Raw genomic sequence first — 143,170 nt, 5'->3', positions numbered from 1 at the left:
AGATCATGTTACTCCTCAATCTAAAACCCTCCATTGGCAAAAAATCCTAATCCCTTATCATGGCCAACAAAGCCTTGCATTTTCTGGCCCCTGTCAACCTCTCCCATCTGTCTCCCCTTTGCTCCCTTTCCTCCCCGGCCCCCCATCCTGGCCTCTCTCTGCTACTCCTTAAACACACCAAGCACTCTCCAGCTTCAGGGTTTGTGCACTTGCTCTTTCTTCAGCCTGGATTTTTCTTCCTCCAGATATCCTCATCGCTGGCTCCCTCCATTCATTCACGCCTCAGTTCAAATGTCGCTTCTTCCAAGGCCATCCCTGCCCAGCCTGTCTAAAATAATCCTCTACCCTCTTCCCATGTCTTCTATTCCCTTCATGATTCACTTGTGACTCTCTGAAATGATCCTGTTTTCTTATCTTTTCCCTTTCCCCTCTAACATGTGTCAGGAGAACAGGGACCTGTCTGTCTGCTGCTTCATTCCATGTAGTTCAGTATCCAGGACCTCAAAAATGAGTTATTGCGTGAATGAATGACTTTATGCAAACGTGTCTTGACAAGAAGAACAAGGCATGGTTCCTGTCCAAAGGATTTCAGTTGGGTGGAGAAGAGTAGGGGAGACAAAGGTGGCTATACAATTTATCATCTGGCTGGAACACATCTGGGAATGAAAGGGGCACTACTAGTAAATACTCCAGGAAAAGGCCTAAACCAGAACCCAACTAGGTCCAGCCTGGCACACAGCTGACCCCAACTGTATAAGATGGAGGACCAGAGGGTGGAGATTTCTCAGAAGATGGAACACTGGAGCTGGGCTTTGAGGAATGGGCAATAATTTAGAACATGGGTCTGCAGATGAGAATTCTCAGCAGAGCAAACGTGAGCAAAGGCACTGGGGTATGAAAATGCACGATGTGTTCAGGGCATAGCAAGTGCCCTGGGTGTGGCTCTTTGGGGAGGCAAAGCTGGATGGGTAGGCTTCTGAAAACAGGAACTTCAAATGCTAAGACATTAACCTGTGGAAAGTGGGGGAGAGAATCATGTGAGTCAGAAGTGGGGAAAGCCCACAGAGGAAAGGGGAGTGTTTGGCAATACCAGCTCTCTAGTATCTTCAGTTTGAAACTTATCCAGCCTTCTAGGCTGCAACTCCTCCAGGAAGCCCTCTATGGTTGTCCTAGCCTGCAATAACCTCATTTCTAAGTAGAGTCGAGAACCAGAATTTGGGGCACCAGTGTCTGACTGGGCTGCACCTGTGGATTTCTCCTTTGTCCCAAGTACTTGTACCTGACATCCCAGGAGAATCAGGTGAGCCTCTAAGCATCCTGACGATCCTGGAGTAGGTGCTCCACATAGTTGCCTGCCCCGATTTTGGTGCTTGGTAGGTGTAGCCCACATTGGATCCTGCACCTCCTTAAGCCCTGGACAATGGTGCTTTCCAGAACAGATACTTGCTTACTTTTCCACCCTGGCTGGCCTCAGCTGCCCTCTGGGGCATGTTTCCTCAGAACCACTCCTGCTTGCTCACTTGGTCAAGCCTTGTTTATCCACACATATTAGTATGTCCTTGGTACTGGGCAGTAGGGGCACGAGATGACTCTGTTCTGGTCTCAGCCATCAGTGAGTTCAAGTCCAGTGGTGAAGCTAAGACCCTGTCTCTCCTCTAAACACTCACACATGCTTGTGCATATACACACAAATACACAAACACACTAAAAAACATACATACAATAGCAACAAAAAAACTCAAATACCTAGGAATCAGTTTAACCAAAGATGTACAGGACCTATATTCAGAAAACTAAAAAACAATACTAAAAGGAATCAAGACCTAAACAAATGGAAAGACATTCTGTGTTCATGGATTGGAAGACTAAATATCATGAAGATGTCAATCCTACCCACACTGATTTATAGATTCAATGCAATGCCAATCAAAATTCCAACAGCCTACTTCACAGAAATAGAAAAGGCAATTACCAAGTTTATTTGAAAAAGAAAGTACACCTGAATAGCCAAAAACATTCTAAAAAGGAAGAGCAATGTGGGAGGAATTTCACTACCTGACTTGAAACATACTCAAAGCGACAGTGGTCAAAACAGCATGATACTGGCATAGAGACAGACACATTGATCAGCGGAATAGAATGAGAGTCCAGAAATAAAACCTTACACCTCTATGGACAACTGGTTTTTGACAAACCAACCAATGGGACAAACAGTTTCTTTAACAAACAGTACTGGGAAAACTGGATATCTGTAACCAAAAAAAGAAAGATAAGCCCTATCTCACTCCCTATATAAGAATCAATTCATGATGGATCAAAGACCTAAATATAAAAGCCAGGACCATAAAACTACTAGAAGAAAATGTAGAGAACCATCTTAGAGATCTTGTGGTAGATGGTGGTTTCTTGGATCTTACACCTAAAGCATGAGTAACAAAAGAAAAAATAGATAAATGGGGTCTCCTCAAAATTAAACATATTTGTACCTCAAAGGACTTTGTCAAAAGAGTGAAAAGGCAGATGACTCAATGGGAGAAAATATTTGGAAATCACATATCTGATAAGGGTTTAATATCCATGATACATAAAGAGACATTAAAAATCAACAATAAAAGGACAAACAACACAATTTAAAAATAGACAAAAGACTTGAATAGACATTCGTCCTAAGAAGAAATACATATGGCAAAAAAACACAAACCACTAATGATTTGGGAATTGCAAATTAAAGCTACAATTAGCTATCATTTCACACCTATTGAAACAGCCACTATTAAAAAGACTGAAAACTACAAGTGTTGGAGAGGCTGTGGAGAGAATGGAACGCTTATTCACTGTTGGTGGGAATGTAGAATGGTACAGCCATTGTGGAATACTGTGTGGGAGTTCCTAAGGAAGTTGAATATAGATTTGCCACATGACCCAGGAATACCACTGCTGGGTATATATATCCAGAAGTAATATGAACAGACATCTGCACACTGATGTTCAAAGCAGCATTATTCACAATTGCCAAAAGATGGGAACAACACAGGTGTCCATCACCTGATGAATGGATAAACAAACTGTGGTATATACACATGATGAAATATTATGTAGCTGTAAAAAGCTATAAAAAGAAATGCAGTTGTGAAGCACATGACAACATGGATGAACCTGGAGGACATTATGTAGAGTGAAGCAAGCCAGACACAAAAGACAAATACTGTATGATTGCACCATTATAAACTAAATATATTGTGTAAACTCCTGGAGTTAATAACTAAATATGGGTCACCATAAAATAGAATGAGGTTAGAGAATGGAAAGCTGAGGGTTAGTCTGTGGAGAACTGGTAAAAAGGTTGTTTGTTAATCTTTGGAAATGAATAGAAAAGATGAAGGCACATCATAGTGTTTGTAACTAGCAGTGTCATATGGGTATGACAGTGGTTGAAAGGAAAAGTCTAAGGTCATGTATATTACTAGAAGGAAAGCTAAAAAATGTAACATAATGTATAGCATAGTGAAACCTCATGTGAAATATGAATATGAGTAATTATTGCATATATAAGACTTTTCCTTTGAAATTGGACAAATGTATGGTACAAGATATTAATATCAGGCAAAACACAAAGAAACAAAAAAAACATTATGCTAAGTGAAAGAAACCAGACACAAAGTACTACATATTGTATGATTCCATTTATATAAAGTATAAATATACATCAATGTATAAAGAAGGAATTAGATTAGTGCTTATGTAGGGCTGGGGAAGAAAAGAAGGGTTAAGAGGTGACTGCTAAGGGGTGTGGAGTTTTCTTTTCGGAGTAATGAAATTGTAAAATTTTTTGTGGTGACGAATGCATAATACTGTGATTATACTAAAAGCTACTGATTGCACACTTTGGATGGATTATATGGTATGCGAATATATCTCAATATAACTGCTTTAAAAAAAGAAAGATAAAAAAACATATACACAAACATGCAAATACAATGATAACCACTAACATTTATTGAGCACCTACTATGTGCGAGGTGCTTATATGATTATCAGCAGCCAGAGTGACCCTCTAAACCTAAGTCAGACGAAGTCCTGCCTCTGTCCTAAAGCCTCCAAGGAGTTTCCCATGGCCTGCAAGTCCTTCATGATCTGACCTCTTGTCCCCTCTCTGACCTCATCTCCTATACCTCTCCCCCTCTGTGTCTTTCCAGCTACACGGGCCTCCTGCTAGTCCTTAAACTTAGCTCAGGACCTTCTTGCCTGTTGTCCTCTTGCCTGGAACCATCTCCAGATAGGTGAATAGCTTGCTCCTTACTTCATTCAGGTTTTGGCTCAAATATTACAACTTCATCTCTTTAGGGAAGTATTCCCTGACCACTCTTCTCTAAAAAAACCCACTCCATCCCTCTCCCTGTTCTCTCATTTGATTTTGTTGTAGCACTTGACCATCTAAAATTATAGCATATATTCACTTATTTATCTGTCTTTACATTCTTGGAGACTTTGTTTTGTTCTCCGCTGTATCCTTTCCACCTGGAATAGTGCCCAGTGCAGTAGGGAGCCCAGCAACTCTTTGTGGAATGAAAGAATGCTTTGCGCCCTCAAAGATAAGGAGGGTCTCCCAGGTGGGCAAGGGGAAGAGAGGCAGCCCTGGAAGAGGGACAGCTTGTACAAAGGCACAGAAGCTGATGAAGGCTGTTCCAGGGCTTGAATATCTCAAGGAACAGGCACCTCTTTACCTCCAAAGGCAGACCTTTTCCAGGCAGTCTCTGGAGTTGAGCCAATGAATGTCTTGCGGCCCATTCCCATAGAGAGATGGCCACATGGCTTGAACATGCTCCAAGGATGGAAGGGGGTCAGGGCAAGGCGGGTGCTTCCTGCTCTGGTGTGTAAACCACCTCCAGCCTCAGGCATCTGCCCTGTCCTGTTAGCCTAGGAAGGAACTTTGGACGAGTTGTTTTCAATCTGAGAAAAATCTGTCCAGAAACTATGGCAAATACTTGTAATCGGCAACCCTGATTACGGCATGGGGGACTTTGATATTTTCCTCCAAGGACACAATTTCAGCACAAAAATTCAAGGAAGTCCCAGGCGTCTTTTGCCCTTGCTTAGCACGAAAACTAAACGTTGACTTGGGTTGGTGGACTTTGAGGCCCTCACCCTACAGGCCCCACCGTCAGAGCTGACTCAGGACCTCAAGGTCCAGGCTTATATGGCAGAGCAGGCACCAGTGGGAGAGCTGATAGGCCCGCGGGCTGCTGTGGCTCCTGACAATTCCCCACCATGGGGCTCGACGTGGCTCTTCTCAGCTCTCAGCCTGTTTCCTCATCAGAAGAGGAAACTTCACATCCCTTAACAGGAGGAAAAGGACCCTTCAAGGTGCCTCCCCTCACCAGGGGTCAGCTCCGGCCTACCCCCTCCTGAACGCCCAGGCTACCGTCTCTGTCTGGCATGTTTTCTCACCTCTCCTTAACTTCTGCTCATCCTTCAAGATTCAGCTCAGGTGCTACCTCCCCGGCTCTCCCAGCTCCCTGGTCACCCTTGCTGGTGCTACACTGCGATGGATCAGCCCAGCTGTCTGCGCTCCCGCTGAACTGAGAGCGCCCATAGCCGTGGCTGGGTCACTGCTGCCTCCCGGCGCCTTGCACAGCACCAGCAGGCATGCAGCAGGCCCTGGAACGATGCCTGAGTGACGAGTCCGCATGTGGGACGAAGGGTCTGGAGAACCCTGCTCTTTCCCCTACCATTTCTCACCGAGCCATGGGGTTTAATACGGGATTTGAACATGCCTGGCTCCCAGAGGCACGTGTCAGCACTGGCCTTGAGAACATGGTAGGGCTCACAGAAAGGCTTCCAAAGTGTGTAGGAACTTTTCAATTTTCAATTTTTAGGTTGTGGAGAAGTCAGAAACAACTTACGGCAGAGCTTTTTTTTTTTTTAAATTAATAAACTCATTTTTAAATAAGTTTTAGATTTATAGAAAAATTGAGCAGAGTTTCTATACACTTCTGCTCCCTGCCCCCCCCCCATTTTCCCTATTCTTAACATCTTCCCCGTTTACCACAGTACATTTGTTACAATTGATGAACTAGTGTGGCTACATTATTAGTAAATGAAGTCCATAGTTTATGTAGACATCCTTCGTTTTAACCTAACCCTTTTTTCTTTTTTTGCAATATATATATTTTAATTCAAAGTGAATTGACAGTAATACACCATAAATTCTTATTCTGACACTCACCAAAATAGTCACCTGGAAAACCCGCTTTTTGTGACAAAGTACAGAAGGCTTGGTCACATTTAAATCACTGAGAACTAGAGAAAAATACTATCGCAAACCGTAATAGATGTTACATCCATTAAAATTTTTCTTTTCCACCCTGGACACCATATTATATTTAGTTATCCTATTTCCTTAGGCTCCTTTGGGCTAGTTTCTCATACTTTCTTTTTTTTGTGATGACCTTGACAGTTTTGAGGTGTTCAGGTCAGGTATATTGTAGAATGCTCCTCTATCGGAATTTGTCTGTTTTCCTCACAATTAGACTGGGTTATTTGGAAGGAAGAGCACAGAGGTAAAGTACCATGCTCACCACATCCTCTCAGAAGTCCATACTATTGGTGTGATTTATCACTGTTGATGTCAATCCTGATCACCTGGCTGAAGTAGTTTGATTTCTCACTTGTAAACCTACCCATTTTTCTTCTCCTTTCCATACTGTGCTCTTTGTGCAGCCCATACTTAAGCAGTGAGGAGTTATGCTTCCTTCCTTTAGAGTATCTACGTAAATTATTTGGAATTCCTCAGCATGGAAGATATGTCTCTTCTCCCCCCAAATATTTATTCAACTATTTATTTATATCAATATTGATTCATAGATACTTATTTTTACAAGCAAGATTTTAAAAGAGCTTTGTTATATAACAACTAATGAAAATGAAAATAAACCAAAAACCCAGTGGCAAAAGACCTTACTAGGACAATTGGGGAACTTTGCATGTAAACTGTAATTAGATAATAGTAATAGCATTGTATTGAAAGTTAAATTTTCCAAGTGTGATAACTGTAATGTGATTATGCAGGAGAATGTCCTTGTTCTTTGGAGATATGATATATATGTTGTAGAATTAAGTGGTGATGTGTTAGTATGTCAGCAACTAACTCTTCAATGGTTAAGGAAAATAGAGAGAGAGGGACAGACAGAATGAGTGCAAAAGTGGCAAAATGTTAACTGAGTGAGGTAAAGAGCATATGGATGTTCATTGTATTTTTCTTGCAACTTTTCTGAAAGTTTGAAATTTCTCAAAATATAAGTCAGAAAGAAAGAGATTTAGATCAGAGCAGTGTCCCAAGCAGGCCTGTTGCAATTCCTGGGTCAAGCAGACACAAGAATGAAAAACCCAGAAGACAGGCCCTTGCTGTGATCCAGAAATAGCTCGTGAAGTGGGGGCCTAACACTGTCTGGTTTGTGAGGTTGGGGACGGGCTGTGGGGCTGAGGCTGAAGGCTCAGAGCCATTGCCACCTGCCTTACTGTAACAAATCTTGCTGGATGGGAAGGGTGGCAGTGGGATTCTCAACCCAGGCCCTTTCCAGGGCCACTCTGCCTCTCACCACCCCTGGGTGGCTTGGACTCTTCTGAACCTCAGTCTCTTCAATGGTCAAAGCTGGGGCTGGACCCCCAGCTCTGCAACATCTTCCTGCTCAAACTGGACTGCTTTAGATGAGAGGTCAACAGAGGTGTGAGGGGGAAGAATGAAAGCCTTATCAGGTGGAAGCGCAAAATCCATCTTCTTCAGAGTGGCTTCCAGATACTTGTGAGTTTAGGAAAGACTGCAAAGAGATTTTTTAAATTGGGAAACTGCACATAGACTTTATGGAGATTCTATACTTTGGGGTCCCGGAACATTTGATGTTGTGGGTCAGACTTGCCTTTTGAAGTCTGAGAACTGGCTGTCAGTCACCAGCTGTGTGATCCTGAGCAAAGTCCTTTAGTTCTCTGGCTGTCTGATGCCTGTATGTAAAATAGGGCTGATGATACCAACCTAGATGGGCTGTGAAGGTTTAGTGATAAGGAGCAGAAGATGCCTGCAGAGAATTTAGCACATTGTGGTGGCTGTCACTGTAGCAGGTGCCGAGTCACAAGAAGAGGGTTTAGAGACAAAGTTCACAGCCCAGCAAGTCACTTAGCTGTGTGACTCTGGGCAAGCCCTAAGCCTCACAGATTAATATAAAGATTCAATAACAGGAAAAGGAAATCCAAAAGAAGCCAAGAAGGGAGAAAAAAACATAGAAAAGGCAGAACAAATAGGATACACAAAATAATATAGTAGAAAAAGATCTAAAAATATCAATAATCACAGTGACTACAAATGGACTAAGGGCTATAGTTAAAGAAACACTGTTGCACTGGATTAAAACAACAAAATTTAGCTTTATACTGTTTATAAGACACAACCAAAACATAAGGAGAATATAAAAGTCAAAGTAAGGAAACAAAATACACCAGGCAAATCCTAACCAAAATAAAGATGGCATAGCAAAGTTAGTATCAGCCAAATCAACCTTTAAGGCAAAAAACAAAGTATTAAAGAGTGTCACTAACACATGATAAAATGATATTATATATTCAAAAGCAAAATACAAATCTTTGAAACTTACATGCCTCTAGTAAGCTAACAAAAATTAACAGAAGCTTGAGAAAGAATAAGAAATTCATGATCAGAGTGGGAGATTTTACCACATTTCTCACAGTAAATGACAGATAAGTAGATAACACAAACACAAGGACAACAAAATCCCAATCAGTTCAGGATATGGAAGATTTTAACAACTCAACTAACAAACTTGACTGAATGGACATATATAGAACATTGCCCCACCAGCTGCAAATACACACTTTTTTTTTTTTAAGATTTATTTTTTATTTATTCCTCCCCCCACCTGCTAGTTGTCTGCTCTCTGTGTCCATTCGCTGTGTGTTCTTCTGTGTCTGCTTGTATTCTTGTCAGCAGCACCAGGAATTTGTATCTGTGTCTCTTTTTGTTGCGTCATCTTGCTGCGTCAGCTCTCCGTGTGTGCAGCGCCACTCCTGGGCAGGCCATACTTTTTTCATGCGGTGCAGCTCTCCTTATGGGGTGTACTCCTTGCGTGTGGGGCTCCCCGTGGCATGGCACTCCTTGCACACATCAGCACTGCGTGTGGGCCAGCTCACCACACGGGTCAGGAGGCCCTGGGTTTGAACCCTGGACCTCCCATGTGGTAGGTGAACACTCTATCAGTTGAGCCAAATCTGCTTCCCCCCACACACTTTTAATAAACTCATTATACACAAGGAACTTTTAAGAAAGCTGATCACATGCAGGGTCATAAAGCAAGTCTCAATAAATTTCAAAGTATTGTGTCATACATACCATATTCTCTTAACTACAGTGCAGATAAGTTAGAAACCATGAGCAAGAAGATAATTAGAAAACCCCCGATGCTTTGGAATTAAGAAATGTATTTCTAAATAACTCAAAGGTCAAAGAAGAAATAATAATAGAAATTAGAAACTAGGGATGAAAAATTATGAAAGCACTATAAATCAAAACTTGTGGGATAGCAGGAATTGGTCTTAAATGCTCTTATTAGAGAAGAAAGTTTGAAAATTAATAAGCTAAATATCTATTTTTAAAAGTTAGAAAAAGAATAGTAAAATAAATCCTCCAAAGAAAGTGTAAGGAAGAAGTAGAAAGTAGAAATGAATCAAATGGAAAACAAACATACAATAGAGAATTTTAAAAAGCCCAGGGAGCAGGTGTAGCTCAGTGGTGGAGTGCCTGATTCCTGGGAAGGTCCCAGGTTCAATTAAAAAAAAAGCCCGAAATTAGTTCTCTGAAAACAGTTTAATAAAATGGAAAAACCTCTAATGAGATTGATTTAGAAAAAAGAGAAAGGAAAAAGCAAAATCAGGAATGGAAAAGGGGATATGGTTGATGCTACAGATGTAAAAAAAAAAAAAATGAAGGGATACTGTGAATAATTTTATGCCACTAAATAAGAAAACTTGGATGAAATGAATAAATTTCTAGAAAAATTAAATTTACCAAAACTGACTTGAGTAAATAGAGAACTTGAATAGTTCTATAAACATTAAAGATATTGAATAAGTAGTTTAAAATCTTTCCCCCCAAACTGCAAGGCCCAGATATTTTATTGGCAAGTTATAACAAACAGTCAAGGAATAAATAACTCCATTCAGTCACAAACTATTCTAGTGAGAAAAATAAAGAATGCTCCTCAACATATAAGGTAAACATGACCTTGAGATCAAAATCTGACAAAAAGTATATAAGAAAAGAAAATTACAGCTCGATCTCATTTATGAACATAAATGTAAAATTCCTAAATAAAAGATCAGTCAAACCTAGTTGAATAAAGAATATAAAACATCATGACAAGTTGGATTTATTCCAGGAAAGAAAGGTTAGTTTGACATCAGAAAACCAAATAATATCATTCATCACATTAATAAAGGCAAAAAACACAAGGTCATTTCAATAGATGCAAAAATGCATGTGAGAAAATTCAATATCCATTTCTGATAAAAAACTATTTGGGATTTAATCTGATCACCAAAAAAACCTACAACAAACATCATACCTTATGGTGAAGTTTCCAAAGTCTTCCTTTTGAGATTATGAACAAGACAATGTTATCTACCCTCATTTAGAAATTAGAATCTTTTTCTTAGGTCTTTATACATTTTGTGCCACTTTTGTTAACCAGGACCTCTAGTAATGTTGACTTTCCTGGTGTGATTGGCTAGAACTGGAACAGAAGCCTGCTCTTCAATTACTGGCAAGGGGAGCAGGGTACCGTGACCTCCTTGGACCAAGCATCACAGGTGAAATGAATGTCTGCTTAAAACATCCAGTGAGGCAGCTAAGAACATCATCTTTAGGAGTTCACAGTTATAATTCAGAACATCTATGGGACCCCCTTTGGGTAGCATTTTCGCCCTGTGATGGCCATTAAGATTAGAAGATGCTGACTTCTGGGCCAATACAGGTCCAACTGCAAGGATTCTGGACCTAGAAAGTTCTTTATCTAGCCAAGAGGCTGCTCAACTAAGATTCCTAAGATGCTGGCCCTTTAGGCTCATCTTTGGTAAGAAGGGAATAGCAACTACTGTGTGAATGGAACTCATACAGTCCCTCAAAGAGACCCTGTGATCTAACAGGTAAAAAAAGGCAGCTGTAGAGATTACTGTTTCTAGCCAAGATGGAGTATAGGGATCAGATTTACCTTCCCACCTGAAACAACCAAAACACCAGACAAAATACACGAAACAATGGTTTTCAAGGTATTGGAAATTGAGCAATAAAGGTCAGTGATCCCGCAGAGACAGGAAACAAATGAGGTGAGCCTGATGATAGCCCTGGCTTCTTCCCTTGAGAGTTTTCAGGCTGCTACACAGAAAGGGGAAACTGAAGCAGGGCCTAGTGGGCTCCCCAAGCGGAGCTGAGAGTCTGAAGAGATAGATTCAAGAAACCTAGAGTTCATACGACAAAATATGAGATAGGAGAGAGCTGCATGGAAAGAAAATCCTGGAGCTATACAGAGGATCCCCTTGAGTATTCTGCACATGTATGTGAGGAAACTACATGAGGCCAGGTTAAGAACCACTGGAAAGGATTAGAAGGAAGTGCCTGGTGCTCACATAAAATGGGGAATAGTGTCTACTCCTACCAGTCACCAATGGAAAAACTCACAATCCATGGGGCACTGGGGATACTACTCAGGAAGAAATTGCCTCAGTAGTAAAGAATAATTAGCCCCTGTATGAGCACTGCCCTGGACCTGACTGAAAAATCATTATGTGCAAGACCTGAAAGGATCAAAATATTTCCAAGTAATTTAACTGTGTCCCAGAACAAAACTCCAGAAGATTTACAGGAATACAAAAATATCTGTTGCCTAACAAGGTAATATTCACAATGCCTGGCATCCAATAAAAAATTACCAGCCCTACAAACTGGTAGGCAACATGATCCACAATAAGGAGATCAATCAACCAAAATTAATCTAGAACTGAAACAAATGTTAAAATGAGCAATGAAGGACATTAACTGTACTAAAAAAAAGTTAAGTAGAGACATGGAAAATATAAAAAAAAAGAAACATCTCAGTTAAATTTCTAGAGATGGAAATGACAATATCTGAAATACATGGAATGGGGTTAATGGCAAACTAGACACAGCAGAAGGAAAGATTAGTGAATTTTGGGGCATAGTAATAGAAACTATACTAGATGAAACATAAGAAAAAATAAGGAAGGAAGGAAAAAAGGGAGGGAGGGAGGAAGGAAGGAAGGAAAGAGCATAGTGAGCAGTAGCACAACTTCAAGCAGCCTAATATATGGGTAATTGAAGTCACTGAAGGAGAGAGAAGGGTAACAGAAAAAATATTTGAAGAAATAATGGCCTAAAGGTTTCTAAACTTAAAACTATAAATACACAGATCCAAGAAGCTTAATTAACTCTAAGCACAAGAAACATGAAGAAAATGACACCAAGGCACCTATAATCAATCAACTCAAAACTAGTAAAAATCTTAAGAAAAGACTATTATGTATAGAGGGATCAAGGGACCACACTAGACTTCTTATTGGATACAATGCAAGAGATAAGACAGTGGAGGAAAATCTTTGAAATACTAGGAAAGGAAAAAACAAAACACAACTTAACTTAGAATTTTATACCTGGCAAAAATATCTTTCAATAATGAAGGCAAAATAAGATGTTTCAGACATACAAAAGCTGAAGGAATTTATCACCAGCCCACCCCCACTACAAGAAATGTTAAAGGGTACCCTTTAAGTGCAAAGATTTTGATATCAGATGAAAATATGGATATAAATAAAAGAATGAAGATACTTGGAAATAGTTAACTACAAGGGTAAATATAAAGATTTTTCTCATATATTTAAAGTAACTGTTTAGGGAAGCAGATGTGGTTCAGGCGATTGAGCTCCTGCCTACAATATGGGAGGTCCTGGCTTCAGTTCCCAGTGTCTCCTGGGGAAGGTGAGCTGGTGTGACAGGCAAGCATGGTGAGATGATGCAACAAGATGATACAACAAAGAGACGCAAAGAGGAAAGACAATAGAGACACAACAGACCAGGGAGCTGAGGTGGCTCAAGCAATTGAGTGCCTCTCTCCCACATGGGAGGTCCCAGGTTCGGTTTCTGGTGCCTCCTAGAGAAGATGAGCAGACACAGAGAGCACACAGAAAATGGACACAGAGAGTGGGCAGCAACCACAAACAACAAGGTGGGGGGGGATATATAAATAAAATAAATCTTAAAAAAAAAAAAAGGATAACTGTTTAAACAAATAATAATGTTTTGTGAGGTTTATAACATATGTAAAATAAAATGTATGACAACAATAATATAAAGGCTTGGAGGGGAGAAAAGGAAATATACTATTTTAAGGTTCTTATGCTATATATGTGAAGTGGTACATTTGAAGACAGACTGTGATAAATTAAAACTGTATTCTATAAACCCTAAATCACCACTAAACTAACAAAACATAAAGTTATAGCTAGGAGAGCAGATGTAGCTCAATTTTTGAGCACCTGCTTTCCATGTATAAGGTTCTGGTTCAATCCCTGGTACCACTAAAAAATAAAACAAAAACATTATAGCTAATAAGTCAATGAAAGAAATAAAATAGGAACCCAAAGCATATTTGATTTATCCAAAAGAAGGCAGAAAAAAACAAGGGGAAAGAAAGAAATAACAGAGAGAATAAAGAGAAAGAAATAGCAATATTATAGACTTAAACCAAACCATATAAATATACATAGTATAAACATCCCAATTATAAAGAAGAGTTTGTAAATTTGGATAAAAAAGCAAGCCTTTACTATATGCTGCCTATAAGAAACATATTTTTAGGAAGAGTTCTTGGCCCAGTAGATAGGGTGTCCGTCTACCACATGGGAGGTCCGCGGTTCAAACCCTGGGCCTCCTTGACCTGTGTGGAGCTGGCCCATGCACAGTGCTGACGTGCGCAAGGAGTGCTCTGCCACACAGGGGTGACCCCCGTGTAGGGGAGCCCCACAGGCAAGGAGTACGCCCCGTAAGGAGAGCCGCCCAGCGCGAAAGAAAGTGCAGCCTGCCCAGGAATGGCGCCACACACATAGAGAGCTGATGCAGCAAGATGATGCAACAACAACAACAAAAAGAAACATACTTTTAACATAAAAATGCAAATAGACCAAAAGTAAACAAATGGAAAAAGGTATCTATGCTAACATCAGTCAAACGAAAATTGGGGGAAGAGGAATGTGGGAAGATGGCACAGTAGGAAACTCTGGAAATCAGTTCCTCCACCAAAATAACTAATGAACTGGCGGGAACTGTTTGAATAAGCCAATTTGAAACCCTGGAGTCTAATGGAACTCTGTGCAGCATCCAGGGAAGAACTGGAGGAAGAGGCTGGTAAACTGCAGTAAATATTGTGGATTTTACCCTCATGCAGTGGCTTTCATCCCCCATCTCCTAGCCATGTGGCAGGCAACAGTGGGGACTACAGTCAGGGTTCCTGGTGTAGCTTGCTGGTGCCAGTGTGGACTATAATGACCTAGTTCTCTGAAGTCTGGTGTCTGTATGTTCTGATCACTGATCACAGCTTTGGCTGGCTATTTCAGGTGACTGTGGGGCTGGCTCTGAGGGTGGTCATTATTCCAACCTTCCTCAGGCAAAAGTGGCAAAGGACTTAAAAGTGGTGGAAACGCCCCCTCCCTTCTCTTTCCATTCCCTGTTTGGGAGCAAAAACAGTAGGAAAAGTCAGAAATTGATGGCTCCAGCTCTCAAAAATAACAAACTTTAGCAACTCCAGAGGAGTGGAAGAACTAGATTTACAGGGTTATAATATAATATCCAGAATGTCCACTTCTCAACAAAAATGACAAAACACACAAAGAAACAGGGAAGTATGGCCCATTCATAGGAAAAAAAGAATTAGTCAGAAACCATATCTGAGGAAGCTCATGTATTGACTTTGAATCAATTGTCTTAAATATGTTCAATGAATTAAAATATTGTTTGAACAAAATTAAGAAATAGAAATTATATCTTAAAAAGAACTGAACAGAAATGCTGGCACTGCAAAGAACAGTAATTGAAATGAAAGGCGGCGGACTTGGCCCAGTGGTTAGGGCATCCGTCTACCACATGGGAGGTCCGTGGTTCAAACTAAGGTCCTCCTTGACCCATGTGGAGCTGGCCCATGCACAGTGCTGAAGCAAGCAAGGAGTGCCGTGCCACGCAGGGGTGTCCCCATGTAGGGGAGCCCCGCACACAAGGAGTGCACCCCATAAGGAGAGCCGCCCACCGCAAAAGAAAGCGCAGCCTGCCCAAGAATGGCGCTGCACACACGGAGAGCTGACACAAGATGACGCAACAAAAAGAAACACAGGTTCCTGTGTGCCACTGACAACAACAGAAGCGGACAAAGAAGACGACCCAGCAAATAGACACAGAGAACAGACAACCGGGGTGGGGGTGGAGGGGAAGGGGAGAGAAATAAATAAATAAATCTTAAAGAAAAAAGAAATGAAAAACATATTAGATTGATTCAAAAGCAGATTTGAATAGGCAGTGAAAGAATCAGTGAACTTGAAGACAATTGAAATTATTCAGTGTTGAGGAGCAGAAATAAAATATAATGAAGGAAAATGAACAGTCTGAGGGATCTGTGGGACACCACCAAACATACCAATATACACATCATTTGCGTTCCAAAGGGGGGGGGAGGGGGAGGGAGGGGAAGGGGGAGAGAAAGTAGCGGAAAAAATATTTTAAGAATAATTGCTGAAAACTCCCCAAATCCGAGTGAAGACATGAATAAACACATCCAGGAAATTCAGTAAACTCCAAGTAGGATAGATTCTATGAGATCTACCCCAATACACATTATAGCAAAATTGTCAAAACCCAAAGATAGAGAGGATTTTGAAAGCAGCAAGAGAAGCAACTTGTCACATACAAGGGAGTCCTAATAAAATTAACAGTGGATTTTCTCATTATAAACCAGAGAGGCCAGAGGACAGTTGAATGACATATTTAAAGTCATCAAAGAAAAAAACTGTCAAACAAGAATCCTATATTCAGCAAATAATAATGAAGGAGAAATTTAGACATTTATAGATAAACAAAGGTTGAAAGAGTAAATTACCAGAAAACCTTCCCTGCAAGAAATGCTAAAAGGAGTCCTTCAGGCTGAAGAAACAGGATTCTAGACAGTAACGTAAAGCCACATGAAGAAATAAAAAACACTGGTAAAGGTAACTACATAGGTTAAAAAATATACCTCCTGTATTTATTGTACCTTTGGTTTGTAACTGCCCCCCCTACCACAGAAAAACATTTAAAATCTATGTTAATGGGTATGCAATGTATAAAGATGTAATCTGAAACAATAATATGAAGGGGAAAGAATGGAGATACATAGGAGGAGTAGTCTGTATACTACTGAACTAGGGCAGTACTGGTTGAACTAGGTTGCTTTTAGTTTAAGATATTAATGGTAATTACAAAGATAACCACTAAGAAAATAACTAAAAAATATAGAAAAGGAAAAAAAGGGGATCAAAATGATACACTAAATACAAAAAAGGGTAATAATGGGATAAAGAACAAAAACATATAAAACATATGAAAACAAGTAACTAAGCGGCAGAAGGAAGTTTTTTCTTCTGTTGTTATTATTTTAAAAATATTTATTTATTTATTTCTCTCCCCTCCCCCTCCACCCCGGTTGTCTGTTCTCTGTGTCTATTTGCTGCATCTTCTTCTTTGTCCGCTTCTGTTGTCGTGAGCGGCACGGGAACCTGTGTTTCTTTTTGTTGCGTCATCTTGTGTCAGCTCTCCGTGTGTGGGCACCATTCTTGGGCAGGCTGCAGTCTTTGGCACTGGGCGGCTCTCCTTACGGGGTGCACTCCTTGTGTGTGGGACTCCTCTACGTGGGGGACACCCCTGCGTGGCACGGCACTCCTTGCACGCATCAGCACTGCGCCTGGGCCAGCTCCACACAGGTCAAGGAGGCCCGGGGTTTGAACCACGGACCTCCCATGTGGTAAACGGACGCCCTAACCACTGGGCCAAGTCTGCCGCCTCAGTTATTATTTTAAATGCCAATAGATTACCCCCCCCCCTCCCCAATGAAAGGTAGAGATTGATAGACTGGACTTAAAAGCATGCTGTTTACAAGAGACTCATGTTAGGTACAAAGACACAATGAGTTTAAAAGTAAAAGGGTGGAAAAGAGCAGGAATGGATATATTATTGCCAGACAAAATAGACTAAGTTAAAAAAAAGATTTCAAAAGGGGAGTGGATATAGCTCAAGTGGTTGAGCCTGCTTCCCATGTACAAGGTCTTGAATTCAATCTCCAGTACTGCTCCCCCCCAACACACAAAAATACACTGGGGTAACGTAGAGAAGAAATTGTAAACATACATAAAAAGATAACAGATCTTATGGTGATGAAAGACAGCCAAGAATTCTGTATCCAGCAAAACTGTCATTCAAAAATTAGGGAGAGGGAAGTAGATGTGACTCAAGTACTTGGGCTCCCATCTACCATATGGGAGGCCCTGGGTTTGCGTCCCAGGGCCTCCTTGTGAAGGCAAGCTGGCCTGTGCCTACAGAGAGTTGACGGCCTGTGCCTGTGGAGAACTGGTGCAGCAAGATGACACAATATAAGGGAGAGAAGCAGACACAGAAAAACACACAGCAAATGGACACAGACAGCAGACAGCAAGCTAGTGGCAAGGGGGGGGGGGAATAAATAAATAAAATAATGAATCTTTAAAAAAAGTGAGGGAGAGTTCAAAATAGTCACAGATAAACAGAAATTGAGAGATTCTGTCAACAAGAGTCTAGCTCTTCAAGAAATACTAAAAGGAGTTCTGCAAATTGAAAGGAAAAAGCAGGACAGAGTGGGTTTGAGGAGTGTAGCAAGAAAGATTATTGGTAAAAGGATGAAAAAAAAAGATTATAAGAGATAAGAGAAGAATATATATCAATAAAAGGTTCAGCACAGCAAGAAGATATTAGTTAGAAACAAACACGCATCTCCCAACAGAGCCCCAACATAAGTGAAGCAAAATGTGACAGAGTTGAAGGGAGAAATAGATAGTTCCACAAGAGTATTTGGAGACAATATGCCACTTTCAGTAACTGACTGGACAGTTAAACTGAGGATCAAGAAGGAAACAGAGGACTTAACTATCCAGAATATATAAATAACTCCCACAACTCAACAATGAAAAGGTAATGCAATTAAAAACTGGGGCAAGGATTTGAATAGACATTTCTTCAAAGATGATATCTGAATGGCCAATAAGTATATGAAAAGGTGCCTAAAATCATTAGTCATGAAAGAAATGCAAATTAAAACTACAATGAGAAACCACTTCATACACTAGGATGGCTATTATTTAAAAAACAAACAAACATAGGGGAGCAGGTATAGCTCAGTGGTTTGAGTACCTGCTTCCCATGTATTAATACAAAGTCCCAGGTTCAATTCTCTGTGCCTCCTAAAAAACCAAACCAAACCAACACAAAGCAAAACCAAAAAACCCACAGAAAATAACAATTGTTCATAAGGATGTAGAGAAAATAGGAACCATCAGACATTGTTGGTGGGAATGTAAAATAATACAGCCACTGTGGAAAATAGTTTGGTGGTTCCTTAGAGAGTTAAACATAGAATTAACATATGACTCAGCAATTCCATTTTTAGGCATATGTACCCCCCAAAAAAACAGAAAGCAGGGACTCAGTTATTTGTATATCAGTGTTCATTGCAGCATTATTCACAATAGCCAAAAGGTGGAAGCAACCCAAGTGCTATAACAAAATGTGTTATATCCATACAATGGACTAGAATTCAGTCATAAGAACAAACAAAGTGCTGGCACATGCTACAACATGAATGGACCTTGAAGATATTATGTAGAATGAAGTAAGCCAGACAGAAAAAGGCAATTATTTCTCTCTTATATGAAATATTCAGTAAGGAAGTTTTTTAGGGATAGAAAGCAGAATTGTAATTACCAGGGGTGGGGGAAAGGGGAAATGGTGAGTTATTACTAAATGACTATGAGCTTTGCTTTGGTATGATGAAAATAGTCTGTAAACAGTAGTGAAGGTTATACAGTGTTGTCAATGAACTTATTAATATTGAAGCATTTTCTACTTGAAATGGTTAAAATTATTTTCATGTTAAGTGTATTTTACCACAATTAAAAATAAATAGAATTTTAAAAACTCCAAATGATTAATGTATATATAAAAAGTCACAAACTGCTAAAAGAGCAAAAAATTTTAAAAAGTAAAAAATAAAAAGATATAAAATGACACACACACACATGCACACACACTGGAGTGGCTATATTAATACCAAAGTAGTAATATTCAGAGCTAAGAATATTACCAGGGATAAAGAAAATTTTGTAATGATAAATTACAATTTTAACCATAGGATAATGTGTGTTTAATAACAGAGTTTCAAAATACATGTAGCAAAAATAGAACTGCAAGGAGAAACAGACAAATCCACAATTAAAGCAAGAGATTTAAAAACTCTTCTCTCAATAACTGATACAATATATAGAAAATCAGTAAAGACACTGTGGACTTCAATGACATTATTAACCAACTTGACCTGGGTGACATTTATAGAACACTACATTCAAAACAGAAATATATATTCTTTACCAGCATACATGGAACACAGACCATATAGATCATATTCTGGGCCATAAAACAAGTCTTGATAAATTCAAAAGGTTTCAAGTCATACCCAGTATGGTCTCATTGAAAAAGGAATAAAACTAGAAATCAATTAACAGAAAAATCCTTGAAAAAACTCCCCTATATTTGGAAACTAAATAATATACTTCTGAATAACCTATTAATAAAAAAAGAAATCAAAATGGAAAATATTTTGAACTGAATGACAATGAAAACAAAACATATCAGAATTTCTGGGATGCTGCTAATGCAGTACTTTGGTAGAATTATCACTAAATGCCTACACAGGCATACCTCATTTTACTGCACTTCACAGAAAATGTATTTTTTTTTACAAATTAAAGGTTTGGGCAACCCTGTGTTGAGCAAGTCTGTCACTGCCATTTTTCTAACAGCATGTGATCACTTTGTGTCCCTGTCATATTTTAATGATGGTATGTACATTATTTTTTTAGACATGATGCTATTACACACTTAATAGATTAGAATATAGTGCAAACATAATTTTTATATGTACTAGGAAACCAAAAAATTAATTTGTGACTTGATTTCTTACAATATTTGCTTTTTGTGGTGGTCTAGAACTGCACCTGCAATCTCTCTGAATAAATGACCTCACTTCTACCTTAAGAAACTAGGAAAAATCCAATGGCCACAGAGAAAATGTGGCATTGGTGTGGGAAGGGTGGCCATGGTGGCTGCTGGGTGCGGGGAATGGGAGGAAGAGATGAGATGTGGAGGCGTTTTCGGGACTTGGCAGTTGTCCTGGGGGTGCTTCATGGACAATTATGGGACATTGTAGATCCCCCAGGGCCCACTGGATGGAACGTGGGAGAGTGTGAGCTATGATGTGGACCATTAACTATGAGGTGCAGCGATGCCCAGAGATGTACTTACCAAATGCAATGGATGTGTCATGATGATGGGAGAGAGTGTTGCTGTGGGGGGGAGTGGGGGGTGGGGGTGGTGGGGGTTGAATGGGACTTCATATTTTTTGAATGCAATATTTTTAAAAAATGAATAAAAAAAAAAAAGAAACTAGGAAAAGAGCAAATTAAAACTAATGTAAGCAGAAGAAAGGAAAATAAAGACATAGGTGGACATTATTTAAATAGAAACACAACAGAGAGAATCAATGAAACCAAAAGCTGGTTCTTTGAGAAGATCAATAAAATTAATAAACTTCTTGTCAGACTAAGAGAAAATACAAATCAGGAATGAGAGCAATGACACCACTACGGATTCCACAGGTATTAAAAGGATAATAAAGGAATATTATTATGGACAACTTTATACTAAAAATTGTTTAAAACTTAGATGAAACAGGTGAATTCTCTGAAAGACACAAATTACAAAAGCTCATTCAGGATGGAAATCCTGAAGAGTTGTATATTTATATATGAAATTGAAATTGTAGTTTAAAATTTCCAAGAAAAAAAATCTCTGGGCCCAGGTAGTTTCATTGGTATAGTAGGTTGAATTATGTACCCCAATTTAGCCATGTTCTTAATCTTAATCCATGATCCTGTAGGTGTGAACCCACAGGACATAAGATCTTTTGAAGATGTTATTTTTGGTTAAAGTGTGGCAAACTGAACCAGGGTGGGTCTTAATCACATTACTGGAGGTCTTAGAAGGTCAGCAGGAACCCAAAAGAGAACGGAGAGTACATTGCCATGTGATGGCAAAGTCACGGAACCTTAAGGATTGGACCTATGGCCAGTATCAGAACACTAGTTTTTGGGAGAAAGCAAGCCTTTCTAATATGTAGACATGTCTAATATGTGGATTTGTCTGTTTCTCCTTGCTGTTTAAGCCAATCCAGTGGGGTATTTCTGAGAGTAGCTCTGACAAACTAAGACACTTGATGAATTACACCAAACTAAGGAATACAGTGATACCAATTCTACATAAATTCTTTCAGAAAACTGAAGAGGAGAGAATACTTCCCAACTTACTCAATGAGGTCAGTACTGCCCTGATACTAAAATTAGACAAAGGCATTATAAGAAAATTATTGATCAGTATCCCTCATGAACAGAGATACAAAATTTCTACATGAAATTTTAGCAAATAGAATTAAACAATAGGTGGCGGACTTGGCCCAGTGGTTAGGGCGTCCGTCTACCACATGGGAGGTCCGCGGTTCAAACCCCAGGCCTCCCTGACCTGTGTGGAGCTGGCCCATGCGCAGTGCTGATGCACACAAGGAGTGCCCTGCCACGCAGGGGTGTCCCCCACAGGGGAGCCCCATGCGCAAGGAGTGCGCCCTGTAAGGAGAGCCGCCCAGCGTGAAAGAAAGTGTAGCCTGCGCAGGAATGGTGCTGCACACACGGAGAGCTGACACAAGATGACGCAACAAAAAAAGAAACACAGATTCCCGTGCCACTGACAACAGAAGTGGACAAAGACGACGACGCAGCAAACACACACAGAGAACAGACAACCGGGGTGGGGGGGGGAAGGGGAGAGAAATAAATAAATCTTAAAAAAAAAAAAAGAATTAAACAACACATAAAAAGAATAATGCATCTTAACTAAGTGGGGTTTATTTCATGAAGGACTAGTTTAGCATTAAAAAAATCAGTATAATTTACCATATTAATGGGAAAAAACCCCCAACACCATGTGATTATCTCAGTAAATAACAAAAAAGCATTTGACAAAACCCAACACCTGTTCCTGAATTCCTAATAAAAACTCTAAGCAAATTAGAAGGGAACACATATTCAACATGATAAAACGCCATCTACAAAAAGCTACAGTCAGCAACATAGTTAGATGTGGTTAACTGAATGAATGCCCTTTTCCCTAATATCAGGAACAAGACAGGAGACCTCTACCCTCACCATTTAATATTGTACTGGGGTAGGCCAATGCAATCAGGCAAGAAAAAGAAATAAAAGTCACAGTGGGCTTTCTTTTTAAAGCCCAAAGTCATGGTTTCAGTTCTAATCCACTGAATATGTAGGGAGTAATCAAAATTGACTGTGGATAAAGAAAAATTATTCAGTTTCAGTGCTATCTTTATCCTGCTCTATTCCTGTTGTTTTGGGCTTGTACATAGCAGTTCTGGAAATAAGATTTAAGAGAAACAACCCATGTATATTACTCATGGGCCTCCTGGAATTTAGAAAAGCATTTTATAAAAGCAGTGGATCACTGAATATGTGACATATTTCAGAATAACAAAAATCTTCATTTCACAATGACATGTTTCTGGAACAGGAGAAATTGTTTCAATTTATGCTATTTATAATTACTGTAATTTTTGTAAATAAACTCATTTTTGTTAAAAAAAGTCATTCAGATTAAAAAGAAGTAAAACTGTCTTTATGTACAAACAATAGGATCATCTATGTAGACTATCTGATGAAATCTACAATGACTAGAACTATAAATGAGTTTAGCATAGTATGGCATATAAACTCAAAATATGTAAATTAATTATATTTCTATATTAAATTCAGAAATAAAAATGTTATTTAAAATAGCATCAAAATATTAAATATTTAGGAATTAAAATTCAGAAAATATGCTATTTACAATAGCATCAAAAATATTAAATATTTAGGAGTAAATCTGACAAAAGATATGAAAAACATGCACACTGAAAACTACAAAACATTGCTGTGAGAAATTAAAGACCTATATGAATAAAGAGATATAACTTGTTCACGGTCAAAAGACTCTATAATATTGTTAAGATGTCAACTCTTCCCATATTGATCTATAAATTTAAAACAATCCCAAGAGGAATCCATATATATATATATATATATATATATATATATATCCCTCCCCACCTTGTGGATTTTTGTGTGCTGTCTGTTCTCCATGCCCATTTGCTATGTGTTCTTCTGTGTATTTATTTTTATTTATTCCCCACCCCCCCTTGTGGCTTGCTTGCTGTCTGCTTCTTTGTGTCTATTCACTGCGCGCTCTTCTACGTTTTTGCTTGTCTCCTTTTTTTTATTGCGTCACCTTGCTGAATCGGCTCTCTGTGGTGCTTGCCGGCCGGGTGGCACTCCACAGCACTTGTGGGCCAGGCACTACTCTGCAGCATGTGGGCGAGCCTGCCTTCACAAGGAGGGCCCGGGACGAGAACTCAAGGCCTCCCATATGGTAGACGGGAGCCCAACTAGTTGAGCCACAGCCACTTCCAATAGGTTTCGTTAGAAATTGACAAGCTGATTTAAAATTCATGTGGAAATTCAAAGAGCCTAGAATAGCCAAAAATAACTCTGAAAAAAAAAAAAAAAAAAGACCAAAGTTGGAGAACAACACTAGATTTTTTTTTTAAAGGCGGTATCAGGGATTGAACCTGGGACTTCGTACATGGGAAGCAGGTGCTTAATCACTTGAGCTACATCTGCTCCCAAAATTAGATTTTTAGAATTACTATAAAGCTACAGTAACCAAAACTGTAGTATTGGTGTAAAAATAAGTAAGTAAAATAGTTCAGTGGAATAGAATGAAAATTTCAGAAATAAATCCTCACATACATGGACAACTGATTTTTGCAAAGGTACTAATGCAAAGGAAGATAGCCTTTTTGCTAAATGGTACTAGAACTGATATCTATGACCAAAATAGTGAACTTGAATCCATAACTTGCCCCATATACTAAAATTACCTCAAAATGGACGAAAAACTAAATGTAAAACCTAAAACTATAAAACTTCTAAGAAAACAGAGAAAATCATTATGACCTTGGGGTAGACAAAGATGCTGAAAATCCATTCAAAAGATGAATGAACAAATTGTGATACAGCCATAAGATGGAAATAAAAAAAAGGAATGAACTACTGACTCAAATAGCAACATGAGGAATCTCAAAGTAATTATATTGAACAAAAGAAGGCAGACAAAAAAAGAATACTTAATGCATGGTTCCACTTATATAAAACTAGGAAATGTAAACCAAGTCTATAGTGACAGAAAGCAGATCAGTGGTTTCTTTAGGATAGGGAGGGACAAGAGGGCAGAATTACAAAATGGCATGTGAAAACTTTTAGGTTGTACACTATTCTTGATTGTGATGGTTTCATGGTTATGTATGTATAGTCAAAATTTATCAAATTGTGCAGTTTATGGTATATATATTTCGATAAAGCTGTTTGGTTTTGTTTTTCAAGGCAGCTAGAGTACAGTGTCAGAAGGACAGGTTTTGGGGCTCAACTATCTGATGACTCCATCACCACCTCTGTAAAAGAGGACTAATAACTGAACCTGCAATGAAGAAACACAGGCTTGGAGTTGGAGGGGGTGGGCTCTGCATCCCTTACCTTGAGAAATTGTTCTTCCCTTATCAGCCATTCTAGGTAACTAGTGGAGCTGAAATTCACAGTATCCAGCACCTTGGGGAATGTGGCCCTGTCTGGCCAATAATAGTACTCCATTGCCTGGATATAGTGATTGACCCAAGATATGCAAAGAATAATTCCAACTGGGCCAATCAGGTCTTTCCCAGTTTTTATCTATATTAAATAAACATATATCGAACATATTGACATTGGGAGGGTGATGTCTTTTCCCCTACCCCAGTTTACAAAACTAGATTATGTTAAGCTTAGAGTGATGTGTGCCATGCCCTCCCCCTCCAACATAGAGAAAGAATGAAATGTAGTGGAGAAAGGGAAAGAATTCTAAGGCTATCCTTTAAGATGCTGGATCTAGCTAAACTTGAAGTCAATCACCACTCATGATCCAATCAATTCCCTTTGGGTCTTAAGCCAGTTTGACCTACATCGTGCTGCTTGCAACTGAAGGAGTTCTACATGACATAGAGGTGGAGTGACTTGGGAATAAATTTTAGAGCTGGGGTCCAAAACCAAGTCTCACTGCCACCAAAGCTCATTCTCGACGGCCATTTCCTACTTATGGGATCAGAGGGCCAAATGTTTGCAGTATGGTATGGTAGGGCTGAGCAGAAGGAATAGGCTACAGACTTGCCTGAGCCCCACAAAGTCTGACATGAGATTGAGCTTTGAGGAAAACCACCTATTTGGGGAGTTCTCTCATCTCAGACCCAACAACCCTTGCATGAGATTCAAGAGACGTAACAACAGGACAATGGTATATTTATTTACAAGTGGACCAAAAAAGGCATACAGGCATTTTTAATTAAAAATAATAATGATGATGGTTTAAAAAGTCAGAAAAATCAATGATGTTTGAACCCTTTATGAGGAGTCTAATTCTCCACTCCTCTCCAAAAGAGAATCTCTTATGGAAAAAAACAAATCCAAGTTTTGAATGAACAAAAGACTCCAATATCATCTTCTGCTGCTTGGGTTCCTTTCCCTCCAGCCTGATTCTTGATGGACACCACTTGGCACTGCGGAGTTGCTGTGAGGCAAGGTTGAGAAGTTCACTGGTTTGATTGGTGGAGCTGGTGGGGGCTGCTGGGAGAATCCAGGATGTGTGTGTGTGTGTGTGAGTATTCCTAGATTAACCAGCATCCTGAGCTTTGTCCTGTGGTGGAAGTCCCAAAAGGTCTGGAGCAAGGGTAAGTGGCTCTTACTTAAACCCTAATCCCAGGTGGGTTTGGTCTCTTGCAACTTAAAAGCAAATATTTGTGACATGCACAGGAGCGGGCAGGGGGTCTACAGGAGCGGGCAGGGGGTCTAGAAGAATGGAGGACTGTAGAGGAGCCAGGTCAGCCACATTAGCTTCTCCTTCCAATCTGGGAAGACTGGGCTTCTTGCCCAGCGATAAACTTACCTTCCATCTTCCTTCACAGAAGCAGTTTTCTGGGTATGAGAGAGGAGGCAAGAATTTACACAGGAGGTAGAGGGGCTGGGTCTATCTAAAAGAGCCAAGTGTGGGCACTGAGGCTGGGGACGTCAGTGAGAGAGGGCCTCCTCCCAGCGCCCTGAAGGAGAGGATGTGAGGTCTCTGGGTCTCCTTGTTCTGCCCCAGAAGTGGGGGAGGAGAGGGTCTGCCACTAGCACACTTTGGAAAGTGTAGCAAGCCCCTGCGGAAAGGCTAGGGAGCAATCCTGAGGGGATGAGGACCCTGGTGGCCTTGGCTACCCTTCCTAGACACAGACACGTGGGCACCTGGCCCTGAAATACTTGGCCCCTGGTCCAGGGTTCTTGGCACAAAAACAATGCTGTGGCCAGTTCATGCCAAGTCGCTTTTCTTCCTCCCTCCTGGTCCAGTAAACTGCTGCTCTGCACAAGGGTGATTCTCGCAGTCCTAGGGAACATGGTGCTCAGTACATCCAAGGGATTTCCATGTAGCAACCAAGATTTGGGCTTGCTCCTGGTGAAAAGATGACCCAGGGGTCTGGCTGGAGCCTTGCCTTGGTCAGCCCTGGGAGGAGGTTGGGAAGGAGAGAAGAAGCAGGGATAGGGGTTGGCGGAGGCTGGTTGGCACTGAGGGTGCAAGTCTGGGCTAGCGCTGTGCTTTATCACGTTGTCAATTGTGAAGACAGGTGGTGAGAGGCTCAGAAATCTCACTGAAGCCTCAGAAGGCCCGGTGTTTCCTCTTCCAGGTAATCGTGGGGTGGCCAACAGCCCTGAGGAACTGAGGTGGAGACAGCAACCAAAACCCAATATCTTGGTGGATTTAACCATCCTGGGTCCATTTGTCAAAAAAAATTAACTCCACATCAAAAATAAACCTGAACAAACAGGTCAGAGTTCCCACTGGAGGGAACTTTCTTAGCACTGAAGAAAAACCAACCCACAAAAAAATCCATTCCCCACAGAACTGGAATAAGATGATGAAAAACGCAAGATATATCTACAGGCCCTCCCGCCCCCCCGCCACGCAGCCCGGGATCCAGGAACACTGTGCCAGGAGTTACATTCCAAACGAGCAGGAGTTATTTTATTTTGCGTGCCTGCAGTTCCCCACGCAGGGTGGCTTTCCTGTCCAAGTATGGAGAGGGGCGTGGACATGGTCCACCCCAATTAGTCTATCTTCACGGCAGCATAGATCTTGCGGACAAACATGTAGGCTGCATAGAAGCCGATGGTGCCCGTGAGCAGCCAGAAGGACAAGACCATGAGGGCGGTGTAGCCAAAGTAGAGGAGAGAGGGGATGAACTCAACGATGTCCAGCTGGGGCGTGGGCCAAGGAGAGAAGAACAGAAGGGTGGATGCTTAGTGCCAGGCTGCCATAGCAAACTGTGGGACCCCCACCCACTTACTGATCTAGTGGTGAAACTGAGGCCTGGCAGGAGGCAGGGGTGTGCTCCAGGCAGGCAGAAAGGTGTATGTTTGCCATTGCCTTGGATGTTCGTGACCACCAAAGGTTACTGTCCCCGTTTTACAGATGGCACAAAGGGGTTCAACAACACCCACGGTCATGCTGCTGGGAAGAAGAGGGAGCTGGGATCTGAACCTGAGGCAAAGTCCAAGGCCCAACCCTACTACCCCAGACGATTTCTCATGGGAGTAGGAGGAAGCCTTCCTGGAGAAAGGTCTGGGAGAATGGTGTGACCTCGGGGGCCAGGGCCAGAAGGCTATAGATAGAAATGGTCACAGCTATGGCTCTCCTGGCCTGTCCAGGTTCCCAGAACTGTACAACACTTGGATGGCTGGGGCAGAGTCAGAGAGAGGGGAGAGGAGTGTCCAAGGCTCCCAGCTTGAGCCAAAGAGCCACCACCAGCCTGCCTCAGCCTACTCTGCACTCCAAAAAATGCTTCTGTAACTTCTGTTAACATCTTACACTGTTTTCTACCTTGGAAAGTTTTAGACTCCACTGTAACTGAAGTAGAGTTTAGAGGCTGGGGCTGGCACGTTAGGATCTCTTACTGTTCTGTTTGCTGAGCCTCAATATCGGGACATGCCCTGTGCACAGGACCTGAGTGGGGCTGTTCCAGGGCTCATGGATAATACTTGACCATAAAATGCAGGACTCCAGAAGAAAACAGTAAAGGTGACTGTCTGAGACTCTCTCTCCAAGAACAAACACCTGAAACTGGGGGGTGAAGACCACATTGGTGGGCTCCAACTCCCACCTCTCCTCATTAGCATTCTCATGGCTAGAGATAGGGAGACAGGCGACAGTAATTGAGGAGGGGGTTTTAGAATAGAGAGGGAAGACAGGGCACAAGGTAGGAAGGACAGGTGGCCATGACATGATCTCAGGGGTCAGTGTAGGCGGCTATGCTAGCTAGTTTTAGTTTGGCCAGCACTGTTTCCTGTCTTCCTTCTTCCAGGAATTTTGGGGAACCCACTCCGTACTCTGTGGTCCTGTCAATTCCAGTCAATTCTAATATAAGACCTAAGCTAATCAAACTCCAACTTCTTAAGCTTTTCAGTTTTATCAGTCTATAAGTTCCCTTTATGCTTAAACCCATTCGAACTAGGTTTTGGTCACTTGCCACTCAAAAGAGTTCTAGTTAATATGGGCTTGTGGAGGAGGGAGATTCAATTTTTTTCTGGATGATTACAAGGATAAGACTAAGGTCTAGAGACAGAAGTTACTGGGAGACAGATTTTAGGGTGAATGGAGGGAAATTTTGATCATGATATGAGCTGTCCAGAGAGAATGGGAGTGTCAGGAGGAAGTTTCTCTATCACTGGATGTGCTAGTTCAGGGGTCAGCAAACTTTTTCTTAAAAAGGCCACATTATAATATTTTAGGTCTTTTGAGCTGTATCGGCTCTGTCGAATCTACGCAACTCTGCCATTATAGTATGAAAGTTGTCATAGATGAAAGGTAAATGAACAAGCATGTTCATTTTCCAATAGTTTATTTACAGAAACTGGCCCACTGGCCCACAGGCTGCAGTTTGTTGACCCCTGTGCTAGATGGTCACTTGCTGGGAGGTTGGAGAGGAGGGGCACAGTCACTAGACTGGAAGCAAGAGTGGAGTTCTTCAATAAATAATCCTCAAAGTCCTTTCCAAATATTATTTTTGGGAAAAGGCATTCCAAGCTTCAACCAACAGACCTCCCACCTCCATTTTGGGAATGTATCTGGCTATAAGCAGAGGACAACTTGCTTTTGGGCCCTGGAGGCCCACCAGAGTCACATCAAAGTCTTCTCAGAGGCCCATGTGATTTATGTGTCACTGATGAAGCTATCACCATTGCTGTGGGGATCTGTTTGTATTATCACTCACCCACTCTCTGGGGACAATGAGCTCTGTGAGTCTGCCTGAGCTGGGTGAGCCATGCTCCATTCTCTTAGCGCACACATTTCCTGGGGCCAGCAGCAAGGAGGACTTTGAGGTGCAGGCAAAGCCTCTCTCCTTACTCTGCAGGACCCAACAGTACTTGAAGGAGAAGGGAAAGCAGCCTTTGCAGACTGGCTGCCTGAGGTCCTAAATTTAGGTTCTAAAGGCTCTTTCCCCATTTTCTGCTTTTATCTTTATTAATTCACCTACTCTTTTTTCTTTCATTTTATTGTTCTTTTCTAGCCTCTTGAGGTGAATACTGCATTGTCAGTCTCTTATTTCCTAATAAATGCAGTTTAAGGTGACACACTCCCTTTAAGTACTTTCACTGTATCTCAAAAAGTTTTTGTCATGCAGTATTCCTCCTGTCATTTATCCTGAAGTCCTCTGTCTCCCAAACATACAAAACAGGGTCCCAGAACATAGATTAAGAGATGCATGTTCTACAACTAAAACAGTTCTCAAATAGCTTTGGTCTTCCCCATTGCTGGTGGAAAAATAAGATTCAGATACTTGTATTTCACCCCACAGCAGTCTCTCCACTGTTCTACCTTCAAAGGGATAAGGAGTTGCCTCAAGGAGGGTGGTACCTTGTTAACAAAATAAAAGATGGCATAGACCAGGACATAGAATGCAGATCCCCCGGAGACTAGGAAATTCCTCCACCACCAGCGGTAGTCCTGAGAAGGAAACAGAGGAACGGTCATCACTGTTTCCAGGTAGACCCTCTTCCTGCCAAGTCTCACAGCTGCCTGAAGCTACAGGCTAAGGACTCCGGGTAAGAACAATAATATTTGGGATGATGAAAAGGTTTTCTATCTTGATTGTGATGGTGGTTTTACAACTATATGCATTCCTGAGAACTTACAGAACTGTACACTAAAAATGGTCAATTTCACTGTTTCTAAATTGTACCTCAATTAAAAATTATCAATAATTAAAGAACAGTAATAACAACTAACATTCCTTGACTTTGCCTCCACCTGGCTCTCCTGTCCCGTGGCATAGCCTGCCTGTTCTCACTACATGTCAGGCACCATTCTAGGTACTATATGTGAATTACTCTTCATCGGCTCTCTTCATTTGGTCCTATTACTATCCTGACTTACAGAGGAGGACCAGAAGGCATAGGGAGGTTATACAACTTGCTCAAGATCAAGAGCCACTAAGTGGAGGAGCCAGGACTCCAACCCAGATTGTTTGTCCCAAAGCCCAAGCTCTATTCCTTCTTCCAAGAGCCTCTTGAGGAGTCTCCACAGGTAGGGCAGGCCACCCAATCTGCAACAGCCTGTTGGAAAAACTACTACTGGAGTGGACCTGGCATTGGCAAACCTACTGTCCTTTCATTCAGTTGCAGTGACTCCCCCATGCAACTACATGGTGAGATAGTTATTATTAACTTGAGCCTACAGCTGCAGGAACAGAGGTTAGGAGGTAAAGTGACTTGCTTACTCATAACCTCAGAGCCAGGAAGAGCTGACCACATGGGAAACCCAGAGCCAGCCTCAGAACAGCTTCACTGACCCATTCGATACTTTTTTCTTTCATTTTATTGTTCTTTTCTAGCCTCTTGAGGTGAATACTGCATTGTCAGTCTCTTATTTCCTAATAAATAAGCTCCCCTGCCCCCACCACTGACCGCCTTCCCCTCACCTCTGCACACAGCTGGAAGTATACCATGACGATGCTGATTTGAGAACAGGACACCACCAGGATGATGAAGACGAGGAACAGGAAGCCAAACAGGTAATAGAACTGATTCTCCCAGATTGCCTGTGGACACACCACAGCTCGCCTTCAGCTGGCGGCCTCTACCAAGCTGCCCCTTTCCTTGGCACACTCTGCCTGTTCCCAGGAACACCACCTCAGGGCAGGAATGGAGACACCAGCATGACACCATTGGTAGGTACCCTGGCATGCAGCTCTGACTGGTGACTGGCCCTTCCTCTCTGGAGTGGAGGGTGAGCCAGGCTGTTCCTTTTTTTTTTTTTTTTTTGAGGTACTAGAGCTGGGGATTGAACCCGGGGACCTACTATGAGCCACATCTAGTCCCCTGGTCTTAGTGGGGGGCTGGGACAAAGCTGACCCTGTGGAAATGACTCCCATCCAAATCAAAAGTAAACAGCAGACACTACTTTGGCTCACCAGGTGCTAGGCACTGCACTGCATATCTTACATACACCTCTACACATGAGCCTATGAAAGCTTGGCTGTTTATACCCGAGGAAGCCAAGGTTCAAAGAGGTTAGATGACTGGCCCAGGGCCACATCCAAAGAATGGAGGTGGCTTTCGTGGGAGGTACATATGGACCCAAGGGCAGCCAACCCATGCTCTGACCCTTTTCCTAGACATGGTAGGTGAGGCAGTCTTAGCAGGGAGAGGCCAGACCACTCCACAGCAGCAGATGCTCATCCAGTACTGACCTGGTGCAAAGCACTAGCTGTGCTGGGCAATGACCTGAGTCAGCCAAACTTACTTGGCCTGAAGAGCCCTCCTGCCAGCTTTTATCTTGACTACCAGGACACTCCAGGAACAGGAGTAATCATTATCACAACAGCTACTGTTTAACAAGCACTTCCTGATTGCCAAGCACTGTGCTTTTTACAGACGTGATCTCATTTTAGCCTCACAATGATCCTGTGCACTAGGGATCATTCCTCCCATTTTCCTGAGAGTTGTGACAGATAAAGACATGTAGGGACCCAGAACTCAAACCAGATGCAACAATACTAATCACAATAGTGAATGACGGCAGTATTACTGAAGCGGCCTCTATTTACCGAGGCCTTCCCAAACACCAGGCCCTAAACATGTGGCCCATTACATTTAATGTTCATGGATGTTCTGAGGTGGGACTGTGGCCCCATTTCAGCATGAAGAGTGGGGGTTCTGAGAGGTTAAATGGCCCATCTGAAATCTCACAGGCAGTAAGAGGCAGAGCACTTAAGTACAGGGGTAGAGACCAGGCTAGAGTAGGTGAGGGTCGGGGGGTGGGGGGTAGGCACCAGTACTCACACTGAAGATGAAGAAAAGCTCAATGAACATGGCGCCGAAGGGCAGGATCCCAGCCATGAGAATGCTGCAGCAGAAGGGGAGGGTTAACACTGCTAGGAGCCTGGGCCATTGGGAAGCTCCAAGCTCCCTCCCAAGCCAGCATGAATGAAGAGTGCCTATACGGGTGAGGTGAATCCTAACTCTTTCGGCATGCTTTTGTAACCATTACAAGCCCTTGAGGGGTAGGCAGCGTGGACACTGTTCTCCTCATTTTATAAATGGGAAATGAAGTTGCCAAGATGTGAGGTGACTTGCTCAAGGTCCAAGTGATGGTCTTGCTCTATCTCACCCTCTTCCATCTCCCTTCATCCCTCCTCCCCTTTCCTGTCCTGGCTCCTAGGCTGATACCAACTCTAGCTACCAGCTGGTCCTTTTTAGCTTGGGGTAGAAGCTAAACTACTGGAGCTGGCTGAAGTTCAGGAACATTGGTTAGAGCACACTTGGCAGGGAAGATACTCTTCCATGACCTCCTGGGGAGATGGCAGGATAGTGTTGGCCTTGCCCACTCTGGAAGCCCCCTGCCCTTGCTCCTGCCTGATGACTCACCCCACAAATCGGTTCATGTACCACCGCTGTTCAGGGATCTGCCGGGGAATCTGGTTGGTGCGCACGGGGTTGTCATATGGCTGCTTGCGGAAGCCAAAGTAGTAGCCCAAGTAGACGAGGGGCAAGGAGATTCCAAACCACATGCACAGCAGAGCCACCATGGTGGGGAAAGGAACCTGCAGACAGAGCACCTGTGAGGCTCCACAAGGCCCCGCTGCACAGGGTGGGAGCCCCAGGAGGGGGACATTCTGGGCTGCCAGGGAAGGAGGGGCCACACGCAGCAGGGCTGCCATGGTAAAGAAGGTCTTGCACACACAGTCCTGCCACAAGGCTCCTGTGCTCCTGGCCACAGCCTCTTGGGGTTGACACTAGTCCTGGGGGGAAGGCAGAATGCAGATATGGGGTGTCATTTGGGATCCCAGTGAAAAGGGAACCACAGCATCTCAGAGGAGCTCATTATCCTGGAAGGAAGTAGGGGGAAAACAGGGAAGGAAAGGACCAAGAACAAAAAGGAGAGATGAAGAGGCCAGAATGTAGGGAAATTAAATGTGGACTGTTAAGTGAAGGGGAAAAAAAAAAAAAAGGAAAAACTAAACTGCACATTGTTACCAATTCTGTTAAAACACAATCTACTATTAAGCAAAAATACGTTATACAACTATGGATAGAAGGACCCTATCTTAATTAAAAAACAACAATACTCCAATTTATATGTATATATGCCTGGAAAGGCCTATACCAAAAAAGTTAATCATATGTCCATATGTCCTTGAATGGACTGTGGGGGGATTAGAACTGTTCTTTTTTTTCCTGTATATTCCTCTGTACAGTATTAAGTTTTGTCAAGAATTGTACAAAAAGGAAATGAACTAATATATGTAAAGTGCCTAGTAAGTACCATGTTTGTTACTTTGTAATTTTATAAATTATATAATTCCATTTTAAATATGTCTATAATAAAGGAAAATGGACTGAAAGAACATATACTAAAGATCTTCATGTCTCTCTCTCTCTGGGTACCTGGATTATGGGATATTTTTCTTTTCTTTAACTTCTTTATGCTTTCCAAAGTGTTTACAATGAGTACATAGCTCATAACTGGGTGAAGAATGTTGGAAGGCAGAGCGAAGGAACAAAGGTATAAAAAATAAAGGAAGTGAGAAAGAACAGCATGACTCCGTCCTTCCTGAAGGTGCTCCTTGACTGCTGGCTGAAGTTGGAGCCTCATCCACAGCCATTAAGGGGCATCTGCAGGTGCAGGGGAGTTAGCCCCACTAAGGCCGGGATGGCAAAAGCCTGCCACACCCATCCTGACTGCAGCCCTGACAGCTGATGAAGACTTGTTTCCCCACCCCCAACTGAGCTCAAAATCCTACTCAACACATCCTGGGCAGCTGCTAGCAATGGCTGGCAGGATCCCCGCTCTAAGGATAGGATGGTCTCACCCTCCCCATCCTGCATCCACCTGCGGGGGCTGGGACTGAGAGGAGGGACACCAAGGAGAAAAGCCCTGTTTTGGGATATTGGCCTAATATACTTAGACCAGGCAGCTTGCCCTTGGTTGAGAATAAAGGGAAATTCCCCACTTGGCCCCCGGTCTGTGGAAACCTCCCTTTAGAGAAGTGACCTTTGGCCAGCTATCTGAAAGAGCCCACAAGGAAGCCAGCGCCAGGCCATGGACTATTGGATGGGAAGGGCTGGGGAAATCCCAGCCAGCCTTCAACCCCCAGGGCTGGGAACAGAACTCTGGGGACTCAGAAAAGGGAAGAAGAATGGCAGGAAGTGACCTGGGCAGTGGGGATAAGCACAGCTGGCCCTCCCTTCTTCAGGAGGGGGAGGAGAGAAGGGAGGGTACTTACCGCTCCTGATGAGTGCTTTCCCCAGATGAAGCAATTCAGGACAAAGCAGATGCCAAAAACCACACCAGGATAGAGTGTTGCCGTCTGGAAGCAAGAGGGGCCAGGTTGGAGAGCTGCCTCCAGACCAGAAGTCTCAACCCCTCTTTGTCCTTCAAGATTCAGTTCAAGCATTATTCCTTCCAGAAAGCCTTCCCTGACCCCCATACTAGGCAGGCCTCCTGCTCTCTGCCCTCTTAGATCCCTGAATGGCCCTTCATTGCCCTCATCCCAATTTGTAGTTATGGACTTTTTTCTAGCCTGTCAATGCCTGCCTGCCCCTAACAGATTGGGAGCTCCTTGGAAGGAGTGTGCCCATCTTGCTCACTGAACACAGCCCTCAGAACGCAGTGGCTGGTGGCAGACTTGGCCCAGTGGTTAGGGCGTCCGTCTACCACATGGGATCCACGGTTCAAACCCTGGGCCTCCCTGACTCTGTGGAGCTGGCCCATGCGCAGTGCTGATGCGCACAAGGAGTGCTGTGCCATGCAAGGGTGTCCCCGTGTAGGGGAGCCCCATGCGCAAAGAGGCACCCCATAAGGAGAGCCGCCCAGCGTGAAACAAAGTACAGCCTGCCCAGGAATGCTGCCGCACACACGGAGAGCTGACACAAGATGACGCAATAAAAAGAAACGCAGATTCCCGTGCCTCTGACAAAAACAGAAGCGGACAAAGACAACACAGCAAATAGACACAGAGAAGAGACAACTGGGGTGGGGGTGGGGGAAGGGGAGAGAAATAAATAAATCTTAAAAAAAAAAAAAAGCAGTAGCTGCTCAGTAAATCTGTTGAGTACGTGAATGAATACAATTTCTATAAAATACATGTCTGGGCCCCAACCCAAACCATGTAGATTATAACAGGTGACATACTGCAGTTACACTTTGAGTCTCAGGGATCATTGGCACTGGGCTCCTCATACATCATCTTGCCTGATCCTCACTGTGGTGCAGGATGGGAAGGAACGCCAGCTGAGGCCACTGAGGCCTGGCAATGTTAAATACGCCCTACTCTGACTTCACACACAGTCACTTAAGTGGAGCACAGTCTTGATCCAGAGTCTAAGCTTTTGACGCTCTGCAGTGTATTCTATTCAGTCAGAATCTGCTGGGCTGGGTCCTGGGCATATGGAACCAAAGCTCCAGGCCTGTAATTAAGGCTCCTCTCTGCCACTCTGGGCCTTCAAGGCCAAAGACTGACGGAGACCCTCTGCAATCTGGCACTCAACCTCCACTGCCAGTTTCACCTTCAGCCCACTGCCCCCTTCACCCAACAACCGGTCACTGCTCCTGTGCATTCCTGTCCCTGGGCCTTTATGTGTTAAGCTTCCTAGTGCTAACACTGTATCAAGGGCCTTGTATGCAGTCTCTTTCCATCCACAACCACCCTGAGAGAAAGGTGTAGTCATCCCCATTGGACAGAAGGAAAAAATGAGGCTCAGAGGGCTACCTGAGGTTATCAGTAACGGAAAGAACATAGCCAGCTGGAATCCAGGCAATTCCAGAATCTGAGGCCCCTCTGCTGGCTGCTTCCTCCTATTTGAAACCCTCCTCTTAGAGGCATTTCCTTGCTTCCTTTGTGTTCTCACTTTATGCTGCTATGCAAAAGGGAGTCCCTCATCTACCCTTGTGGCTGCAATTTATGGACTGGGCCTTGTGTTAGACATCAAGGGCACAAACAGAAAAAAACACTCCAGGGAGGAAGGCAGACCCATAAATGGACCAAAAACATACAGGGCACTATTTGTAAGCACAAATCACTGCCCACATTCCTCTGAAGCATAAAGGAGGGCACAGAGGAGACTGGGGAAAGGGAAGGATAGGGGAGGCTTCCAGAAGAGTTATGTTAGAGCTAAGACTTAAAGGAAGAGAGGGCATTAGCCAAGTGAAGAGGGAGGCAGTAGCCCAGGCAGAGGGGATAGCATAGGCAAAGGTCCAGAGGAGAGAAGAGCCACACGTCTGCACAGCTTTGGGCTGCAGCAGAGGCCCAGCTGTGGAGGGAGGACAGACATCCAGGGAAGGTCAGAATCGTGCAGGGAGGGAAGTGGATTTGGCTCAATGGATAAAGCATTCGCCTACCACATGGAAGGTCCAGGGTTCAAACCGAGGGCCTCCTGACCCATGTGGTGAGCTGGTCCACACACAGTGCTGATGCACGCGTATAGGGGAGCCCCACGCGCAAGGAGTGCGCCTTGCAAGGACAGCTGTCCCACGTGAAAAGAAGTGCGGCCTGCCCAGGAGTGGTGCTGCACACACGGAGAGCTGGAGCAGCAAGATGATGCAACAAAAAGAGACATGGTATTCCCAGTGCCACTGACAAGGATGCAAGCAAACACAGAAGAACACACACAGCAAATGGACAAAGAGAGCAGACAACTGGGGCTGGGGGAGAGGAGAGAAATAAATAAAAAATAAATCTTAAAAAAAAAAAAAGAAAAGAAAAAAGAATCGTGTAGGGAGACCAGGGTGAAGCAGGCCAGTCAAGGGTCCAGGAGAGAGGCCAAGATGTCTAAACTGGGGCCAGAGCCCTGGGAAGGGACAGGCGGGAGAGAATTCTGAACATCCTCAACACCTGATGTCTGAGAGCAGGTGGGGCACAAGGGAGGAGGAGAAAAGGAAGGTTCTGGCTTGGGGGCCTGCCTGGGTAAATGCCGGTGCCACCAAATGCAAGGAGTGGGTTTGGGGAAAAGAGACTGGGTTTGGTATGGGATGTGCTGAGGGACATGCTGGAGGGTATCTGACAGAAGACTTCACCAGGGAAAAACCTCACCAGGGGAGAAGAATGGTGGATTTTACTCCTTTCTAGACCCTGGCTCTCAGCACACTGTGCTGAGTAAAAAGGCTCGATGTATCAAAAATTCAGGAACCTTTTTTTGATCCTTCCAGAATAACCTTTACGAGGCTTCTTTATTCAGGGCTTACTATGGTTTCAGAATTCTGGGACTAGAGGCTTCTCCAAGTTTGGGCCTCCAAGGGATTCCCTAGTTCTCTAAAGCCTCACTTGCTCTGGCAAAAGGGACTCAGGGCTCCCTGGAAGGCAAGGTCTACCCCCAGGCTCTTTATTCTCCACCCCCCCTTGTTTGTGCTCACTATCTGCCCTCTTTATCTGTTCATCTTCTTTAGGAGGCACCAGGAACCAAACCCAGGACCTCCCATGTGGGAGGGAGGCACCCAATTGCTTGAGCCACCTCCGCTCCCTGCTTGTTTGTCTCTCATTGTTTCCTTGTGTCTCCTCATTGCCATCATCTTGTTGCGTCAGCTTGCCACACCAGCCCTTCACGCCAGCTTGCCATCTTGCTCGTCTTCTTTAGGAGGCACTGGGAACTGAACTCGGCACCTCCCATGTGGTAGGCAGGCACCTAACTGCTTGAGCCACATCCCCTTCCCCAGTAATTTTGACCGTGAACTTTGACATGCGGGTTTGGTGCCTATTATTCTGAATGCCCCATTTCTTCTCTTGCTCGAGTCACTGACAATATAGGCTAAAATAAATCTCAACTCAATCCCCTCATTTTATGGTTGAGCAACTAAGGCCCTAAGAGGTCCTGCTGCAAGCCTGTTGATAAGAGCCTAGTATTCCTGGTCCTTGGGCACATGTTCCTCCTGCTATACTGTGGCGCTGCTCAGCTCTGGCCCTAAAATCCCCATCTCATCTGCCTACGCACTGCCTCTTGAGCTGCTCCAATTCCTGGACCTCTGGCCTCTGCCTAGAAAGAAGCTCCTTAGCTCCCCACCAAAGCCAGGGGTAGGGGTGGGGGTTCAGGACACTTACACAGAAGGCTCCTTTCTTCCACCGATGGCCTTTTAGAGTACGATACAGACGGCCAGCGGAGAATCCACCAAACACCCTGTGGGAAAGTTGAAGGAAGCCACACTGAAGGGATCTGCCAGCTGGGGCGTGGAGGTAGGTACCAGCCCCCGGGAGCCCACACGATCACACCTACCCCATGAACATGAAGAGGAAGCAGGCTGTGGTCATGAGAGCGCCCCGGCTGGAGGGTGACAGCATCCCAAGCATGGCCACAACTGTGGAGGGGAGAGAGAGAAAGTCAGGGTGGCTGATCCCCAGGACACCAGGCAGATGGGACTAGATGAGGCTCCTTTCTGACCTTGGCTTTCCCCACAGCATGGTCCCTTCCCCTCTACAGGGGAAGAAGCAACTACTGGACCATGGCTGGCCTTTTTGTAACTGTAGCTTCCTACCCACAGAGTGCCTGTGATTGGACCTGGGACTAGGCTGAAAACATTATGAATGCTAGCTCATGAAATTTGCCTATCAAACCTGCATGGTGGAGCTTCTCCATTTTTCAGATGTGGGTACTGAAGTCAACATAGGTTAAATGGCTTACCTAAGGTCACAAAGCTTGGAGGCATGAAGCTAAGATACAAATCTAGGTAGACTGACTCCAGAGTTGTCTTTTAACTACTATATATGTATTTTGTTAAGGAAAAAGTCCTGATCCCAGTCCTAATCCTGGCACTGACTAGTTAAATATGACTCTGGGCAAGTCACTTAACTTCTGCATCATGCCTGACTCAACTGCAAAAGAAGGCCAACTTCACGGTGCTGATGTGAGGCTTCACTCACAGAGTGGATATGGTGGTGGGTGCTATAAACTGCTTGAGACCCATGAGGAGGAGCACTACTGTTGGGACCTGGGGTGGAAAGGACCTCTTGCTGAGATGGGTGGAATGATGAGATGTCCATCCAGTGCCGAGTGCTTGGCCTTCTTCTCTAGGGGGAAAAGCCCACTCTGCTCTCCTTGAGGTGCCCATGCCTCAGAATTACGTCCTATGCTCCTCTGGTGACTGGCCCCACAGCTGGTCCCACTGGGCCTACTCACAGATGACAATGAGGATCATACAGAAGAGTTGAATGCCTGAGCCCAGCAGGGAGCTAAGGATCATGGGGTACTGGGGTGGCCTGAAGACATCACCGTGCACCAGCTTCCACCCAGACTCTTCCATGGTGTCTTCCTGCAGCAAAAGGCCAGAGAGTGAGTCTGGTTCTTGGGGGAGAAAACTCCTACAGGTCCCACGGACCTATGTCCCTTAAGTGAGGCTGAGAGTCCCACAGCTGTCAATCAGCCTGCTCTGAATGGGCAGAAAATGCAGGAGTATAACTGATGTGAGAAAGTGCTTTGCAGAGAACTATCCATGGGAAAAAAAAGGGCATAAACATGATAGTTACAGCTATAGAAAAGGAAAATCTCCTCCAAAATCCCACAAACCTAGTGCATGGAAAAAAAAGTAATGTAAAAATATCAGAACACTAAAATGTTAACTATAATAGTCTTTGGTGAGATTCGAAGCAACTTATTTCTTCTGATTATAAAGGTAAAATACACTCTTACTTGCATAATAAAAAAATAAGTAAAATCAATTTTGGTTATATGGCATGAAATTCAACTGAACAAAAAGTAATAAATGTTTACTGTAGAAAAAATGTTTTAAAATACAGAAAAGACATAAAAAAGGAAATAGTAATGGTTTATACTCCCACCACTTAATGTTACCACTATTTTTATAGAATTTTTTTCAGGGTTTTATGTACATATATGTCTATATATACACACAGCTTTTAAACAATGAAATTGGGATTATACTGTATTTACTGTGCATTTTGTCATTTTTGGTTGATGTTAGATCATGACCATTTCCTCATATCAATAAATACTCTTTGAAGTTCCTATTTTATTTATTTCTCCCCGCCCCCTCGTTGTCTGGCACTTTGCTGTGTCCAATTGTTGTGTGCTGGTCTTTTTCTAGGAGGCATCTGGACCCAAACCTGGGGACCTCCCATGTGGGAGGGAAGCACTAATTGCCTGAACCACCTCCACTCCCTTAAAGTTCCTATTTTAATGTCTGCACAGTTTTTCATTGCTGGACTGTACCCACCATAATTTAATTAATCCATCGTATCCAATTTCTTCAATTACAAATAAAGCCGCAGTCAATATTTCTAGACAAAGACCTGGTCTAAGTTTTTGATCCTTTCCTTATGAGATTTTTTAAAGAATTAGAGTTAACTATTTTACAGTTCTTGATATGTACTACCAATTATTTTTCAGAAAATTGCCAATTTCACTTCCACGGGTAATATGGGAAAGTTCTTGCCTCACATTAACCTTCTTAACAATTAGTATTATTAAAAAAACAAAAAAACCCTGCTAATTTAATGATTCAAACTTTCTTGTCATGATTATCTTAATTTGCATTTTGGGAGGTTATCTTACGGTAAAAACGGATCTTCACATGCTTAGGGCCTTTGTAGTTCCTTGTCTCTGAAGTTTCTGCTCATCTTATGCTGATTATCACATTAGAAAAATTTTTTGGCTTGTTTTTTTTTGATTTTTATATTTTATATGAATTTTATCTTTTAAGCGTGTGTGTGCAAATGCTGTTTTGTGACTTCACTTCTCTGGTTTATTCATGCGTTCTGGCATGCAGCATTATTTTAAAATATTTACTCACATTAACCAAATTTTCATTCTATGATTTCTTCCATTGCATTTATAGTTAGAAAGCTCTTCCCTATCACTTTGTGTGATTAAAATTTTTTTTCTCCTTTTCAATATTTTTAGGATTTACTCTACTGAATGTTAATTCACTTGTATACATACACACAGAAAGACATACATTCACATATTATATACACATATATATACATGTTACACACACACATCCCTTCCTGGTCTGACAGGTCCACAGTCTTACCACTAGACCCTCTTCATTGAGATTGCCCCCTCTCTCTAAATCCATCCCTCCCCAGCCAAGTCTACGTACAATGTCATCCTCCTTGTTATAGTTGGCGATGTCCTTCCGGAGGGTCCGAATGATAATCATGCTCAGGATGCCTGAAACAGGTTGTGGGGGGGAGGGAGGGGGAAGCTCGTCAGCACTACCAACCCTGTCTTCTGTATTTCATGCCCCCCTGTGGCTTGGTGTCTCACTGTGTGACAGCTGGTAAGTCATGGTTTTTCTAGCAGAAATGCTATATAACCACCTCAGGTCCTCTTCCTGGGCATAATTCCACTCAGCTACCCAGGGAGGGATGCACTGAGGGCCACTCCCCAGGCAAGAGAAGGAAAGGACTGCAGGGATCGGTGGGGGCAGTCATAGGACATCACTTTTTATTCCAGAGGGAACAGCATCCCAGGTCCTCCATGGCTTGGTCCTACCAACTTCTCCAGCCTCGTCTCCTACTCCACCTTCTGGCGGTTTTTAGTTATCAGTTCAGATCATCTCTTTCACTTCTAAACCTTTATCTAGGCTATTTCTTTTGCCCAGAATGCTTCATCTGCCCTAATTCCTACTCACGCTTCAAGACTCATTCTGGATATCTTTACCTCTAGATACCACCAAACAGTTCAGAGGCCTCACATTTGTACTTCCACAGCAAGCTGTGTACATCTCTAGGCAACGTGGTGTAGTGGTTAAAAGAACAGGTTGGCTGACCTCTAGCTAACTTACTTAACATTTTAATGCTTAGCTAATGGGGCTTCAAGGATTGAGATGTTTGCAAAGTGCCTAGCAAGCAACTGGCTCCTCAGTAAATATTTAATAAACTGCAGCTAACATTATCTTTACTTCTTACACAACACTGAAATGAGCAGTTTTATTCTACCTCTGCCCACCACTCTCTCCAGTGCTCATGATCCTCCTATCATCTGGCTCCTTGCCAAGCTCATCACACTACAGGGCCATACCCTTGCTGGAACAGTCTTTCCTTGGATCTCTGAATGGTGGCTCCCCCTACTTCAGAGAGGCCTTCTCTATAGTAGACTCCAGCCTTTCCTCAACTGCATGTATTTGGTCACCCTGTTTATCTGCTTCATAGCACTTATCAATCTCTGGGACTGAATTATTTATTTTATTTTGTGTCTCTCTCCTATCAATAGAATATAGTCTCCATAAGGGCAGAGACTGGACTGGGCTTGCTCAACCCCCTATCTCCAGCATCTGCCACTGTGCCTGGTACAAAATAAGCAAGAACATAGTCTGTGCCGAATGAATCAATGAATGAGTACAATAATAGATGTAGCTGTTTCCCCCAGTGAGTTCACCAGAAACTGAATCTTGTTCACTTATATACAACTGACACTTAGTACAAAATCTTGATGTGTTTATACCCCACACTTGGCCCTGAGAACAACACCCTAGAAGTCATCTACAAGTGATGTGCGAGACTTCAGCCCTTTATCCCTCCTCCATCAACCCACATCTCTCACCTGACAGGAAGAAGACCACCACAACGGAGTTAATGATAGAAAACCAGTGGATCTGTACATCACTCATGGTCAGGTAAGTGTCCCAGCGAGAGGCCCATTTGATGTCACTTTCCTGGCAGGTGGGAGAAAGCACTTAGGCCTTCTGCTACAAAACTCCTGGCCCAGACAAGAACTTCCACCCCTGCCCTCAGGCTCCAGCCCCCTCTCACCTCCCAATGTACGGAGTAGGTGAAGTACAGCTGATTCTCCTTGGTGGGGTCAATTTCCTGGGGCGAGGAGTTGGTACCTTCAGGAAGGGTACATGAACTCTTCTCATCGGCTTTAAGGTCTGTGAGAGACAGAGGTCAGTCTGTTTCTGTGGTGGCCAGTGCCACTACCAAAGGACTGTTCTAGGGGGCTGCCCTCAGAGTCTGCCTGAGGGGGCTGCATGCTGCTGGAACCCTGGCCTCCAGGACCAAATTAGAGGTGAGAGACCCGGCAACAAAGCTTTTTAAACTGTGTTCCTCAGCACCTTGACCTTCCAAAGGGCCCCAGGAGCAGTGCATGGGAAGGAGGGAGGCAGACTCCGAGTCCTTCATTTAGTCAATCAATCTTCCTTGACTCAACTCACACATTCACTTACTCACTCAAATAGTCATATTCAACACACAAAACAACAGATTCTTGCCTATCATATGTTCAGTCATTTATCTAATTGTCCCTCTGGCACTTTAGTCAATGCAGATGCTTCCTTCAATCATTCATTCATTTACTCATGCCTTCGTCCTGTCTCCATCCATTCAACCAACCAATAAACACAGTAAGTACCTACTAGGTACCAGGTACTATGCTGGAGATAAAATATTAAGTAAAGGAGGCATGGTCTCTAACCTCAAAGAGCCAGTAGGACAGCAGATGTCAGATGATCATACATGTAAACATAAAGAAGTACTCATGAATCTCACTAGGGAGACAGTATGACATTAAAAAATGGGATGTCTTATATTGCATCTGTGTTAAGATTTTGCTTGTAAAGTACATTCCACAGTTAAAAAAAAAAAAAAAACACAGAAAACCACCACTGCAGAAAAGGCCAGGCCTGCCTGACTGAAGAGAGTCCCATGGCAAGTAAGGTTGAAAGGCACGGTGAAGTTGGACAGGTCATATCAGGTCCATCAGGGCTGGAGCTGGCCTCGCAAATTCTTGCACCACTGCTGAGCTGGGGCAAATTTTAGTCTCTGCCAATCTCTTGCAGAGGGACCAAAACAAAGAAATCTGCTGCCTAACAGCTTTGCCTGTAACTCTGCCCCTTATTCTTCAACACAGGGTGAGCTGGGAGGTTCCTGTGAAGAGGCCCAGCACTGTCCTAACTTGCTACTTGATCTTGGCCAGGTCACTAACCAATCTGGGCCTCTGATTCCTAATCTGTAACCACCACATACCTCCTAGGGTTGCTGCGAGGGATAAGAAAGGTAAGGCGCCCAGTCCAGGACATAACAGATGTCCGTTCCCCACCCCTGCCTCCTCTAATGGAAATGCAGTAACCCTAGCTGGGCCGGGCCCACATGCAAAATCTCAAGCCGCTCAGCCTGGAAGACATTTCAGGAATCATGTGTGAGAAGACTCAGTGTTGCCCAACCCCATCCAGCCCTGCCCTCTGGTCATACCTCCCCCCACTCACCCTCCAGCCTGATGCTCTGGGGAATCACCTCGAAGCGGACGACACGATACGTGTGCTCCTGGTCCTCTTCCACATCCTCCCGGTGGTAGTAAAGGATGAACGAGAGGTGATTATGCAGGTAGATCTAAAATGCAGCAAGAGGGAGAGCAAACCCGCTAGTAGCCAAGGAACAATGAGAAAATCACCCAGGGAGAATCTATCATGTCACTCCCCTACTCAGAAACCTTCAAGGGCTCCCCAGATTTACCAGATAAAAGCCCCACTCTTTGCCTTGCATTCAAGGCCTTCTATCATTTGACCCTAATATATCTGACTGTCAGCATCTTCTAAGACACATGAATTCACCCTTTCCACAAATGGTCCCTACTCTGCATCTCTGTTCACAGCATTCACTGCAACTGGAATGTCACAGATTGAACCTCCCTAGTTTTCAAGGCCCACCTCCTTGCCGACAACCTGAAGGCACAATGGGCTCCCTCTCAAAGCCTCTGGCATTGAATGCCACTGAAAAGCAACTGGCTTAAGATCCAGGGCCTTGGGAAACGGACTTTGGCCCAGTGGTTAGGGCGTCCGTCTACCATATGGGAGGTCCGCGGTTCAAACCCCGGACCTCCTTCACCCATGTCGAGCTGGCCATGCGCAGTGCTGATACGCGCAAGGAGTGCCGTGCCACGCAAGGGTGTCCCCCGCGTGGGGGAGCCCCACGCGCAAGGAGTGCGCCCATGAGGAAAGCCGCCCAGCGTGAAAAGAAAGAGCAGCCTGCCTGGGAATGGCGCCGCCCACACTTCCCGTGCCGCTGACGACAACAGAAGCGGACAAAGAAACAAGACGCAGCAAACAGACACCAAGAACAGACAACCAGGGGAGGGGGGGGAATTAAATAAATAAAATAAAATCTTTAAAAAAAAAAAAAAAAAAAAAAAAAGATCCAGGGCCTTAAACTGGATGAACAATTAGGATGAACCATTTGAGAAGAGGGGCTTTGCTTAAAAATATATATATATATTGTTTTTATTCTTCATTCTCCCTAAGTAATATCTGTAAGCCTTAAAATTAGAAAAATAAGCAAAGAGAATAACTGCACAATCACTGCCATTATTGGCGTAATTCTCAAGGGCAGTGCTACAGTGCTTCCACGGACTGTCTGATTTCTCTACACGACACCACCACGGGGCAGGTATCATTATTATATGCACTTTACAGATAAGGAAACAGGCTTTGAGAGGAGAAGTCAAGGTCATTCTGACTAGTAAAGGGTGGAGGCAGAATTCAAACCCAGGGAGCCTGTGTGCTCCTGACCACTACTTAGCCCTCTCTTCTACATACATTTTTTTTAAAAGATTTAAAAATTTTAAAAATTTATCCCCCCACAACTGTCTGCTCTCTGTGTCCATTCACAGTTTGTTCTTCTGTGTCCACTTGCAGTCTTGTCAGCGGCACCAGGAATCTGTGTCTCTTTTTGCTGCGTCATCTTACTGCATCAGCTCTCCATGTGTGTGGTGCCACTCCTGGACAGGATGCACTTTTTTTTTGCATGGGGCAGCTCCCCTTGCGGGGCACACTCCTTGTGCATGGGGCTCCCCTACGTGGGGGACACCCCTGAGAGGCACGGCACTCCTTGCCCATCGGCACTGTGCATGGACCAGATCACTACATGGGTCAGGTGGCCCTGGGTTTGAACCCTGGACCTCCCATATGGTAGGTGGGCGCTCTATCAGTTGAGCCAAATCTGCTTCCCTCTTCTACATACTGATGGCACTGTTTTTAGTCATTGGTCTTAATATTATAAAAATGGGAACCTGACTTTTTAGGGACTGTGTGTTTTACCTCCTTAAGCATCTACCAGAGCCTTGCCGAACTTTTGATAAACTATACCCAGGGGCACCAGGAAGAAACTTACTGTGGCTGATCCCCTCTTTTCTGTGTTATAAGCCTAGAGCTAAATGCTTCTTCCTTCTCTGTGGTCCCAGGGACTCATGACTTGTGGGATGCTGCTCCCCTAGCCCTATGATTCAGCAGGAAGGAAACATTTTACCTTGTTGACATCCGTGAAGCCAAGCCGGTAGCCATGTTCAAACTGCACATCTTTTTCCTTCTTCTTGTCATCACCGTCACGGTTGGAGTACAGCTCCAGCCGGGTGGCCACAGGGAGGTTGTCAGCGATGCTGGAAACCCAAAGCCCCACTCAGTCCCTCTGGACTGCCTCTCCCATCACTGCCCTCCCCTAAGGAAATTCAAGGCCAGCAAGAAGCAGAGATCAACTTACAGGTGAACATAGTAGTCCTCTGTGATCCGTTCAGCTACGAGACGGCTCTGTTCCACTGTCAGGGTCAAGGGCTTGCTGGAGTGGCTACACAGAACCTCACACTTCTTTTCACTGTTCATGAGAACCTGGAAAGGGGTGTTGACAATCCGGTCCCCTCTCAGCACCTCTCCTGCCATAAGAGAGACAGATTGAGCTCAGAGCTTCAGCCCTGAGGTTGCTGAGGTCAGCAGAGCCACAGAGACACAGAACTACGGGGCAAAAATGGATGTCCAGGGACTTTAGCAGTTCTTCAGGCTGGCATTCAATGCTCTTCCCAATCTAGCTCATGCTCTTCTTGCCTATCTAATCTCCCACCTGTTGCTTTCCTTACTTCCTTCACGCTCTAGCACCACCAAACTCTTCAGAGCTCATCAAACATACCACATGGAACACTGTCTCTGGGGACTGGAGTGCCCTTTCTGTCCCATGCTCTTGGGAAACTCCTTACCTTTTAAGCTCAGCTTCTGCTTTATTCTCTCGGGGAAGCCCTCTCTGACCTCTTCACTCCCTGCTTTAAATTCCCTCCAGATAGAGGTGGCATCATACAGTAGTAAAAAGAACAGGCTCTTGATTCCAGGCTGTCTGCATCTGAATCCTGGCTCTGACACTCATTAGCTGAGCAATCTTGAGTAAGTCACTGCTAGAGGTTGACTTGTGTCCCCCCAAAAGATATGTTGAAGTCCTAAAACCCATACCTACGAATGTGGCCCATTTTGGGAAAAAGGTCTCTGCAGATACAACCAAGTTAACTTGAGGTCTTACTAAATTAGGGTGGGCCCTAATTCAATATGACTGGTCAAAAGAAGAGAAGAGTCACAGATACAGAGATGAGATGCCACTTGAAGACAGAGGTAGAGAACAGAATGATGTGTCTATAAGCCAAGGATTGCCTACAACCACCAGAAGCTAGGAGAGAGGCAAGGAACACATTCTTCCCTAGAGACATCAGAGGGAATATGGCCCTGCTGACACCTTAATTTCAGACTTCCAGCCTCCACAACTGTGAGAAAATAAACTTCTGTTGTTCTAAGCCATCTGGTTTGTGGTTACAGCAGCCTAGGAAATGAATATCATCATTTAACTTTATTAAGCCTCCATTTCCTCATCTGTAAAATGGGGTGATAACTGCACCCACCTCACAGGGTTATACTGAGGAAAAAAGAAGTTGATCCAAGTAAAGTGCCAGGCACAGAGTAGGTAGGCAACAAATACTATTATTGTCATTAGCCTTACCTCTGTACCTTCTCATGCACCACTGATGGTATTTTGCATAGCTCTTTAAGGGCAAACACTGTTCCTAATTTACCTCTGTGTCTTCAGACTCTGGTTCAGGAAGGGAGGGGAGTGGGGTGAAATTCAACACCGGAGATTTTTTAGCCAAACTTCTTTTTTTTTGTCTTTATTTTTTTTAATGTTATATTAAAAAAATATGAGGTCCCCATATACCCCCCACGCCCCTCACTCCACTCCTCCTCTCATAACAACCTCTTCCTCCATCATCATGAAACATTCATTGCATTTGAGCCAAACCTCTTTTTATTTAATGAACTGGCATGTCCCTCTGTGCCTGTTACCTCAGAGTATCCTATTGCCAGATGTCATGCTAGCAGGCCTTGAGCAATTAGGGACTGTCAATTAAACTGAATGGCACTTACATTTGAGCCATTCTAACAATTCTACTATGATGTTGTGAAACTGGAGCAAGCTGAAGATCAAAAAGCCAAAAGGCAGGACTAACACCTCCATGTGCGCTTGATCTAACACTCACTTACCGAGTGTGGACCTGCTTGATGTGGTACTCTGTCTAGTCATCCATCTATCCATTCATTCATTCCCAAACATGTATGGGGCACCGGCTAAGTGCTGGGGTCTGAATTTACAATGGTGAACAGATGTACTCATGGAACTTATTATGGTCTAGTGGGAAGACTAGACCATAATGTCTTCCCACTAGATCATAATAAGACATTGATTAAATAATCACAATAATGATAATATATTGCCTAACAAGAAGAACTTGCTCTAGACATGGGGGAATAGATCTAAGAAAGTCTTCCTGAAGTGGTACCAGAAGTGAACTGTAATGAAAGAGAGGAGCTCAAATATGTATAGAGTCAGTGGAAGAATAATCTAGACAGAAAGAACAGTGTGTACAAAAGCACCCTTGGGAATGAGGGGAGAGTGGCAAACTTGAAAGACCTGTGTGCTTGCAATGCAGACTGCAGGAGGGGAAGTGGCTTGAGGTGAGTGGAGAGACAGCCTGGGCTAGATCTTATGAGGCCTGTGTGCCACACTGAAAGTTCTTTATCTAGTGAGCTACAAAAACCAATGAAGCATTTCCAAAAGGGGTAGGGAAAGAAGTTACCTGATTCTGATTAGAGAAAGATCATTCTGGCTATTTTGTGAAGAAAACATAAAGGCTGCAAAGAACTGGCTGGGGGCAATTACAGCCAGTCACCCAAGTGAGTGACAACGGTGGTTTGGGCTAGAGCATTGTGGTAAGGAGCTACTGAAGAGGTAAAATCTGTGGGATCTGGGACTAACCAGATGCAAGGATTGACTGAAGAGTGGAAGGAGGAGAGGAAATGTGAGGAAGACTCTACAACAGGTTGCTATAATAGATTCTAGGTGGGAAAACAGGAAGAACAACAAATTTAGATTTAAGCATTTTCACTTTGGATATGTCGATTAGATAGATACCTGGATTTGAGGCTCAGGGGAGAGGTCAAGACTACAGATGAAGTTGTGAGTTTTTGATATATAGAAGGCAAGTGATAGGGCCACATGGTACAACCCTCAAGGGGTACCATTCAGCTGTGGTGGTAGCTCTGGCAAATGATGCCTCAAGTGTGGATAAGACCACCTAGGAGAGGGGAAGGGTGAAGAGGGGTCTGGATGAAGCATACCCTCCTTGCCCTTTAGAAGCCTGTAGATAAGCCTCCAAAGCCCAGGGATGGACTGGTCAGAGGAGAGCAAGGAAACCAACAGGACATCTGCATGGCCCACTGCTGATAAGACTAGGGTCACTTTCTGCCATTTAACAGACAACAAAGCTAAGGACCAGAGAAGGACAGTAACTTGCCCATGATTATACGAGAGGGTTAAGGTGGTGTTAAACCCCTGGGTTCTTTCCTCTATACCATTTCTACTGTCCACCTCTTTTCAGGTCAAAAAGGAGCATGCCTGAGGAGAAGAACATAGAGAGAGGAACAGAGCTTGGGCCAAGTAAGACAGGTATCATTTCTTGATATTTAAACCAAGAAAGAAGACACACTGGTTGGGAATGGCTCATTTCTAATACAGAAGTATTCTTTTTAACTTTTTAATGCTTGGAGGAGATAGCCAGTCACACTACATAAGCAACAAGCCATGAATGTGGACCCTCTAAGATGGTCTGATGCTGTGCTTCACACATCCGCCATAGTTGCTCCAACACATTGACCACTGTGAAGATCATGAGCATGGCCCTCAGACAGCCCAATGAGCCTCTCTGGAGAATACAACTGGTGACAATAGAAAGAACTTTGGCTTTAGAGTAAAAAACCTGAGTTAAAATCTCTTCCTATTTTCCACATTACCCTGAGCAAGTGTTTCAACCTTTAAAGTCACTGTTCCCTCTGCTATGAAATGGGGGCATCGTATTTGGCCTGCAGAGTTATTATAAACATTCAAGTAAGATAATGGACAGAGTGTGGTACACCAGGGTATGGACTCTGGAGCCCGGGCTCCTGAGATTCTGCCATCTACTAGGTGAGTGGCCTGGGAAAGTAAACTTTACCTCCCCTTATCTAGGATGTTGAGCACCGCTTCCCACATATAAGGTCCCAGTTTCAATCCCTGGCCCCCAGTATCTCAAAAGAAAAAAAACAGGGGGAAGGATAATTTTTTTCCATAGAAGATCCCACTGAAGTCTCTATTTCTATACTGGGGCAAGAACTACTGTTCCAGCTTCATGGAAGATATGGGAGAGGTTCTAAGAGGTTAAGGTCATACTGAGGTATGCCCAACTGCATAGCCTTGGGCTGCCAACTCATCCACACCAGCTCCCAGGAAAAGGGAGATGCTGTTGAGAGAGGTCTGGTACCAGGAGGCCTAGAGGACCAAGTGGGTCAGGCTTCCCAGGCAGAGGCAAGTGACTAGACCATGATGTAGTGTGAAGAGATAAAGGAAGGATCTGTAGCAGGTAGGAGAAGGAACCTAGTCAGTGGAGCTAGACCAGGCCCAAGAGCCAATCTCTGTTCAATACCACAAGGCAAGATTTAGGCATAGGTGGTTTTTGGTGGAGGTGGGGCCGCTCACTTCTGGCTCTGAGACCTGACTCCAGCTGATCTGAGACCCTCCAATACATGGGAGTAGATATAGTTGTCAGTTAGAGGTTCTAGAAACATCTGACCCACGGGGAGCCCTTATGAGAGCAGGCAGCTCTTTCTGGTTTTCTCCTTTCTCCTTCTTAAGGCATGAAAGAAAAGGAAAGTCTCATAAGTTCCTTTAGGTCAGGGAGAGTACCTTTCTGCCTTTTTTATCTCTGGAGGACTTAACACATAGACAGGCATAGAGTAAGCATTAAAAAATGAGTCCTGTAAGCCTGAAATTCTGCCAACTGGAGGATTATTTAAATTAGGATCAAATGGCTACTATTTATGGAGCACTTGTGCCAGACACTGTGCTGAATGCTTCACACATTTTTTGAGATGCATCCTACACAGCTTAGCAAGAACTAAGGTGATGTCTCTGTGTTCTTTAGGGCCGAAGGTAGTCACTCTTAATTAAAAGCAGAACAGGTGACAGAACCACGAGAGAAAGAGAATCTAGAAATCAAGAAAGAGAAGGTACTAAGTAGTAGCCCAGAGCGCCAATTCTAAAGCCAGACTAAAAGGATTCAAAGCGTAGCCATTACCTAACTGTATAAGCAGAGGAAAGTCACTTAACTAATAAAATGGGGATAAAAACAGTAACTATTTCTCCAGGGCTGGTATGAGGATTAAATGCACTAATAAGTATGTAAATTACATATAACAGTGCCTAGCACTCATTTAGCACCCAGTAAGTATTATATAAGGGTTATGTACCATTACTATTTTGAAAAGACATGGGTCCCCCTTTGGGATAGGTTGACAGCAGTATGAAAGAAGAACTTACCCAGATTTTCTGCCTTATAGGTTATCTTTTTGGGCCGGCAGAAGGGCAGTGAGTAGTATTCATAAGGTAGTTGGGTTCGAGAGCTGGTGAGCTTCACAGCCTGATGGGAGAAGAGAGGCCCTTATTCTTCAATCCAGCAGAAACCTCCCAGATCAAGACGACTATTCCAATGAATCCTCCCAGGGTACCTACACATCTTTAGTACTCTTGGTAATGGTAATATCATCATCTAGTAAGCAAACCAAACTGCAGCAGACCCATCATACACAGCATACTGTGCACAATTCTGAATTATATTTCATTTTAGACTACATTAGTGATTTAGTTTAAAAACACACTCAAACTCAATATACAGAAAGTCTTGAACATGCTGATATCTTTTAACTCAATAATGTCCCTTCTGGGAATCTTTACTAAGGAAATAACTCCAAAAGAAAAAAAACTTTAGGGACCTAGAAATTCACACCTGATGGATAACCACAGCAGTCTTCCTGCAGATCCTTGAACACGTCACGCTCTTTCCCGCCTGGGGTTTTGATCCTGCTGCTCCTTTCTGCCCTGCTCTGTGCACATCTTGCTCCTCCTCACATTTAGGTCTCAGCCTAAATCCCCTCACTTGTAAGGGGCCTTCCCTATACATCTCCTTGAAAGAAACTCTCCCATCATTCTCTACTTCAGCACTCTTAGTTTTCTTCATATCTTGAGTCTGGTAAGATATAATTATTCGGTTCACCTGGTTTTTCTTATAAGTTTTCTCCACAGAATTTATAACTTAACTCCATGAAGGCAAGCCAAGGACCATGTGTCATAGTCACCTCTGTAATCCCAGGATCTATAAAGCTAGGCACAGATTAGGTGTTCATTAAATGTTTGCTGAATGAGGGAAGCGGACTTGGCCCAATGGATAGGGCGTCCGCCTACCACATGGGAGGTCCAAGGTTCAAACCCCAGGCCTCCCTGACCCATGTGGAGCTGGCCCATGTGCAGTGCTGATGTCCGCAAGGAGTGCCCTGCCATACAGGGATGTCCCCCCCACCCCGCAGGGGAGCCCCACGCACAAGGAGAGCCGCCCAGCGCCAAAGAAAGTGCAGCCTGCCCAAGAATGGCACCGCACACACAGAGAGCTGACACAACAAGATGATGCAACAAAAAGAAACACAGATTCCCAATGCCACTGATAAGGATAGAAGCGGTCACAGAAGAACACATAGCGAATGGACACAGAGAGCAGACAACTGGGAGGTGGAAGGGGAGAGAAATAAATAAAAAATAAATCTTAAATGTTTGCTGAATGAGAGGTAAGAGGAAAAACAAACAAACAAACAAAAAGCCCAAAAGCCCCTACAGTGGGAAATAGTCAATAAATCATGATATTTTCATTCAATGACATATGCAGCCATTAACAATGAGATTTAAGAAGATGAAGGAGAATTTTAGGAAACAATGAAAGCACACAGAATATAGCTCTAGAAATGGAGACAGATGCTTCCTGAACAAATTCTATACATTAACCAGCATCCCACCTCCAACATATACAAGCATATTAAAGCTTTGAGAAGTTCTATAGTAAACAAATCCGGTTAACTTTGTTTTGTTTAACCTGTTGCTACTTCAAGTATGCTGTAGTTGGCAAAATACCAACCTAATATTATATTATATGAAAGAGGCTGGCTAAATAAATGCATATGCAGGAGAAACACAGGTATACTGACTCAACATTCGTTATTTTGATTATAGTCAACTCAAATACCTGGGTTAAAGTTGAAAGAAGTACTGGAGGAAGTCACAGATAATCCAAAACACTGGATAAAATAGAACCAACCAAATGTTGCAACAATTTAAAAACCTATGTGTAATTAAAATTATCTTTAGAAAGTAGGAACTATCGATCATTCTACATATATCTAAAAGCGTAAATAATTTTTAGAATCCAGATCCATATCCCTCATTTGAATCCCTTGCTTTGGAATTAAGAATTTTTCAGATTTTATAAGGGCAATGTGGTATATATACCACCAGTTTTATAAACTCCCCGGGGGGGTCGGGAACATACTCCATATGCAATGACTACACAGTCATACTCAGCAGGAGAAATAAAGAACTTTCGTCAGTTCAGGTCAGGTCTTGCCTCCAAATAAACTTAGAAACACTCTGGACGTTGGATTGAGGAATTGAGGACCTCTATTAAAACATTTCATGAGGTGCTTGGGAAAAAAATGGCCAAAAAGTTCTTGTCTGTCAGAACAGCATTATTTGGTGTTTCATCTCCCTCTCTCTTCCCCTGGTCAATCAGAAAAAATAACCCACATTACAAAGACTGAATCCTACCTTTACATTTCTTCCCTCCCTCCCTCTTCTCCTGCCCAAAGCATCCACACTCAAGCCCCAGTGTAGCAACAATGGAAGTCAGAGTCACCCCTGTCTCTCTATGCCACAGGCTTTGCTTTGGACGGGGCTTTTGACAGAAGAAGTGGCAGGATGGGTACTGCAGTGGCTAAGAGACGGGGCTCTGAACTAACCCTAGCTCTTCCTTACCATGTGACCTGGCAAGTTGATTCACTTCCCTGGGCATCACGTTCTGGAGATAAAACAGTATCTACCACAGCGAGTTCTTAGGGGGCACCCTGAGCAAACCCATGCATAATACCCTCAATAAATGATTTAATTACTTTTTCAGCAAGTTAAAAGTCTAACTGTCAAGAAAGAGAGGCACTCACAATAATACAGCACACAATGTTGCATTTACTGATTACTATGTAGTTCTAAACAGAGTTTCTAATAGTCATTGGACATATTCATTCCCCCTGGCAGGTCATGTACTAAAAGCTGGTGATTCCCCAGTGAACAAGACAGATAAAATCTCAGCCCTTTTAGAATTTGACTCCTGACAGTTTTAATCTTTCCACAGATGTATTATTTATATTTTTAACCTATAAAGTGGTTGAGCTCTCCCTGGATAATCAGAGTATCTGATGCCCTAAATGAGGATGACATACAGTAATTTGTAATTTTGCTAATACCTACAAAGTCTTGGCAAAAAAAGGGTCATATACATGAGAGCAAGGTCACATGGCCTTTTGTGACTTTCCTGCTTTCTGCTTCTCCTTTTGAACACTGTGTACTTATGGGGTACCTACCAGCAGAGTTGTTAAGAAGTTGGGTATTTATGGAGGGGTGAGAATGCGAAGTACTCTCCACTATAAACACTGCCCAGAAAAAAAAGACTACAAAATATATACCAAAGTATTAACAGTGGTTATATTTGGGTAATGGCAGAGGAGTGTCCCTTCAGCTGAAGAAAGGAAATCAGCTGGGGACCCTTGTACAAGGTCATGCCCTCTCCCTTGGGCAGTCTGCAGTCAATGGACAGTCCATGCAGACAACTACAGAGATTCCCCATCCCCTTGCCACAATTTGGAACAACTTTGAAGGGCCATTCCAGCTCCAGAGCTTCCAATGGGTCTTTGTTGCACCATAGTTGCTCAGCTTCTTGCAGTTCTGCCCAATCCTGCTTCCCTCATAAATGCTGACTCTGAGAGTCTCCCTAATAAATCTTCTGAACAAAAATCTCCACTTCAATCTTCCTGGGGAACCTGCCCCAAGGCAACTCCCCTTACTCCCTGGGGCTCTGAGAATGCCACTAAGAGTTCACTGTCGTAGACATTAATCAAGGTGCCAGCCTGCCCACTGCCCCTGCTCAACCATATTTTATACCAGGTGACTCCCTCCAACCTTCTTTCCCTGCCACAGCTGACTGGCCCAAAGGTGTGCATCTAGCTTGGAAAGGTGAGGTGGCCTAGTTGGATGGCTTCTCTCTGGACTTTGAAGGAGGACATGGTTTGCAGATTCTAATCATTGAAACACCAACTTGCCCTATCTACTTATCACTTATTCTACCGTTTACCTGTATCTGACTCATTTTTTATTTAAATACATTTTTATGTCTCCATTAAAAATGAAAAACGAACAATGACAGCCACAAAATCATAAGCTGATGTACTAACTATATTTTCCTATGTAAGAAAATAATTATTACATAAACACACTCAGAGACAAAAAACGAGGGAGACTGAAAGTGAGCAAGACAGATACACCTGCACACAGAGATGAGATACAGAAAGAACAAGAAACAATGACCGAGCCAGAGGGGTGCACCAAACCCTCTTGATCACAGGGTCACACACTGGTGTTTGTCCTCTGCAACCACAGGATATACACGAACTGTTTGCCACGTCCTCCAGTCACGCTCCAACAGTCAGGGACACTCTTACCTTGATTTCTACAGGGTCGTTCTGGTGGAAGTTGATTGGTGCAACCCCAGGGACATAGAAGGTGCTTGTTTCACGTGAGAGAGAGAGAAGCAGCAAGGACCATGGCAACCAATCCTGTTTGAAAGAAGAGAGGCTCCAGTTGGAATGGGAGAAAGAGGCGAAAATCATCCTGGGGCAGATAAAGTTGTACCACTTTCATGCCTGTTTTAACTTACCCAGTCTAGTACTCCCCTGAGAAGCCTGGGCACTTGTAAGTACTGCCTCCCAAATGCTCCCAAGAGCGCAACAAGACACGAGTTCTGCACTTTCAGAAAGATGCCACAAAATGAGTCAAGCAATTAACACCAGGGCAAAAGGAAAGACTAAACAGGAGCCACATCTCCCCAATTCTGGATCAACAATCTTTTAAACATTTCATGTTGTCTCTCCAATGTTGCTAGCAGGAAATTAAGCTCCACCATGTTCCGCTAATTCTCATTTCTTTTGAAAGCAGTAAGCTCACTTTGTCAGGAAGGTTCTAACTCACCAAGAGATAAATCTATAAACCTTCTCCAAAACTGCACTGTCCTCATTCCTTCAGTAACAGCCCCACTGGCCTCCTTGCTACCCATTCATCACAGCAAGTCCTCTGGGCCTTTGCCTTTACTGTTCCCTCCACCTAAGTGCCCGTCCCACAGACCCCCGCAGGGTTCCTCTCATCCCTTATTTCATCCAGGTCCCGGTCAAATGCCACTCCTCAGAGAAACCTTCATTGATGCTCCTGTATCAAACAGCATTCTGGGGGTGCTTATGACCCGTTTCTCCATCCTTTTACTCGGCTTTCTCTTCGTGGGCTTATCTACTTGTCATGTATGACATGTATAAGCTTATTTGCATATTATCTGTCCCCCTCCACTTGAATGTGAACTCAGTGGGAGCAGGGACTGCATCTCCACCACCATTAACAGTGCCAGGCACAGAGTAGGCACAGTATCTGCCTACAGAACTGGCCCCCCCCCCCCAAAAAAAAAAAACAGGATAGTAGTTGCCTGGCAATCAAACGCAAGAAAGCAATTTCTGCCTCAAGAAATTCTCCCCATCAATGCTGGCCAAAGCATCACTTTCCCTTTGTTAATAAAAGTTCTTCACCCCCTCAAGTAAATTAGAAGAGCTGCCCCTTTTCTGCCTGATATAAACAAGCAGCTTTGTCGTCCACATACCTGAATCACCCACTCAACTGCATTTCTGCATCTCTCTCCACCCTGTTTACTGCTACTGGTGTTGTATCTGACCTTCATTTTCTCCTCCCCGAAAATGCTCACAGCCTCCTCTGCAGCCCCTCCACCCATCAAACTATCACACATACACACAGGTGATTCTTTCTGAAACTCAGTTTTAAAGGGCATCTGAATCGCTCACTATGGAGGCTTGTTAAAAATGTAGACTCCGCTGCATCTTTACCTGGACCACAAGTTGAGGAAAAACAGCTTTAAAATTTAAAGTTCTGAGCCTGGTGTACTTTTTGTATATCATATATAGCTTGATCAAAGTCTTAAAAGGAGTATGTTCACAGAGTGGTTTTCCCTTGATTTGTTATGAACTTTTATAAGTATCTGCCAGGTGATATTCATGTATGATGTTCACTATAAAATATGAAATAATAGTTGGACCCCAATAAAAACTGAAAATGGCTATTACAACTGTATTGGATTTGGTAATCAGGAGCTCAGCGGAAACAGCAGTGAGAACAGGAAGAAATTACAAGACTAAAAGGAACAGAATTGCCTCATGGGGTAGGATTTGGTGTAGGAAAAGGTATTTTTTTTCTCTTTCTCTTTTTACCTTTTATTTTGGAATAGATTTAGATTTACAAAAGATTTGCAGAAATAATAGAGTTTCCATATATACTTAAACCAGCTTCCCTTCGTGTTAACATCTTATATAACCATGGGTGAATAAGGCTTTTTTTTTAAAAATTATTTTTTATTTATTTTTAAAAGATACATAGATCACACGAAATGTTACATTAAAAAATAAAGGATGGGGGAAGCAGCTGTGGCTCAATCAGAGCTCCCATCTACCATATATGGGAGGCCCTGGCTTCGCGTCCCGGGGCCTCCTTGTGAAGGCAGGCTCACCGGCATGTGGCGGTGCACCACCCGGCAGACGCGTGGAGAGCTGACTCAGCAAAGGTGATGCAACAAAAGGGAGACAAGCAAGAACACAGGAGAGCCTGCAGCGAATGGACACAAAGAGCAGACAGCAAGCAAGCCGCAAGCGGGGAGGGTAAAATAAATACAGACACAGAAGAACGTATAGCAAAATGGACACAGAGAGCAAACAGCACACAAAAAGTCACAAAGGGGGTGGGATAAAAAATATATATATAGGATGAATAAGGCTTTTAAAAACTAACTGGGGGGAAGTGGATTTAGCCCAACGGATAGGGCGTCCGCCTACCACATGGGAGGTCCAAGGTTCAAACCCAGGGCCTCCTGACCCATGTGATGCGCTGGCCCATGCGCAGTGCTGATGTGTGCAAAGAGTGCCCTGATATGCAGGGGTGTCCCCTGCGTAGGGGAGCCCCACGCGCAAGGAGTGTGCCCCGTAAGGAGAGCTGCCCAGTGTGAAAAAAGTGCAGCCTGCCCAGGAATGGCGCCGCACACATGGAGAGCTGGCACAGCAAGATGATGCAACAAAAAGAGATACAGATTCCGGGTGCTGCTGACAAGAATACAAGCATACACAGAAGAACACACAGCAAATGGACACAGAGAGCAGACAACGGGGAGGCAGAAACAGGGAAGGGGAGAAAAATAAATTTTAAAAATAAATCTAAAAAAAAACCCCAAAACTGAGCAGATGTAGCTCAAGTGGTTGAATGCCTGCTTCCCATGTATGAGGTTCTGAGTTCGACCCCCAGTATCTCCTAAAAATAAACAAACACGTGAAAAAAGAAATCTCATTGGGGAGCAGATGGAGCTCAGTGGTGGATTATCTGCTTTGCATGTACGAGGTCCTGGGTTCAATCCCCAGTACCTCCTAACGAAAAAAAAAAAAAGAGTAGCAAACCCTATTGTAGACGATGGACTGCAGTTAATACAATTACAGTTAATACAAGTAACATTACAAGCATAAGAATGTTCTTTCATGAATTACTACAACAAGTGTATAACTACTTACATAAGGTGGTAATAATAGGGTGGTATGTGAGAAAAAAATACACCTAATGTAAATAATGGACAAGATAGAACTCTTTAAATCTTTCATCAATTATTTAGCTACTGTTAAAAAAATAACAACAGTACAATATGAAAAAAAAAAGTGCTATCATCAATAGTAACAAATGTTCCACACCAATTATAGGTGCTGGTGGTGAGTGGTGTACGGGACTCCTGTATTTTATATACAATTATTCTGTAAATGCACAACTTCTCTAATAATATAATAATGATGATGATGATGATGGTGACAAATAAATGACTAGCTTTGGCTCCATCCCAATTAAGATGGTAGAATGAAACACTTCAGGGTTCTGTCCCCTCACTAAAGCTTTGAATATCAAGCAAGAACTGGCAGAAACATCTTTCTCAAAGTGCCAGAAAACAGTTAAAAGACTGCACTAACAGGGAAAGCACCATATCAAGAAAAAGTAACTTAAAAGCAGTGGGACCTGGTGGCGCCCTGGCTGGCAACTTCCTCACCCCTCACATGCCTGTGCTCTGCGGGCAGATCCCTGGTCCCAGCTTCAGAGGGAGCAGAGTAACCTTCATACACATACTGGGAGCATGTATGTCTGCCCAATCTGTCTGGTGGTGGCCTGAGGGACTTGCCATCCCAGGAGTTACACTGCATGTAGAAGGCAGCTCATGGAGCTCTGCTACACTGTGGGAGAGCAGTCCAGATATGCTTCCTGGGGCAAAGGATTGCTGGCTCCAGAACATAAGGTACTTGGGACAAGGAAACTGTTTTCTAGGGCGGAGGGGACATTTGGAACTGTGTAAATGGGGAAATTCTTAGGGCCACACAGGCATGCCAAAGATAAGACATATGCAAAGAAGGGACCAGGCAGGTCCCTATGCTTGAGCCTGGAACTATTCTCTGAACTCATTGTATGAGTAAACCCTAAGAAGAGCAGTCACACAGGTCAGTCTGCAAAGACAGAAAAAGTGTTTTCTTTCTTTCTTTTTTTGCTATCCCCTGGCATTCAAGAAAAGCTCTGTTATAATGCTTGCTGGATACAAGCTTAAGGAACAGACACTTAAGAGTCTAAATATCAGCAATAACACATTAAAATATCAAAATGTCAGGTTTCAACAAAAAGTTATAAAACATAAAAAGAAACATGAAGTGATGGCTCAGGCAAAGGAGAAGTTTAAAGCATCAGAAACCATCAATGACTAGGACCAGACTATTAAAAAATGGTCCTAAATATGTTCAAAGAGCTAAAGGAAACATGGACAAAGAACTAAAGGAAATGCAGAAAATGACAAATGAACACCAAGAGAAGAATATCAATAGAGTTGGAAATTATGAAAAGGAACTAGAGGTAAAGACCACAGTAAAAGAAATTAAAAACTCCTTAAATGGATGCAAGAACAGACTGGAGCTGGCAGAAAAAAAGAACCAGTAAACTTGAAGATGAGAGAATGGAAATCATTCCAAACCTGAGGGGCAGAAGAGGAAAGAATGAAGAGAAGTGAACAAGAGCCTGAGGAACCTGTGAGACCCCGCCAAGTGTATCAACATACACACTGTAGGAATCATTGAAGGAAAAGAGAGAGGGGCAGAGAGAATATTCAAAGAAATAATGGCTGGAAGCTTCCCAAATTTCATAAAAGACATGAATATACACATCCAAGATGCTCAACGAACCCCAAAGAGATACTGCAGAATATTTTAATCAACTGTTGACTGCTAAAGATAGAAACTTCAGAAAGCTGCAAGAGAGAAGCAATATGGCACATACAAGGAAACCTCAGTAAGTTTAAATGCCAATTTCTCATTAGAAACCAGAGGCAAAAAGACAGTGAGATGACACATTTAAAATGCTAAAAGCAAGAAAGTGCCAACCAAGAATTCTATATCTGGCAAAACTATCTTTCAAAAATGAGGGTGAGATTAAGATAATTCCAGGTAAATTAACATTGAAGGAGTTCCTCACCATTAGGCTGGCCCTACAAGAGATGCTTGAAAAGAAAAAACAAGACAACAGATTGAACCCATATGAAGAAATAAAGATCTTTGGCGAGAGCGACAAACTGAGTAAATATAAATGGCAGTACTATTGTATTTTTGGTAACTCCACTTTTTACTTCCTATAGCATCTAATAGTCAAATGTATAAAATGTAATGATAAATCAGTGATTTTGGAGTCATATAAACACATAATTTGTGACAAGAATTACATAAAAGTAGGAGAACAGAGGGGTATTGGAACATAGTTTGTATATACTATTGAAGTTAAATTGATATCAAATGAGATTGTTACAGATTTAGGATACTAAAATTAAGTCCCATGGTAACTACAAAGCAAATATCTGACAATATGCATCTCACAGAGACTGACAGTAAGACTATATTAGGTTATATTACATTAGGGTGCTGGGGCAGGGAGTGAGCAGAAGTAGGGGAATTAGGGAGTTAATGCATAACTGGCATAGGTTTCTGTTTGGGAAGATGGTAACATTTTAGTAAGGGCAGGTTGTGAGGGTACCATAATATTATGAGAGGGATTAATCCCACTGAATGGTATTCTTGGGAGTAGTTGAAATGGGAGAGTTTATGTTGTATATATGCTCCCAACTTAAAAAAAAACAAAACAAAACCAACCTGGAGGACATTATGTTAAGTGAAGCAGGCCAGATGCAAAAGAACAAATACTGTATGACTGTGCTACTATGAACCAAATATATTGGGTAACATATTGTAAGATTCAAGAAATTTTTTTATATGTATCTAGTATATTTAATTGAGGTTTTTATTCAACTATGTTTTCTGTTTATTGTTTATATTTTCAATTATGAAATGCACAAAATAAAGGTTAAAAAAGTAAAAAAAGTGGTGAAAATAGAAAATTTTATGCTGTGTATAATTTATCACAATAAGAAAATTTAAATAAACAAAAAAACAGAAAAAAAAAAGACCAACTAAGGAGACAATGACAATTAAACAAAATAGATGATCCTAGATGGAATCTAGTAAGGGAGGAGAAAAGGCTCAAAGACACATTACTAGGACTGATGAAAAATTGGAATACTACTGTAAACTTTATTGATATTAAATTTCTTGAACCTGATAACTAGTTACATAAGTAAACACCCTTATTCTTAGGAAATGTATATAGCAGTATTAAGTGTCCAGGGAGCATAAAACCAACACTTAAAGTTTCAAGAGATGGATTGAGGTATGGACAGACTGACAGACAGGCAAAGAGATGTACAGATAGAGAAAATGATGGGGCATATGTAGCAAAATATTAAAAATCGGTGGATCTACAGGATAAAAATTGTTTAAAAATCCATGTAACTATACTACACAGTGAACCCTAAGTTAAACCATGGACTTTAATTAAAGTACAATTATAAAAAAGTGCTATCAACAATTGTAATAAATGCTCCACACCAATGCAAGTTATTGGTGGTGGAATGGTGTATAGGAATCTTTCTGTCAACCCAGAACTTCTCTAATAAAGTAAAACAAATATAAAGTAAATAAAATAATAAAATAAGACAAGGGGTTTGTATTGTTTTTGTAACTGTCCCGTACATTTAAAAGTATGTCAAAATGAAAAGTTCAAAAAAATAAATCAGAGTTTAACCAAACTTTTCTTATAACATAGTGTCCACCTTGAGTATCTACCTGCAGCTATGTGCATTATTTAAACCTATTCTTAAGATATGTTTGTTAATTTTAGATCTGAAGACTACCTTTAGTAACATTTATCCTAAACTTTAAGCTTAACTTAAAAAATTGGCTAAAATAAAAAAATGAAAGAGTAAAACATAGGTAAATAATTCAAACAAATGGGTATATCATGAAAAAGAAATCTCCCTCCTATCCAGCTCCCCAGGAATAACTATTAACTTGGAAATCCCTCTAAAGGCATTCTATGCATGTACTAAAGAAAGGGTTTAATGTTACAGGTCTGCTTTGAATAAAACAAAAAATAGATTTTTATTCCTTCTTTCTGAGGAGCGACAGAAAGCTGGTTACGTTACAGCATCTGATTTTCTCTCAATGAGAGGATTTCCTCCACTTTATCAGTTATCTGAAGATTCTGGCCCTCCCTTTTTGGAGCTCTCATTCACCAGTCTGTAGAATGTGAATGCTCATGTAGGAGAAATAATCCCTGCCTCTTCTTTTCCTCTAATTCCTCTTTGGAGCTGAATTTTAATTAACTAGGATATAAGAAAGACAAATCTTGTATTTATGGCATAAACTGTCATTTGGAGTTGTTTTTTAAAAAAAGGAATAAAAAGCCCAACCCTGAATTTTTCAAAAACTATGCAGAAAACAGACAATTCTCACACAAAGATAGACCAACAACCAACCACAAATCAATTTAACTCAGAAGAAGGATAAAGAGATGAAAAATGAAAATGGCTATTCCCATAATATGCTATAATTTTGAACACAACTGATAATACTTAAGTTGGCAACCAAAGTGATTCAGAAGTTCAATTTAGAAATAATGACTAAGCCAAGACAACATTGTCAGATTTGGATATTAAAATGTCTCACTGTCAACTGGAACAACACTTCTGGGGGGCAATTTGGCACTCTGTATGAAAAGCTCCAAAAAAGTATATACTCTTTGACCCTGCAGTTCTATTTTTAGACTCATTCATTACTTACAGTAGCAAAACATTCAATATTAGGGGACTTAGTTAAACTATGGTATTACCATTTATCCATTTATATAGTTATTAAAAATGATGACACAAAGCTATATTTCTTGAGAGGGAATATCCAAGCTTTAGTTCTAGGAAGAAAAAGGAGGATTCCTTTTTTTGTTTTAAGTTACCTTTGGGAAAATGTTTAGAAGGCAAAATGGTTTAACTGAGTGATGGACTTTCTTGTATATCTGTATTTTCTAATTTTTCTTTGAGGACTACATAGTATTTTTACTTATTTAAGAAAAATAACCAAAGAGCCAAAAGAAAATATCACTGTTCTTTGAATACCCAGGGTTAGAGTACTCCTAGGGTGGTATGGAAGGACCTCAGCCTCCCGGCCAGCCCCGAGGTATCTTTCAGCAGTTACCTCCCACCTTTCCTTTCTAAGCCTTCAGGGGACCCGCCAGTGGACCCTGCCTTCAATCAGCAGACTCCCACCAGCTCAGGCCACCTCTAAGCCTTTCCTTAGGCTATTTCTGACACTTTGGACTCTTTTGGGTCCTACCTATCCTTTGAGGTCCAGCTGAAATGTTTCTTCCTTTAAGAACCTTGCTCAGATTCCCACAGGGGGACTTATTCTCTTCCTCCCTTATTTTCCAAGGCACTTTGTAAATATCTTTATGAAGGCACTAGAGGCAAGAGAATAGAAACATTACCCAATACCCAAATGAACTTTCACACCTATACACAAAGATTGTTGCTTACTTATTTGACAGATAACTAAATAAACCTGTACTTGTTTAAGGCCCTGCTATAGCACTTTTCACAGTCATTTAAGTATCTGTCATCTCCTCCACCAGCACTAATCGCCTGTCTAGTTTTGCTGATGGTGTTACTCAATAAATCCTTCCCAAACAAATGAATAATAAACACCAAACAATCTTTGATCTATAAAATTATGAAACCACCCATTTACACACAGATTTAATAAATCCTATACTATTTAATCTTTGCAGTATCCCCTTGAAAATCTAATTAAAAAAAAAAAGTCTAACATTTAAGGATTTTTTTTTTTAAGATTTTTTATTTATTACTCTCCCCTTCTCCCCTGCCCCCCAGTTGTCTGCTGTGTCCATTCGCTGTGTGTTCTTCTGTGACAGCTTCAATTCTTATCAGTGGCACCGGGAATCTGTGTTTCTTTTTGTTGTGTCATCTTGCTGTGTTAGCTCTCCGTGTGTGTGGCGCCATTCCTGGGCAGGCTGCACTTTCTTTCGTGCTAGGCGGCTCTCCTTACGGGGTGCATTCCTTGTGCGTGGGGCTCCCCTATGCAGGGGACATCCCTACATGGCAGGGCACTCCTTGCGCTCATCAGCACTGTGCATGGGCCAGCTCCACATTGGTCAAGGAGACCCAGGGTGTGAACCCTGGACCTCCCACGTGGTAGGTGGATGCCCTATCCATCCATTGGGCCAAGTCTGCTCCCCTTTAAAGAGTTCTTGACATCCCCACCTTCCCAAGGTCCACAGACAGGTTAAGAGTCCTTATGAATCTTTATCATCCCTATACCCTATCTGTATGTCTAGGATAGTGGTTATCAACTAATACCCGGCCTCAACCCAGGTCATTTAAAAGTCAGAATTTCTAAGAGATGGAGTCCCAGGATCAGTATTTTTAAAAGGTCTTTAGATCCTTGCTACTGAAAATGATTTCTCTGGAGAGCAGCACCAGCGTTACTTGGAGGCTCGCTAGAAATATAGACCCTGGCCCCTATCCCAGAACTAGTGAATCAGAATTTAAATTTTAGCAAGATCCTCAGTTAAAGTTTAAGCAGCACTGCTCTGGGTGATCCTAAAGTACAGCCAGGGTCAAAGACCCTGAAGTGTCTATCTTAGATGATGCAACTCCCGTAGAAGATGCTGGGCCTATATTTCTCTTTTACCTGGTATAAAACTACACCCTGACAACCAAATAGGGAGGTAGCTGTCATGTACTAAGGAAAGCACTGAGCTTGGGGCCCCAAAATAAGGGCAGGGAGTTTTAGTCCTATCCCTTAGGTATGCACCTTGGGTGGGCAGCATTGCTGGGTTCTGTGCCTCACTTATTAGGATGGATCCATATGATAGAAGTGGGGATTAAAAGAGAAGATGGATTTGAAAACAATAACCAGTAAAGCACTATCCCTCTGTAAAGTGTTGTTATTTCTTGCTAATCAAAAACATATGGGGGGAAACGGACTTTGGCCCAGTGGTTAGGGCGTCCGTCTACCATATGGGAGGTCCGCGGTTCAAACCCCGGGCCTCCTTGACCTGTGTGGAGCTGGCCATGCGCAGTGCTGATGCGCGCAAGGAGTGCCGTGCCACGCAAGGGTGTCCCCGCGTGGGGGAGCCCCACGCTCAAGGAGTGCGCCCGTGAGGAGAGCCGCCCAGCGTGAAAAGAAAGAGCAGCCTGCCCAGGAATGGCGCCGCCCACACTTCCCGTGCCGCTGACGACAACAGAAGCGGACAAAGAAACAAGACGCAGCGAATAGACACCAAGAACAGACAACCAGGGGAGGGGGGGAAATTAAATAAATAAATAAATCTTTAAAAAAAAAACAAAAACAAAAAAAACATATGGGGATCAGCGGAAGTGGCTCAACTGATAGAGTCCACCTACTATATGGGAGGGTCCAGGGTTCAATACCCAGGGCCTCCTGACCCATGTGGTGAGCAGGTCCAAGTGCAGAGCTGCTGCACACAAGGAGTGCCATGCCATGCAGGGGCGCCCTGCATGGGGGTGCCCCACCTACAAGGAGTGTGCCCTGCAAGGAGAGCCACCCTGCGTTAAAAAAAAGGTGCAGCCCGCCCAGGAGTGGCACCACACACACGGAGAGCTGACGCAGCAAGATGATGCAACAAAAAAAGAGACACAGTTTCCTGGCGCTGCCGAGGGTACAAGCAGACACGGAAGAACACACAGCGAGTGGACACAGAGAGCAGACGATGAGGGTGGGAAGGGGAGAGAAAGAAATAAAATAAATCTTAAAAAAAAAAAACACACAAAAAAACAAACTAAACAAACAAACGTATGGGGAAGCAGATGTGGCTCAAGAGACTGAGTTTCCGCCTACTACATGGGAAGTCCATGGTTTGGTTCCCGGTTCCTCCCAAAGAAGACAGTGAGCTGGCGCAATGGGCAGGCACAGCAAGATGACACAACAAAGAGACACAAGAAGAAAAACATGATGAAAAACACAACAAAGCAGGGAGCAAAGGTTCCTGATGCCTCGTAGAGAAGACGGGCGAGACAGTGAGCTGATGCAACAGGCAGATGCGGCAAGGTGAAACAACAAGAGACACAGGAGGAAGAACATAATGAGAGACACAACAAAGCAGGAAACAGAGGTGGCTTAAGTTATTAGGCACTTTCCTCCCACATCAGAGGTCCTGGTTCAGTTCCCAGTGCCTCCTAAAAGAAACAAAAGACGACGAACAGACACAGCAAGTGCAGACAATGAAGGGGTGGGGAGAAAAAAATAAAATAAATCTTAAAAAAAAACCAACAACACATGTTGGGGAGCGGATATGACTCAAGCAGTTGATTGCCTGCTTCCCACTTGGGAGATCCTGGGTTTGGTTCCCGGTGCCTCCTAAAAACAACAATATCAAAACAAACAACAGGCAAACAGATGAAGGGGCCAACTCAGGGGAGCTGATGTGGCTTGGTTGTTGAGTGCCAACTTCCCACGTATGAGGTCCCAGGTTCAATCTCCAGCCTCGGTACCTAAAAAAAAAACCAGTGTTTCTGAGGAGTGGGTGTAGCTTGGTGGTTGAGTGCCTGCTTCCCATATATGAGGTCCCAGGTTCAATCTCCAGTACCTCCTAAAAACAAAACAAAACAAAACAAAAATTTATGTGTTCTGACTTTCCCTTCAGAAGTCAGACACCTGACTTCTTTGCCTTATCTAAAACGTGATTTGAAGCTGGCGTAGAGGATTACAATCTCCTCTAATGATCAAGCCAATAAAATCTAAGAAATTACTCCAGTTCTACCTTCTTTTGAAGTAGAATCTTCCAATCTTAGCTGAGATACACCATCCTGGGGAACTCAAGAGCTCCCTCAGAACTCAGGTTGCAGAGGAATAAAAAGCAAATCCTGAAAGACTTCAATACACTTTTGTTCCAAAGTCTCAAACCAATGGAGCAAGTACACACACATACACACACAAACAAAAAGACACAGTAACGAGGATAACGCTCACCCTGGTGGGAAAACATCAAAAAAGCAACCAGAAGCCACAGAATCACTAAAGACCTACAAAGTGCACGGCACTATGGCAGACTGGTCTCTTCCTTCCATTTACTGAGTCCCTGCTTTGTGCTAAGCACTTTACAAACACTGATATGCACCATCCTTACAACTACCTCACAACTACAACCATCTAGTGATTTTTTTTTAATGGTACCAGGGCCAGAAAATGAGCCCGGGACCTTGATGTAGGCAGCTGGCACTCAATCAATGAGCCACATCCGCTCCTCTGAGTTGGTTTTTTTGTTTGTTTTGCTTGTTGTTTGTTTTTTGTTTTAAGGAGGCACCGGGGATCAAACCTGAGATCTCCCATGTGGAAAACATACACTCAACTGCTTAAGCCACATCCACTCCCTACCTAGTGATTTCTGTTATCATTTCACAGATTATCACCAGTCAAAGTACAAGCCAAAGATTAAAGAACTTGCTCAAGTTCACCCAACCAGAATGTGGATGAGGGACGTGGACTTGGCCCAGTGGTTAGGGTGTCTGTCTACCACATGGGAGGTCTGTAGTTCAAACCCCGGGCCTCCTTGACCCATGTGGAGTTGGCCCATGCGCAGTGCTGATGCGCGCAAGGAGTGCCCTGCCAAGCAGGGGTGTCCCCGCGTAGGGGAGCCCCAAGTGCAAGGAGTGTGCCCCGTAAGGAGAGCCGCCCAGCGTGAAAGTAAGTTCAGCCTGCCCAGGAATGGCGCCGCACACACCGAGAGCTGACACAGCAAGATGACACAACAAAAAGAAACACAGATTCCCGTGCCTCTGACAACAACAGAAGTGGACAAAGAAGACACAGCAAATAGACACAGAGAACAGACAACTGGGGCGGGAGGGGGGAAGGGGAGAGAAATAAATAAAAATAAATAAAATCTTTAAAAAAAAAAGAATGTGGATGAATAGGTATACTCTTTTCAGGCAGGCGAGCTGCATTATAAGATGAGGGGCACAAAATGATGATGTTAGTTACAACAGCAGAAAACATTTACTGAAAACTGATTATGTGCCAGGAACAGTTCTAGGTTCTTTCATGCAGTAATTCAATTAATCTTCACAATAATTCTATGAGGCACAAATTATCCTCATTTCACAGGTAAGGAAACCAAGGCCCAAAAAGGTGACATTATTTGCTTAAGGTTACAAAGCTAGTAACCTTAGCCAGGATTTGTACCCAGGTAGTTTGACCCCCAAAGTCCATGCTCTTACCAGTACAGAAATTAATGTAAGACTGTGCCAGCCTTACATTATGTACACACACAAGGAGCTTTCAGCAGTTGGGAGATGGAGAGATGTTATCAACCAATCACAAAACTACGACCCAGATGCTATGAGCATGTTGGGAAGTACACAGGAGGAGCAACATACCAGGTCTTGGGGGAGGGGTACAGATCTAATAACTCTAGTCTATTCTAAAGCCTGAAGGAAGAGGAGAGGGAAGGGAGAAGAATCAGTATTTCAGAAAGAGAAAATAACAGACATGAAGGCCTGAAGGCAATTATAAAGAGTTTCTGGCAAGTGAAGTGTAGGCTCAAAATTTAATCCCCTGGACACTCTGAAAAAATGCAGATTCTGTATCAGCAGATCTGGGGTGGGGCCTAAGATTCTGCATTTGTAGCAAGCTCCCAGGAGACGGTATTTCTGATCCATGACTCATCCTGTGAGTAGCAAACACAAACAGATCTGAGAGACAAAAGCCTAGAACACAGGTGAGGGAAACCTCACACAAAAGCCACACTGAGGAATATGGGCTTTGTCCTCAGTGCATTGGGAAGACACTGAAGAATTTTAAACAGGAAAGTGGTACAACTATATCTGCAGCTTAAAGCCGTGTGTGTGTGAGTGTGTGTGTGTGTTGGGAGGAGGGAGAGTATGCAACACATTTCTGTTCTAGAGACATCAAGATAGGTAGGTGTCTAGGGAAGTGGATGTACCTCAGTTGTTGAGATTGTGCTTTCCATGTATGAGGTCCTGGGTTCAACCCCCGTTAACTCCAAAAAAATACGAAAATTTAAAAAGATAGTTGTCTAGACGGTGGAAGATGGATTGTGGTTAACAGAACAAATAAGATAACATTCTCTCATGAACTACAGCAAATATATAATACTAATACAGAGTGTTAGTAATCGGGTGGGTTGGTGGGAAAATACATCAAATGTAAGATATTGGCTACAGTTAGTTAATATTTTGATAATGCTCTTTCATAGTCTGTAACAAACGTTTTACAACAACACAAAGTTTTGGTGGTGGGGTATGATGAGATGCATGTTTGTTTGCAACTTTTACTATACACTTGTTTATATACGTTCATGTATGAATGATATACTTTAATAGAAATTTTAAAATATAAAAAGATAGTTATCTAGATTTGATACCTAAAATAAGGATAAATGAAGTCACTTTTAAGTTCTTGCTCAAGTGTGAAGAAAAGCAGCAGCTGAGTGGGGATCAGAATAGTAAGCAGTGGTTCTCAAATTTGTTAAAACAGATTCCTGGCTCCCACACTTTCAGAATGTCTTCGTTCAGTATGTCTGGGGCAGGATCCGAGATTTTGCATTTCTAACAAGTTCCTAAGAGATGCTAATACTGCTAGTCCCAGATCACACATGCCTCCAATCTCTCAATCTGTTTGTGTTTGCTATTCAAAGGATAGTCCACGGAAACACTATTCGGCAACAAAGACATGAGTTCAAATTCCAAACAACTACTTTCCGGCTGTGTGACCTGGGGCAAGTTTTTTATTAACTCTTTGAGCCTCAGATTTATTATTTGTAAAATAAGGAAAATAATACCTCATGGTAGGGTGATGGGAGTGGGGATTAAATCAAGTACATTAAGTACTTGGCACATCATAGGTGCTTGATAAAGTAAAGTGGCCTTGTTCTGGATTGCACTGGAAGGAAGAAACAATGAGTACCTTGCAAGGAGGGAAATGGGGGCTCAATCTAAGGAAGCGTCTAACAAGAGAGCCATTCAGCCAAGGAAAGGATATCAACTTGAGCCACTGAGACAGAAGCAGGTGACCATGGGAGGAGGCAGCAGGTAATATTCCTGCCCTAGTGAGGAGGGTAAGCCAGAGCCTTATGACCTCCCTTGAAATTCAAGAAATTTATGATTCCCTTGAAAATAAGGGACAGTCCATCAACCTAAGCAACCTAACGGTAGAAAAAACAAGGCAAAGTTTTCACTCAAAGCTGAATTTGATAAACACATTGAAAGAAGCTTAGGGATAAATCCAGGAGTCCAAAGAGGGGAAGTGACATATACTGGTCACTTAACAAGTTATCTCCAGAGTAAAGAAAGTCCACTTACGCCATATCTGGTCCTGTGAATGATCAGAGGTCTGTCACTTGGGTGGGAGCCATGTTCAGGGGCAATTTAAGGTCATTAACAGAGATGTTAAAAGAAGATCAGTGCTACCACAGATTCCAATGCTTTTTGTCTCCCTTGACCATCCCTCTCCAATTCTTTGTCTCCCTTGTCCTTTCCCCAATCCAATGTGTTTCCTCTAATAAATCACTGTAGTCAGTTTGACATTTATCATTTGCTTCAGGATTATTTTGAAAAGAGAATAATGAAGGCAGACTAGTTCTACTAAATAGTAAAATATATTAGAGAACTATCCAAACTGGTACTTGAGAGGACAGGAAAGAATTGAAAGTACAAACTGAAATAGTAGAAGTATTAGAAGAAAATATGGATGCAATTTTAAATAATTTTGACATGGAAAACCTTACAAGAATGAAACAAAACCCAGAAGCTGTAAAGGATGAAAATTTAAAAATATATACCATTAGGAAAGTAAAAAGACAGTTAAGTAAAATATTTACACACCCAGCAAGGGACTAATTTCTTCAATATGCAAAGAGCTCTTACAAACCAATCAAGGACAGATAACCCCAAAGAATATGAATGGGCAATTAAAAAATAAAGAAAAAAGCTCAAATGGCCAAATACAAAAAGATGCTCAACATCATCCAGAATTTTAAAAATGCAAATTAAAATAATGGCATCTCTTTTTTTTTACCTATGAGAATCATTAAATTTTCAAAAGTCTGATTACACTAATAGGGGTAAACTGGGACAGTCTTTGAGGACGCCAATTTAGCAATATATATTTATGTTTTTGTTCTTGTTTTTAGCAGGTACCAGTGATTGAACCCAGGACCCTGTACATGCAAAGCAGGCGCTCAACCACTGAGCTACACCTGCTCTCCTAGCAATATATATTTAAATGGGAGGCAGAACTATTTGCCCGTATAAATTATTGTGGTTAAAAAAAAAAAAAGCGCAAGATGTACAACAGTAACACACTGTACAAATACACAATAGTATGTATAACACATACATAGTAACATATACACAATAGTATAATATTTGTCTAAATAAATTTTTAAAAAGCATGTACCAAAGCCAGACAAAGATATCATAAGAAAAGGAAAGTACAGGGAAGTGGACTTGGCCCAGTGGTTAGGGTATCCACCTACCACATAGGAGGTCCGTGGTTCAAACCCTGGGCCTCCTTGACCCGTGTGGAGCTGGCCCATGCACAGTGCTGATGCGCGCAAGGACTGCCCTGCCATGCAGGGGTGTCTCCGCGTAGGGGAGCTCCATGAGCAAGGAGTGCGCCCCGTAAGGAGAGTCGCCCGGCGCGACAGAAAGTGCAGCCTGCCTAAGAATGGCGCCGCCCACACGGAGAGCTGACACAACAAGATGACGCAACAAAAAGAAACACAGATTCCCGTGCTGCTGACAACAGAAGTGGACAAAGAAGACGATGCAGCAAATAGACACAGAGAACAGACAACCTGGGTGGGGGTGGGGTTACGGGGAAGAGGAGAGAAATAAATAAATTTTTTTTTAAAGTTTAAAAAAAAAAAAGAAAAGTACAGATCAATAACAATCATGAACACAGATGGTAAAATCCTTAACAAAAATTAGCGAATTGAATCCAGCAACACATAAAAAGGTTATGTACCATCAACAAGTGGGGTTTATCACAGGAATGCAGTATTGGTTTAATGTCTGAAAATCAATTAACATTATATACCATATTAACAGAGAAAAACCATATACAATCATCTCAATGGATGTAGAAAAAGCACTTGACAAAATCCAACACCCATTCATAATAAAAACTTTAAACAAACTTTCTCAAATGGATTAAAAGCATGTATGAAAACCCAATGGTGAAAGAGTGAATGCTTTCTCCCTAAGATCTTGAATAAACAAGTGCACTAAAGCAAATTAATTAATTAAAGACAACCAGACTGGAAAGAGTAAATTTTCCTTTATTTGCAGATCACATGATTTGTATATAGAAAATCCTAAGGAACCCACAAAACAACTACCAGAACTAAGTAACAAGTTGAGCAAGGTCACAGAATATAAAATCAATATACAAAAATCAACTGTATTTCTCACACTAGCAACAGACAATCCAAACCACTTACAATAGCATGAAAAAGAATAAAATATTTAGGAATCAACTTTTAAAAATGACTTGAATATTGAAAATTATAGAACATTGCTAAGATAAATGAAAGGTCTACATAATTGGAGACACACTGTATGTTCATGGATTGCAAGAATCAATATTGTTAGAATGGCACTTCTACCCAAGTTGTTCCAAAGAATTAAGCAATATCTATCAAAATTCCAGGAGGTTTTTTTGGTAGAATCTGACAAGGTGATCCTAACAATGTATACAGAAGTACAAAGGCCCCGCTCCCCCCAAAATCCAAACAACTTTAAAAAAGAACAAAATTGGAGGATTTATACTACCCAACCTCTAAACATATTATAAAGCTACAATAACCATGAGTATGGTCAAGTTAAAAAAAAAAGAGTGTGGTAAAAATAGGTATATAGTCAATGTAACACAACTAGAGAGTGTAGATATAAATCCTTACATTTACAGTAAATTGATTTTCAACAAAGATGTGAAGGTAATTCAATAGGGAAATGACAGTTTTTTTTAAACAGATGGTGCCTGGAAAATTGGGTATCCATATGCAAAAGGAACCTCACGCCATTTGCAAAAATTAATTCAAAATGGATCAAAGATCTAAATATAAAGGCTAAAACTATAAAACTTCTGGAAGAAAAGAGAAAATCTTCATGAGCTTGGGTTAGGCAAAGAAGTTTAAATATAATACACATTTAATAAAATTAATAAAGATTTGATAAATGGTTCTCATAAAAATTTAAAACTTTCATGCTTTAAAAGATCCCATTAAGAAAACGAAAGAAAAAGAAAAAAGAAAATGAAAAGAGAAGCCAGACAGGGAGAAAAATCTTTGCAAACCACATATCTGATAAGGAACCTGTATGGGTAATCAACACATGAAAAGATGTTCAACATCATTAGTCATTAGGAAACACAAATCAAAACCACAGAGAGGTACCAATGAGGTACCATTACATACCTGCTAGAATGGCTGAACTCAAAACAGACACTAACAAGTGTTGATGAGGATGGGGAGAAACTGGAACCCTCATATATTATTGGTGGGAATGTAAAATGGAACAACCACTTTGGAAAACAGTTTGGCAGTTTCTTATAAAGTTAAACATAAACTTATCACACTATCCAGCCATTCTAATAATAGGCATTTACCCCCCTAAAAGAGAAATATATATCCATACAATGACTTGTGCACAAATATTCATAGCTGCTTTAAACACAATAGTTCAAAACTACAAACAATCCAAATGTCCATCAACTGGTGAAATAAATGAAATGTAGTGTATCCATACAATAGAATACTATTCAGCAATAAAAGAGAATGAACTACCAGTATGCGTTACAACACAAATGAACCTCAAAAACATTATGCTAAGTGAAAGAAGCGAGATGCAAATTTATACAAAATGCCCAGAAGAGACAAATCTATAGAGACAGAAAGCAGATCAGTGGTCAGCTGGTTATAGGAGTAGCAAATGACTGCAAGCAAGCATAAGGAAACTTGCTGGAGTGATGGAAATGTTCTAAAACATTCTATCATTGTGGTGACGGTTGTACAAGTTTAACATTTACTAAAACTCACTGAATTGTACTCCTACAATGGTTGATTTTATGGCGTTAAATTATACCTCAATAAACCTGGAGGAAGAAGAAGGAGACAGAGACAGAGACGGAGATGGAGAAGGAGAAGGAGAGGAAGAAGAAAGAATAACCACCTAGGTGTAAGGTGTGGGGAAGTACAGATGAAACAAGTTTGGCAATATATTGATAATTGTTGAATTGGGTGATGGGTAACATTTCTTTTACTTTGCTGTATGTTGGGAATTTTTTATAAGAAAAAGTTAGAAGGGATTCTGGCACCAGGTATATGTGTAGGCAGAGTAGATCAGCAATTTTTAGCCTTGTGGGTGGTATCACAAACTCCTCTTGAGAATCTTATGGACCTCCTTCCAGACAAAAACGCTCATTACACTATATATGGCATATGATTCTTGGGGAATAGAGGCTCTAGAAGATCATGGGCCCTGATAAGACCCCTGAACTGGATGCCATTCCAACTTTTGGTGATTCAATGACAACTAACAGCGTGACAGAGGCTGTTTGACCCACAGTGCATTTCTGTAAGGAAGCTGAGCAGTAGCAAAGTACCTGCCTCTTGGGAAACTCCATTGTATCTTCCTTTAATTTTTAATTGGTGATCACAGTCACTCCCATCTGAGGCTCAGTGTGAAAAATCAGTTTTTTAGACTGAACCTCAGTCTGAAAAATGCAAACATTTTTGCACGTTCAGAGCTGTGAAAGGAGTGGGAATCCTAAGAAATGTGAATCAGCCCATTCAATGTTATTTTGTTTTACGTGGTTTCCAGGTCACAAGATGCAAAGGCAACATGTCAAGGAATAAGGTGGTAGCAATCTAGAACCCCATTGTGCTGTAATCTAATACCCCATCACTGGCAAAGATATGAGTGACCCAGAAAGTTATAAAACCCTAGATCCAAGAATCAAGGTCTTTCCCTTCCTGTCTATTTTATTCTTGAAGTCTGGTATGCAGAAAAATATCACAAAAAGCCCAAGAAAAGGCTTCTAGGATTAAAAAGTACCTCTTGCCCCACAAAAACTTGCCCCACCCAACTTGAAAGGTGTGAACAAGTAACTTCTACCAAAGAAAATAGGAAGTTCTCCCTGAGAACAGCAAACTATTTCATTCACTCACATTTCTTGATGGCCAGAGGTTAACCTTTTCTTTTCTGGAACCCCTCTGCCTTGCAGTCTCCTTTCCCACAAAACAGCATCACCTAGTGATACAGTCTGGTCAGTCTGAACAGCCCCTTTGTGGTTTCTGTTCCATACCTTTCCTGCTGTAAAAGCAGCACCTTCCTTAACATAAATTAGATTAAAGAACACATGAGGGAAGTGGACTTGGCTCAATGGTTAGAGCGTCCGCCTACCACACCGGAGGTCTACGGTTCAAACCCAGGACCTCCTTGACCCGTGTGGACCCAGTGCAAAAGAAAGTTTAGCCTGCCCAGGAGTGGCGCTGCACGCACAGAGAGCTGATGCAGCAAGATGACGCAACAAAAAGAGACACAGATTTCCTGTGCCGCTGTCAAGAATAGAAGTGGACAAAGAAGAACACACAGCAATGGACAAAGAGAACAGACAACTGGGATTGGGGGAGGGGCGGAAGGGAAAAAAAAAGTGAGAGTAAATTGCTCCCAAGACTAACCAAAAATAAAAATAAAAAAATAAAAAGGCTTTTGGGCAGTTTGCCAACAGTTAGTCAGTTAAAGGTGCCTAAGAATTCAACTACACATGCATGACTTTAGCTAATGATAGCTAAAGACCAACTACCCCATGGAGCTAAACTCACATAGCAAAAAAAAAAAAACAGAACCAAATTAGCCACAGGAGGCTCTGAAAGTATAGCCTTTATTTTAGAGCTCAGAAATATAGAACAGCTGGTGAGCAGGGACACATAAAGAAGGCTAAAAAATTGTTATTTGGGGATAGAGACAAACTTCAGCAGGCTGTGAAAGTCCAAGTAGAACTAAAAACTACCTTCACAAAACAACAGGCAACCTGGCCTTGAGACCAGAGAAAGGTAGTGATGAAACATAAATGCAGGGACCTTCCCTTAACCCCTTGGATACTTATAAAAGAACTTTCTGCTGGTCCAACCAATAGCCTTAGTCCTGCAAGACTTCAATCCTTGAAGTGGAAAAGGGTACTAAAAGTTATCCTTCAACTGAAATGCATTATGTATGAATATATATGTACATGTATTATGTAAATAGAATCCCCCCCCCGAAGTCAGGTAGCATAGACAAGACAAACCTTTAATGGCTTTTATTTTTAGGTACTGGGGCTAGGGATTGAACCTGGAACCTTGTATGTGGGAAGCAAGTGCTCAACCACTAAGCCACATCAGCTCACCTGAGTTTGTTTTTTTGTTTGTTTGCTTGTTGTTTTTTGTTTTGTTTTGTTTTTAGAAGGCACTAGGGGGAAGTGCACTTGGCCCAGTGGTTAGGGCGTCTGTCTACCACATGGGAGGTCCGTGGTTCAAACCCCGGGCCTCCCTGACCTGTGTGGAACTGGCCCACGCGCAGTGCTGATGCGCGCAAGGAGTACCATGCCATGCAGGTGTGTCCCCGCGTGGGGGAGCCCCATGCGCAAGGAGTGCACCCCGTAAGGAGAGCTACCCAGCACAAAAGAAATTTCAGCCTGCCCAGGAATGGCGCCACACACACGGAGAGCTGACACACATGATGACCTAACAAAGGAACAGATTCCCATGCCGCTGACAACAACAGAAGTGGACAAAGAAGAACACACAGCAAACAGACACAAAGAACAGACAACTGGGACAGGGGGAGAGGGGGAAATAAATAAATATTAAAAAAAATTTTTTTTAATTAAAAAAAAGAAGGCACTAGGAATCAAACCCAGGACCTCCCATGTGGGAAGGAGGCTGCTTGAGCCACATCCGCTCCCTTTAATGACTTTTGAATCAGAATGTCAGAATAGAGAAACCTTCATATAAAGGCCTTTTATTCAGGGATTGCAAATTCAACCACCTAGAAAGGCCAAGCAAGTGACCTAAAATAGTAAAGCAGTTTGGGAGTAAAACAAGGAGATGAAAGGAAAATGGGAAATTGGGCCCTACATGCCTATCCTCCTGATGGGGACCTAAATTTTCAAGTGCATTTGGAAATCTAGATTTTTCAAATGTGAAATCTCCCAATTATTAAATGTTGGCAACAAACTGAAAATGTTAAGAAGTACCAGTCAAAAAAAACAAAACTAAATGCAACAAAACCCAAGTCCATGTCAACATGCAGTAGTCCATCGACTGCCAATCTGCAGTATCTTATCTACTTCAACCAGAAACCAAGACACTAAAAGGTCATGTGATTTGCTAATGGCCCCAGATTCCCTTCGAAACTGGCTTAAGATTTTTGTTTCAATTCATGATTTGATTTTGTTTTTTAGGAACTGCTAACAGCAGTTTGAACATCAGAATTTCAAAACCTGGAAGGTCTGTTGGCTCAGTGCTCGAGGTATATGTGAGAAATCATGTCAGGAAGGCAGAGAAAAAAGCAATGAAGAGGAATGAGATGGAATTTAGAAATCCAGGGTGTCCCTCTCTGTGGCCCATTTGGGAAATGCTAGTGTCAACAAATGGTTCAGGGGGAAACGGACTTTGGCCCAGTGGTTAGGGCGTCCGTCTACCATATGGGAGGTCCGCGGTTCAAACCCCGGGCCTCCTTGACCCGTGTGGAGCTGGCCATGCGCAGTGCTGATGCGCGCAAGGAGTGCCGTGCCACGCAAGGGTGTCCCCCGCGTGGGGGAGCCCCACGCGCAAGAAGTGCGCCCATGAGGAGAGCCGCCCAGCGTGAAAAGAAAGTGCAGCCTGCCCAGGAATGGCGCCGCCCACACTTCCCGTGCCGCTGACGACAACAGAAGCGGACAAAGAAACAAGACGCAGCAAATAGACACAGAGAACAGACAACCAGGGGAGGGGGGGAAATTAAATAAATAAATAAATCTTAAAAAAAAAAAAACAAAAAAAAACCCAAATGGTTCAGGGATCAAAGTAGGTTTGGGGATGGTAGGTGGCTCCTATCATACAACTGTGGCCAGATGGTCCTGCTCATCCTGGGTCCCTCCTACCTTCCTGCCAGTGTCCAGAGATCAAAACGCAACTTTCTCCAACATTCGGCAACCTGCTTCTTTAATGCTGAGATCAAAGAGGAACTTTTGTCCACGTTGTAAAAGTGAAACCAAATAGGCAACTTAATGCCATCTCTTCCTCCTCTGTATTTCTTGAGGGATTAAGGGCACTCTTTTAAAGGGACTCCTCAGAGAAACACACCTTAAGAAAGGCCTGGTGTTGGCACCCCAAGTTCCTAGAACACAGTAGCTCCAGTAGAATATGTGTCAGGTGGGGCAATTGGAGAGATTAGGTGGACAGCACAACCAACGGATGACAGCTTGGCAAGGCCACAGGGAAAATGATAAGGGAAAAAAATAAACCTGATTTTGTAGGTATATTTCCAAGAGTCACCTTAATGGGCAAACATTCTAAACCACAGTTATCAAGTTGGAATTCAGAAATCAAGTCCAAATCTGAATTTCAGATATGTGGAAACTGAGACCATGAAAGCCCAAGTAATGTGCCCCAGGCCAGACAAGGAATCAATGGCAGTGTTGGGACTAAATCCAGGCTCTTGACTCCTACTCCAGAGCTCCTTCCTCAACCTGTTGATGCCCATCTATACCTAAGGCCCAGAGGAGACAGTGACTTCCCAAACACAGGACTGATGGCAGAGCCCAGGCCTCCTGCCTCCTGTTCCAGGACTCTACCCATGCGACTGAGCTAAAGTGAGCACCACATTCCATCACTAAAAAACAGTTGGGAGCCTATGTGGCTCAAGCAGTTGAGTGCCCACTTCCCACATGAGAGGTCCCAGGTTCAGTTTCTGGTGCCCTCCAGGAGACCAAAAAAACTCAAGGAAGCCAATGTGGCTCAGCGGTTGAGCGCCAGCTTCCCACAAACAAAGTCCCAGGTTCGACGCCCCGCCCCTGGAACCTCAAAGAAACAAACAAACAAACAAAACAGTTGCCTTCTGCTTGGGGATAGAGAGAATGGGTAGCATTGCTTCCAATCAGGTGAAAGGAACCTTGAAGTTATTCAGTCTATTCCCTGCCTCTGGACAGGACCAAATCCAATCACAGTGTTTAATGACCCAGCAATTGCACTTCTAGAATTTCAAGAGAAGTAAAAACACATGTTCACACAAAAACCTATACACAAATATTTATAGCAGCATTATCCACAGTAGCCTTAAGGTGGAAACAACTCAAGTGTCCATCAACAGAAGAACGGACACACAAAATGTGGTACAGTATAATATTCAGAATAATAACAGAATAATATTCAAGGGAATATTATTCAGCCATTAAAAAGTAAAGAACTGATTCATGCTATAAAATGGATAATCTTAGGTTAAGTGAAAGAAGCCAGATGGTATATAATTACATTTATACGAACTGTTCAGCTGAACAGGCAAGTCCATAGAGACAGAAAGTAGATTAATGGTTGCCAGGGATTGGGAGGAGGAAGGAATGGGGAGACTGACTGCTACTATGCATGGGGTTTCTTTCAGGGATAATTAAAATATTCTGTAATTAGATAGTGGTGATGGTTGTACAATCTTGTGAATATACTAAAAACCACTGAATTTACACTTTAAAAGGTAAAATTTATGCTATAGCATAAATTATACCTCAATAAAAAAGGAAATACCTCTCACTTCACACCCAGATACACTGGATAACTCTGGATTCTAAAACTTTATAGCAAGAGTTTAAATCCAGGGCAGGTGGAAAACAGAACTTCTGTTTCCACCAGCTATCTGCTCCTATGGTACAAGTCTTGCCCTGCACATTGAGGAAACACCCACTATGTTAACATAGACCTAAGAGGTGGCAGCCCAACCCCTGGGAAAGAAAAGTCATTCCCCAAGGAAAGGGAGGAAAGAGACCAGAAATAATACTTGAAACTTGTACCCACAACCTTCATAATAAAACAAATGAAAAATCCAGCCTGTTCCCACGGCCACTGAACCCACCAGCTCAGTACCTCTTTGGTTGTATGACTTGCCTCAGAAACCCATATACCCCAAAGCAGATCTACATATCCCCATCCAATGGTTGTGAAATAAACTGTGTACACGAGGGTGTGGGGAGTGTTACAACTTCTGTGTCAGAAAATGCTTGACACAGAACAAATTCAAATCTACCTGTGACCCTACTTTGCCTGTTACATACATGTCCTTATAATAAATTTGCTTCTACACCTTTTCACTACTGCACCAACAGGAAGTCTCACATGTGCACCCTTTAAACTGGCCCCTGTGGAAATGCATTTTATAGTTTCTTGAAATCAGCTACTGTTCTCAGTACGGAAGTACAGTACAATATACCCCAGGTGGCACAAAAGACATTTTTCACTGTGCTTAGAATAAAATCCAAACTTCTTTCCATGGTCTTTCTGCAGGCTAAGAACAAGCAGGGACCCCTCACATATGGTTTTGGAGGGGTATCAAAGGGGAAGCAGCCTAGTAGAACTGTCTACTTCAAAATGTAGTCCACAGACTACAAAGTGTGTGCTACAATCCACCGTAGTTATAGGCATGTTTCAAAACACAGCTGCTCCTGTATCTCTCTCCAATTTATCTTGGCTCATTCCTTCCCTCCCTCACCATGCTTCAGCCTCTCCAGCCTTCTGTGTGTTCCTCACATATACTCAGTTCTTTCCTACCTTCACCCCTTTACACTTGCCATATCCTCCGTCTGAACATTTTGCCCTAGATCTTTGCATGGCTGGTTCCTTCTTGTCAATCAGTCTGAACTCATATCATTGTCTCTGACCACCCAATCTAAAGCAGTTGTGTCATCTCCCAATCACTTAACCTTGCTGTCTTCAGAGCATTTACCACTCACTACCTGACACGTTATCTTGTTCATTTATTTACTTTTTCACTACCTGTCTCCTCAGATTTGAAAAGCTCCACAAAGGTAGGACCTTGATTCTCTATTTCACAACTACATCCCTAGTTCCTAGCACAGATCAGGTGTACAAATATGCTGATTAAATAAATGTGTACCAAAAAACCTCTGAACATGACAGGAATTTCCCAGTACAATGCTATAAATATCACTTTATTGAACTTTGTCCACATGGCAAGAGAGGGTGTGGCTTCCTGTTTCATTCTTACACCATCCTTGTTCTGAATATGGTCCACCAAAAAAAGGGGTTTCAATATACCGCTTTTGAGATTTGTCCCCCTCATGGTTCAGACTGAAGTCTGAGACCAGAGAAACCATTAAGGCTGTGAAGCTTTTTGACTGTTGAGATTCTAAATAAGGAATCCCTCATTAGACAAAAAATGAAAGTAATCAATTGGTAAACTGAGGGATGGAAGCCCTTGATCAGTCATTAATCTATCCCTAGTTGAAGAAAATCAACACCAAAAGAGTTTAAGCAAGAATTTTCTCTGAGTCTTTCTTTGCATTCACTCCTAAAATGAAATTATCTGCTGAGGAAGCAACAGGAAGACCTAGGAAATCACTCTGGATTAAAGTGACTTCAATTTTGGTTCTGTTCTCTTGACAAGCAGAATGTGAGCTGAATTTCTGGAAGAAACGCCAGTCCTTCAAAGAGCTACTCCCAAGATTCTGTACCAGGAACCAGCAAGTTCTGATCCACACACAGGCTGAGAATCAGATTGCACCCTTAAGGTGCTGTGTGGCCCTCTAGAGACATTGCAAGGGAAAGCAGCGTGGTGGAACCAGAATAGTGGTTTGTTGGTTTTTTTTCCCAACACATAGTTCACAGACCAACTCTATCATATTCACTGGAGTGCTTATAAAAGTGCAGATTCCTGGGCATTACGTAGCACTAATTAATTATAATCTTCGGGAGTGGGGCTCCGGAAACTGCATTTTTAACATGCCCCTTCCCCGTGATATTCTTCTGCACCGTGAAGTTTGAGAATAAGCGAGACAAATGGTCTCCAGGGGGGAGGCGGGGAGATGACTGAGAGAAGACAGGAGAAAGGGTTAGGTAAGGGTGGGGGTATGGTCCAGGGAAGAGCCAGTCAAGAGGGGTGAGCGGTGGGGACTGCTGAGGGTGAGAGGTGAGGCCTGAGCTTTGGAAAGGTTCTAGGGCAGAGCCTGGGATGCGAAGACTGTTCAAAGGTGAGGTCGCAACCGTGGACTGGTCAGGATGTCGGGGGAGGCGGGGATGCCAGAAGAGGAGGGTCTGGACGTGTGCGGGAGGAGCGAGGGAGGAAATAATGCATGTGTGTGGGGGTGTTCTTCGGGGGGATCAAGGCAGGGAACTGAAGACTGGAAAATGGGGTTCACAGAAGGCAGGGAGCAAAGAAAGAATGGGGCCCGACGGAGGCAGTGGACCAGGATTTCCCTCCGACCGAACGCCTCTCCTAAAACTCCGGGCCTTGACAAGCCTAAGTGCCGGGAGCGGAGCCAAGGCCAAGGAGGGAGAACTGGGAAGCAAGTTTGGTCAGGGGAGACCCTCACGCCTGAGCCAGGCGTCCTGAAGGCAGCTCTGGACCAGGCATGGAACGCCGGAAGGTCCTGGGATCCCCCGGAGGGCCCCGCTCCAGCTCCGGTTCTCGGAGTCTCCTTCACTCACCATCGCCGCCGCCATCTTGGATCCACGTGTCGCCGTAATGACGTCAGAGGAAGTGGCGCTTGCTTGGTTACTGAGTTTAACTTAGTGAGGTGGCCGCCCAGCTTTAGTCGCGGCTAGCGGAGGAGCAAAGAAGATTAAGCTTCTGCCTGGAAGCCTGGACTGGGTGGTCAGGTCGCTGAGTAGGTGAAAAGAGAGACTACTGTAACTGTGGGCGCCATATTAACTCCTGGCAGAGACTGCGGGGCGGGGGAAGGTCCTCACCCCCACTGCATTTTGGGTAATGGGGGTGTGTGTGGAAAGCGTTCACACGCCGGATGCCATCTTTATTTTTGGCAGGACTTCCTGTTGCCAGGGTTACTCGGGAATGAGGGGTTGGTTGGCACCTGTACTCCAAAAGACGCCCGAATCCGAAAAAATTTTGTAACTATATGTTTCTTTATTTGGCTACATCCTCGTCAATAGACTGTAATCTCTATGAGAATAGAATTCTGTCTTTTATTTAACTTTACTCAGCTTCAATCTCCTCATCTGTAAAATGGGGAATTATTATAATAGCTTCATCATGGGCTTATAATGAGGATTTAGTGACATAATTCCCATAGTATGTATTTGATAAACAATTATTATATGCGTAAGTATATCCCTTCTGACATGTAGTAGGTGACCACAAAACAATACACTATTAAATGAATGAATGAAAAGGAGCATATTTAGTGGAGGAAGACATGTTGGTGGAATCATCATGCGCTACCTAGCTAAGTGTGTGACTCTAGGCAAATAACTCCACCTTTTAAGTCCTTGTTTCTCTTATCTGTGGGAGGCTGAAGAGATTGGAAGAGAGCTCAATGTTAATCTGGTCCATGTATTACTGTCAAACAGGTACAATATCAGTGCTGGTCCCTAACTGTTTCAAGAAGTTGTTAAAAGATATGGGCCATGATGTGGACGATTGACTATGAGGTGCAGAGGTGCCCAAAGATGTACTTACCAAATCCAATGGATGTGTCATGATGATGGGAACGAGTGTTGCTGGGGGGGGGAGGAAAGGTGGGGTGGGGGGTGGGGTTGAATGGGACCTCACACATATATTTTTAATGTAATATTATTACAAAGTCAATAAAAAAAAATTAAAAAAAAGAAGTTGTTAAAAGAATAATAGTGATTAATAATAATAATCCACATTTATTGAGCATTTGTTATGTACCAAGCATTGTACTTTAAAGCCTTCATAAGATTCTTTTATCTAATCTACCTCTTGGGAAAGGGGGAAGAGGAAATTGAACTCTACCTGTGACAGTTTGAAGCTGGGGGAATCCAGAAAAGCAAATCCATTCCTGTGCATGTAAACCTATTGTAGATAGCACCTTTTGATTAGATTCAGTTGAGGGAACTTCATCTTGATTAGGAAATCCATTCCTGTGCATGTAAACCTATTGTAGATAGCACCTTTTGATTAGATTCAGATGAGGGAACTTCAATAGGGCATGACCCAGGGTGGGTATTAATCCTCTTATGGGAATCCTTTACGAATTGAGAAATAAAAGCTTCAGACACAGAAAGAAGGCCACAGAGACAGAGAGAAGCCTCCAGAAGTTGAAATCCATGAACCCAGGAGAAAGAAGAGCCACAGATGGAGCAGCCCAAAGCTGACAGCCTTGAGGCCTGGAGAAGAGGGGAGAGACAAGAAGACGCCACCATGTGCCTAATTGCCCACAGCTGAGCTTGGGGAGAAAGTGAGCCTGGAGAAGAAGTCAGAGCCACCATTGTGCCTTGCAATGCAGCACAAGTCCAGAATCTCCAGCAGCCAAGCTTTGGAGAGAGAGCTTTACCTGATGCCTTGATTTGATCATTTTTTCTAGCCTCGGAACTGTGAGCTTATAAGTAAACCTAACACATTTCTGATACATTGCATTGGCTGCATTTAGCAAACTAAAATAGTACCAGAGTGATGGATCGTTTGCAATGATAGCTTCCAATAAGCCCTCCAATCCCTTATGAGTATGCTTTACCTTCCTTCAAGAGGTAGAATCTATTTCCCCTCCCCTTAAATCTAGCTGGTCATATCAGTTGTTTTGACAAATACAATGTCAAAGAAGTAATTTCATGCCAGTTATAGGTCTAGGTTTTAAGAAGCTTGGCAACTTCTATTTCCACTTTCTTGGAAGTTATTCTCTATGACTAACATACTGGAGAGCCAGGTGAAAAGGAAGGAAGACTCAGACAGCTCCCCAAGACATTCTAGAAACTCCATTTGAGCATCAGACATGTGAATGAGGTCATCTTGGATGTTCCAACCTGAGTTCAGCTACCAGCTGAATGCAGCCACATGAATAACTTTCACATGACTCAATGTGGAAACGGAAAACTGCCCAGCTGTTTGAAATTTTGCGATGGTTTGTTATGTAAAAATAGAAAATTGAAATACACCCCCATTAACTTCTTGACCCTCACAACCATCCTGAGGAGTAGCAGAACAGATATTATCCCTAAGGGCACCAAAGCCTGAGAGGCAGGGAGTGATTTGCCTGGAATCTCACAGCTAGTAAAGACTTGATGCCAGACTTGCAACCATTTCTCCTGGAGTTTGTATTCTGGGTGTTTCTGTAGATCAAATGTCTTTTCTACTTTCTAGGATGGTTATGTCGACCATATTCCAAGGTTTAGAATAGTGCCTGTCACATGGTAAGTTCCATATGCAGTTTGCTGTTGTTATTTTGAGCCCAGTAGGGCAAGCCTTCACATCTCTGGAATGATATAGAGAAATTGAGATGCCTTCATGTCTCTGGAATGATATAGAGAAATTGAGATGCAGAGAAGTTGAGGCATTTATACAAGGTAACCTAAGAAGTCAGAAGAGCCAAGACTTGACTCAAACCCACTGCGTCGTGTCCATGCCTCTGCCGTACAACCAAACATAGAAAACCAAATCCAAACCAAAGGGCTACTGTCCTCTCCCTCACCTAGTCCTCAGTCTTCTACCCAGTTTTCCTACTCCCACCCTGACACCTCTAGTCTCTATTCAAAGCAGTCTTTTACAAACAAGAATTAAACCCTGATCCTTCTTTGTTTAAAACTCTCGTGCTTCCCATTGCAGTTAACATAAACTTCAAAGCCCTCACCATGGCCAGCAAGGTCCTGCGTGATCCGACCTCCTCTCCTACCATTTCCTCCTTTTTTTACCACCCTCCAGCCACATGGACCTCTGTGGAACTTGTCAAGATCTCCCTTCTCTAGAATCTGTACTTGCAGTTCCCTCTGCTTGGAATACTCTTCTCTCAAAATTTTGTGTAGCTGGCTTGTATTCATATTTAGGTCTCAGTTCACTGTTACTTCCTCAAGGAGGTGTTCCCTGACCACGCCATCTAAGGGATATAAATATAAATCTCTATATATTTTCTTATTATTGTCTGTCTCCCATGAAGGTCAGGACTGGGTCTGTGTTGTTTTCAGCTATATCCCTATTAAGTATGTGCTCAAAAAATATTTGTTGAATGCTTGCACTATGAGTTAGTTTCAAGCCCCACTCTATCATTTGGGAATAAATCCAGCTGTAAGAAAGATACCCCCCCAAATAAGAATGGCTGAACAAGATAGATGCTTACTTTCCTCTTTTTTAGTTTGTGTTCCCTCAGCAGCAGACTCTAAAACAAGGATTCAAATGACAGTAGTTTATTTAGGAGGTGAAGGGACACTGCAAGGCAGTGATGTGCCAGAACCGGCTTATACTGGCTTGCAAGAGCCAATTTTTAGGAATTTTGTAAGCTGATTATTAAATGGGCATTATTGAGAACAAAATTATGTAAATTTAAAATTAAATTATACTAAAAATGAAGATCATACTCAAAACTCACTACTTCCTAATTATTTTACTATACTATTATCTATGCTCTTAAGGTTATTTGTGTCTATGAATCTTACAAAGGAGATAACGTTAAATGGTGTACCACCGCACAATTCTCTCTAGCTCTGTATTCGGTGACATCAGGTTGGCAGCAGGACCAACTTATCCTTTAGCACAGTAGGCACAGCACCCAACACCCACAGTACTTTTAGGGGCCACAAAAATGTTTAAAAGAAATTAATTTCTTTTAAAATCAGAAGAGAAAAAAATGAACTTTTAGGTCGAAGAAAATGTTTCATATATGATATCAATATATTTGTCTATACCAATGCAGTCATAAAATATAAATTTTTAATATTTATACACATATATGCACACATACATACACACACACATATGTATATGTTTATGGAGGAAGGGTCCCACAAAGGCAAAAGTGCCTAAGGTGCTTGAAAATCATAATGCAGCTCTGGTTCTTAGCTTGAAATTGGCCTATTGTGGGAATATTTATATCACGGAAATCAGCAAATGCAAATAATAGGGCTTGATTCTGTAAAGGGCCAGATTGTAAATATTTTAGGTTTTGCAGACCACACAGTTGTGTTGCAACTACTCAGCTCTGCCATTGTAGTACAAAAGCAGCTATAGACAATTATGTTAATAATTAGTATGGCTGTGTTCCAATAAAATGTAATTTGCCATAGTTTGACAAACCTTGTTCTAGGCTTAAAGTGATAGAGAAAATGTTAATAATGCAAATTAAACTTAAAAGTGTGCCATGTCTATAGCTGTTCGTTGTGAATAGTACAAAAAATGGGCAGTATTCAAAATTCTTATCGTATTCAGCAAAGAAGTTGCTCACATCGTTACTAACAAGGGAAGTTCCAATATATGGCTTCATTATTTCACTTTCATCTTATTTATTAATATAATTAAACTATCAATGTACATTCATGTTGGAACTATACTGGAGAACCAATTGTTAAGCTTTACCAGCATATCACTGTCATCAAGGTAATGGAAAAGTGATGCATGAAAGGACAGGCAGCCAATAAAGGGGATGTTGTCAAGCAAGCTATCACTGGGTAACTGGAGCTTAATACCAGGGGTAACTCTGGGAAACAATGCAAAACAGACATCTCAGAATTATCCCACCCAAGGGGCAAGGGAGCTGGGAGATATATACATCTACTCCCAAGAGTCTTTCATTGAGACCGGCTCCAAGGGGATGTTAATTTCTCTGCATTTCCAGCCTTCTGGGAACGCTGGCAGCTGAGGCTTTTTGCAATTTTAGAAAAAGAGCCTTCAGGTACAGTAATGCAGATAAAGGCAGCTGAAATTTCAGCATGCTTTAAGGGAATGGGTGGTAACCGACAGTGCCTCTCACAACCTCTGGGAGTAAAAGTCTAGTGGGAGATGGTCCAGGCTGATATGGTAGCTCTGCCCCAAGATGTCGTCAGGGACCCAGGCTCCATCTGGCTTTGCCTTCCCTAGAGTTAATCTCTCATTTTCAGGGTACAACATAGCAGCTAGAGCTCCAGCCTTCATATGCACATTCCAGGCAGTAAGAGGAAGAGATGAAAAACAAGAAGGCCAAAACCCTGCTCAGTTGTCCTGGAAGCTGCTATACCACATTTCTGCTTGTAACCCACTGGCCAGAACTTAATCACATGGCCACAGTTTGCTACAAAAGGTAGGTCATGTGCTGCTGATAAAAATTCCATTTCTCTAGAAGAAAGGGGAGCATGGAGATGGGGACAAGTAGCAGCAATTGCCAATCTCCCAAAAGGGAAGGGGCAAATAGAGCACAAGTTGAAATAGCTTTAAACCAGGACATATTGTGATAGGGGCAGACACATGACAAAATTGAAGGCACAGGTGAGGGAATAAAGAGGCAATTTTTTCCCAAGTCACAGGAGAAAGGTAAAACAAAGGCTTTCCCTATATTTTAACTCAAAACCACAGCTAGAGGCTAGACTGAGGCAGGTCATCAACACCTTTCACGAGAGATGTGCATGCAGTTTTCCTATAAGATTGGTATCACAAAATCTAGCTCCATGTTTTCACTATCTTTCTTGTGACCAGAGAGATGAATTGGAGTGTTGGCAGATGGGATTCAGAGGGCAGTATGAACAGGACAAGAAGGAGGGCAGGAACTGACCCTCTCACATTGTCCATAGTGGCAATAGGCTCCAATTCCTGAGTTCATGTCTCAGTCAGCTATTGCTATAATGATGCTATATAACAACCCCAGAACTCAAAGGTTTTAGTAATAAGCATTTACTTCTCTGACACAGGTCAGTTAAGGTTCAATTGATCTAGGCTGGGCTCACCTAGCTTAGCTCCAAGCTGTAGGTAGGGTTTAGGTCAGTTCTACATGTCACTAATCTTCCCTAGATCAGTTGCTACCTGAAGCATGTTCTTTGCAAGGCAAAAAGTTGGAGCACAAGAGGACAAGCACAAGCCAAGCACATTCCAAGCCTCTGCTTACATCATATCTCCTAACACCCCATTGACTAAAGCATGTCTCACGGCCAAGCTCAACATCAATGAGGCAGAGAGGTGTACTCCTTTCGTGGAGGAGGGGTGGGGAGGAAATAAATATTTGCTGATCAATAATCCAATATACCACATACCCAAGTGCAAAGTGCCATCATAGGAACTTGGGCTCTGTCATCATCACATCCACCAAGTCCCATTTATATGTGTGGTAACATAGTCACAGGGTTTTGGGGACCAGGACAAGGATGTGATTGGGCTCACTATTCTGCCCACCTCACTGGCTCAAGGTGGATTTCTGTCTCCAAAGAGCTGGTTCTGCCAGAATGCTGGGAATGATTTGTGCCCTGGGACCCTGAGTCTCCCGCCACGTCACACTGCTTTGTAAGCAGGGTGTACTGGATTGCCTCCAAAGCTAGAGGTTGCATGCATCCCAGCACTTCCCATGGCCAAGAAGCTGGAATTTTGGGGTCTGGAGATGTGGCTGTTTAGTGGAATCTGGGATGCTGTCAGTGGAGACTTGGGAGGAAGCAGAAGAGACAGAAGAGATGGCATGTTGCCTCAGCTGAAGGTCCCTGGCAGTTAGCTTCTGTGATGGGGGAAAAGAGAAGAGGAGAGCAGTGGAATGGGGGAGCAAATGGCACTTTCTATGTTACTGCATCCCCTAAAGGATCTATATCAGGACCTCCATCCACCCACACAGTATCTTATGGAATTCCTATACTGAATTGATTTTTTAAAATAATTATTTATTCCAGTAGCTTTTGTGTTTTTTTGTTTTGTTTTATTTATTTTCTCTCCCCTTCCTGCCCCCAGTTATCTGTTCTCTGTGTCCATTTGCTGTGTGTTCTTCTTTTTGTCTGCTTCTGTTGTCAGCAGCACGGAAATCTGTGTTTCTTTTTGTTGCGTCATCTTGTTGTGTCAGCTCTCCGTGTGTGTGGCGCCATTCCTGGGCAGGCTGCACTTTCTTTCGCACTGGGCGACTCTCCTTACGGGGCGCACTCCTTGCGCATGGGGCTCCCCTACGTGGGGGACACCCCTGCATGGCATGGCACTCCTTGTGCGCATCAGCACTGCGCATGGGCCAGCTCCACACAGGTCAAGGAAGCCTGGGGTTTGAACCGCGGACCTCCCATGTGGTAGATGGACGCCCTATCCACTGGGCCAAGTCTGCTTCCCCTGAATTGATTTTTTAAAGAAGATTTATTTTATTTGTTTATTTTTCCCCAACCCCTTGTTGTTTGCATTTGCTGTGTTCTGTTTTTATTGTGTTGTTCTGTGTTGTGCATTGGTCTTTTTTTTTTTTAAGGAGGCACCGGGAATGGAAATGGGAAACGCCTAATCCCTTGAATTACCTCTGCTCCCTGCTTTGTTGTGTCTCTCATTATGTTTTCCACCATGTTTCTCTTGTTGCATCATCTCGTTGTGTCAGCTCGCTACCTTGGAGGCACGTGGTAGGTGGGAGGTCAATCACTTGTGCCACATCCACTTTCTGAATTCCTGAATTCATTTTTTTTTTTAAGATTTATTATTTTTTAAAAAGATTTATTTATTTCTCTCCCCTTCCACCCCACCCCAGTTGTCTGCTCTCTATGTCCATTCGCTGTGTGTTCTTCTGTGACCACTTCCATCCTTATCAGTGGCACCAGGAATCTCTTTCTTTTTGTCACGTGGTCTTGTTGTGTCAGCTCTCTGTGTGCGTGGCACCATTCTTGGGCAGGCTGCACTTTCTTTCGCACTGGATGGCTCTCCTTACGGAGTGCGCTCCTTGCACGTGGGGCTCCCCTACGTGGGGGCACCCCTGCGTGGCACGGCTCTCCTTGCGCACATCAGCACTGCGCATGGGCCAGCTCCACACAGGTCTAGGAGGCCCAGGGTTTGAACTGTGGACCTCCCATGTGGTAGGTGGCCACTCTATCGGTTGAGCCAAATCCACTTCCCCTAAATTGATTCTTTATCCCTAAGTAGTGCAGGCGTCTGATCTTAGGGACTAGGTATAAGATTAGTGGAAAACAAAACTAGCAGTGTTTCAACTTAACTAGTTGGTAATTAAATTTCTTTCTTGCTTTCAGGGTTGGGATGTATCTTTTGGGATCTGAAGGCAGAGCCCAAGCTCCTATGATGGCAGTTTGCACTTGGGATATGTGGATTACTGATGAAAGCAAGGCGTTGAGATGGGGAGATTCTCCTGGATTGTTCAAGTGGGTCTGCTGTCCACGCTGAGGGCAGTGGAGAGGGATGCAGGAGAGATAGGGCAGCGGAGGGGTGATGGCAGAGCAGAGTGTGGAGTGGTTAGAGGAAGAGGGCTCTAACAGTATTCTGGCAGGACCAGCTCTTTGGAGATAGAAACCCACCCTAGAGTCTCCAGAAGGAATGCTGCCCTGCAGACCTATTTTGGTCTTCTAACCTCCAGAATTGTAAGATAATAAATTTGTGTTGTTTTAAGTTGTCAAGCTGGTGGAACGTTGTTACAGCAGCAATAGGGAACTAGCGACTACTTTAGGGCAGCTAGAGGCTTCTGATCCTTACCTCCACTTCTTACTGGTCTCTGGGAGGGTCCTTCCCTTACTGGACTTGCCATATAGCAAGAAAGCAAATAGATATTTGGGAGTTGGAAGGCCAAGGAAAGCAGACCTATTGGTAAATCCTTTGGCATTCATTATACATTTCATTTAAATATTTATTTCATCATTTTTGAGGTTTTTCATCCAAACTGTCACTGTGACAGGGATCCAGCTGTCCCAGGCAATAGAAATATCAACTCGAAGTCTCCTGGAGATGGCAGGTGGTGCATCTACCAGAGTTAAAAGGAGACTGTCTAGTCCAACCACCCATCTGACAGATGAGAAAACCGAGACTGGAGTGAGAGCCGGCGACCACGGGTAGGACGGATGCGGTGGTGCTTCCTCGCAGGCCCGGCGTCTGCCCTGGCCCCGCCGGCTCACGGCTGCTGCTGGTACTGGCTCTCGGTGGCCGTGAAGAAGTCGTCCAGCACGCTCTGGATGTACTCGAAGGTGGGCCGCTCCTCGGGGCGGTTCTTCCAGCAGCGCGTCATGATGTTGTAGAGCTCCTCCGGGCAGTGCTCAGGCCGAGGCATTCGGTATCCTCGCTCCAGCGCCCGGATCACCTCGGGGTTGGACATCCCTGAGAAGGAGCAGTGGAATTCAAAAGGGTCAGGTGGGTGGGAAACGGGCATGCTGCTTCCCCAGCAACCATCTCCCCCCTACCCCCCACCCCCACCTCGGGAACTGACGCACCCCCAGTCGAAAGACCAGATACTCATTTTCCCAGCCTCACTGGGGCCTGGGGCCTGAGACCAAAGCGACCCGGTTTTGGCCAATGGGAGCTGAAGGGGAAGTCTGCTGGGGTGTTTCCAGTAAAGGTTTTCCTCCCTAATTAAAAAAGAAGCTTTCTTTTTCTTTCTTTTGGACACAGTGAGAGGATGTGATACTTGGAGATGCAGCAACATCTGACCACATGGGGAGATAAGCACAAAGAAACTAACCCAAAGTGCTGATAGTTGTTGAGTTGCTGAACTAACCAAGTGTCACACTTCTTATTATGGGAGATAATAAATTGGCTCTTTTTTCAGCCACTTTTAATCTGTTATTTTGTTACTTGCAGTAGCCTAATGCTTCCTAAAGGATACAAGGTTCTATACCCCAGTGCCTAATTTTTATTGGTGTACTCTCAGAAGCAAACAATCTATGGCTAGGCTCAATATGTCCCTATGAGTGGGACCACTTTTTTGTCATTCAGTATAAGTTTGTTAGTTTCCATTTAAATGTCTAAGCCCTCTATTTCATATTATCAGTCTTGAACTCTTTTATATCCATATGCTTCATACTATATATCCAAATGCTTCTTTGAACATCCCTACTTGGATGTCTATGAGTCACCTATATTAAATATGGCTAAAATAAAATTCTTGATTTTCTACTCCCAGATCATTCACCCAGTTGCTCAATTAAAACCAGGAGAGTCATCCTTGATTTTTCTTTTCTCTCCCTCACTTCCCACAAGTCATATCCTTTTTTCTTTGAAATATATCATGAACTCATCAACTTTTCTGTCCCCACTGCCCTCACCCTGTCCAGGTCACCACCACCTGGACCTCTGCTGGAGCTGCCTAAGGGGACTGCCTCTCTTGCCCTTCAATTCACTCCCTGTGCTGACCCAGAGCATCATTTAGAAATGGAAATCAGATGCCAATCCCCTGTCTAAAGCCCCTGAATGGCTTCCTGAACACTTACCTCCACACTTTTCACCATGACCTTGGGCCTTGTGTGATCTGGCCCCTGCCGACCTCGTCACCTACCAGTTGGCTCTTTTTCCTTGTCCTCCAGCCACCTGGCCTCCTTGCTATTCTTCAGACACACCCTTGCATTAGCAGTGCCTCCTGCCTGGCATCCTTTCCCTAGATCCTCACTCGACCGTGTTTCTCCATCCTGTCCATAGAGCCCCAGGTCACTCCCTCTCACGTGCTCCTGCTTCGTTCCCTTCTCAGCTGTGCTCTCCACCTGAGAGCAGGTGCCTGTCTAGTGTGTGTTTCTCCAGCTAGAATGGGAGCTCCTCATAGGAGGGTCCACGTCTCTCACTGCGACCTCAGTGCTAAACACACAGTAGAAACTCACTAAGTACTGTTAAATGAGCCAAGTTAAGTGTCTATGTCTTTTATTTCAAATCCTCTTAACAACCTCCGTAAGGTAGATGAAATTACCTCTTTTTTTTTTTTCAGGGTAGAATACTGGGATAGGAGAAGTGAATTTCTCAACATGTAATAATTGATGGGTATAGGATTTAAATTCAGGACTCTATTCACCCATCTCCTCTCCCTAGTGCTCTGGATATAGATATGCCAGGAGACATCCCAGATAAAAAAAGGGACAGATAACAACATTATTTATTGAGTCCCAGGCCTCTAAGTGCTGGACACAGCTTTCTATACTTAGTATAGAGCACTGCCTGTAGGCATGAGTATAAATTCCTCCATTCAACAAAGAGTTACTAATCACCTACTATGTGCCAAGCACAGACGGAGGCAGGGCCCTGTGGATATATTAGTCTGCAATTTCGGGCCTCCTGGAGCTCAGAGTCTCCTGGGGACCACACTAAACAAACATACAGTTACCAGTTGTGATGAATGCTGAATGGAACAGTGAGGGGTATTATGAGAGAGAATAATGGGGGAGGAGTGAGTACTTTAGAGGATGGGGCAATGGGGTGCAACAGGAGATGAAGCTGGAAAAGTCGGCAGGGCCTAGATCATATAGGACCGCAGGCCATAATGAGTAATTTGGTATTTTATCCTAATTATAATGGGAGACCATTGAAGAGTCAGGGATGGAGAAGGAATAGATCTGACTTAGTTTAGAGAGATCCTTCTGGCAGCATGTGGAGAGTAGACTGTAGGAGACAGGCGAGAAAGCAGAGACACTGCTTAGGAGGCCATTGCGCCATCCAGGCAGGAGAGGATGTTGGCCTGGGCAGAACGAAGGGCCAAGAAAGCCCCCAGATGTCAGGCTTACGCCGCTGGGCAGATGGTGGTACCTTTAACGGAGCTGGGGAGGCTAGGGGATGTCAGGATGAGAACCAAAAACTCAGCTAAATGGACACATTAACAAGTGAATAAATGAGAAGAGAGCCAGGCCGGGCCCTTGAAGTACCCCCATGGTGATCGCCCTTTCCCTACCTGGATAAGGGATCCGGCCGTAGGTGACGATCTCCATCAGCAGGATACCAAAGGACCAGACGTCCGACTTGATGGTGAAGGAACCAAAGTTGATGGCTTCAGGAGCTGTCCACTTGATGGGGAACTTGGCCCCTGCGGGTTGGACAGAGGCAAGTCAGGAGGGGTCTGGGGAGCAGCTGGCAACCAGCACTGCCCCCTGCAGAACTACTCTTTCCCTGCGGAACCAAGGAACGTCCATTCTGAGCATAGACAGCTAAGTGGGGCTGGAGTGGGCAGAGGGGCCTGGGGTCCTGTGAGGAAGCTTATTCTCTGAGGGCCACCTCTGTTGGTTCCGTTCATACTGCAGTGAACTATAACTCCTGGAGGGTGGAGTCCTAGAAGTCACAAAATCTTGGGGGACAGGACTTGTGGAGTCCTTGAGTCCAGATAACAGCTGAAACCTCCATCCCCTCACCTCTGACAGTAGAAGAGAGAATTTGGTCAAGCTGGCCCTGACGTTTGCCACCCACAGCTCCGAGGATTCCACCAACCACTGGGCGTCTGTCCCTCTCCTCCCCTCCCTGCATCTGGACTCAGATGGGTTTTATTAACCTTTTATTAGTGATTTCTATCTCAATGATATTGGATTTGTAAATGTGGTCTATAGGATACACTCCAAGCTTCTCTGGAGGTTGTGAGACTTGCTTTATGGCCTAGAAGATAGCCAAGTTTTAGAAATGCTCTATGTAATTTTTTTTCTTCTTCCCTTCCTTCCTTTTGATCAAGAAAATTTTCTTTATTCCCATGTATCCTCTCCTGGTTTAGAAATTATGCATTCAACTTGTATTCTTTTAGTGGTTGTCCTTAGTTTTAAAACTTTTATCAAACCACAACATGAGTTATATATGATATACCCTTGTAATCACCACTCAGATACAGCTCTAGAACATTTTCATTATCTCAGAAGGTTTGCTGTCCGGGGCGAGGGCTCGGCCTCGCTTATGCCCAAGAGTCAGGGGGGGCTTGCTCCTGCCTAACCACCGGCGGGAGGCACTCCTGAAAGGAGCACCAGTTCTTCCAGGCGTGGGGGACGCGCGGTTAAGAAGGAACCACAGAGACCGCCTGAGCGCAGGAACAGGTCTGCTTTATTGCGGAAGTACACTTGGTTATATAGGGTTGGGTAGAAGGAGGGGTTGGAGCTAGGGTGGGCTAGCTACGGGGCGGTAGTGGATAGGTGGAAGTGGGCGGATGGCTATGAGGTAAGCGGTAGCTAAGGAAGGAGGCAGATTGCGTGTTGGCAATGTGGGCGGGACTGGCGGGGAAGACAGCAACGGCTGGAAGGGGAAGATAACAACAGCGGGGAGGAGGGGTGGAGGGAGGCAGTAACAAAGGTTCTCTCCTGTGCCCTCTCAGTCAGGAACCCTCTCTAAGTAACCACTATTCTGTCCTCTCTTGCCATAAATGAGTTTTGCCTGGTTTTTAAAAGAGCATTATTGAGATGTTATTCACATACCATAAAATTCACTCATTTTAAATATACAATTCCGTGGTTTTTAGCATATATGCAGAGATGTGTAACTATCACCACAATCAACTTTTATCATCTCCCAAAGAATCTCTGTACCCATTAGCAGTCACTTCCCATTTCCACCCAAATCCCAAAGTTTAGGAAACCACTCTACTTTCCATCTTTACAGATTTTCCTATTTTGGACATTTCATATAAATGAATGCATACTATATGTGGCCTTTTGCATCTGACTTCTTTCACTTAGCATTACGTTGTTAAAGTCCATCCATCTTGTAGCATCATATATCGGAACTTTATCCATTTTTACTGCTGAATAATTTTCCAGTGTATGGATACACCACATTTTATTTTATCCATTTAACAACTGAATGACATTTGGAATGTTTCCATTTATTTAGCTATTGTGAATAAAGCTACTATGAATATTCATGTACAAGTTTTGCCTGTTTCTGAATTTCATATAAATGGGACCATCTAGCATGTACTCTCTGGGGTCTGAGTTCTTTCATTTCAATATTATGTCAGTGAGAGTTATCCATTTTGTTGCACATTGTATAGGTTTGTACTTTTTCATTACTGCATAGAATTACACTGTATGGATATACCACAATTTATATATTATGGACATTTGGATTCATCCCAGTTTTGACTATTATACATAAATTTGTTTTTACCCTTAATGTCAACATGAATTTACCTTAACTAAGCCTAATATTGATCAATATTTCTCTATTTGGTCTAAAATCTCCCTCTCAAAGCCATTGGGTGAGACTAAAGTCAAGGATATTATATTGAGAAGGACCCCATCCAGTTTAAAAATGCACAGATATTAAGAATACAGTGGGGAAACGGACTTTGGCCCAGTGGTTAGGGCGTCCGTCTACCATATGGGAGGTCCGCGGTTCAAACCCCGGGCCTCCTTGACCCGTGTGGAGCTGGCCATGCGCAGTGCTGATGCGCGCAAGGAGTGCCGTGCCACGCAAGGGTGTCCCCCGCGTGGGGGAGCCCCACGCGCAAGGAGTGCGCCCGTGAGGAAAAGCCGCCCAGCGTGAAAAGAAAGAGCAGCCTGCCCAGGAATGGCGCCGCCCACACTTCCCGAGCCGCTGACGACAACAGAAGCGGACAAAGAAACAAGACGCAGCAAATAGACACCCCAAGAACAGACAACCAGGGGAGGGGGGGAAATTAAATAAATAAATAAATCTTTAAAAAAAAAAAAAAAAAAAAAAAAAAGAATACAGTGATACGTGGGAAAAATACAACTAACATAGCTTGTAGACTATAGTTAGCAATAATATTGTAATATTTTTGTAGCAAAGGCAAAGAAGGTACTATATCAATGCTAAATGTAAAAAAATAAAGAATACAGGATTCAGTTTTATGAAATGTGAATATGATCAACCATTTTTTTTTCATTTTCTTCATTAATAAGGAGACTTTGGTCACATCATTTACCTAATCTGTGCCCATTTATTCAACTTTTGGAATACTGGAGAAGCAATTGGGTTTGTTTTGGGGATTAAATCAGATAAATGTGCCTGGACAGGATTTTTGAAGTAATGCTGCCATAATTTGTTAAGCTAACTTCTGTCTGTTATTTTATTTTTTAAAGTTGAAATAAAGTTAAAAAAAAAAATAGGGAAGTGGATGTGGCTCAAGCAATTGAGCTCCTGCCTACCTATTAGGAGGTCCCGGGTTTGGTTCCCGGTGTCTCCTGGAGAAGACAATCAAGACAGCTGGTGCAGTGGGCTGGCACAGTGAGCTGATGCAGCAAGAAGACACAAAGAGGAAACACAGTGAGAGATATAACAAGCAGGGAGTGGAGGTAACTCAAGCTATTGAGCCCCTCTCCCACATGGGAGGCCCTAAGTTCAGTTCCCGTGTGCCTCCTAAAGAGAAGATGAGCAGACACAAAGAGCACACAGTGAGTGGACACAGAGAGCAGACAGCGAGCACAAACAACAAGGGGGGGATAAATACAAACAAATCTTAAAAAAAAATGTGCAGCTAATAGCATTTTGCTATTATACAGCTCACATTCATGGACATTAACTCTCGACTCTCACAGGTCTTGCACAAGGGCACCCCTTGCACACTGGGCAACATTCCCTACCTTCCCGAGCCGTGTACTCGTTGTCTTCGATGATGCGTGCCAGCCCAAAGTCAGCAATCTTACACACCAAGGATGCCGAGACCAAGATGTTGGCGGCTCGGAGGTCTCGATGAATGTAGTTCCTCCTTTCGATGAAGGCCATGCCTTCTGCGATCTCCACCCAAAACAGAAACACCCATATCCTCAGACCCGGCCCAGCCCAACCCAGTCCCACCCAAAAGCGGAAGAGTGTCCAAGAGGGAGGAAACCGGAAAATGTGTGCACCAGTTCCCTTTTTCTATTGGCAGGGCCCTGGGAGCAGGCTGGCATTTCTCTGTCTACCCACCCAGGTTGGGGGTGGGGGGCGGGGGGAATCCTCCAGGCCTAGGACAGTTTAGGGGCTTCTCTGAAGTCCAAGTCTTCTAGAAAGCACTTTGAAAGATTCTCAAAGGAAAAAGAGATGGAATTATTTCTCCAGGCCTTACCGGGAGGAGGAAGAGGTAAATAATCTCTGTTATATACGCGTGCATACACACACACACTCACACACCACACATATCAAATCACTATGTATGAATTTTCACCTCCGCCTCCTTTCTGGGGACAATATAGGTTCATGCCATATTCTTACGTATCTCCTAGACTTTCTTCATCCCCAATCCTGGTTAGAGAAAATTCATTAATTCATTCAATAAGTATTTATTGAGTGCCTTGTGGGTGCTAGACATGTTATTCAAACAGACAAGCCAGTTTGAAGTGGCGAGCCAGGCAAAGCCCCGGTGGGTGGTGATGAGTAGCAGAAGGAAAAATAAAGCAGCGTAACAAGACATGAGGTGCAGAGGGTTTTTGTTGTTGCTGTTGTTGGGTGTTCAGGGAAGACTGCTTTGAGGAGGTGAAATTTTAACCAAGGTCTGAGTGATGATAATGTGTCAAATGAGAAAGTTCCAGGCAGAGAGAATATCAGGTCAAAGCCCTGGAGGTGGGAATGAGCTTGGGTACAAGCACAGCACGGAGGCCAGAGTGGCTGAGCAGAAGTTGAGGGTGGGAGGTGGGGGGCAAAGGCCCAGGGCCTTGTAGGCCGGGAGAGGAGGCGGCTTTTCTTCTGCACGCCGTGGAAGAAGTCTTCGAGCAGGACTGTGGCAGAATCCGATGTATATTTAAGATTGCCCTGGCTGCAGAGGGGAATAAGAGACTGTGTGGAGGATTCTTATCCACAAGGGGGAGACCCCTGGGAACCTCCAACAGAGAGGCTTGGGATTGTGCTTTAGAGAGATTTTCACTAGCCAGGGTTTGGACAAACGAAGTTTCAGATTAACTCTCAGATATCCAGAAAATAGCACTAGAATTTGCAAACTGGTCTGCAGCCCTTGCGGCAAGTGTTAACATGACCCCCATTTTACAGAAGACAGAACACTTGTTCCAGATCATGCTGCCCGGAAAATCCTGAATGTCGCACTCAAAACGGTCTGTAGATTCCCATTCCAGGCCCCAGACCATCTCGTAAATTAACCAGAACTCCAGTGCCTTGGATGGCCGTAGCTGGGTGCAACCCAGTGAGATTATTTTGGCGGGGATCTGGACAGATCAAACAAGGCACAACAGCTGGCTCAAGGACCCCAGACGTGTGCGCTTGCAGGAAGTGGCCAACAGGGGGCAACCGTGGCTGTGGGAACTGAGATCCGAAGACAGATTTTCCAACAAAATCTTGAAAGGGAGTTTCTGATTTTGTTTGGGGTGGAGAGGTGGGATGTGGGATGAGACAGGCTGTGGCCTGGGAGATGCAGGAAATATATGGAGTCCTTAGAGGAAGAGTTATCAACAGTCATTATGCGACACCGCAGCTTATTCGTTTGTTACAAGATGATTCTTAAACACTTCAACAGCATTTACTATGTGCTCTGAGTGATGTAATATTGCGATCAGTCCTATTTCACAGAGAGAATGCATAGTAATTGACCCAAGGTTACACAGTTTGCAGGCAGCAGAGTAGGACAGGATCTCCAGCAGGCCACTCAGAATCCATACACGTACCCATCACGATACACAACCTTTTTGCCTTATGGCTAACACAGTGTAGGCACGAATGCTGCTAGTTACCATTTATTTAGTACCCAATGGCAGACATTCATATATTATCTCACTGATTTTCACACGAGCAGGCGTTACTATCTAGAGTCAGACTAGCTCAGATTGAGCCCTATAGCTCTGCAGTCTTAAGCAAGCTATTTCGTGCTTCTGGGCCTCACTTTTCTTCTCTGTAAAATGGGACCATCAATAGCACCTACCTCCAAGGGTCACTTGCAGATTAATCCTCTAAGCCTGTATCAAGTGCTTAGAACAGTGCCCAGCATGTAATAAGTATTCGTGCTCCCTGTTGAGGAAAGCAGTGTTCACGGAGGTCAAGCAACTTACTCAAGGTCACAGAGGCAGAGCTGGGATCAAAACCAAGCTGACAGGGGTGGGGGTGGGGAGTGGGGGGTATATGGGATCCTCTTATATTTTTTAAGGTAATGTTTTGTATGATCTATGTATCTTTAAAAATTTTGTAAAAATCTATTAAAAAAAAATAAAATGGAACATAGAAAAGGTAAAAAAATCTAAGCCGACATGACTCCTAAACCCATATGCTTAACAAGGTTTGTACTTCTCAAGCGTTTGTCAACTGAATGAATAATGGATGGGTTTCCTGGGCCCTGGGTTGGTCTAAGAATTGGGGGTTGTCAAAGTGGTAAGATTTCATGACCATCAGTTAAGCCTCCATGATTTCGGGCATTGGAACTTGGGTTTGTTTCCAAGAGTATCTGGGAATCACAGAATTACAGCTGGAAGAGCATGTAGGAATATTCCAATCTAGGGCTCTTTGAACTGTATTCCAGTCTAGGGCCCCTGCTGATGTCGTGGGGCTGTCTGGGGGTGGGAGGATGGGGGAAAAAAAGGCCACATGTGAGGCTATGTCCCCTTCAATCAGAGCAGCTCTTCTTTGACTTAATTTATATGTTCAGTTACTGTATAAGATTTCTTTTGACCTACAGAGTTGGGGCTCAAAAAAGATTTCAAACTTGAAAACCACAGATGAGGTCCAAACCCCTCATTTGACAAATGGGGAAATTGAGACCAAAAGTGGGGCCCAAGGTCATACAGCCAGTTGGTAAAAGGGTGGGGGCACCCTCCACTGCACCAGTCTGCCTGTGTAGGGCTGGGGTGAAGACCATGTTCCCAGGTAGGCTCCCTTCTGTGCCTGGGCTCTGAGTCCACCTCTGTTTCTGGAAGGACAAAGGCCCAGGATCTCGTTCCTTGCCTTTGTTTATGTTTTTCTATCTATGAAATGGGAAGAGTAACTCTGGGCCCAGCCCTTGACGTCACCCAATAAGATTCTGCCAATTTATAGTTATAATTATAAATTATAATAAACTTATACTTATTTAAATTTAGCAACTGGCTGACTATTATTTCCCCAGGAAGACGGCCCACTGGAGTGAAAATACCAGGCCTTGATTTCCATAGGCCTCTAGAATTCCAGGCTCTGAAAGGGAGAGCCTTTCATTATACCTTGTGGCTCCGGGGATTTGCATAATTAAATGAGCTCTGCCCTTGGCATCTCTAGAAGGCCTTCTCTGATTGTTGTTGGACAGGGCTAACTGCTCCAGCTGTGCACCCTCATAGCACCCTTTCCTCCCTGTTTTTACAGAGAGGAGAGAGAATGAGGCAGGATCAAGTATAAAGCAATCGGGCTGGGGTGAGAGGAGCTGCAGGGTGTGAAGAAGGAGGTGAAAAAGAGAGGGGTGTGTAAGACGTGTGTCTGTGATTTGTGTGCACCATTGATTTTGCTGGACACTGTTTTCTTTTGATGTTGAACCAGGACCACTTGGATCATGGTTCTAAGAGATTCAGTTGTTTAATGTCTGCCTTCCCATCTGGACTGTAAACTCTGTGAGGATGGGAAACTTTTCCATTTGGTTCACTGCTGTACCCTCTCTAGCACAGGTACTTAGGCAAGCAGCTTATCCTCACCGGGCCTCAGTTTTCTCTTCTGCGCTTGACTTCTCTATGCCTCAATTTCCTATACTGTAAAGTGGGTAGACTGTTCCCTTGGCATCCCTGTACAAACCATGCCTCCTGGGATTCATGCCCTTGGGTAGGTCCAAGTCAGCAAATGGGGTTGCGAGCAGAGGCTGGAGAAATGCCTGCACATAAAGGCTTGGCCGCTTGGAACCCAGCAGGCATGCTGTCAAGAAGCTCAAGTTAGACCACAGAGTGATGAGAGGTCACTTGGAGAGAGAAACTGGAGGACAAGGAAGTGCCCATTACAGCCAGGCAAGCTTTCGGAAGAACGCATCCACGCCAGAGACTCCAGCTTCACCACATGGAGCTAAAGAACCACTTGGCTAAGCCCAGTCGAAGTGCAGAACACATCATTTTTTTAGCGACTGAGGTTTGGATTGGTTCACTATGCAAGAACAGATCATGAAAACCTCATCTTTTAAGGCTAATGAGAAGATCGAATAACTTAGTACACGTAAGGTATCTATAAAAAAGCTTGCACATACTTAGCACTCAATAAATGTAAATGTTTGCTACTATCATCATTGTTATCAAGGTGTGTGCTCAGTAAATATTTGTTGAATAAACAGATGAATTTCTGCCTGCTTCCTGTCCACCTGCCCACCTCTGCGTCTTCCCTGCTAGACTTACCTGAGCTGAGAAATCAATAAGTTTTGGCAAGGGCTGCTTGCTGCCTTCTTCACTTTTCAAAAAGTCCAGCAGGCTTCCTGCATGGGGGAAAGGAACATTATGCTACTCCTACTGTTTTTTGTATGGTTAAAATTTTTCATAGCTAATGATTTAAAAATTAGTATTTGAGAAATAGAATTTAAGTTATTTTGAAATGGCTGTGTAATTGCTAGGCTGATTTTGACTGGGGCAGTTATTGGAGCTTGGAGAACGTGTCACAGCTTTATAAAGTTGTCATATTGTATAATTAGAAAATGAAAAAAACAATTGCGATTTCAAATATCACTAAATGAGAGTATGTGAGATGTTTCTGTTTATCCAAAAACGGGCAGGGGTTAAAAACAGTTGTGAAATGGCGGCCTAAAAAAAAATCCCTGAGAAATGCTGAATTGTTGTAGGGTTGGGGATAGATGCACACGGGGAAGGCAGCTGGTGGAGGGCAGCCTCCTCTGACCTCTGTGGCTCATGGGGAACCCATCATCGTCACCCAACGCAGGGGGCTCCGGGCCCACTCCCCACTCTTGGTGGCCCCTTTAACCAGGAGGACTGGGTGGGCATGTATTAAAGTGCTAATGAATACTTGTCAGAAAAACTCCAGGTCAGATTGGGGGCATCTTGAGCACAGGAACTATGTCAAAGTCACCTTTGAGCTCCCAGTTGGCCAGAAGGGGTCCCAGCCAGCATCCCCAGCCCCCAGAACACGGCACCTTTAGCCATGAACTCCGTGATGATGTAGATGGGCTCCTGCGTGACCACTGCGTGCAGCTTCACCAGCTTGTCGTGCTGCAAAGTCTTCATCAGGTTGGCCTCTGCCAGGAAGGCCTCCACCGACATGCTCCCCGGCTTCATTGTCTTCACGGCCACCTTGGTGTGCTTGTTGTAGGTGGCTGGAGAGGCATGGAGAGCAGGGAAGCTGGTCAGACCCCACGGGACTCCCCCTACAGTCCTGCAAGGCCCAGGCACAGACCTTCCTCCTCCAGAAAGCCTCCCCCGCCCATCTCAGCCCTTGGACAGGCATGGGCACCCCCTGGCTTTGGCCTCGGACAGATGCGGGCTGTCAGGCTGGTTCACCACGTCATAGTTGTGTGCCCTTGGGAAGTCACTTAACCTCTCTGAGCCCCGGTTTCCTTATCTGCAAAGTGGAAATAATGAACACTCCCTTTGAAGGGCTGTGGAAAGTTTAAAACGTAGCCTCAAACACTACTCAGATTCCCTCCCTACTTCTCTACCCCCCCCCCCCACCTCTTTTGCTTTAAATGCTTTAACCTTAACACCGCTCTTGAAATGAATATCAGGTTCAGCATAGCCCACAAGGCTCTGCACGATCTGGTTCTGCCCACCTCTCTAGCCTTGTCATCTACCAAACAGCCTTTTATGGATCAATCACTCCACAGGTCATTTGCATCCTCAAGCACCCAACTCCCCCTTCCACCACAGGGTCTTTGTACAAGTTGTTTCCTCACCCCACCCCACCCCTGCTACATCTTGTGGATCTTCAAAATTGCAAATCTCAAAATTGCTCATATTTCCATCCTTGCTTTGGTTGCCAGGAAGCTCAAATCCAGATTTAGTGAGGGTGTAGGGCCTTATACATTTTTTGTTTCCTAACCTCACTACTTAGATCCATCTTAACTTCCTCTTCTTATTTTCTTTTTGCCACATTCTCTTATTCAGTGCCTGGCATATAGTAGGCTCTCAATAAATGTACCTGAAATATGTGGATTTTAAACGTATTTGATCTGGCTGTGTTGTTTGCATCTCTGCAAGCTGCCTTCACTCCCACTTGGGGCACGTGGGGTGTAAACATGCTGGGTGCACCAGGCCCTGGGCACTGCCTCTACCCCACAACCCTGCAGAGAAGGCATTTCTGTTCTTAGGTTATTGAGAAGAGGACTGCAGGGTGGAACGTGCCTTTTCAGTGGCCCACGTGGCCCAAGCGCAGGCTGGGCATACAGCAAGTGCTCAAAACAGCTTGCTCGTTAGCTGCCAACATTGAATTCACTTGAAAATTTCCAACCTGTATTTCTGCACTCTGAGTTTTCATCATCTCAAGAGGAAGGCCTCTGGCTATCTTCACCTCAAACTAGTAGACTGTCCCAGCTCCATGGAGGGGGGACATCCCCGTCCAGGACACTTGCTTCCCAGAAGGAAATTGTGGACCCCAACAAGCCTGCCCGCAAAGGCAAATCAGTGTTTTCATGAGCAGGAGAATTTGGTTTGCTATCAGGGGAATTGCTCCTTTATGGTTATTATTCAAATCTCCCCTTCTGCCACGGGTAATGATTGCACTTTGACTCAGGTGTTCCTGGAAGCAAATAGCCTTCCTCTCCCCCTCCTGCCCTCCCTGCCGTCTCTGGCCCTGGGGGCTCTGGTCCTCCATTCTTACCCATCCAGACTTCCCCAAACTGCCCGGCTCCTAGTTTCTTCTCCATCTTGAGGGATTGCCGGGGGATCTCCCAGGCGTCTTTCTCCCATGGCTTCTGGGGCTTGGAGGACACGCAAGGCACCGTCATCTTCTGGCAGAGTCCGTCACTGCTCTCTGGAACAGAGTCCCTGGTCAGTAGAGAACAACCAAGTCCAAGCCAGCGAGAGGCTCCCCTCGGAGGCCTCCCTGTCTAGGTCACTGCCCCTGGCCAATGCCACCATCAGGGACATTCCCAAGAGAGCAGAGCCACTGCTCCGCCTGGTCACCTCCACCCTCCTGACCAACAGACCTAAGGTTTCAGGACAATCCCGAGCAGCCTTTATTAGGGGAGGGCTGGGAGCCCAGCAGGGGCCTGCAGGCCCAGGGCAGGACTCACTCTTGTAGTGGGCCACCAGCTCCTGCAGCGTGCTGAACGTGCTCCGCGGGGAGACGTAGTAGCCCCCGTGGTCCAAGGTCCGGATCTTGTAATGCTTCACCGTGTCCCCGTGCTGGGGGTCATAGTCTCGCACCGACAGCGCGTAGCTCCCTGCATTGTTCAGATGGAAGCCCCTCAGACATGAGACCCCAGGGCCTGCCGCCGCCCGCTGGCACCCGGCACCCAGCACCCCTTCCTGACACCCCGGGAAGACCCCTGCTGGCACTGTCCTGGTCCCTGAGGGGGCTGTGGAGCCTGGCTTCTCCCCTATACCAGCTGGACAAGGGATTCTGTCACCTTTCTGGGCCTCGGCCTCAGTTTCCTCACCTGCAAAACGGGAACAGTTATCATACCTCCCTACTTGATCACATTGCCTGAAGAGTAAAAGAAACAAAGCTTGGAAAGTACTTGGGGACAGTGCCTGGCACACTGTAAATACCCAGTAAATTCAGCTTGGTCCAAGTATTGAAATATAAATATGTAAGAAATATAAATATGTGATGGGATAAGGACCCCCAAAGATGTTGACATCCTCACTGCCAGAACCTGTGAGCATGTTACCTCACGTGCTAAGAGGGACTCTGCAGATGCAGTTAAGTTAATCTTGAGGTGGACCCCATGTAATCACAGAGGACCTTGTAAGGGTCAGACAGGAGGGTCAGGGGCAGTGGTAGGAGATGTGATGATGGAAGCAGGAGGTTGGAGAGATGTGAGGAAGGGGCTAGCAGCCACAGACTGCAGGCAGCCGCTAGCAGCTGCACCAGGCAAGAACGTGGGCTTCCCCCTCAGAGCCTCCAGAAGGAACCTGGCCTGCTGATACTTGACTTTAACCCAGTGAGCCTGAACTTGGATTTCTGACTTCCAGAACTGTAAGATAATACATTTGCATCGTTTTAGGTCACTAAACAGCAGCAATAGGAAACAAATACACATGTCATCATATAGGCCAGAAACGAACATCTTTCAGTCCATGATCCCAGCTCTGCCACTGAGGATCTGTGTGCCCCTGGGCAAGTCAATAGCCCAGCTCTCAGTTCTGTTGCTATAATAGCACTAAGTCGTAGGATTTGGGGGAGATTTAAATAAGCTAGTACATGTAGAGTTCTCAGCCCAGTTTCTGGCACCTAGTGTTCAATAACCATTAGCAATCAATGTAGCAAAATGTTAATTATAATGAATAATGTATTAATTTGATAGTAATTGATACACGATAGAATTCATTCTTGTGTCTTTGCCACTCACTGACATTCCACAATGTGAGGTGATGTCTGTTCTGCCTTCACAGTCTTTTTTTTAACTTTCAATTTTGAAATAATTTCAAACTTACATACAAATTGAAAAAATAATACAAAATCTATACAGAGAACTCCAATATATCCCCTACCCAGATATCCAGATTTACCAACTTTTAACATTTTGCCACTTTTGTGGTATCATTCTATCTCTATCTACATCTATCTATCCATCTATCTCTATCTCTGTGTATCTATCAATCATCTATCCAATTATCTATCTTTTTTTCAAAGATTTATTTTTTATTTATCCCACCCCCTCGTTGTCTGCTTTCTGTGTCCATTTGCTGTGTGTTCTTCTTGTGTTTGCTTGTATTCTTGTCTGTGGCACCAGGACTCTGTGTCTCGTTTTGTGGCGTCATCTTGCTGCATCAGTTCTTTGTGCCACTCCTGGGCAGGTTGCGTTTTTTTCACACTGGGAGGTGCACTCCTTGCGCATGGGGCCCCCCTGCACAGGGGACACCCTTGTATGGCAGGGCACTCTTTGCACGCATCAGCACTGCATGTGGGCCAGCTCATCACACGGGTCAGGAGGACCTGGGTTTGAGCCTTGGACCTCCCATGTGATAGGTGGATGCTCTATCCATTGAGACAAATCTGCTTCCCATCTTTCTATTTTCTACACATTGTATTCTGACAGGTTCTGAGCGGCAGGGACCCCAGGGGCTCCATAACCTACACAGCAGGCTGGGGGCAGCGAGTGGGACTCTCAAAACACTGCTGGGAGCGCGGTGGAAATACAGCTTTCATGCCCCACCGTCAGAGATTCTATATCAATCTATCTGGCCAAGGCCTGGGAAGGTGAATTTTGACAATTTGCTGGGGTAATTCTGATAGCCCGAGAACCGTACTCGGGGCAACGCTGCAGGAGCAGCAGCACGAGGCAAACCCCGGCAATTCCCCGGCTCCAGGCTGCTTCCTTGGGGATCCCCACTACCACTTGGTCACAGGTTCCGATCCTGAAGCCTGGGAGGCCTCCCATACCTGTCGCAGATATTACTAAGAATTACAACCAGCGTCTCTGTCTGGATCCAGCTGACAAAGCAGGTGTCCCCGCCCCGGACCCACTTTGAGTTCTTCGCTCCGTGATGTTTGGGGGGACAGACCCCTGCACTAGACCACCAGCTTCAGGAGGGCAGGGATGTGTTGTTCACTGTTTTAACAGTGCCTGGCACATGGCTGGCTGTCAATAAATATTTACTGAGTGAATAACAGTTGACCACACATGCCGGGCACTGTTCTAAGTACCTTACACAAACGAACTCATTTAAAGGCTTCCGATAACCCCACGAGGTAGAGGTTTTATAAGGTCACCCCCCTCACTTTAGAGATGAGGAAACTGAGGCCCAGGGAGGTGAAGTGACTTACCTGTAGTGTGCAGCTGGTCAGAGGAGAGCCTGCCCTTAGCCCCTTTATCCCCACCAAGGTGAGGATGGAGCTGGGCAAAATCGAGAGCCAGCAGCTGGGATTCAGGGGACTCATGCTACAAGTTTGATTGAGCCCCCTAAATCCACACACACCCCCTCCCCACCTCTGGAGGGCTGAGGAACCTGGCCGAGGCTCACATTCCTGCGCTCCGCCATGGTTTCCTTGGTTTCTCTGACCCTGTCTGCAAGCTGGATTAGCCCAGAGAAGCCCAATCCCCAAGCCATCCCCGACACAGTGGGAAAGGAGAAGCTGCTCAGTGTAGAGCTTTGCCTTTTTTGTCTCTTCTTTTCCCCTGGGGGCACGAAGGGGGCTTGTGGGTGGGAGGAGATAAAGCCTAAACAGTCACTGGCCAAAAGCTCTGATTGTGAGTGATATCGTCCACCCCTCGCCAGTTTAAATAGCAGGGGGTGGAGTGGAAGGCCACACAGATGGCTTTGATCAATGTCCCTGAAACTCTTTGCTTCAGGGTACCATGAGATCACACTTTATACAAATTTGAATTAAGCAGTTTTGTATCTAAACATATTAGTAGAGTTGCACACTGCATGCAAAATGTGAAATCACGAGAATCCTATTTGCGCTCATTCCTTTGGGGGAAATTTCCCTCCGTTGGTGCCAGTTTGAGTGATGTGATGCCCTCGCCTCCCACACAACCGCCGGGCACAAAGCCACCTTCGCAGCACAAGAATCTCGGCAAGCAGGTCACCCAGCACCAAAGCTTCCAGACACCTCAAGGAGCTAGAGTCCTACAGAAGGGCTACCCTTGAGAACAAGATATACGGTGATGGATATTTTTAGAAAAAACACAAGCTGGTGAAGGCCGGGCCTGCAGCAGGGTGCTTTTTTTATGGCTGCCGTAACCACTGGGGACTACTTCACTGACCTAAGCCGGGCGACTGCAGGGGCTAAGGAGGACCCAGCTTCAACCTCCCTGGCCCAGGCAAGGGGCAGGGGAAATCCTGGCAGCCACGGTGGCTGGTTGAGTCTTTCACCCTTCTCCAAGATATTTTCCAAGGAAGAAGTGCTACCCAGTCACACCTGGGGCACCCCGTGGGGTGGAAGGGGAGGGTGAAGGGGGAGGCGGGTCACCTTTGGTGGTCTCGCTGTCCCGGATCAGGAAGGAGCCCTGCACGTTGCCGGGGGCCAGGAGTTGCCGCTCGGCGTCCTTGCGGCTGATGCCCTTGAAGAACCACCTGATGGGAGGGGGAGACGGCAGTGTGGGAACCTGGGGGTGGACAGGCGCCCCTGGGGCCGGGTGGCACCCAGGTGGGGCTCAGGGGGGACCAGGATACTGAGGGCCTGGTCCTGCAGCCCGAATTCTACCCAAAGATTCTTTTGGATGGAAACAGCCATTCTTTTTATATTAAAACATGTTTCATCAGGGGTGAAGCCAGTTTGCTGGGACTGAAGCTGATAAAATTTGGGAGAGTTTTGGAAGAAAAATTTTATACTACTACGAACATGACATGCCCACAGTCATCTCAATGCCAGTGTGAGGGAAAGAGTGATGGTCAGGAAGGCTGAGTGGAAAGAGACAGCATTCTGAGCCAACTGTGTTAAAAAATCTTACTTTTGCAAATTTCACTAAAATGTACGGTCCTGGGGGAAATCCCCCTAAGGCCCTGGAGGGCCCGTGTGAGTGAAGGCCTGGGTGCTTTCCGCTTCCCTGTCAATCCTCCTCTGCACATACAGAGTTGAAGACAAAGTCAGTATGAATTTGTAAGCGAAAATGTGAGATTTCAAAGAATTTTCTAATTGGGGCCGTATTCTTGGATCTTTTCTTCCTTCTCCCTGGATATTTGGGATCTTGATGGAAAAGTTCAAGCAGCAGCGGCTGAATCCATTCCTACTGTCAGGAGTGCAGATGGAGTATGGTTCCCGTGCTGTGATGGAAAAAGCCCCGGACCAGATGGGTCGACAGGCCTTGGCCCTGCTACAGATTTGCTGTGTGGCTTTGAGCAAATCACTTTCCCTCTCTGGATTTCTGTTTCCTCTGCTATCAGTTGGGGAGAAAGTGGCTAATACCCATCCAATTCTTGTTATGATCCACACAACAATGGCTAACACCCCCCATCCAATTCTTGTTACGATCCACCCAACAATGGAATCAGTACCTTTATTATGCCCATTTTCAAGATGAGGAAATTGAGGAAGAGACAGGCAAGTAAATTGCCTGGGGCCCATGACTGAGAGGTAAGTGGTGGATTCAAATTTAGATGGTCTAACTCCAGAGTCCAAGCTCTTAATCACTATGCTACATTGCCCACCTGCCTTCTTTGCTTTCAGTCTGTAAAATGATTCATGCCGTGGTAAAACATCCGAGCAATGGCAAAGGGTACATAGTAAGAAGCCTCCCCAGCAATCCCACCTCTAGGAATATCCCACAGAGCTTCTTGTACAAAGAAGAAATGACATATACACAAGGAGAATCGTTGCAGCACAAGACAGGAAGCAATGTAACTGACCACTTGCTGGAGGACTGGCAAGTGGGGCCCCTGCATGATGGGCACTCTGCGGCTGTAAAAAGGAAGGAGGATGCTTTATATGCTGCGTGGAGTGATCTCTAGGATGAACACGTAACTGAAAACAGGGTGCAGAGCAGTGTGTATAGTATCTACAGCTTGAGTAAAATAAAGGGTGGATGTATGTGTTTTCTTCCATAGGTAAAAAAGCATCTGGGAGGACTCACGGTTGCTTCTGGGGAGGGGCAGTGTCTGGTTGGGGACAGAGGAGGGACACTTTTCACTATCCTATGCCCTTCTGGACCATTTGCATTTCAAAGCATTTGAAAGTATTGCCTATTCCAAGGGAGGGAGGGAAGGAAGGAGCATTCCTTCCCACCAGATTTCAAATGCCCACTTGCCCTCCAGAGGTAACCTCCATGAGCAGTTTCTTGGTTCAGATGCCTGAACCTGTGAGGAATTCAGTTCAGCACTGTAAGGACTGAGATGTAGGTTTAGGTCAGTGGTTCTCAAAGTGGGTCCCTGGACCAGCAGCATCAGTTTCTCCTGAGAACTTGTTAGAAAGGCAAATTCTGAATTAGATGATTGGAAAGTGGGACCTAGAAAGCAGTGTTTTTTCCCCAGCCCTCCAGGTGGTGCTGCTGCCCAGTCAAGTTTGAGAACCACTGATTTAAGTGGCTGCCTTTTTGCACAAGTGATCACCCACTATCCACGTTACGGCACCCTGCCTTTCCCACTTAGCAATCGTGCTGCTTTGGAGGAATAGTAATTGCCAGCCTCCTGCAGGCTGCTGCCAAGACTCAATGAAGTGGTGCAGGGATACTGTAAATGTGCAGAGCCCAGAGTGGGGGTACAGAGAACTGGATACCCTCAGAAAGAGCCTGAAGGAGAGAGAGCCATGGGGTGAGTGGGCAGGGGGGAGGTGCAGGACAGAAGGGTCAACAGTGCTTTCTCACAGCTACGGGAAGGGAGACTTCACAGGGCAAAGAGGTTTCATGTACACTAAGAAGGGGATGGTTTTAAAATGGGAGAAGCCCAAACTTTCCATTTTTATCAGCTTTCGAACAGGCCAGCATCCCAAACCCACACCACCATCTAGCTACATGGAGGAAGCAGAGGAGATAAAACCATGGAGATTGTTATTTTTTAACTTTTGGCTGTCTGATTCTTAATTGGATCTATGTCCATCTTGCAGTGTAATTCTCTTTTTAGTTGTCGCCCCACCACACTGAACATCTCCAGTGGGAACCTGTCTTATTCACCTGGTATCCCTGGAATAGAGCTGGGTCAACTGTAGTTGCTCAACAAATATGTATCGGATGGTTGGATGGCTGGCTGGATGAATGAAAGAATGAATGAATGAAGTATGATTGTGTTTGTTGTCAGAGTCAAGATAGACACAAAGAACACCCTACAGCCCAGCATGAGGGGTTTCAGGCTGTTTCTTGAGGGTAGAAGAACAAATATGTCTTATTTGTTCTTCAGACCCCTGCACATGTTTGTTGAATGAATCAAAGAGGGGATGACTGGCCAGGTGTGGGCTGTCTCACCTCTCAGAAAACCCTCCCTGGCATGACCATATGCTTCATTCAACAAATCTTTGAGCACCTACTGCTTGCCAGGCCCGTGCCAAGGATGCAGCAGTGGACAGACAAGTTTCCTGTGTTCTCGAGCTCACATTCTAGAAGGGAGGCAGACAACGACTATGTGAACAGCTAGATAAACTAGATGTTTTTCACTACTGGGAGGTGTGCAGAAGGGAATAAAGCAGGTTTCCATGAGACAGTATCACTTTAGACTGGGCGGTCAAGGCCTCTCTGAGACCAGAAGGATGAGAAGGAGCTGGTCAGGCAAAAAATCCCAGGAAAAGTACCAGGCAGGAGAGAGAGGGAGTGCAAAGGCCCAGAGGTGCGGCAAGGTTGCTCTGCTCGTGCTTCCTTCCAGAAGCCGGGCAGAGGGAGGACTTACTCCTCTGTCTCCAGAGAGTCAACGCGGGCGACGTAGTTGCTCGGGATGTAGCCCTCTTTCCTGGTGGCCAGGGATCGAGCCCGCCACCACTCCCCGGACCTGAGGGACAAGAGAAAATGCAGCAATCAGGGGTCAGAGGGCTCCCTCCCCCCGGGAAGCTGGTAGGGTGAGGGGCAGGGCCATGACTGCCTCGGCCCCCAGCACACATCCTGGGATCAGGGCAGGGGTCTGTACTCTGGTCCCCAGTGTACATCTGAGGGTCTGCAGCCCCCCTTCCTTCCCTGGACTTGTGGCCTTAGGGAAGGCAGGGCCTGTACCTGCGGGACACTCGTGGGGTCAGCCAGGGCCAAGCGTCGAAGGGAGTGGGCTCGGGAGTCTGGCCAGGCATGACCACCCCTTTCTCGGGCCCCAGCACATCCCGGAGAGCACACCCACTGGTGGGGAATTCTCTCCGAGGATCAGACGTGGCAGACTCGGAGACCCGAGGATTTCTGAACGCAACATCATATCAGTAGGGCCTGGCCCACAGGTGGACCTGTAGTGGGATCTCAGGAGCCCTCGGAAGGCCACCCGAGGAAGTCCCTGTCGCTTGCTGCCCGGACTGGGTCACCCCATCAGTACACACGCCCCTTCCTCCTCCAGTGTGATCAGGCCCTCCTCAGTCATTCACACCCTAATCTAAGACAGTCTATCTGATTCTTTACTGAAGGCACCAAAGAGAGTCCAGGAGCGCGTCGGAGGTGGAGGCGGATGGGAACTCACTCTTCCAGGAGCACCATCTGGTCCCCCTTGTGGAAGCTGAGGTCCTCGTGGTGAATGGCCTCGTAATCATACAGGGCAACCACGATGGTGTCCTCAGGACCTGCTGGGAAGGAAGCCGCGTGGGAGGGTGAGGCTCTGCCTGAGCACACCCAAAGCCCTGGGTGTCCCCGTTCAGGGCCCTGGCGCCCAGCTCTGGACCCAGTGAGACGTCTGCCTGTCTCTTGGTATAGGTAGGCATGATTCTAGAGCTTAAAGATCATGGAATTTTGTCCATTTACTAAACTGGTATTATAGAAACACAAAAGCCTACACAAAGTACTTTGGGGACAACTTAGGGGATTTTCAAGGTCAGCTTTGACTGTTTGGGATTTTTGCCTTAAGTTCTGACTGAGAACCTAACTCCCTGCTCAATACATGAGTTGGCTGCTCCATTTGCCAGATACTTACCCTCCGAGGGCCCTGGTGGGTTGCTGTTTTTGTTGACAAGCCCCTGTGGGGAAGAAAAGGAGGAGGAAATAAATCTGATAGTGAGTTGCGAGCCATGTAAGAGCTATGAGATACCCCAGAGCATCTCGTTCCAGCTCTCAGGATATCTCTATGTGCCATAGAGGGAGGCCCAGGGAAGACTAGGAATGTGTCCGAGGTCACACAGCACATTGGGGTGGAGCCAGATCTCCTGAGTTATGGGCTCTGCCCTCTGCCTTGGACATACTGGGGGACACTGGCTTGTTCCTTCTCCTCAGCACACAATGAGGTGGCTAATCCAGATCAGCATTTTCTAAGGTGCATATAAAGAAACCCTAGGTTCACTAGCATGTCTCATGAATAAAGGTTCCATTATGGGTGTGAAACAACATAAGTGTTCCTCCAAAGGGGAATGGCCACCTAAACTGCGGTGCTGTCAGCAGCCCTTACAGGAGGGAGGTCAAGCTTTGTTACCGACACAACTAGCCCTCAATGTTACACTGCTGAGTGAAAAATGCAGTCCTGCAAACTGATCAAAGTCATTACATTTAGGGAAAACACACACACATCCTAACGATTTACTGGAAATACGTCCTATATACGTGGGAGTATAAATTCATGGAAAACAGTCCATACCACACCAAACTGTCAGCCTCTGGGGAGAGTCACAAAGCCTGTTACAAAGATTCACAAAGGCTCTGAGGACTCCTGCAGTAAAGGAGCCTGTTGTGCTGAGTGTTTGCCAAACTGATTTGACTTTGGGACTCTTTCCGTGAAGGACACTTACTAACTTACTGCTGAACTAATGCCCTGCGGGAGAGGAATGATGAATAGTTGATAGGACCCCTTCAAGCTGGTGGGTGAAAACCCTCTGCCTTCTGCTGGTAACAGGCCAGAGGACCTCAGAGAACTCGGAGCACTCACCACAGGAAGGACCCTGGGCCATGCTAGCTAGGAGAGGAGCACAGATGGAAGTGACTTAGTGTTTATAGTCTGGGCTTAGCTCAGGGCATCACCAGTGTGAGAAGTTCATGTATTCTCAGGTTGCATTAATAGAGGTTGATGGTCAGAAGGAGGGAGATGACTATCTTACTCTCCTCCCATTTCCAGAATTAGTCTGACTCCAGGCATCATGCCTCAAGAGGGCAAGCCGGATGGAGAGAAGCCAGGAATCAATGCCCTGCAAAATACGATTGGCAGGGCCAAGTGGGTTGGGACCAGATCTTTACTGTCAATCTCTGTAGGCTGTCATGGGGCAAAGGAAGTGGGTATGCTTGTGGCAGGACTAAGGGGTAAGTTTGTGATCAAGGAGGAAGGATATGGGGTAACAGGCCTCCATCAATATGAGGGAGAACTTTCCAAGGGATGGAGCATCCCCGCAGAGGAAGGAGTGAGCCCTCAACTCTGGAGGCATCAAGAGGAGGCTGCATAACCTCAGGTAGGTTGGACTAACGGGCCCTGGGGATTAGAAAGAGCCGGCTCTGCGGTTTCCCAGCTGTGTGACTCCTGGGAGCCATTTAACCTCTCTGAGCCTTCACCCTCCTGGCTGTGAAGGGGGTGACTCCTGTCTCACAGCCTGAGGTGAGGATTGACGGCCTGGAAACCCCTCACCCCAGTGCCAGAAACACAGTGTTAAAAGCACGGTCACGATTCCTGCAACCAGGCCTGCAGCTGCTAGAGCTGTCCTCACCGTCTCAGGGCTGCTGGCCTCTACCGGTGCTTCCGCTTCGGTTGTTTATTTCTCTTGCTGTTGTTCCGGCTGCTCCTATTTCCGCTCTGCTCCCACCTCTACTGCTGTTACTACTATTACTACCATTGTTACTACAGCGACCGCCCTGAGAGCGGAGGCCGTGGTTACTGCCGTTACTCCCACTGTCTTATTACCCGCCCGGCCCCTCAGGCCTCCCAGGGCTGCTGCCCGGCTTGGAGGCCGGACGATGCTGGCTCGGCCCTGGCCGGGGGAGCCCAGGCTGAGGGCCGGGGCCTGGACACGGGCCGAGGAGGGGTGGCTTCCTGGCCCCGGTCGCTCAGTGCAGCTGTGTCCTGGACAGTGAGGGGCGCTGGTGGGGCCGCTGGGCTCCGCTGCACCCCCAAACACAGCCGCTCACCCTCGGGGTAACAGGGGCCCGGGAGGGCGGTGCTGGGCAGCACCAGGGCAGGACCCCTGTGCCCCTCACTCACCCGCTGGCCCGACGTGGGGTCTGGCACGTACAGGGTGCTTTGCTGGCTGGGGCTGTGCTCAGCTTTCGAGGCCTTGCCTCCCTCGCGGAGGAACTTGGACTTCACGCACCCCATCCTGTGGCAGAGAGAAGGTGGGTGAGCCGCGCTGCCGGGCGCCCCACGCCGCGCAGCCCCGCCCGCCCTCCCTGCCCTGGCCGCCGCTGGGATCCCCCGGGGCCCCGTGTGCCGCGGCGCCCGGCGCAGGGCTGACAGGCTGTCATCGCAGGGGTGCTGAGGCTCGGTGTGACAGGGGGTTTATTTAGAGAATAAGGCGCGAGGACAACCCATACCCCGCAGGCGCAGCCGCGAGGCAGAGCGCACGGTGGTGGGCTGAAAGCCCGCGCCGACCCCCGGCCCCCCCCCCCCCCACCAGCACCTCACTTGTCACTTTGTCCCCACCTCCCCCCAGGCTCAGTTCCTCATGAGCAAAACGGGGATACTAAAACCTGTCTCACAGGGCACTGTGAGGATGAAATGAGAAAGCACGTTGGGAGAAACAGCACCCGGTCAGGCTCAGAGCAGACACTCAATAAAGCAAAACTCTACTATTATTCTATAATAAATTACTATTTTACATTGAATGACAAAGATGGGGTCATATAAGCTGGAAAAACCATCTAAATAATGGTCAAGGCGGCATATTCCTGGAGTCCTTTTATAATTGGTTTGTAATGGGTTCCTTTATAATTTTCCCCCTTCCTCCCTCCCTTCTCTTTCTCTCGTGGATTAATTTGGTCATTCATCCGTATGTTTACTGAGAAAACATTTATGGAGCACTGTTCTAAACCATGAGCAAGACAAGGAAGTAAGTCTGTGCGCTCGCGGGGCTCGTATTGGAGATGGGGAGGCACAGACAACAAACAGACACACGACGAGGTACATTTAATTACTGAACAGCGTGAGGACAGTAAAAGCGGGGACGTGATGGGGATACCTGTGCAGGCTCCTTTCAACAGGGCGGTTGGGGAAGACCCCTCTGAGGAGGTGACTTGGGACCCGAGGCTTGGGTGTCACGAAAGAGGCAGCCGAGACGGTCTGCGGGACCAGCGTGGGCAGAGGGAACAGCAAGACCAACGCCCCGAGGCTGGACTGGCTTGGGGTGACCGAGGCACTGGGGGGAGCTCGGTGTGGTAGGAGCCGGTGGGCACGGGACACGCTCACCACACCTCGTAGAGGCAGTGAGGAACGTGGATTTGATTGTGAGGATGAGGGGAGCACGGCGGAAGTTTTAGCAGGAGATTGGGATTCAATTTGCGCTTTTAAATCAGCCCACTGGCTGCTGGGTGGAGGGAGGCCTGTGGAGGGAAGACGAGGCCGCGGGGAACCCAGCGAGCTTGGCCAGGCTTGAGATGACGGTGGCAGGGCCCCAGGTGGTGGCTGTGGAGGAGGTGAGAAGGGAACGGATTTGGGGACCTCTCGGACGTAGAGCTGACCAACTTTGCTGATGGAGTAATCAAATTCAAACATGTTTAAAGAAAATCCCATGTGTCTGAGGAGAGCCGAAACTTCATTGTAAAAGCAACACAAATGTTTCTCTTTTGTTTTTGCTATACAGAGGCAGTTTTATTCAACCAGACAATTTTGTGGTTATATCAAATGATTATAACATTTGAACAATCACAGAAGAGTAATTAATGAAAGACATAGGAAAGGATAACAGTATCTATAACCAGTACCAGTCAGGGGAAATCTCAACACCTGATGGCTCACTGGCTGGGCAGCCCCTTTGCAACTGATCGGAGTCGTGATTGGAAAAGCAGCCCAGGCAGTGTCCCCTCCTGGGTGAGGCTCTACTGGCAGCTTGGGTCCATCCCTTTGAGGGGTCCTGAACCTCAGAACTCCAAAGAGTCTTGCAACTCATGAGGAATGACCTCATTGAAAGTAACTGAATCCATCCAGCAGGGGTGGCCAGTCCCCGACAGGAGACATACGGTGTCTTGAGGGGTCTTTGTTCTATTCTATTTATAGTACACTGAACAGAGGAACAAAGTTTTCAGCTTTTAGTTTTACAGTGGATACAAACAGGATGTGCAAATATCATATCTAGTATTTAGTTCTTCTTAAACATTTCTTTTTTTTGGCTTAATGGATGATGGTGTTGCCTGTATAGCAGTGTTATAACATTCCAAAGGACAAAGGACAAGTTAATCATTCACAATTCTAGGCTAAAACACCAGACACTATTGATTAGAAACCTTATGAATTCACATTTCTTAATAATGATTTTCTTATAGTATATCATTTGGCCCAAAGAATTGGGAATTTATATATGCAAAAGAAAAGCAACAGCACATTTCCCCAATGACATAAGGAAAGGAGAGAAGAAAAACAACCCTGACTTGTAAGGTACTGTACTCACAACAGTTACCTACAAGTTCTTAGAGCTACAAGTTCTGTTTACGACAGGTGCCTCTCATATTAAAGATCAGTCATTAGAAGGCACCATACTCACAACAGGTGACTACAGGTTTAATTATTCTACGTATCCATTTTGGACAAATATTACCCTAACACCAGAAATATTAGTAATAGATTATAAGTAGAATGAAAGTGCAACCTCATTGTAAAAGCAACAGAAATGTTTCTCTTTTTTTCTCTTTCAAAATGTGTACATGTATTTCCTGAGAAGGCACACATAAGGAAGTGATTGCTTTCCTCATCTCTGCACAATATTCTTCTAAAGCAGTTAGAACACAGTCATACTTATCTTGTTAAAATAAACATGTGTTTGTGGTTTAAGGAAAAAAACACCAAATTCCTAGGCTTAGGGAAATTACTTTTTTTTTTTTAATTAAAGATTCCTTTTATCTACAAGGATGTTTTTGTCTCTCCCGGTGGGAATTGGGAACAATTAACTATCTAAAGACTTGAGCGGTTTCTGCCTCATGTGTAGGTCCCTCCGCTCTCCCAACCACCTGCAGCCGTGGGCAGCACGCTTCCCAGTCCCACACGCGTCGAGCATCTACGAAGTGCCAGGCGTCCACATGTTCGAGATGACTGTGGTTTCCTGCCATATGCGTCCCCTGAGGCCTTGCTTACATTCACAATCCAAGGCCACCTCTGAGAAAGGATGGTGGGGTTCGACCTCACAGGGTAGCCCTGAGTGGGCTGGAGAATGGAAGTGCGCCTGCTGCACAGGAAGCGCAGCAGAAACGTCAGCCAGAACACAGCTTGTTGACCAGCACACGTGGCACCGTCCTGTGGCATCCCGCAAGCCAGGACTGCAGTTCCTTTGGCCCTCTAACTTAGATACATGGCATATTTGAAAAGTTAACTTTTTTTTTTAAGGACTGAAACTTGGGATCTCGTATGGAGGAAGCCGGCGCTCAATCACTGAGCCACATCGGCTCCCTGGAGTTGGTTTTTTCTCTTCTTTGCTTGCTGTTTTGTTGCTTTTTGAAGGAAGCACTGGGAACCCAACCTGGGACATCCCATGTGGGAAGCAGGCACTCAACTGCTTCAGCGACATCCACTCCCAGGAAGTTAACTTTTGAAACAGGAAATTCCCATTCAATTTCGATTTTTGCACACAGCATAATATTTAAAATAATATACTGGCATGAATAGAATTTACGTAGAATGTGACTGTCATCTTCAACCAAGAGGAACGGATCCACTGCCTGTGTAGAGTGGGCATCGGAGACTCCCATTTTCATGTCCACTAGACCTAGAAATAGAATGTGAGCCACATATATCATTTAAAATATGTGAGCAGCCACATTTTTTCAAAAAGACTTATTTTATCTCTTTCTCTCTCCCTACCCCCTCATTGTTTGCACTTGCTGTGTCTGTCTTCTTGTTTCTTTTTTTTTTTAAAGCATTTACTTTCTTTTCTTTTTTAAAAAAAGATTTATTTATTTATTTCCCCCCTTCCCCTCCTCCAACCCTGCTGTTTTTGCTGTCTGTGTTGTCTTCTCTTCTCATTTTCTCTCCTCTAGGATTCACCGGGATTCGATCCTGGAGACCTCTGAGGGGGAGAGAGGTTCCCTGTCAATTGTGCCACCTCAGTTCCTGGTCTCTGCTGTGCTTCACCTTGACTCTCCCCTTGTCTCCCTTATGATGTGGCATCATCTTGCTGCATGACTCACTTGCACAGGGCACTGGCTCACCACACGGGCACTCATGCAGGCACTAGCTTCCTGTGTGGGCATGCTTTCTCTTCTTTTTTTTCACCAGGAGGTCCCAGGGATCGAATCCAGGTCCTCCCATATGGTCACATCCACTTCCCTTCCTTGTTTCTTTAGGAAGTTCTAGGAACCAAACCCAGGATCTCCAATGTGAGAGGGAAGAGCCTAATGGCTTGCGCCATCTCTGTTCCCTGCTTCGGTGTGTCTCTCATTATGTTTTTTTTCTTCTTGTGTCTCTTGTTGCGTCAGCTTGCTATGCCTGCCCATCGCACCAGCTTGCTGTCTTCTTTAGGAGGTACTGGGAACCAAACCAGGGACCTCCCATGTGGTAAGTGGGAGCTCAATCACTTGAACCATATCAGCTTCCCCATTTTTTTTTAAGTAAAAAGAAGTAAAATTAATTTGAATTATTTTTATTTAGCCAATATGTTAAAATATATTATCATTTTAACATGTAATAATATAAAATTATTGATGAGATACTTTACTTCCTTTTTTTCCCTGTGATAAGTCTTCGAAAGCCAGAGTGTATTTTGCACTCACTGCACACCTCCAGGAGGACTGGCTACCTTTCAGATACTCAATAGTCGTAAGTGGCTCAAGGCCACTTTGTGGCACAGCAAAGGGAGGTCTTGTTGACATATATATGGTACCTGCCTGGCACACAGTATGAGTATAATGTGCATTTAGAGAATGAATGCATCCCCAGAGAGCCGTGTTCTAGGCAGCAGAAAATAAAAGTGTCAGCATGTGATTCCTCCTCCAGGGACTCGTGGCCTGGTACGGAAGAGAAGAGGGGACATACAGAATTACATTTCAAAGCTACATACAAAGAGGTTTTCAGGGAGCAGCAAATATATTTGGGTCCATGGAAAGATTGCGAAGATACTAAGTAAAAAAAGGAAACTGCTAAACATGGGTAGTAGCAAACCACTTTTGTAAAATGAATATATACAGGTATGTGTATGTTAGTATGATCATAGAAAAAGGAACCTGTCTATAATAATGAAGCAGCAGGATAATGAGCTGGGTTTTGAAGAAGGAGGATGATCTGAATATATAAATATTTGGAGAAAACAAAGAAAGTTCCAAGAAAGAACTGAATTCCAAAAAGGATCTGAGGAAACTTATATATGTAAAGCTGTATAAAATTCAAAATGGATTAATCTACGCCAGGATTTCTTAACCAGGGGTCAGTGGAAAGATTTCAGGGGGTCTGTAAGCTTGAACTGAAAATTTAAAAAAACAAACATTATTCTCGTGGGGACGTGTTGGTGCAGGTGTGATATATTTATTAAAAAATACACGGTATAATGTGGGCTTAGTAAGGGGTCCATGGTTTTCATCTGACTTAAAAAGCGTCCGTGGCACAAAAAAGGTTAAGAACCCCTGCTCTACACCACTTAGAAAGGGAAGATTATTGAACCAGAAGCCTAGGGCGCCACTGCTACTCCCCTTGGGCACTAGACTCTCTCTGTACTTATACATTCTCACAATAAGATCCCCAGGAAGCATGGCAATTTGTTAATAGAAACAAATATTTTTTTGAGGACTAAATTCAAATGTGGCTCCTTATACAACTGTCACTGAAGGGCACAATGGACAATTGGTCTAAATTGATTTGGCAGCAAAGCCTGCAATACATAAGATGCGTTTCCCAACCTGTCTGCTCCTAGAATGTCCGGCAGGGCTTTGAAAATACTGATCACAGTAGCATCCCACCACTCAGCAAGTCAGGAAGGGGCCTGGGAAGCTGGACTTTTATACAGCTATACAAATAGCTCTGGTGCTCAGGAAGGTTTGGGAACTGCCAAGGAGGAGAAAGGAAGAGGTTTACATGGCCCGGGGCCCCCTGCAGGGTGGGGCTGGCAGGAGCCCCATAACAGAGTCCCTTGGGGTGAGGCTGGAAACGCAGCAGAGCTCCTGGCACCTCCGAGGGTGGCCAGCAGGATGGACAGTGTCAGTGTCACAGTGGAGCTTGTTAGACACGCGGAAACTCAAGCCCCACCTTCTGCATCAGAAAGTGCACTTTAAAAAGGTCTCTGGACGATTCCTGAGCACATTCTAGTTGAGAAGCCCTGGTGGACTTGCCTGTTTAGAATCCATCCTCTTCTGATAGCAGCATCTGGATTTTCCTTCGGGGAGCAAGTCTTCTCCCACTCAGTGCATGAGGTTTGGGGGTGCAAATCTCACCCTTGCCTTCAGGTATTGGCAATTTGCTGCAGGCCTGGCCAGTCCAAGATTCCATGCCCCTCGGCTACGGTGATTGGTTCAGAAATGGGCATGGGTTCTAGTTGAGGCAATGAGACGGCCTGGGATTTTGCTGGAAAAATTACAAAAAAGGCACTTTTCTTTTGTTGTTGAGTCGTAGGAACCTGGTGCTCTTAGAAGGCACCCTGACACCATGAAGGGAGAGGCTTCCTTGGAGTGGAGGAACCACAGGCAACAGCAGAGGAGAGCAATGGAGACAAAGAGATTCCTGAAGACGTGCTCGAGCACCTGGATCCAGCCATGCTTAAAGCTTTTTGACCCCAAGAGTTTTTGGGCCCATGAGCAAATAAATTCTCAATTTTGCCTAAGCCAGTTTGAATTGGGTTTCCACCACTTGCATCCAAAGGATCTTCACCGATTCTTGCATATTCCTGGGCCACCCTATGGACCAAGTGAATAAGAGTCTCTAGGCTTGAGGGCCTTGAATCAGCTTTTCTAATGATTCTGCAGGAAATTCTTATGAAATTTGGAGATCCACCAATGTAGTAGAATGAGGGCTGAATTTGGGAGTCAGAATTCTTAGGTGTGGATCATGATTCTGCCACTGGCTGTGTGATCTTAGTCAAATCACTTCCCCTCTCTGAGCTTCATTTCCTTCCCCGTAAAATAGAAGATGCTTGTTCCTCAGGTTTGGCCTGAAGCCCCATTTGACAAGGGATGTGAAAGACTTTTAAAAACCTCTGTGCACACACACGTTTCTTGTCTCACGTGGCTCAAAGCCAGGCTCCAAGAGCAGAAGTCGTCTGCCTTGCCTCACACTAGTTCAGAACTGCTGACCCCTGGCAAAGACACTTCCTCAGGCCACTGCTGAACCCTGGAACCTGAAACCTGCTCCTCGCCCTCTCAGCCTCTTGTGGGTACTATGTGAGAGGGAAATGAGAAAGGTCAGCTGGCTTAACCTGGCTGCTTCCCACGGTCACCATGCTGGCTGCGGAGGCCTCAGAGGCGACTCCTGTGCTCTCAGACTCAAGCCCAAGGAGAGGCCGGGGTCCTAGCTGAGCACCCCAGGAAGGGGGTAGAAGATGACTTGCAGGGCTGGGGTGCTGGATTCTGGTCCCACCCTGCCACAAGTCCCAACCTCTCTCTGTGCCCCCAATTTTCCAAACAGGAAGATACAGTTTTCCTTTGAGAACCACTTCTGCCCCATTCTCATTTCATGAGTTGGGGTAGAGTTGACTCCAACCCCTTGTTGCAGGGGTAGGTCCGTGACTAAGTCTGGCTGATCAGAATAGCAGTAATAGAAGCAGAGAAAGATATGTGACTCAATCCTGGCCAGTGAGAATCAGCCATGGGCCTCTGGCTAGTAAAAAGCTTGTGGGAGCAGAAAGCAGAGCCAAGAAATGGAGAAACACAGAGTCCCTTGCTCCTGGATCCAGCTGTGCCTGAAGCTGATACACCTGAGGATTTTCCAATAACTTCCCTCTTGTGCTTGAGGGAGTCCTGCCCAATGTAATTTCCGAGGTCCTCCCAGCTTGAAAATCACTGGACATATCTCATGTCTCTATTCTCATGTGGCACTGCTCTGACATAAGACTTCCTGCATTCAAATCCTGGCCTTCCTTCTGAAACCTTAAGCAAGTTCTTAAAACTTTCTGTGCCTCAGTTCCTCATCTATGAAGTAGGTTTACAAGTAATGTTAATAAAGTGCACGTGTAATGTAACATTTTGTGTGATCTATGTATCTTTTTAAAAAGATAATATAAAAAATAAAAATTAAATTAAATTTTAAAAAAGGATATTAAGAAAAAAAAAATACAGTGCATGTGACTGGTTGAGAATGAAATGAGACAATGCCTTAAAGACTGAGCCAAGGGAAGCGGACTTGGCCCAGTGGATAGGGTGTCCACCTACCACATGGGAGGTCCGTGGTTCAAACCCCGGGCCTCCTTGACCCGTGTGCAGCTGGCCCACGTGCAGTGCTGATGCGCTTAAAGAGTGCCGTGCCACACAGGGGTGTCCCCTGCGTAGGGGAGCCCCACACACAAGGAGAGCACCCTGTAAGGAGAGCCGCCCAGCGCAAAAGAAAGTTCAGCCTGCCCAGGAATGGTGCCATACACACGGAGAGCTGACACACAAGATGACGCAACAAAAAGAAACACAGATACCTGTGCCGCTGACAACAACAGAAGCAGACAAAGAAGAACATGCAGCAAATGGACACAGAAAGCAGACAATGGGGGGAGGGGGTGAAGAGGAGAGAAAAAAAAAAAAGACTGAACCAAGCACTTAGCCCATAGTTGGTGCTCAATGATGATGATGACGATGAGGCACACCCTTGGTTAAGAACCCTGCTCCAGACCAATCGCTCCTTTGCAGGAGGAAGGACTTAAAGGATTGAAGAAGAAGGGCTTAAATTCCTGCTAGTTGGACAATGAAGGGCCTGGGACTGGGGTGGCCTTATCCCCTTGCTTGGTGGGTGACTCTGTAACACTGTTGTCTCCAGTGCCTGAACTATCACCATTAGTGCATCACTCGCATCAAGGCTTTATTATCCATTACAGTAAGTCCAGTCTCCAGCCCCACCGCCCGTGGGTGGAAAGGATCACATGATGCCCTTCCTTCTCGTCTCGAGTGCTGCTTTCACAGAGAAGGAGAAATCCCTGCTTCTTCTCAGGCTGTCTTCTCAACCTGTTCCCTGCCACTGGAAACCCCCAAGTCACCATTAGGTGTCATGTATCTTTTGTTAGGGTCAAGATATGACTGGGATGAGACTCATATACTAAACTCTTCTTGATCCTCTCCCATTTAATCCCTCATCCATTGCCCTATGATAGAAGGGATAAACTCAGACTTCTTTACTTCTGACTTAAATTCAAATCTCAGGTCAGTTGCTTATTAGCTGTGAGGTCTCAGGCACTTTACTTAAATGTCTTGAGCCCCATGTCCCTTGCGTAAGAAATGGGGAAGACCATACCTTACTCACAGGACTGATTATAATGATTAAACAAGATAAGCCATAGCACATGCCACATGGTCAGTGCTTAAATAGATGCTGGTCCTTGCCATTCACCCCCTGGATCTATGACCCCTGCCTTTTGGGTGGGAGTGTCAGAAAGGGCCAGAAGCCACTTAGGGAAAAGACCAGCCAGGAAGCTGTATCTCACACAGCACCAGCTCAGCCATGGGAAATATGGCCTGGACAATCCTCCTTGCCACCCTTCCCCATTTTTCTCAAGAAACGCAGACCTGTATTTACCACCTTCTTGTGTCCCATAGGTCCAGGAAAAAGCTTTTCTGCCTGCAATCAGAACTTTGGCTCAGAAGAAATTCTTACAACAAGCTGCAATTCATACTCAAGGATAAAGGGCTGATGGCACAATCTTCCCTGATAGCAGGTTTTGATAGAAGAGAAGTTAGGTACTCAACCCACCCTGTGAGGCTGAGGGCGTTGAAGCCATGTCTGAGAGTGCCTGGTACGCAGCAGGTCCTCCACCTCCATCAACCTTTGCAGAATGACTGCATTGAGTCCAAGCCTCTGTAGGCCTCACGATACTTGACTGAAGTTGGCAGGAGTAGAATTATGGACGTGCTTTTCAGATGGGGAAATGGAGGCCCGTGGGAGAGAGGGACCCCAGCCGGTCAGTGGCAGACATCACTGGAACCCAGCTCTCCTGCCTCTCCTCCTCCACTGAGGTCAGCCTTAGAGGCTGCAGCGGTGAGGGGAAGAGGAGACATGAGGAACCCAAACAGGAAGGCAGACCGCTGGGGTCCAGGCCTCGAGACTGTTCCCTTCCCAGAACAGCTCAGCCATGGGGGTGGGGAGGAAAGTCTTCCCCCAACAGGGGTCAATTCCCCGAGGAGTTTCTGGGGTGCAGAGTCCTGCGACTCCCTCTCCTCAGGAGTCCCCTGACTGAACAAAACATCCCTACCCCCGAGGACTGTTGTTCCTAACGGATAACTGGGATCGCCTCTGAACTCTCATGTCTTTCCCTTTATGAGCCTCAGTTCTTCCTGATAGAGCTCAAACCCTTGACTTTCAAGACAGGAAGGTACGTGGGAAACCACCACCTTCGTTATGCAGTGGGGCAACAGCCCCAGAGAGGCCGGATCCGCCCAGGCCTCCCAGGGAAGCGGCAGAACAACGTGCTACACCCAGGGCCTGTGGTCATTTGCAGGTGTCGCTGGGGATTTGGCTCTGAGACCAAATCCCGGCTACTTGGTCAAGCCATGTATTAAATTCTTAACATGTTCAATGTTATTCAGGTTTCTTGGTCAATTTCAGGATTCGAAGGCAATTTGAATCTTCTTGGAATAATTTTATCTCTAAGGTAGGCAGGGCAGTTTGGAAAATACATGATGGGAGTTGATAGTTGAACCCCAATTCTGCCTCCCACAGATAAGTGAGACTTTCAAAATGCAAGTCAGGCCACATCTCTCCTCTGCTCAAACCCGTCCCATCTCACTTGGAGTAAAAGCCGAAGTCTTCCCCATGGCTAGCAAGGTTCCCCTGATCTGGGCTCTGCGTATTCTCATTGGTCTGTCTCCTCCCAACTCTCCCTTGATCACCCCACTCCAGCCATAGAGCCTCTTTGCCTTCTCACCAACCGTGCTTCCACCCCAGGGACTTTGCACAAGCTGCTTTCTGGACTGGTTTCACCCAGACTGTCTCCTTCACTTCATCCAGGTCCCAGATCTCACCTCAGAGGGGCTTTCGGTCATCACCTGGGCTAAGATAAGAACTCTTGTCCCCAACTCCCATCAACTTCCTAGCTCCTTCCCAGATCTATTCTCCATGGCTCTAACTACTACCTAACGTGGTGACCATCAAGATGTGCCTCCTAGATCAGCAACTGCAGAGAGAGCAATTGACCAATGGCCCTCTATACTGTGCTTTGACCTCATCACTGTTCTTACAGCTTCTCCCAGCCAGTGACTGTAGCAAGGATACTGAGGTAAGCCTGTGCCTGGGGTGCATCTGAGGGACAACTTTGGCTTGAGGGCTCCCTGACAGCCTTGCCAAACTTCCTTACAACTGCACTGCAGTGTAAGATGCTTCTGCCTTCCTACTTTTCTTCTTTCCTTCCTTCCTGTTGGGAATTGAATTGTGTCCCCCACAAAATACATGTTCAGGTCCCAACCCAACCCCTGGCCCTGTGGGTGTGAACCCTTTGTAAATAGGACCTTTGAAGATGTTGTTAGTCAAGGTGTGCCCAGCAGACTGAATGAGGGTGGGCCTTAAACAAGATGGCTGAAGTCCTTAGGAGCAAAGGAAGGGGAAGTCATGGGGGAAGCAAGAACCTGAGAGTCATGGGACCCAGAAGAGAAAGGAGGGACGTGGACTTGGCCCAGTGGTTAGGGCGTCCGTCTACCACATGGGATGTCCGCGGTTCAAACCCCAGGCCTCCTTGACCCGTGTGGAGCTGGCCATGCGCAGTGCTGATGCGCGCAAGGAGTGCCATGCCACGCAGGGGTGTCCCCCACATAGGGGAGCCCCATGCGCAAGGAATGCGCCCCGTAAGGAGAGCCGCCCAATGTGAAAGAAAGCTCAGCCTGCCTAAGAATGGCCCCACCCACACGGAGAAATGACACAACAAGATGATGCAGCAAAAAGAAATATAGATTCCCGTGCCGCTGACAACAACAGAAGCAGACAAAGAAGATGCAGCAAATAGACACAGAGAATAATGGAGTAGGGGGGAGAGATAAATAAATACATAAATCTTAAAAAAAAAAAAAAAAGAAGAGAAAGGAGAGGTACCACCATACTCATTGCCATGTGATGGAAAAGCCAAGAACTCCAAAGAGGAAGCAGGCCTCCAGCCTCTGAAACCAGGAGCCCAGATGTTTTTCTTGTTAAGCCAATCCATTGTAGGACATTTGTTTTAGCAGCCAGGAAACTAGAATACTTCCCTCCCTTATTCATTTGGGGACAGACTTGCCTTGACTTCTGATGGCTCTCCTAGCTGCTCCTGGTTTTCTTCCCATATTCCCTCACAGGCATTTCCTATACTACATTTCTTGCCTCTTGAGCATTTAATCCCTCTTGGAGTCTGTTTCTCAAAGGACCTGGACTAACACACCTATCACATTACATACTGGTTTGTGTGTTCTCTGACCCCAACACCCACCCAGGCTGTAAGAGCCATGAGGATAAGGACTTTCTCTTTGTTCTCTGCTTTATCTCCAGTCCCTCAAAGTAGGATGCAGTATGTGCTCAATAAATCCTTGCGCAATAACTGAATGAAGCCCCTTTAGCTTCCTGGATGCCCCAGTTTTCCCCATCTGAACCATGACTATGCGTGTGCATTTCAATCGGGAGGGGCTCACTGCACATGCTCATTTCTGCTTGGAGAGGAGCAAAGCTAGGTCTCCTCTTTCCTTGGCTGGAGCTGAGTGGAAGTTGCCTCCTCCAGACAGGATGTAGGTCCCCCCAGAGGCAGGTTTGCACTCTCCCTCTCATGATGCTCCAGGCAGGTCAGTTGCCCCAAACCTGTCTTTGACAGATGGAACCCTCGGGGCCACAATAACTTATGCCAGTGAGCCTTTTACAGTTCTTCTTTTAATAGTCGACAGAACTCCAGGTGTCAGTTTCTTTTACTTTTTTGGAGGGTACATGTTTTGTTTATAAAATTACCTTTCATCACCCCAGTAAATCATTAGTTCATTCTCCTTGATAAAAATGAAAACATTTCAGATAAATGTAAGCTCCCCTTGGATTATTCCCTTAACGGGTTCTCTACCACCACCTCAGACACCCGTTCCCCTCCCCTGAATAACCACTGTCTACATCTGATGCATGTCCTCCCAGGCCTTGGCCACTGCATTTACATGTATGTATATTGAATGATTGTGGTGGGGCCACGTCCCTGTCATTCCACCCTTCCCCATTTTGGAGAAATGGAGTAGAGGCCAAAGTGTTGTGGAGGTTAGCTGGGGAAGATGGAGGCTGAGAGAGATTGTACCACTAATTTGCTGTGTGAGGCCGTGCCACAATTAGAGAGTGGGGCTTCAAAACTCAAATGGCGCTAGGAGTCATGAGGGCCACGCATGTGAGGGAAGTAGGCCAGGAAAGGGTGGTGCATACCGGACAGCTTATGCCTCAGCTACACCAGTGTTGCCATGAAGGAATAGCAGAGGAGCTCAGGAGATGCACAGCTTTTTCAATTTTCCAGAAGAGAGATCCAGATTTATGTGAGTTTCCCTGACTTTAAATGTTAGCAACTAATTCCTAAGAATCACTGTATGGGGCCACAGTTGAAATACACCTATGGCCTGAAATACCTCAGGCAGGGGAAGGTTGTTGAGTATTAATTTATTACATTTGCCCATTCAATAGCTTTTGAGGCCCTATTACGTATCAGGTGTTAGAGATACAGTGGCTTCCAAGACAGACATGCCTGTGCCTGTGCCCTCATGGAACTTACTTTCTAGAAGAGTGAAAGTCCAAGCCCTGGCTGGTCCCTGAGTACAAACACCCTTCTGTTCATCCCTTGGGTAAGTGTCCTCAAAGAGTGGTCAGGTTGGGATGAAGCTAAGATTCATCCTTCCATTTTTTGCACACCTACTAAGTGCCAGAACAGCCAACAAGGCAGATGAAGAGCCTTGCTCTGTGCAACACAGAACGTGAAACCTGGGAGGTCAGCAAAGCCAGATTTTTTTTCTTTTCTCTGCCCCAGCCTCCCTTGGTGGCCCTTCCAAGTTTCAATCATCCCCTTTCTAAAAAGGGGAGTGAGACAGAGACCTCCTCCAGGAAGGTATACAGCCTCTTGGCATTTATCTCAAGAAACACCTGTGTGTGTGCCCAAGGCCAAGTCCAGGATGGTCCCTGCAGCATTGTTTGTTTGTTGTAGTGAACACCTGGGAACAACCTGAATGTCCATTAACGGGATTGAGAAACAAGGTGGGTGGTTACCTGCTGTGCTACTCCTCGGTTGTTAAGGGAATAGTTGGAGCCCAGGTAATTTTAGGGCAATGAACCGACTCTGTGTGATACAGGTGGATGCCTGATGCCACGTGCCAAGACCCACAGAACGGTACAACACAAAAAGTGGGCCCTGATGTAAACTATAGGCTTTAGTTATTAATAATGCACTGTGGGTTCATCAGTCGTAACAAGTGTACCACACCAATGCAAGATGTTAATAACAGGCAAAGCTATGTGCGTGTGTAGTGGAGGGGGTGTTGGGAATTCTTTGTATATTCCCTGAAATTTTTGGTAAAACTAAACCTGCTCTAAAAAGAAAGTTTTTTTTTGTTTGTTTTTTGTTTTTGTTTTTGTTTTATTTAAAAAGGAAATGATCTCTTTCTCATCGTGGTCAGATCCTGGCAACTTAATGATGAGAGAAAAAAAACTGCAGAAGAAAATTTTGATTATTTAGCATTTACGTAGATCTTTAAAACACAGAGGGCAATTCTATGTATTGTTTATGGGTACATATATGCAGCAAATTATTTTTAAAATGACTGGAAGGCCTGTAATTCATGACAATGGTTGCCTCTGGGGAAAGAAAGAAATAGAATAGAGTAGGATACAAGGTGAAGGGGCTTCAATTATATTACTTAGAGTAATTTTATTTTTTGAAAACCTGAAGGAAACATGACATAAAGCTGACATTTGTAATTCTGTATGGTGGATTCCTTGGATATTTGATATGTTATTCTCTACGCTTTTCTGCAATTTAACAATCTCTATCCCCTCTGCCCTAGTAAAGGATAGCAAAGAGACTGCCATGGGATATGGGAACTGATATCTACAGAGGCCTGTCCCTCTGAGCCAGCCACAGTTTAGACCAGGGGTCCTCAAAGGGTGGTCCCTAGACCAGCAGCATCAGCGTCACCTGGGGGTACAAATTCCTGGGGTCCTCCAGACTTTCTGAATCAGAAACTCTGGGATTGGCAGTGTTTTAACAAGCCCTCCAGGGATGCTGATGCGCTGCAAAAGTTTGAGAAGGGCTGGGTTAGACCTTGTAACTGACAACAGTTAACCTGCGTTAAGCATGTCTACCTGCCAGGCACTTCGTGGAGCATGATTAACACCCCCATTCCGCAGTTGTGGAAACCCAAGCAGAGAAAGGCCAAATCCCCTGCTCAGGGTCCAGCAGGCCCCTGGTCCCAGAAGCCCCCAGCTTAAAGAACCACTCTGCTGGACTGTCTCTTTTGAAGAGGCTGTACATTACCTCTCAGACCCTGGAGGGAATTAACAGTCCCGTTTTCATATGAGGAAACAGGGACTCAGAGAAGGGAGGTGACAGGTAGGAAAGTGGCAGGACAGGCATCAGTGGTCTGCCCGGGGGTTTTGGGGTTTGTTGCGGAATCGCTGGGGGGCAAGCCGAGGAGCGCAGCGAGCGTGCCCAGCTGCAGCGCCGCCTGGGTGTGGCTCCCACGGCACGCCTCCGCCCAGCTGCCCCCCTCCCCCAGAGGCCTGGGACAGGGGTACCTGAGCCGGCTGCCAGCCCGCTGTGACCGTCACCACCCCTACCAGGAACCGTCAGGGCCTTCCCCTCCCGGGAGGTTCGTGCAGCCCCATCCCTTCCTTCTCGTTTTTTTTCGCAGAAGGGGAACCTGGACCGTACAGAGTAGTACTGAGTTGAGCAGGAAGGCGCCCGCGGGCCTGAGCTTCCCCTCCCATCGGACTTTCCCAGGCTCTCAGCTGGGCCGAGGCAGTCCCGCCCCTCCCCGTCGCTCCTAAGTCCCACTGTCCATCCGCGATCCCCTCGCCGTGCCCTTCCTCGCTCCCCTCCCCAGGCTGCACCCATGGCCAGCCCTGCCCGCTCCACCAGGCTCGCTCGGCCGCCCCGAGGACCCCCGGCAGAGCTCACCCGCCGTCCCCCGACCCCTGCCCGCGGCACTCACCTGGGCGCCCGCTCCTCCCCTTGCGGGCAGCCCGGATCCTCGCAGCTCGAACGCCCCCCCAGCTCAGCAGCTCCCGGGGTCCCGGCGCCCGGAGGAAGATGGATTGACTTTCGAGAAGACACGGGCTGCCTTCCGAGGGGCTCCCGCGCCGCTGGGTCTTCTCCGGCTCCTCCCGTGCTGACCCCACCGGGTCCCCCTCCTACGCGCCTCTAAGCGCCCGCGGTGCGCTGGAGCTGGAACCCGGGACGCGGTGGCGCCCCCAGGCCATCTGGACGCTTAGCCTCGCCCGGAGCGATTCTAAACCCGCCCCCAAGGACCCTGTCCCCGCCCTCCCGCCGTCCCCGAAGATGCTAACCCCGCCCCAGGGAATCTACCTCCACTCCACTCCTTCCTCGAGAGTCTCAAGTGCCTTAATTTTCTCAAGTCCCCTGACCCTACAGGATCCCAACTCCTTGGTACTCGACTCTCCCACGGTTGCGGCTTTGAACTTGCGGCCTGGGATCCCGACCTCCCGCCGGCTCGGCCGCCGCATCCCTCCCAGGCCCCGCTCCTCCCCCACGCGCGTCCCGGCGCTTCCCTGCCCGCAGCTCTGCGGTCGGCAGTTTGCCTTCCACAGGCTCGGGGCTATTCAAATGCCATGCAAAGTTCTTCGCTGGCAGAAGCTGGCCGGGCTCGTTCCTGCGGATTTCCGGACAGTACAGAGGGCTGTGGAAGGGGCAGAGAAGTGGGGCTGGAGCGCGAACAGAGGCACCAGATGGGTAGGATCGTGCTCGGCGCCAGGTATGGACAGAGCACCTGCGCCCCGGGAAAAGAGGGGGACTGCCATCCTAAATTCCCTCCGCCGGACCTCCAAAATGTACCGGAATCCTACTGCGTTTCTCCATTCCCATTGTCACCAGCCAGTGCAGACCACCGTGAGCTCTCATTCATTCACCCATTCATTCATTCACTAATATTGTGCCGAGCTTTGTGCTGGGGGCTGGAGTACAACCAAAAATGTCTCCAGACGTGGTCAAAGGCCCCGGGGGACGGGGCGGGGAAGGAGGGAAAAAGCAAACACGAGTGAGAATGACAAGGCCTCTACTCATGTGTTTGGTACACATGCCTAAACATACGTGTGAACTTAAAAAAAATAGGTAGTGTTTTTAGTGTGTTTAATTTACTTGAATGGTACTTTCCGTTTTTGTTTTTGTTTTTCACTCCATCATTGTTAATCTCTATCCATGCTGGTGAAGGTAAACCTCCCTGGAGTCATTGTTGACATCCTCCACATTTTATTTATCCCCTCCCCTAGTCATGGACACCGAGATGGCATTCCTCGCCCTACTTGCATGAAGAATGCATCCTCATACACATCCCCTACGGACGTGCGTGAGAACTTTGTGAGGACTTGCTTTTGCTAAGAAGGTCATTTGCTTGTAGAATGGCTGCTGCCCCAATTTCTCTCCCATCATTTCCACGTCTTCATTCACGCTTGGTGTCATCCGTGGGTCGTTATACTTGTTCTCCAGCAGCAGATCCTTGGCAGATTCAAATGAAGATAGTTTATTTGGGAGATGCAGAAAACACCCCTGAGGGAGAGAGTGAATGTGATGGGAAAGGAGGGAAGTCTGTGAATGGAACACTAGCAAGCAAGGTACCATTATGGCCAACTGGAGCTCAGACCTTCAGCGGAACTCTGGGATGGTTATCCCACCTGAGAGGAGAGGGAGCTGGGTTGTTTAGACACCAACTCCTATCAAACATTGGCTAAGGGATCTCCCAGAGGATGGAAATTCCTCAGCACTTCTGATCTGCTCCATGCATGGTCAGAGAGGGCTCTGGCCACCACAGAGAGCCTTCTGGAAGGGAAATGCAAGTCCTGGTAAAGGCAAGAGGACATGGGAGAGCCATTGTCAGCATCTGCAACATCTTTCCCCCCAAATTTGCCATTCTGATGGCAAAAGACTACAGATACCTGAAACATTCTCCTGTTGATGGCTAATATTCCAAAAAAATTTTCTGATGAATGTTGCAATAAAAATCCTTACTTTTGTTCCCAAATTTTATTGTGATATAATCTCCATACAATAAAATACAACTGCTGTAAATGTATTCTTTGATGAGTTTTGACGAACATATATACACCTGTGTAACTACCACACCTGTCAAGATAAGAATATACCATCATTTCCAAAAGAGCTCATGCCCTGTCATAGTCAAAAGACAAAGACTTTGTCTTTCTTAGAATTTCACATAAATGGAGTTGTATAGTATGTACTCTTTTGTGTCTAACTTCTTTTTTTTTTTTATTTCTCCCCCCACCTCCAGTTGTCTGTTCTCTGTGTCTATTTGCTGCATGTTCTTCTTTGTCCACTTCTGTTGTCAGTGACACGGGAATCTGTGTTTCTTTTTGTCGCGTCACCTTGTTGTGTCAGCTCTCCATGTGTGCGGCGCCATTCCTGGGCAGGCTGGACTTCCTTTCGCGCTGGGTGCCTCAGCCTCCTTACAGGGCACACTCATTGCGCGTGGGCTCCCCTACGCGGGGACACCCCTGCATGGCACGACACTCCTTGTATGCATCAGCGCTGCGCATGGGCCAGCTCCACACGGGTCAAGGAGGCCCGGGGTTTGAACCACGGACCTCCCATGTGCTAGACGGACGCCCTAACCACTGGGCCAAGTCCGCTTCCCTGTGTCTGACTTCTTAACTCCCAAACTCCTTTTGAGATTCTCTGTGTTGGTGCATGTCCCAATAATTTGTTTCTTTTCACTGCTCAGTAGTATTTCATAGTACATTGTACTATTATTTGTTTATCCATTCACTTTTTTTTTTCAAGTATTGAGGCCAGGGATTGTACCCTGGTTCTCATATGCAGGAAGCTGGCCCTCAGTCACTGAGGCACATTGGCTCCCCTGAGTTGTTTTTTTCATTTGTTTGATTGCTGTTTGTTTTTGTTTTTAGGAGACCTCCCATGTGGGAAGCAGGTGCTCAACTGCTTGAGCCACATCCGCTCCCCTCCATTCACTTTTTGGTGGACACTTGGATTGTTTTCAGTTTGTGGCTTATATAGAGAATGTGCTGTGAACATTCACGTACAAGACTGTGTTTTTGTTTCACCCTTCTCAGCTGCTCCCAGAAACTGAGATAACAAATGCTTGTTGTTTTAAGCCCCTGAGTTTTGGATGATTTGTTGTGCAGCAGTGGATCACTAATACAATATGCAAAGGCCCCAAGTCAGGAAGGTACTTTGTGTGTTTGAAGAATCCCAGTGTGGCTGGAAGAGGAGGGGGTCCAAGTGAGGACAGCGAGGTTGGCCCGGCAAGGGGCGTGAACTTTAAGACTCATAGGAAGCTATTGGATAGTGATAAACAGAAGTGATGTGATCTTTTAATGGTTCAGCTAATATATATGGAACACCTACCATGTGCCAGACACTGTTTTAGATGCTGAGGGTACAGTGATGAACAAAATCAATACCCTGTACTCTTAGAACTTACATTGGGAAGACAGACAATACATATCTTATGGGGTGATAAGGGCTGTGAGAAAAACAAAGCAGGGCAAGGGGAAGGGGCATTTATGTGAAATTCTAAGAAAGACAAAGCCTTTGTCTTTTGACTATGACAGGGCATGAGCTCTTTTGGAAATGATGGTATATTCTTATCTTGACAGGTGTGGTAGTTACACAGGTGTATATATGTTTGTCAAAACTCATCAAAGAAAAACAAAGCAGGGCAAGGGGAAGGGGCAGAAGAGTGATGGTGTGATTTGAGACATGTCAAGGGAAGTCCTCTCTGAGGAGGGGGCATGTGAGCAGAGACCTGATGAATTGGTAGAGTGAGTCATGTGAAAATTTGGGGGAAGGGTGTTCCAAGGGTGCTCGAGTCGTTGAGTGCCTGCCTCCCACAGGGGAAGTTCCAGGTTCAGTTCTGTGCCTCCTGAAAAAAAAAAGCAAAACAAATGAAAAAACCAAATCAGGGAGCCAAAGTGGCTCGGGGGTTCAGCGCCAGCTTCCCACATATGAGGTCCCAAGTTTAATCCCTGGCCCCTGGTACCTAAAAAAAAAAAGAAATCAAAGTGGACCAGAGACCTAAATAGATGAGTTAAAACTATAAAACTCTTAGACGAAAATATAGAAGTAAATCTTCATGACCTTGAGTCAGGCAAAGCCTTCTTAGAAACAACACAAGTGACAGAAGAAAAAAATTGGTAAATTGGACTTCATAAAAATTTAAAAAGTTTGTGATGCAAATGATCCTACCAAGAAAGTTTAAAGATAACACACAGAATGTGAGAAAATATTTGCAAATCACATGTTTGAGATGGGATTCGTATGCAGACTATATAAAGAACACTTACAACTCAGCAATAAAAAGAACCTAATTAAAAATTGACAAGGATCTGAATAGACATCTATCCAAAGAAGATATTCAAATGGCCGATAAGCACTGGAAAAGATGCTTGACATTATTAGTCATTAGAGAAATACAAGTTAAAACCACAATGAGATACAACTTCACACCGCTGGGAAGGCTATAATAATAAAAAAAAAAGCAGACAATAACAAATGGTGATAAGGAAGTAGAGAGATTGGAACACTCACACATTGCTGGTGGGAATGTAAAATGGTGCAGTCACTTTCAAAAATAGTCTGACTGTTCCTCAAAAGTTAAACATAGAATTACCATATGACCAAGCAATTCTACTGCTAGTATGTACCCAAGAGAAAGGAATACATGTCCACACAAAGACTTGTTTGTTCTCATCAGCAGTATTCATAATAAGCAAAAAATGGAAACAGCTCCAGTGCCCATCAATTGATAAACAGATAAATAAAAATACAATGGAAGATTACTTGACAATAAAAAAGAATGAAGTACTCATACTTGCTCAACGTGGAAGAATCTTGCAAACGTTATGCTAAGTGGAAGAGGCCACTCACCAAGGGCCACCAATGGTATGATTCCATTTATGTGAAATGTCCAGAATAGACAAATCCATAGAGACGGAAAGTAGACTGATCAGTGGTTACTTAGGGCTGGGGTAGTGTGGTAAGGAAACAACTGCAAATAGGTTTCAGGTTTCTTTTTGGAGTGATGAAAATGATCTAAAATTGATTGTGGTGATGGCTGTACATCTTTGTGAATATACTAAAAAACCATTGAAATGCACACTTCAAATGGATGCATTACATTGTGTTTATGTACGTTATAACTCAATAAAGCTGCTTTAAAAAAAAAATCAAGTATGAGAAAGCACCCGTCTATTAATTTGGGAACAAATGCCAAAACTTATTAAGTATAGAAAAAAAGCAAGGTGCACAACAGCTTACAGTGTATGCTACCATTTATAGAACAAGAGAAGAAACACATGCGAGTATTTGCCAGCATATGCCCAGGCCATGTCAGGAAAGTATCTTCCAGGGAGAGAAACTGCGCAGCTGGAGGACAGGTGCGGGAGAGAGTATACTTGGCACAGTATACTCTTTGTGGTCTTTGAGTTCTGGGTCACCTGAATATTTTAGGTATTAAAAGAATAAAAAAAGGCAATTTGAAAAACAAAACCAGAGACTTCATGGTCAAGAAAGTGAGGCAGGGAACGAATTTTAGAGGATGCCGAGAGTCAAGAGAGGTGTCCAGGGGTGCACTTGGTGGGGAGGGATGGGTGCTGGGCTGCCTGTCTCTCGCTAGCTGTGACTTTGGGCAAGCCACACTCAACCCCTCTGTGGCCGGTTTCCTCAAGTGCAAAGTGGAATTTAGGAGCACTTACCTTTACGAATCACTGAATTAGTGAACAGAAAGCTCTTCCCATTGTGTCCTTACTTACATGATCTCATCTCACCTTGCCCAAGGTCATGCAGCCAGTTAGTGGAAGAAGTGGGATTCCCACCAGGCCTCTGCCTCCTGTGACCCAGGCTGTGGCGCCTCCAGCATGCCTCCCAAGGCCGCACTCACAGGCACACCCCAAAATCCTGCAAGTGTGCCTGGAGTTTGAGGAGTAGAGGTGGAGGACACAACTCGGGGCTCGGGCCCGGAGGGAGGGCAAGAGGTAGCAAACAATGCAGGCTTTACTTTACAGTGGGTCAGCTGCCAGCGCTCTCAAAAATATATTTTCCTATTTCCAAGGGCATTTGCATTTCATATTTCGAATTCCTTGGGACCACTGCTCATTGTTCTGTAGTCAAAACAGGACTGGCGAGGAGGGGTGTGGAGAAGAGGAGGGAGAGCCAGTGTTCATTTCACAGCTATACCCTCTCAGGCAGGAGGTCACTGCTGGCCCCAAGGATGAAATTCGAGAAGACCAGCCTTGAGGAACTCATAAAAGCCCCGGCACATCCCTGAGCCCACTTCCTAAAAAGCTTCTCCATTCTCCAGTCTTCTCTAGCTCCCTGCCTTGCCTTATTATTCTCCAGGGAACTTGGCACCACCAGGCATTACAGTATATATTTTTATGTTAACCTGTTTATTGTCTGTCTCCTCTACGTTTTTGCAAGTTCCATGTAGGTACTGTTCACATGCTTCTTTTACAAATATGGAAATTGATGCTCAAGGCTTATGAATAGCCAGTGAGTGGTCGTGTTGGTAGGTGGATTCCAAAATCTTTATTAAGGGCCCGCTGTGTGCATCTCTGCCAGGGGTTGGGAGCACAAAATTGGACAAGATAGTCTTGGCCTGAAAGCAACTTCCAATCCAATTAGGGAAACAAATGCTTAAACCAATAACTGAGATACAGAGGGGAAAATGCTGCCATGGAGGGAGAGGCCCATGATATTGCAGGGCCAAGCAGGACGGGCATTGAGTCCAGCCTGGCATGCATCAAGCAGGACTTCTTGGAGGAGACAATATCTGAATTGAGGCTTAAAGGGTGCTAGACAAAGAGCAGGGCCAAGGGCAGTCCAGGCAGAAGGGACAGCCTGCGAGAGGAAGAGCCTGGCCTGTGTTAGGAACCATAGTTTTGTGTTGTTGGTGCGGAAGCCCCAGCCAGGGATAGAGGAAGAGGTTTGAGAAGGTGGCAGCAACTGATGACGGCGCTGGTGCTTTATCAGGGGGGTGACAGGGGAGACTGGCCAACGGGTGTCTTCGAAGCTTAGCTATCCAGGGACCATCCTAGAGGCAGCCGACTTCCTGCTCAGGGGTGGGGGGGATCAGGGGGTGGGGGATGCTGGAGGTGGCCATGAAGTTGTTTTTCTGGCCCCAGCTGCTTGGCCAACACCAGCTGATATGGGTCCCCTCAGGGGGGATGGGGGACAGTTTGGTTTCATAACCCTTCCCCTGGCTTCCCCAAGTGTCCCCAGAGGCTGAGAAAAGAGGAAGCCCTTTGAGTACTTCCTCCTGGGTCCGGGTGTCCGGCCCCAGGCTGGTCCTCCCAAGGGGCCAGGGGGTCAGGGCCAGGCCTGGCAACCAGCATTCTACCCCCTCCAGAATCTGCGCCCAAAAGGACCTGGGCCCTGCCCTGGAGCCCCCATTCAGTCCTGGCCATGTCCAAGCAGGGGTCTCCTAGACCTGGGAGCTAGGAGACTGGATTAGAGTCCCAGCTCTTTTAACTGGCTATGTGTCCCTGAACGAGTCCCTCCCCTTTCTGAGCTCATATCTTGACTGAGAAGACATATCCTTACTCAGCAATTTAAAGTTGAGGTGATATGCGTGTATTTTATTTTTGCAGAGAAATCCCCAAGACATAGTTGCAGAATAGTATAGAGTGTATACTCCTTTTTTAAAAAATTACATGTTTTTGAATATTTTGTATGTAAATGCACAGAGAAAGGTCTAGAAGCTACACAGCCAACAAGAAACAGCAGTCGTCACTGAAGAGGAAAGCAACACTGAGGCCAGGGAGAAAGGGGGAGGGGTGCCGTTTTCTATATTTGGCTTTTTTAAAAAACCAGAATGTATTCATTTTTACTTGTGTAATTAAAAATAATTTTTTTAAATGAAGCAATTCATAATATATATGTTGGGTCCTTTTTCTCAAACATTTCATAAAAATTTCCAAACATACAGCAAAATTGAAAGATTTTTACAGTGAATACCCCTATTCTCACTACCTACATTTCACCATTAATATTTTACGTGCCTTGTCAAATACATTTTCATCCATCGATTCGTCTTATTTGTGCGTTTCAAAGCGAGTAACTTCAGCTCGCATATCACTAACTAGAGGTCAATATCAGTGACAGTATTTTTCTTTTAATGTAAAATTTGCCTGCAAAAAAGTGCTGAGTTTTTACAAATGTATATACACCTGTGTAACACAAACCCTATTAAAATGTAGAACATTTCCATCACTCCAGAAGTCCTTATCTAACAAGGGTATTTTAATTGTCAACATTCTGTGAGTTAACCCTCAGCACAGGACCAGGTAGGTCAGGTATA

The 143,170-nt window shown here is 44.7% G+C and overlaps 2 protein-coding genes across 4 annotated transcripts; both read right to left on the bottom strand.

The window, feature by feature from the left end:
- Window positions 1-25,870: 25,870 nt before the first annotated feature.
- Window positions 25,871-85,064, bottom strand: TM9SF4 (transmembrane 9 superfamily member 4). 2 transcript variants are annotated; one of them, XM_058286872.2, is made up of 18 exons: window positions 84,825-85,064; window positions 57,044-57,157; window positions 52,773-52,872; window positions 47,595-47,763; window positions 47,364-47,493; window positions 45,329-45,452; window positions 43,878-43,996; window positions 43,669-43,780; window positions 42,224-42,294; window positions 40,282-40,414; window positions 39,382-39,463; window positions 39,210-39,285; window positions 35,403-35,486; window positions 33,544-33,719; window positions 32,959-33,022; window positions 31,596-31,715; window positions 30,533-30,622; window positions 25,871-27,876 (listed from the first exon to the last, which is right to left on the bottom strand). In XM_058286872.2, the coding sequence occupies exons 1-18, from the start codon at window positions 84,837-84,839 to the stop codon at window positions 27,727-27,729; spliced, it is 1,929 nt and encodes a 642-aa protein (XP_058142855.1). In that variant the 5' UTR covers window positions 84,840-85,064; the 3' UTR covers window positions 25,871-27,726. The 2 variants fall into 2 exon arrangements, with proteins under 2 accessions (XP_058142855.1, XP_058142856.1); XM_058286873.2 differs by having other exon boundaries at window positions 47,595-47,719; window positions 84,825-85,055.
- Window positions 85,065-93,823: 8,759 nt separating this feature from the next.
- On the bottom strand, window positions 93,824-135,120 carry HCK (HCK proto-oncogene, Src family tyrosine kinase). 2 transcript variants are annotated; one of them, XM_004464046.5, is made up of 13 exons: window positions 134,816-135,120; window positions 118,587-118,701; window positions 116,388-116,430; window positions 115,941-116,040; window positions 115,179-115,277; window positions 111,838-111,941; window positions 107,990-108,139; window positions 107,575-107,727; window positions 105,896-106,075; window positions 105,150-105,226; window positions 100,479-100,632; window positions 96,857-96,988; window positions 93,824-94,308 (listed from the first exon to the last, which is right to left on the bottom strand). In XM_004464046.5, exons 2-13 carry the CDS (start codon window positions 118,698-118,700, stop codon window positions 94,106-94,108), a joined length of 1,509 nt encoding a protein of 502 aa, XP_004464103.2. In that variant the 5' UTR covers window position 118,701; window positions 134,816-135,120; the 3' UTR covers window positions 93,824-94,105. The 2 variants fall into 2 exon arrangements, with proteins under 2 accessions (XP_004464103.2, XP_004464102.2); XM_004464045.5 differs by having other exon boundaries at window positions 115,941-116,043; window positions 134,816-135,086.
- Between the last annotated feature and the right edge of the window lie 8,050 nt (window positions 135,121-143,170).

The sequence above is a fragment of the Dasypus novemcinctus genome, chromosome 24 (assembly GCF_030445035.2).
Source record: "Dasypus novemcinctus isolate mDasNov1 chromosome 24, mDasNov1.1.hap2, whole genome shotgun sequence".
Lineage (NCBI taxonomy): Eukaryota > Metazoa > Chordata > Mammalia > Cingulata > Dasypodidae > Dasypus > Dasypus novemcinctus.
This window is presented reverse-complemented; position numbering and strand designations above follow the sequence as displayed.

What these genes read in the sequence shown, in the direction of transcription:
- TM9SF4 (XM_058286872.2), bottom strand. An exon ending in CTATAAGGCAGAAAATCTGG is followed by an intron (nt 47,764 to 52,772) that starts GTAAGTTCTTCT and finishes CTCTTATGGCAG; the next exon opens with GAGAGGTGCTGAGAGGGGAC. An exon ending in AGCTTTTCTTCATCTTCAGT is followed by an intron (nt 31,716 to 32,958) that starts GTGAGTACTGGT and finishes GTGTGTCCACAG; the next exon opens with GCAATCTGGGAGAATCAGTT.
- HCK (XM_004464045.5), bottom strand. Translation starts at nt 118,700, where the DNA reads ATGGGGTGCGTGAAGTCCAAGTTCCTCCGCGAGGGAGGCAAGGCCTCG. An exon ending in GGACAGCGAGACCACCAAAG is followed by an intron (nt 108,140 to 111,837) that starts GTGACCCGCCTC and finishes TGAACAATGCAG; the next exon opens with GGAGCTACGCGCTGTCGGTG. An exon ending in GTTTGGGGAAGTCTGGATGG is followed by an intron (nt 106,076 to 107,574) that starts GTAAGAATGGAG and finishes ATGCCTCTCCAG; the next exon opens with CCACCTACAACAAGCACACC.